The 115,087-nt window shown below is 39.6% G+C and overlaps 4 protein-coding genes and 2 pseudogenes across 4 annotated transcripts in view; 3 read left to right on the top strand and 3 right to left on the bottom strand.

Annotated features, from left to right (window-relative positions):
* Positions 1-2,739: 2,739 nt before the first annotated feature.
* On the bottom strand, positions 2,740-56,396 carry LOC124269441 (tyrosine-protein phosphatase 10D-like). Its single transcript, XM_046704443.1, has 33 exons — positions 55,916-56,396; positions 36,343-36,634; positions 34,910-35,179; positions 33,615-33,703; positions 33,175-33,355; positions 32,396-32,686; positions 30,683-30,949; positions 29,932-29,983; positions 29,459-29,586; positions 28,818-29,084; positions 28,131-28,403; positions 26,117-26,267; positions 24,874-25,001; positions 23,735-23,835; positions 23,136-23,331; positions 22,101-22,370; positions 21,522-21,806; positions 20,694-20,963; positions 20,195-20,458; positions 19,082-19,227; positions 18,671-18,760; positions 18,176-18,239; positions 17,162-17,647; positions 16,444-16,615; positions 16,225-16,309; positions 15,678-15,845; positions 15,274-15,408; positions 13,846-13,968; positions 13,137-13,285; positions 12,120-12,255; positions 11,122-11,224; positions 9,482-9,526; positions 2,740-6,723 (listed from the first exon to the last, which is right to left on the bottom strand). The coding sequence occupies exons 1-33, from the start codon at positions 55,955-55,957 to the stop codon at positions 6,692-6,694; spliced, it is 5,751 nt and encodes a 1,916-aa protein (XP_046560399.1). The 5' UTR covers positions 55,958-56,396; the 3' UTR covers positions 2,740-6,691.
* A 10,516-nt stretch (positions 56,397-66,912) lies between these two features.
* On the top strand, positions 66,913-73,386 carry LOC124269493 (biliverdin reductase A-like). The gene is made up of 7 exons (XM_046704508.1): positions 66,913-67,108; positions 68,523-68,639; positions 69,412-69,509; positions 69,732-69,845; positions 70,250-70,424; positions 70,988-71,169; positions 73,181-73,386. The coding sequence occupies exons 1-7, from the start codon at positions 66,978-66,980 to the stop codon at positions 73,315-73,317; spliced, it is 954 nt and encodes a 317-aa protein (XP_046560464.1). The 5' UTR covers positions 66,913-66,977; the 3' UTR covers positions 73,318-73,386.
* A 57-nt stretch (positions 73,387-73,443) lies between these two features.
* On the bottom strand, positions 73,444-81,414 carry LOC124269440 (cell wall protein DAN4-like). The gene is made up of 4 exons (XM_046704442.1): positions 81,306-81,414; positions 80,669-80,863; positions 75,824-76,123; positions 73,444-75,286 (listed from the first exon to the last, which is right to left on the bottom strand). The coding sequence occupies exons 1-4, from the start codon at positions 81,412-81,414 to the stop codon at positions 74,391-74,393; spliced, it is 1,500 nt and encodes a 499-aa protein (XP_046560398.1). The 3' UTR covers positions 73,444-74,390.
* Positions 81,415-89,588: 8,174 nt separating this feature from the next.
* On the top strand, positions 89,589-95,760 carry LOC124269439 (annotated as a pseudogene).
* Positions 95,761-97,240: 1,480 nt separating this feature from the next.
* Positions 97,241-100,264, bottom strand: LOC124269437 (annotated as a pseudogene).
* Positions 100,265-110,634: 10,370 nt separating this feature from the next.
* LOC124269492 overlaps positions 110,635-115,087 on the top strand; it is a 4,746-nt gene continuing 293 nt past the window's right edge. The window contains exons 1-3 of the mRNA XM_046704507.1: positions 110,635-110,734; positions 111,786-112,235; positions 113,141-115,087. The exon at positions 113,141-115,087 is cut by the window's right edge and continues 293 nt beyond it. Coding sequence (XP_046560463.1) covers positions 111,803-112,235; positions 113,141-114,780 — 2,073 coding nt within the window. The 5' untranslated portion in view covers positions 110,635-110,734; positions 111,786-111,802 and the 3' untranslated portion in view covers positions 114,781-115,087. The remainder of the gene's footprint in view (positions 110,735-111,785; positions 112,236-113,140) is intronic.

Genomic DNA, 115,087 nt, shown 5'->3' with positions numbered 1-115,087 from the left:
GGTCCGCATACATCACGTCAGCTCTTAACAGGCTGCATTACGTTATACGTAACCATGTATAGATTCACAGTTGGATTCAGTGAATATCTCAAACTCGTATCTCCACAAAATGCTAAAGTATAGCAAATCTCTGCAGTTTAGGAGTCTGAACACAGTTTTTGCAACAAAACACGATTGTGTTACATTATTTACTATCACCTGGCGTGTTTTCTACATTTCATCATCTTAAATTAAACAAAAGTATTTGATCTTTGGACTATATTAAGTAGACTTCCTTTTTTTCCAAAACACCATCTCCCAATAACCTGTCCTAAAATAATGTTCCTCAACCGACTCCTATATAAAACTACGGAAGCGCTGAAGGGACCTGATCAAATAAAATTTATCTTGAGCGCACGAGTTAGTATATTGAGTGCACAAGTTAATATATTAAGCGCACAAGTTAGTTTTCTTGAGCGAACAGGTTAACATCTTGAGCGCACAAGTTAGTATGTTGATCGCACAAGTTAATATCTTGAGCGCACGAGTTAGTATGTTGAGTGCACAAGTTAATATATTGAGCGGTCAAGTTAGTTATCTTGAGCGGTCAAGTTAGTTATCTTGAGCGCACAAGTTAACATCTTGAGCGCACAAGTTAATATCTTGAGCGCACGAGTTAGTATGTTGAGTGCACAAGTTAATATATTGAGCGTTCAAGTTAGTTATCTTGAGCGCACAAGTTAGTATCTTGAGCGCACAAGTTAATATCTTGAGCGCTCAACTTCGTGTTTAACATCTAATGGCATTAATGGAACGCACATTTGCTTGACTGCTGGCTAAAATGTACAAACTTATATCCTTTTTGGAAGATTTCAAACGATGCAAAGTCGGAATTAACTATAGGTGTTTATGATGAGACTATGTAAAAGTATGCAAATTTATCATGAACATTGATAATGTTTATGATGTAAAAGTTCATCGTCTTTATGCTTGTCAATACTATTCTATGTATCTAATTTTACCACTAATTTTACCACATACAGCAGGCCTAGGTATGTGTAATGTCATAATAAGAATTAAAACATAGACATGAGTAGGAGTTTATTGCAGGGATGAATAGTGGTTTTTATATTGGTACATATTATTATGAACACTAGCGTAAAGCTTGGATAACTTGTTTTGTGCTACGGCTTATTATGTATATATAGTATTACATGACCATGAAAAATGTAAACATTGAGTGTTATGCTTAATTCTCTTAATTATAAAACTAATGTCTGATATTTTGGAAGTAAAGTCGACCAATTTCAGGGAACTATAGTCTGTAGTCTTGGTTTGCATGTATCAGCAATGTTTCCTAACGTGGGTACAATGGCAGTTTAACTCTGTACAATATCATATAAAACCCGCCTGATTTATTTGATCCATTAGTATGTGCACGTATAGCATATATACCGACTTTATTTCTTACTAAAATACCATGTTCCCCGTTTCACTTCCTCCGTTTCAATCCCTTATGTATACGCATGTGTGTTGTAGTTTATTTAACATGTTTTAACAACACATGAAGTTGAAGAATAAACACGTCGATGAAGACGGTGTCTTAAGCGAAATTCAATACCATCCGGGTCCACCAACGACCGTACATTATCCTGTTTCACGATTAAACCGCATTGGATACATTTTTGATGCATCAACGATTGCCATGTCTTTGTTCAGATCGTCGAAGTTGTCCGCAATAGAGTATGTAACATCAGCGGGGCGGTGGGGTAGCCTCGTGGTTAAAGCGTCCGCTCGTCACGCCTGGGTTCGATTCACCACATGGGTACAATGTGTGCAGCCCATTTCTCGTGTTCCCCACCGTGATATTGCTTGAATATTGCTAAAAGCGGTGTAAACCGTACTCACTCACTCACTGTAACATCAGCAAATCTGGTATCTTGTGCGAAAGAGGGACATACACCTCAGAATACGTTTCGAGTGGCGTACTATACTATACCGTGATTTTTTTACAAGAAGATGTGTTATGTGTTTGTATTGGAACCCAAGACTGAAATAAGCATGAATCAGCTCGCGATTCAGCTCCTCCTTGCTTCCACATGAACTGCTTATGGAGTAGTGTATCTCAATATATACTAAGTTGAGCGCTCAACATACTAACGTGTGCGCTCAAGACACTAACTTGTGGGCTCAAGACACTAACTTGTGCGCTCAAAATACTAACTTGTGTCAAGATGTTAACTTGTGCGCTCAATATACTAACTTGTGCACTCAAGATAAATTATATTTCATCAGGTCCCTTCAGCGCTTCCGTATAAAATGGCCAGTCCCTAAGTGAGTGAGTTTAGTTTTACACCACTTTTAGCAATATTCCAGCAATATCACAGTTGGGACCCCAGAAATGGTCTTCACACATTGTACCCATGTTGGGAATCGAACCCAGATCTTCAGCATGAGGAGCGGATGCTTTAACCACTAGTCTACCCTACCGCTCCTCCGCAGTACCTAAGCCACCAATCATCTACCTATGAGTTCATGAACATTCTGTAATGCCTTAATCCCTGTGTCTGTTACTGAAGATCCTTGTGCAGACAAGCAAAGGTCATCACAGCATGGGATTGACCTTAACCATATGAAAGCCATCAAGGATCAAGGCTAAAGATGATTCTGGATAACAACCAGATCCTGACAACAGCTAGGGGAGACAACTAGGATAACAACGACTTTTAAAATCACCAGACAAACGACAGAAGCACATGGTTATGACTGTATATTTTGGTTTACTGAGAAAATATTTAATATCATATTGCTACAATAATTTTACAATTTTTACTAAATCTTTCACTGCAACTGTACAAAACTTCCAATTTATACAAAAATATGTGAACCATTATATATAAAACACCCTTGCATAAGAAATATATACATAGCCTGTCGAGTAAAACTACCATGATATGACTGTTTTATGAACACGTTGCTTTATCACAATAATTGTATGGTTACAACATTTCAAGTCATAATTAAGAATTAAGTACAAAATACAAAGTTCAAGGAAGAATATAATATTATACCAACTGGAAGCTGTGGAAGGCTTGTGTAGGCAATGGCGTTACAAAGTTAAGGAATCGGTAAAACAAAAATACAAAACAAGAGGAAAAACATCAAAGATGGACATCAGCTTGAAGTCTTCAAGAATATCAAAGAAATTTAGTTATCATAATTATTAAGGATAATTCTTTTTGAGCAAACTGAAGACATTTTCAGTCTCAGGCACTTGTAATTTTACAATCATTACAGAAACTAAATACATCATTCAGTTAATCGTAAGGCACATCGTAAATGTGTTACAAGATTTACTGCAGTATCATTTACTATTTACTATCGCACAAAAAATATCAATTTCCAAGTTACTATTCTCTATGCTGTAATGTGCATAAAGGAATGTGCATATCTATCACTGTATCTTCCTAGCATTGCGTGGTGTTAGCCATAGCTGCGTGGAAGATGACTCACAGCCTAACAGGACAAGAACATAAAATATCCATACTGGTAAAATGTCCAACATTCCAAACTAATGACCAACGTTATAAACAACAGAATTACAGAACTTCCACACATACATATTAAAACTGTAATTCTTTCAACATCAGTCACTCAAACAAACTAAAGTCTCATTAAATTACAAAATTCACAGCACAACATGGAGCATTGAAATTGAGGTTGACAGACTGGACACTACAAAGATGTTTGCTCAGGTACCTATTTTTCTACAGCATTATAAATGAGCTTAAAAATGAATGATAATTGGAATGTTCCGTAAGTAATTCATAACCACCTGAGCTTTGACTAAGTCAGTCGAATTGTGACCATCATCACGTAACAAGCGACAGAAATGTGTACAGTAATTCAAGCTTAATGTAATCTTACTTAATAGTTAGTATTTTACCACTGTCATGCAATTACTTATAAATATTTTTATTAAAAAAAAAGATTTAAATAAAGCAAGAATATTCTCTTATATGGACTATTAACGTTTTAATGTTAATTCATCTGTATTGTAATATATTGAATAATTAGAGTACATTCTTGATTACTTTTTATATACAACATTGGAGATATATGAATGCCCACAATTTGAAATAATTACGGAATAAATATCAACACATTTCATTGGCAATTTCTCCCAGAATTCAACAACTGGTTGACGTAAACAACTATGACATATCTATGCAACAGGTAGCAACAGGTGCTTGCTACACAATAACATCAGGTCCTGGGGTTCCGCACCATGCATATTCATTCTGTTAATGTGCCATTTATTTGAGAAAAAAGTTGCACTCTCGGGACACACAATTTTCTTACTTTCATCATCCACTGTTGTGCACATTAGGAACTCTGTAGTGATCTCAGATCAAGGGATGAGCACAAAGAAATTAAACACATAAAACTTAATTGGAGGCAATTGAAATGTATAATACAATTTGCTTCATTATTATGTTATACTTACAACCATAGACTTAAATATATGAACATGAACATATTTTTGTGATTATATGTCAATGTGACTGAAAATACTTAGACAAATATGTTTGTGAGAAACGCACTGAAGCTGATGGCAAACATGCCATGTATACAAGGGTTAAAGGTTTGGCAATGTAGAGTGAAAAAAATAACTGACATCTGTGACTAGTGAGAAGTGGAGGTCACGAGTATTGTGCTGTCAGCAACGGCAGTAACAACACATACAAAGGTATTCCTGCATGAGTGGTACAGACTGTAGCCCAGCTACAGCATTATCTCATGGTCAGCCATGCTTCTATCAATCACAAGACAGGTATTGTGATACCAACATTGATGTAATATCCTACAACAATTCTAAAACATAAAAACGTGTTGATTTTGTAACAGTACTGAATGTTATTGGTATACCTATGAAATTTGTAATGTCAGACATTTTCTATTGTTAAGTTCGGTGACTATGAACTTATGTTACCAGACATGTATACTACAATGAGTCAGTGAGTGAGCATGGTTTCATGCCACTTTTGGATCGGTCATGTTTGCTCCAGGAAAGCACTTAAATGAAAAGGGATTTTTTCCCAGAAAAATCAACTAAACAGATGGTATATTCACACAAAGAGCGTTTTCCGGCCTCATCTTATGTGTGGTTAAGGGAATTGTTGAAATCTGTTCTTGTAATGCTGTGAGTCTGTGGCAAGGTCTACAATATCATATTGTTGTGGAGGAGATACTTCAATAATATCAAATACCCATGTGGGACAAACGGACAAATAAACTGTACATGTAAATCTAGGCACCACTGAGATATAATACAAAGCTCCTTTTTCTTAATGACTACTTATCATGTGTGTTTCAGGTTTTAAAAGATGAGAAATACCAGCGTGAGACAAAAGATAAATGAAATAAAACAAAAAAACAGTAATATAGCATGGTCCGGCAGGTTGGTGTGTTTGCTGTTCCTGACACACTGAGCAACTTTCAAGCTATATGATAGTGGTCTGTATGTAAGCAAGTCTGGACCACACAATCCAGTGATTTAGGTGAGTATTGATCTATGATATGCATGAAAAAGGTTGCTGAGCATGATCCAGGATCACTTTAGTAGCCTTTTATGACAACTAACGGTGTCTGAAAAAGAATTCGAATCCATATCTTCAGGGGCACAGTGCATTTAGAAAGCTGATTTTGTAGTGTGATCTATTGTCAAGACACTGTTATACCTTGACACAAATTACAAAATGAACATTCATATGAAAATATGTTCCATGTTTGAGCATACATTTTGATTGAGTTGTCAGTCACAGCTCCCTTGCCATCAACTTTTGATCATTGGAGTAGGAAAACTAATCAATAAACTGCTTTCAGAATGATTTCTAAAAACATCCTAAAAAGGCATAAAAGGCTGAACCAACATGTAAAACCCGATGACTAGCTACATAAAAATGGCAAATCTCAAAATGGCGAGTTGTTCCCTGTCATGTGCACACATGGCATCAAAACAGGGGACAACGTCAGCGCAACCATTGTCCTCGCAACAGAAATGACATATCACGGATCTGCTCCAGAATACTTTCAAGCATGTAACGGATTAACAGTGACTTACATCAAATTCTGCTACAAATATATTTTTAAATATTTGGAAGAAAAATTATATTATGGTGAGTGAGTGAGTGAGTGAGTGAGTGAGTGAGTGAGTGAGTGAGTAGATGTTGCTTTAAGCCGCATCAGCAATATTGCAGCTAAATGCAGCTTGTGGTACATTTGAATCACTTGAGCTTGGCTTGAAGTCCTTCAGTACTTGGTAATAAAGCTCTGAATTTATGTTTGAGCACCGGCACATTGACACTGACATTTACACTTGCTTGTATATATCACGAGACAACCCACACACACGTATACTGCACTTCATAGTTTACAAACGAAACCTTGCATATGTTAAACTGTCTCCAGTAACCCTCTGACTGTACAAAAATACAAGTCAAAGGATGAGCTGCTGCTGTTTCCAATGGTTGAAACATGGCATCTTGTTCCCAGGAATCTTGGTTTATTTCACAATCAAATCTGAATGCCTTTGAAAAACGTCCATCATGATAATATATCACAATTGTCTATGACTGACACCTGTCAGTCATGTATCACAACACATATGATGACCTTGACCTCTGAATATAGACACGTCATCGCCTCCATTTTAGGGAATCTCCACATTGATGCCCTCATCATCTGTAATGAAAGTGATAAAAATATTTAAATGTCACAGTTTATGTCAGTTTCTACAGAAATAATTGACTGACTGACTGACTGAGTTTGGTTTTACGCCGCTTTTAGCAATATTCCAGCAACATCACGGCGGGGGACAGCAGAAATGGGCTTCACACATTGCAGAAATAATTGAAACAAAACAGGATATAGATCAAACACAAGATGGCAATAGATTGATAAATAAGAGGAATGAACGGAAACGTCACTTTTACCAAGGGGTAAAAACAGAGGCAAAATAAAACTGAAATCACTTTTTTACAAATAACATTTTATCCAGGATTTGGTTCTTTCAAATGTTCTTCAAAACTGTGCATGGATATATACTGAACCAAACAAATTATAGATCATAAATATTTTTTTAGCTATTTTATGCCGTGTAAGATGAGCACAAAATTTCATAAAATATGCTAAAAAATATTCATGATTTATAAAGTCTGTCTTTTAATTTATTTACAAGACATCAAATATTTACTTCATCAAAAACTTATTTGTTAGTAACATGACAAAGAAAGAGAATTTATATATGAGACAGGGTTACAAATTGCAAACTACTAAAGCAAGTAAATATGAACATTTTTAACTTAAACTTTGCTGATATGTAACCAAGAAATGGTTACTTATTAAATTTAAATGTTCAGCAACTTTTATTTATTTATCTAAACTTAGAACCAGTATGGTATCTATCCAAATCATAATGTTCAACATGCGTTCATTCATTCAACCAATTATCCAAACCGTTGCCATTTTATCAAATTGCAGGAATTAACAAAACTAAAAAGCTAACTTATACAAAATCAGTCTAGACAGAAAGCAACGAAACAATAAATGGCAATAATTGCTGAATCAGAAAATCCAAAAGCAGCTTAAGCAGGGATTCAGAAATATAGCCACCGCGAGTTATCTGCCCTTGCAATAACTCACCGCTACGCTCTAGCATTGTCACTCATGCTAAAATTAGAAAAAAACATTCAACTTAATCTGATTGTAGGGACTGAAACTGTCTTCTATCATCAGTTCATTCCAAGCCAATGAAGATGCTGCATATAACTGGCGTGTATGGGAACTGACTTCAGGGTACAGTACAAGATTGAGGTCCTCAACAATTAATCATAATGCTTGAATTCTAAGTCACATATCAGTCAAATAATGACAACTTTTGTGTTTGTTGCCTACGTGTTCATTTCTTCACAGCATACACAATGTAATCATGTTTTGACAACTGTCACACTGAAACTCTTCCAACCATGGCAAAGACTTATCAAGAGTTACATCCCTTTGAATATAATCCCAATTTACTCTTTGAAAGTGAATAAAATATTCAGATAATAGGATGTAGTAATCATTATTCTCCCTGAAGAACCAGCAAATGCTTTCTAAGTCAGAATCATGAAAACAAATTTTCTTATAAAAAAACTGATGATTTTAACAAAATAAAACCAAACTAATAGGAATTATGTTCCTGAAAACAAAAAGAAATTTGAATATTGAAGAAACCATACATTACATCTATCCTCAACTGAACTTGTTACACAATATAAATAGTACAAGGGTTATCTCTGGACCACTCTGGAACCATTTTCATGATTCAGCAAATTAAGCATAAATGCTGATCAATCACTTTTAAGGGCAATCAGTTATTTTTGCGGGTTTCTTCTGGTAAATCATTTGGTTTTACTTAATATTAGCTCCACAGATGTTAAGATCATCAGGGTTTTGCAATTATCTTTCCTTCCCTATGCCACCATGTTGACTAAAGGCTAAAATGAGTCTTTCAATCTTAGGAACTGATCCATGTTGTACAAAGTCATCTTAACACTATGGTGATAGTAACTCCCATACTTCAACATAGCCCTACAGGAGACATGGCAGTAAGGTTAATTTGTACAATGGCACCTCAGTGAAACGAGCATGGTGATATGGCCAAATCTTCAAATATGTGATGATACAACTTTCATAGTTCAACATAAGCACACCCCACATTCTGTATGTACTACACAAGGTCATCTACCTATTGCTTCTCTTCTCAGATCAAATGAAGAAAGTTTACTTATTGCAACTCTTTCACTAATGAATTCAAATGAGAAAATACTTCTGTGCACATGACATTTCTGACTTGTGAATGTTTGCAAAACTTCAAATTCGTGTCCAACAATTCATGCTTGTATCATGCAGTTAATGTTGAAGCTTCCACACCTTCATGCAACATGTACGGGGATCTGTCCCAAGCAGGAATAGCCTCAAAATCACAGTATATCTATACCTGATATATTCTCTCAAAATACGCATTTTGTAAAACTCACATCAATAGAAACTCAAGACAAAATAGAGCAGTGTTCAAAACTTCCTTTCAGAAAACAAATGATTATATATCTCAGATATTTCAAATATAGCATCAAATTAATTAACATGCTTCTTCCTCTTGACCGAATCTACAAGAATGTTTCGGAACCGTGACAGCAAAGAGAAATTAAAATCAAGATCAAGTGAATATTAATAAACAAAAGTGCACCTTGTTATTTCCAGCATTAGCCAACATGTGTAGGTAGTCCAATATTGACAAAGTGAATTTATTTGCTTGAATAAAAAACAGTGGTGATAACGACGGAAATGAGAACAGTGCAACCCTCCAATGAGGACAGGTGTTAGTACAATCTCCCTGGCTCCACGTGATTGGTCGAGAATGTGCGGGTTAATCTCGGGCCAAGCATTTTGCTGTTACCTTCAATAGATAGCTGTGTTGAAAGACTGCTTCTGCTCATGTGACCTACGGCATGATGGGATATATGTGTAGCACGTACAAACTTGCATTAAGTTGTCAGTGTGAATTGTGTGTAAGACATAGAAGATTTAGAAACCAAACAAGATCTTTTTAACAAGGATGGGTTGAAAAATCCATTCGGGAACTAATCTCCAGAAAGGAAAACTTGTGGCTGATGACCGGAATCTGAATGGTTCCATTTCTACACACTCTTGACATTGAGCCAATCAACTCTCACCACTCACATTATTCCAATGGACAATTCAGGGATATATCTAGAACTCATAACATTGCAAACCTTGCAAGAAAACTGGGAACAAAAGTGATTTCTTGTCCATTTTGACATATTTTTTTAAATTCGATGCAATAATATGAAAGTAAGCATTGAAACTTCTTTTCTTTTTGGGGGTTTATGTTATCAGTGAAAAACATTTACCTCTACAAAGCTTTAAAATTAGTTATTAAATATTACATGAAATGGGACACTCCACTCTCAATATGAAAATTTATTCAGATATTTTCATTGACACTGGGGTCAAAATTCAGCCTACAGATTTTAAGTTATTTCATAGGCTAAACAAGTCAATTTAATTATCTTGCAATTTCTTTCTAAAAATCCTGCAGTGATGGACTGGTTATCTCCCTTTACTAGACATTGACTGAATCACGATATACACCTGCTGTATTAGATATATACACTGCTTAGCTAGGTATTTAGTTGGAAATGGAAACTTAATGACATCAAAATTATGCCGTCTTTGAACTCTACCATAACATCTTTGAGTGGTATTCAGAAGTCGGTGTGATGAATAACAGGGAGAGTTCTATGTTTATACAACATCTTTATTATCAATATGAGAAGTTATATATCCATAGAACTCCATCCTGTTGTTCAACTCTACCATAAGGCAGCGAACATCAGCAACCACTGACCAAAATAGACCAATCTCATTAAAACCAGATCTTTGACTGACATGACACCTTCAGGTGGTCGCATATGGTGAACGACAGAATCAGCCATTCAGCATTAATACTTCTAATGGAGAAAGTCCAACAGCTAAACCATAATGCAACACATCTCTATTTGATGGATATTGATATTATCGGTTGATGGTGAATGCCGATGCATCTACATCAAAAAGGGCGTTTAAAGAGCTGTGATAAACATTTTGAAATCAAGGCCATAACAAAATACATCCAAAATGTTTCCAGACCTGATATCCAGTAAGCTAAAACCCCACAAATCGTATATATTTGATTGGAAAGTCAAAGTTGGGTTCAGGGTTCATTTGATGTTATCAGATCTTGACATACTGTATATTACCGTAGATAAGCCAAATTTTGAGGACCAGGGTAAGTGTCATATCCAAGTATAAAATCTAGTTGTAATGAGATTGAAATACACCAGATTATATCATTGTCAGTGGCAAAGACCCATAAGTTAAAGCAGAGATAATAGATGTATCTTAAAGTTAGTAGGGAGAAATAAGACTGCAGATTTGGACCCTCTTCCCACTAAGTCGTGTTAGAATCAGACCTAATCCCCAATGTTACTTGGTTTGAGTTACATAAATGACCAATGAAGAGTGAAATGGACGTACCTTCATATGCGACATTGACATGACCAACGTTGGCGTACGTGGCCTCGTCCTCACGCCCTTCTAACACACACAGCACGCACTCATGAATAAACTTGTATTGTTGCTGAAATAGACATAATAGCATGTGAAGAAAACATGCATCTACGTGGCAGAGAACAAATATCCAGAATTGGTCATTGTCTTTTAGTGCACAGAGATGTTCACAGGTAAAACTAAATACATTCATAATTCACACTGAGCTGACGTGAAAGATGTTAAGAAAAGGTGAGGTGAGGTGGGATGAAATTGGGTTGAAAGTCGTGTGCAAGATTATCACTCTTACAGAGCAACATGCATGCATGTGTCTGTGTTTGTGTGCGTGTGTGTCCATGGTGGCTGTTTTAAAAGTTCTAGGTCACTGTCAGAGTTTCAAATGGAAAGCCGGTCAGAAGCAGTAAACTGACCCTGAACTGTCTGGGACCCATGAAGATCTGGGTAAGAACTGATCTTCAGTAGCTTATGCTCTTCGTAAGAGGCTGGATGACTTGGTTGACACGTCAGTGTATCCAATTGTATAGATCGATGCTCATGCTGTTGATCACTGGATTGTCTGGTCCAGACTAGATTATTTACAGACCGCTGCCACATAGCTGGAATATTGCTGTGTGCGGCGTAAATCTAAACTCACTCACTGAACTATCTGGTGTTTTATGCTCTTAATGTGGAGCACCAGGTGTGGCATAATGTGATTTTTCAGTCTGCGTTAAAGATAAGGATAAGACAAGAACACTCATATTGAAAGGAGTGAGTGAGCTGGGTTTCAGCAATATTCCTACATTGTTCCAGCAGTATGAAGGCGAGGGACATGGTAACCATTTTGAAAATTGAGGCCTTTGGTATGATGAGTGAACACCTTGGCTGTTCCACCTCTTCCCCCAATATAAATATTGAGTTAATGAACCACTGCTTATCATGTTATGTTCTTATCAGACCTTCAGTAAAACTCATCACCAACATACCTCTGTTTGCACCATCAACACTCTCTCTTTCCTCAGCTTATAGACAATCTGGTATATGTCTATAATGTCCTTCTCCTTGATGTGCTGCAGAGAGTGATCCAACACAATGAACGTCCCCGACCGACCAACACCAGCACTGCAACAAAACACAGAGTTATAAACTCTTCCCATTCGTAGATGTTCCAATCTCCGAGCATTCCTCTATGAATTACACCTGGAGGTGGAACAGTTAATCAAATTTTCCATGTTATTCTTTATTACATGTATTAATGTTCATTCTAGCGTAGCAAGACAACAAGAATCTCTAGAAGATGACAAATCCCCCTGGCCCCCACACATTTGAAAGAACAAATCATCTGACAGTAGACTTGATTTTTTTAGACTAAGTCCAAATCGTTCCCATGGAAAAAATGAAAAATATAAATGCCCAAACTCCAAAATTAGCAGAAGTCACCACTTTGGGATGTGTCACATATATCTGCCAAGGTTTGCTGATAGATATAGAGCATTTTTTGTGTTATGTTCCGGAAACGAAATCCACCCCTTTTTGAGACAAAGTCCAAATGTTTTCATGGATATCGAGAAAAATATAAATGGCAAAAATCTGTAAAAGCAAAAGGCAGCACTTTAGATTCTGTCTGATACATATCTACCAATTTTTGTTGAAAAATATTGAACATTTTTTTAGTTATGCTCTGGAAACAAAAATGACTACGGACGGTTGGACGGATAGACGAGGCGTCAACTATAACGTACCCCCCACACACACACACACACACTTTAGCTGAACAACAATACAAGATCTGTATCAAACCTTGCACTGCACCTTCCAATAACTAAGGAAGCCAGTACCCAAATCTGAAAACAATCCATTAAATAATTGCAAAGTTATTGGTTGAACAAATTTGAGTGAGGATTTAAACCTTTGTTGCTCTGTGCACCATATTATCAACAACATAATCACGTCCACCTGATGGCGTTACTGACATATGTATCAGCTGGTGTGTGATGTCATACCTGCAGTGGGTGATGATAGGGCCTCCATCTCTGAACATCTTCTCTCGTACAGTACGGACAAATCGTATGAGAGATGTGGGATCTTTGGGAACGCCAAAATCGGGCCAGGCTTTGTAATGGAAATGTCGGATCTGTTGTGGTTGTTCTCCCTAGAAAAAACAGAAGTGCTCTCAGAACACACTCTTCCCATAGGGCAAATACTTCTCTTCTCATAGGGCAAATGTCTTCTCATAGGGCAAATACATCATGTCAGTCAGGTTTACCTCATAATCTTCCACAATGGCATTTTCCTATGAAGACAATCATTTGACCAATTTTGAAGACACATCAATAGAACACACTCTTCTCATAGGGCAAATACACTCTCTTCTCATAGGGCAAATACACACTCTTCTCATAGGGCAAATACACACTCTTCTCATAGGGCAAATACACACTCTTCTCATAGGGCAAATACACACTCTTCTCATAGGGCAAATACAGTCAGGTACAACTTACCTCATAATCTTCCACAATGGCATTTTCCTATGAAGACAATCATTTGACCAATTTTGAAGACACATCAATATACTTCAGCTCTGGTGCAGAACTAATTTTCAGAACAATAAATCAAAAGTTGATGTCTGGGTTTATAAATCTGTACAGGCATTTGTTTAAGCTTAAATGATATACAACAATATATCAATAATATGCATGCAAGTTCTCTCACCAGCTGTATCCTAAACTCTGATATTGTCCAGTCCGGCAGATGGGTTTCATTCAGTATAGCCACTTGCAGGTCACCGTAAAACTTGGGCTCGGAATCATTTGGCCAGTAGTGGTCACTTTTCTCCTGTAGGACAAGAAACACAGAGCAATGATTAATCATGAAGATGACGTTTCCAGGACTATGATCAGAAAATGAAGCACTGATAACATTGGTAAAAACAAGAGACAAATAGATACTAGCAATGTTGAACGTTAGCAATTTTAATGTTGTCAAGCCTAATGAAGGGAAAATACATAAGTTTATAATAATATGCATTATTTTAGCAGTGATAATGATGACTTGTTTGAAAATTCAAATCTTTTAAATAATAAACCCTCTCCTATTAAACAAAAACCCCTAAAACTTCAGCCAACTTCAGCCCCTTAAATTTCCCCATAAAGCTTGAAAAGAAAACTCCTTCAAAACTGTTAATGTAGAATGAAATTCTGCCCTCAAATTTCATGCCTAAAGGTCTCAAGAACCTTTATGTTTCACAAGAAAACCAAAATCCAACACCAGAATTTCAAAAATGTTATTAAAAGGAAAAGACAGTTTTCCAGCAGTGAATGAAATAGTACCTCCTCATTCACAAAACCCCCGGCGAACTCCTGAAATAGGCCACATCACATCACTAAGTATACAAGAAGCTTGGTGAAAACTGGATTGGGTTTGTTAAAATATAAACATGGGTGTGGAATCAAAACATATAAACAGAACACAAATTAATGGGGAAAACAAACAACGTACTGGTAAACCAACATGTCAACAGCTTATATTTGAAGGATAATTTGTCATACACTACCTTTCTACATAAACAATCCTGAATCAGTCGTGGTATGTCTCCAGTTTGATCATGAAGAGCACCACATGAATTACACTACTGCACAGTTGTACTTGGACCAATAGTATGTGATTGAGGTCACTTTAACTTAAGCTATATTCCAGCTACCGTAGTCATCATCATAAGCACTCTCTGACTAACATACAGGTCAGCCTGTAAGTAATCTTAGCATCCAATACTAAGACCATACATTTACATGACTTGTTTTCATGTCTACATCACAGAATTATTTACTGGACACACAGCATTGTGGACATGATGTATTAATGCAGAGAAACTGTTATCAAGAGGTTTTAGACCTGTTGATGTTTGAACTCACTTTTTCCTCTACCACTGCAATATCTCGCTATAAGGCACAAATACATGACATTTGTCACTGGCTTCGTCACAGTTTATCAGTACTTACAGTCAAGGGGAGATAATTAAGATGAATGAAACACTAATGAAAAACAAAATGGAATTAGTTTCAGGTTAAAAAACAGGGAATTAAAAAAATGTCTAGAAAATAAATCAAAGGCATAAAATTCGGTAAAATCAAGATTTCTTACCCTTCCTTTCTCACTACACTTGGTCAACATGACGATGTTCCGTGCATTTTGTTCCCATAACATTCTCCAGAAATCATCACGTGTTGATGGGAGTGGGCCCTGGGTCGCGATGTACTCTCGCTTAGACACGTAACCCTGGCAACAAGGAAGTCAGTCACGATATGCTTCTCAAAACAAACTTCCATCGTTCACTTTCACATTTACATCTTCATACAATGAATTCAATGTGAATAATTTTAAAACCTAAAATAATTCAAAATAGTTTCAAAGGTTCAAAGAATATCAATTCCATAGATTTTATCAGTACCTTTGTAAATAAAAAATATTTTAAATACCACAGAATGGATATATTCTACAAGTACAAACACATTGTTCCCAATACAACCTCTAAATGAGATACTCACTGGCATATAGTTAGCATTGATGTAGTCAGAGCCTTCATCATCATCGGTAGGAAGAAGTTTCACCCGTGAGTGGTCATACGGCAGGATGTTCGTGAATCGGTTCTTGGGTCTATTTGCTGGGAACTCTGCTGCCATACATGGCCCATCCCTTCCAATTTCTTTCAAGTCCTGTCATTAGAAAATATTTAGTTCAAGACTGTGTCAGAGAATATCTTGTCAAGAGGACTCTCAGACTGACTGACTGACTGACTGAGTATGGGTTTACACCTTTTTAAGCAATATTCCAACATCACGGCGGGGGACACCAGAAATGGGCTTTACACATTGTACCCATGTTGGGATTCGAACCCTGGGATTCGGCGTGGCGACCCTTTTAANCACACAGGACTCTCAGAACTCAAACAGTGGAATAAAAGGTACTCAATTCATTCCTTTGTAATACTTCTACAATAAGAACTGTTACTAGAATTTTAAAATGTTCAAATTTTAAAAAGTCAAAATGCCAACAATATTTCAAGTTTGGGGATTATCCAACTGTCTCCCTCACCTCGTATTCCTCAGCATATCTAAAGTCGGAGTCAGCTGTCATTTTCCTCACATGTTCCTTGAACTCAGCCAACTTCACAGGACGACTGGTGGACAGAAACAAAGTATATTACATTCTGATAGTGTAGTGGACTTCCAATCATTTGTTATTTGTTACTTTCACCAAGCATTTGTTGGTCATTAAGTTCAGCCAATGAAGGAGACAAGGGAGGCAACTCACCTAAACTTGTGCATACTGGACTGCTCGAACTGAATGCGGTCACCATTGTACTTGTGTGCACGTTTAGGGATTCGTCGGCGAAGGAAGATGAGCACGACAGCAATGATGGCGATGATGATGATGGCTGCTATGACACCTCCAACAATACCCCCAATATTGGTGGGTGTGGCAGCTGTTAGAAGAGAGAGCGAGATGGAAATTCACAGTGAGAAAGACAATAGTTACACCTCACAAATAAGCCAACTGCATGTTAGGACAAAATTATGCTCATCCATGCAGCCATTATAAAGGGCATCTACATGTACAGTTGTTACATATAATTTACATTCGGTTATCTTCACAATATAGCTCGCATAACAGTACTTTAACACACTAAGAGTGGGTTATAAAACACCATTTGTTTGCACTCAGCAATCTCACAGCTTTCTGAATCCAGTCTGTAAATAATTGAGTCTGAACCAGACAATCCTGTGACTGGCATCATGCATGTCGATGTACACAATTGGGACATGATGACACTCATCATTTGAGTCAATCCTTGACCATTCAGTAACTTTAGCTTCTGATGAAACATGAGTTGGTGAAGACAAACTATAATCCAGACCTTACAAGGGTCTTGAAATTAAGTGGTTGACCATCAAAGATCACTATAGACCTAAACAAGGTAGTATTCCACTGTCTTCAACAAGTTACTACTGAGAATTAAATAACCACAAACCTGTTTTTATTTTTTGTGAATACGCAGTGTCCCTGTATCCGCCAATTGTGTAAGCTCGGAGCTTGAAGTAGTAAGTAGTTTCAGGTTTCAGAGGGCCGTTACAGTAGTCTGTGTTGCCACAGCTGGTCTGGGATCCAACTGTGAACACCTTGTACGTTACCGTCTCCGCAGCCCGCCTCCTCCTACCTGGGGCACCACACGTTGAGTCTGCCAGGAAGAAGTCTGAGCAGTTCCCGATGGTCTGGTACGCCTTGATGGTGGCCTTCTGCTGAGCCTCCTTCCAGCTGGGCAGCTGGGGTGACGTCAGCTCAGTGAGAGCGCCATCGGTCGACACGATCACTGTATATTGGACAATTCGTCCATTGGCGTCCGAGAAAGAGTTAGGAAAAGTCACCTTGACGAATGTTTCACCAATATTTCCTGGTTCCGTGGCTGCTTGTCGGGGTTTTGCAGAGTCCTGGGTGAAACCAGCCTTTAGAGCTGGTGCTGAGGAGACAAAGGATACCAGATGGTCCTGAGCAATGTTATGGAGCAAAGGCATCTGATGAAACAATATGCATCTTGTGCCTCTCATCACCACTAACGATGTGTCTGTAATTTGTCTATCAACAGTCCATGATGGCTCAAATGTCAAATGTGTTACACACATGGTGTACACGATGTAAATGGTGTATATATATACCAATAGGACATATATCAAATACACATTTGTATATCAACAATTACAAAAGGGAGATAATTCACAGAATCCATAAAATTTGCATGACAGATGCTGGCTTAATTTTGTGATATTACTACTGTTGTTGTTGTTGTTGTTAATGTTGTTAATGTTGTTGATGTTGTTGATTGTTGTTGTTGATGTTGTTTATGTTGTTGTTGATGTTGATGTTGTTCATGTTATGTTGTTTGTTGATGTTGTTGTTAATGTTATGATGTTGTTGTTAATGTTGTTGTTGTTGTTGTTGTTGTTGGTTGTTGTTGTTGTTGATGTTGATGTTGTTACTATGGCCTTACCTGCTGTTCCCAGCTGGACTGTTGCACGTCCTGGACTGCCAAGATCCACTGTAAATGCCCTCACCTGAACAAAACACACCACCATCATCCATCGGAAACACACTGCCACAAAACAACAGGCACTTCCTATCCAGTAAAACATACTTAACGATACACATATAGTCACTGACCCATGACATATACACGTGATTACCATCTTCACCTACAGACAAGCACCCAGAAGAAGTCCCATTTAAAGGCAACATGCCATCGTGGCAAAGAATAATACATTTTTCTCATCATCATATAAGTAACTTACAAACATGCTGAGTAAACAGCTTTTATCAGAGCAATCAAGAATTTTTGCTACTGTTAAACAGTTTTAATATTGACGTTCTCAACTCCTCTTTAATGGAGTCATCTTTCCTTGTCTACAACATGGCTAAGGGTTGATACAAGTTTGAATTAATTTGCTGCATAGTTGGGAAGATCAGTTCAGCATTTTGGGGAACTCACAGAAACTGTATAGAAGAATCCAGCTTTGAGACCAGTCAACTCAAGTCTCCTGCTGCTGCTGTCAGCCTCCTTGCTTCCATTGTCTTTAGGCTACAACATGAACATGAACATCATCACCACTGAACATTACGCATCATCATATCATCACTGACCATGAAACATCAACATAATGCAGAGAGCGTATCACACAGCGATAACAACATTCTGATGATTCTTTAGGTCAGTTCTTCTCCACTTCTTTGAGAGGCATTTTAGAAGTTGGATAGATGAAGTATGCAAAGTATGCCAGATTAGACAGGTGCCGGATTAGACAGGTGCCGGTGTTGGCAGGTTTCACTGTACTTATTCAACAAAAATACAGACCACAAATCTGCAGATAATGCATGTAGAGGTTACAAGTGATGTACCTACCCCATTGATTGACTGATCATAACCAGAATATGAGATGACATAGTGCTGGACCTCCCCATTCGTGTACTGTGGCTCGTTCCATGTGACCAGCACAGACGTCAGACTCGATGTCCTCACAGCGTTCACGTTACGCACTTTGGATGGAGCTGATAAAGATAATTTCATGAAATATCATCAAACTTTAAGGTGCATCAATTTGGGATGTATGATGCTCCCATGCAAATCCCACAGTCCCACAGATCCCTCCCTTGTGCAACAAACACCCCATCATGGCTGAGACGCATTCGTGAGCCAGTCAGTCATCGGATAGGTCACGTAAAGTATTTTACACACATAACAATTACAATATCACGTTGAAGATTGATGTTTTTGAAAAACAAATACGAAATCATATATTATCTCCATGGACTTCCATGTTGAATGAGAAGATATATAGAGGATATTATTATTTGAGTGCCCATGTCATACTATGCTAACAACACGAGTGCCTAAATGTTGGTATTTCCCGAGCGAGAGCGAAGGATATACCGATATCTAGGCACAAGTGTCGTAAACATACTATGATATGGGCACGAATATAATATTCTATTTATTACCGAAGTCGTCAAATTGAGGAAAATATACCCAAATCTACTTTCAAACATAGGCTGGCTAACCACCGTCACTGCATGTAGAACAGAACGTCATAGAAGAAACGTAAGGTCATAGCATTGTTCATGTGATATATTGCCTTGCGGTATAGCATGAAAAATAAGAACCCCGATATTTTCGCCCTTGTGGGTAATAAAAAGGAAAATTAGGATTAGCCAAATCATATTTTTCTCTTTATGGACGAATAGTGAGTGAGTTTGATTTTATGCTGCTTTTAGCAATATTCCAGCAATATCACAGCGGGGGACACCAGGAATGGGCTTCACACATTTTACTCATGTGAGGAATCGAACCCGGGCTTTCGGAGTGACAAGGGAACACTTTACCCACTAGGCTATCCCACTGCCCTTATGGACGAATAATTATTTTTTTTAAATTGTAAAGTCAGCCAATATAAATGCCACAAAATCACTTTCTGTATATGTATTGCAGTATGACCTGAAGGAGAAGAAATTGACTCACCAGCCTCTTTGGTTCTTATCAAGAATGTCTGACTCTCGCTCTTGGCTCCAGCGCTGGTGAGCACAGTGATGTTGTAGTTGGTGTAGGGCTGTAGGTTGTTGACCGTCACTTCATGTACCTGGGAGGGGTAGTTGTGGTTCCAGCATGTCACCCCTTTCATGTCACATTTCACAACAAATGCATCAGCATTGCCGTTCAGCTGCCCGAAGTGGATCTTGATCTCATTAGACATTGAAGAGTAGGTCACAGGCACTGGGTTTGGTCCTGAAACAGAAGTCAAGATTCCACTTGTCTAAGAAAACCAAACAGAGCCTATCAGCGATCAATGTTGGGTCAAGTTGTAGTTTTTCAAAGGGTGTCAGCTTAATATTTGCCGTAAGGCAACAGCCATGTCTTCCAGACCTTGTTTAATCCTGTGGTGAATTTTTTTATGATTAAATTGTTCGGGGGAAAATGTGTTGCTAACAACTGTATATCTAAAGTGAGACTGGCCACTTACTGGTTCTGATGGGCAGAAACTTGGGATCACTGATCATATCGCTGATTTCACTGACTGCCCGCACATTGTATAGTGTTCCAGCCACCAGGCTGTCGAATTTGACAACACTGACGTTGCTCTTGGGACGGAAGATGTCAGGGACACTAGCGTTGACGGAGAAGCGGATGCCGGTGAAGATGTCGTCGCTGCTGGGGAGGCTGTAGGTGAAGACCACGGAGGCATTGGTCGTCTGCTGGGTCGACTCACTCCATGCAATATTCAGCAGGGGCTCTGTTGTGAATGAACATTGCAGTTCATGTAGTGCATGTAATACAAGCTTCAAATTCAGGGATGGCAACAGGAAAATCTATCTTCAGCTGAAAACTTAATATTGTGTAATCAAATGGGGGCTTCGGGGTGTTTATTTGAAATAAAATCGGCGGAAATCCATGGATCAGTGGAAAAGTGCCATCAATGCAAATTAAATAGTGAATTTCCATCCACTACTGTGTGATACTGTTGAGAGCTTCTACAGACACATCACTCAAAACCTAGAAGTCATTAATGAGGGAACTGTAGCACAAGGAGTCAGGAGAAGCAAGTTGAAGACATTGACCATTTTGGTAAGATACACACGATGAAAGCTGACAAACATTGTGCTGACAAGCCAAGGATCACAGGCACAGCAAATCTGGCATGAAACCCACAACTAGCAAATCTGGAGCAACGCTCTCGGGTTTCAACAACTTAGACACACTTTCCCCTCACTTATTCTCAGTCGTGTTCAGCAATGATGTGATCGACCAGCAATTTAACAGTACAAACACAACTGTGTGTTACGCTACTTACTGACGGTGGTGTTGACGGTCTGTGTGGCTGACTCCTTCCCTTCAACAGTGGCCATGACATGAAACTGATACTTGGCACCAGCTTTCAGACTATCAACAGTGTACTGCACCAGGGTGCTGGAACCAGGTGTAACAGTGGCAGCCGGCAGGGAGAAGGTGTCATTGTAGGCACTGACAGACCATGCCTGGACAAAGGTCTCGTCCTGCTGGTACGTCCAGCCCAAGGTCACGGTGGAGGTTGTGGTCAGCTCCGACATTATGGACAAGTCAGTTGGGGCCAGGGGGGCTGAAGAAGAAGAGCCACTTGTTTATATGAATTTGAAGTCTATATGAACTTCTTACATCCCTTGAGGTCATTATTGTATAATAGTACAAGATTTGCACTTCATGGTCTCAATGTATTACTTATGGAAACAAAGATGGATGATGTGGCCAAGTGATATAGGTAATGATCAGCACAAAGACACATGAGATAATCATAGTGCACATCGCCGACTCCAGTGGACAATCTCTGTTTAAATCCAGTGAAACAAAAAATCCATATTAACACTCAATTTGTCTATTGCCCAAGACTACTGACCTATAACAGCTGTTTTGGGGGTCATTTCACTGATCATATTCCCACTAATGGCATACACTCGGATCTGGTACATTTCACCAGGAAACAGGCCCGGCAGAGACAAGGCTGGCTGGGTAGTGTTCTGTTCAATGAAGGCTGCGGCAGAGTTCCGGAACACAGGTCTAAAGTCGACTCGGAACACGTCCTGTTTGCTGCCAGTCTCAGCTTCCCACTGTAGGTTGACTGTCGTCCCATTTACCACAGCTTGGAGGGACGTCACAGGCTTAGGTGCTGAAAGAAAGGACGGAAAGGTTAATGAATCCATAAATACGCAAGTGTTTAAATACTAGTATCCAATACAAGCTGGCTGTAAGGCTCTAGCAGGTTAGGCATCACAATACCATGAAATCAGAATTAATTGCAACAATATTTAGCTGATGATCAACAGATCTGTGGGAACTACATTGTCAGTTCTCAGCTGCCAGGGAAGCATACAACCCAAGCTGAATCTAAGGTTACCTGTTACAATACCAGAAATCAGACTGACTGACTGACTGAGTTTGGTTTTACGCCGCTTTTGGCAATATTCCAGCAACATCACGGCGGGGGACACCAGAAATGGGCTTCACACATTGTACCCATGTGGGGATTCGAACCCGGGTCTTCGGTGTGACGAGCCAACCCTTTAACCATTAGACTACCCCACGGCCCCCCAGAAATCAGAATCGTTTGCAACAATATTTCGCTGATGATCAATGGATTAGTGGGAACTACATTGTCAGTAGGGAAGTATACAACATAAGCTGGGTGTAAGGCAACAGAAGCCTAGCTTCCACAATAGCATGGAATTTCTGACCCAGAGCTTGATGCTACAAGAATTGTGTGACCCCATAATTTCACGCTGACCAACTGATCGATGTGGTTGTAGTTTGTTTTTAACACCACACAGCTAAATGGCAGCAGTCTGTAAATAATCAAGTCTGGACGAGACAATTCGGTGACGTAGGCATACCTTAGGTGTTGATTTGGTGTATTAATGTTATGGACATTGTGTACCTGTGGTTGCTGTCTGAGACTGTGTTGAACTGTCGGCCGAGTCTAACTGGGGCACCGCTCGCACCGCCTTCACAGTCACATTGTAGGTGTACCCGCTCAACAGCTGGGTCAGGCTGACCTCGTAGGATGTCTGGCCAGACAAGTACTCGACTTGTCGCGATCGCAGCTGGTCATCGGTACCGGTACCATATTCAAGCTGGAACAAACACATTCTCATGTACATTTCACACAAAGGTGTTGTTAAAATAGATGATATTCTGAGGTTATTAATTGATCAGTATAATTAGCTAATTTAATGTGTCTTAAATTAACAAAAGATGGGTGGTTAAAACAAAACATCATCTGAAGTTTCATTAAATGACATCTTAAAACTATTTTTACTCCATTCAAATTGAGAATAATGTAAAATTACAGAACACGTGAAATAATGTGAGTTATTTCGCTTCCAGTCTTTAACTTCAGGCCCTAACATTACAAAAGTAAAATGCAAAGAAAATGAACACAATACATATTTTCACATGCTCCCAAAAATAGCAGTTAATGTGATGTGCAAGACCTACCCATCCTCATCCATAATTCTCAAATAAGTGTCAACTTACAATGAAGTAATCTTGTTGAGAAACAGCATTTAAATTCCATTTCACACTGAGAGTCTCTTCATCAACAGGCATCACACCAAGATTGACTACCGGTTCCGGCTCTGAATGGAGAGATGAACAAGACCATTATAGACATACAATTAGTCATCGGTAAAACAGCTAGTAGCAGATACACACAAATATTTCTGTTCACTAGTGTGAAGATTCCCATATCACAACATTCACACCACATCATACAACATTCACACCACACCACACAACTACATACACACACATCACACAACATTTACACCACATCACACAACATTTACACCACATCACACAACTTCATTCACACATCACACAGCAACATTCACACCACATCATACAACATTCACACATCACACAACATTCACACCACATCACACCACATTCACACTTCACACATCACACAACATTCACACATCCTGCAACAACATTCACACATCACACAACATCCACACCACATCACACCACATTCACATCACACAACATTCACACCACATCACACAATATTCACACATCAAACATTCACTACATCACACAACATTCACACAACATTCACACCACATCACACAACATTCACACCACATCACACAACAATATTCACACATCAAACATTCACTACATCACACAACATTCACACATCACACAACATTCACACCACATCACACAACAACATTCACACCACATCACACAACAATATTCACACATCAAACATTCACTACATCACACAACATTCACACCACATCACACAACAACATTCACACCACATCACACAACAACATTCACACCACATCACACAACAACATTCAACAATGGCCTGTAAGAGTCAGTACACCTAAACAAACCTGTGCCAAAGCTGTCAGATATGCTTTATAAATATTTCTTCTATGGATTTATTTTATGACTGCTGTTTAAACCTCCCTCTGCATAATTCCAGCTGCATTGATACATAATCAAGTCTGGACCAGACAATCCTGTGACTGACATGATGAGCATCAATTTACATACTGGGGATATGATGACACGTGTGTGACATACCAAAACAGTTAGATGCCTATTATAATGACAAATCTAACCAGAATCTTCAGAGGGTGAAATATATGATGACAACCTACCTGTGACTGCCACGATGTAGGTGGCCATTCCCCAGACGGTCTCAGCGCCCCGATGTTTGACGGTGTTGATGGTGATGTTGTACATCTTCCCAGGACTCAGGCCTCCAAACCAGAACGTTGAGTCTCCACTAGGAAATACAACACTTTCATATTTCTACTTCATAAATTCAAACAAAGAACAGTCAATGCTTGCAGATCAGGTATACACTTAATTTCAAGCGATGCCAGTTCTTTAAAGCAACATAGTTGTGATCTCAACAGAATCTTTTTGTGTGAACCATGTGTGAACCAAAGCCATGAATTCATAAGTAACCCTTGCAACCCACTGCCTATTTCGTGATCCTTGTGACCCATTGCCTATTTTGTGACCCTGGTGACCCACTGCCCATATTGTGACCCTTCCGATACACTGCCTATTTTGTGACCCTTCTGATCCACTGCCTATTTTGTGACACTTGTGATCCACTGCCTATTTTGTGACACTTGTGATCAACTGCCTATTTTGTGACCCTTGTGATCCACTGCCTCTTTTGTGACCCTGGTGACCCACTGCTTATTTTGTGACCCTGGTGACCCACTGCCTATTTTGTCACCCTTGTGATGCACTGCCTATTTTGTGACCCTGGTGACCCACTGCCTATTTTGTGACACTTGTGATCCACTGCCTATTTCGTGCCCCTTGTGACTTACTGCCTATTTTGTGACCTTGGTGACCCACTGCTTATTTTGTGACTCTTGTGATCCACTGCTTATTTTGGGACACTTGTGATCCACTGCCTATTTTGTGATCCTTGTGATCCACTGCCTACTTAGTGACCCTTGTGATCCACTTCATATTTAGTGACCCACTGCCTATTTAGTGACCCTTGTGATCCACTTCCTATTTAGTGACCCTGGTGATCCACTGCCTATTTTGTCACTTTTGTGACCCACTGCCTACTTAGTGACCCTTGTGATCCACTGCCTATTTTGTCACCCTTGTGATCCACTGCCTACTTTGTGACCCTTGTGACCCACTGCCTATTTTGTCACCCTTGTGATCCACTGCCTATTTTGTCACCCTTGTGACCCACTGACTATTTTGTCACCCTTGTCATCCACTGCCTTTTTTGTCACCCTTGTGACCCACTGCTAATTAGTTATGTAAATGACTATATGCCGCAGACTTTCCAATCATAAACATTCTCCATATGAAATAAACCCCTTATACTCTAATGACCATCCTCAGTTGTGCCCTACTTACATCCCCCGTGTAATATTGGGTGTTGGACCATCCTGTGGATCTATCACTAGGTTGAAGTAGTCAAAGTGTTGAGACACCGGTGAGGTCCAGTTGACATGAATGGCCGTAGTGTTGGCCTCAATCTTCTGCAGGGTGGCAACAGAGGTGGGGTCTGTCAAACAGAGAAACAGAGGTCAGGTACACTTCATTCCAGACAAAATAACCTCACAGGTCTTGTCTATCAGGATGAAGAGAATAATGATGAGGATGATGGCTTGTCCTAAATACACACCTTGTAAAGGACATCTCTTACTTCTTAATTTCCGATAAAAAGATTACTGTTCAACAAAATTATCGAAGACAAAGTTCTATTTCTTTCTCTGCTTTACAAAAATAGTAAACTGATATTTAATCTATCAAAAACTTATGCACTAAAATGTTGCACAATAAGAAAAAAAGTTACATTTTTGTACCCTTCCACCATTTTGAATATTCTTCCACCAAAATTTATAAAGTTATGCAATGTTTTCACTCATAAATAGTGATATATCAAAATAAAACTGTATGTAAGAGCTATATTTCAAGAAGGTAGTCACACACAGATATATCTACATATCAGAAAAAAATATGGGATTCAAAACAAGATTTGAAGCCATGCATAACTTGTATATCTGCAAAAATAAGTGGAATCTAGTTGTTAACAAAATGACAAGCACACAGCAATGTTTGTCAAACAGAATGCTTTTCTTCAACGGACACCAATCTGTGAAGTAAAAGTATAAGTGTTGCTTGTTTGTTTGTTTGTGTGTGTAATTCCACACTCAGCAATATTCCAGCTACATGACGGTGGCCTTAAATAATTCAGCCGGGGCAATCCAGTGATTGACATCATGAGCACTGTGTGATTGAGTGAGTATGGCTTTACACCACTTTTAGCAATATTCCATCAATATCATAGCAAGGGACACCAGATATGGGCTTCACACATTGTACCAATGTGTGGAATTGAACACGGGTCTTCGGCATGACGCGCGAACGTTTTACCCACTTGGCTACCCCACCGTCCATCACATCATGAGCAGTGATCTGTGCAGTTGGAACATGATGACATCAGTCAGCCAAGTCTGCTAGCCTGCCTACCAATCCCACTAGTCGCCTTCTACAACAAGCGTGAGTTGTGGACCCATTCTATCCCAGAATATTCAAAGGAAAATACCACCAGCATTTTCAGATGTGATTTTCAGCTAGTAATAATATTCTTTAAATGACGGTTAAAAGTAATCATCATTCTGTTAACTTGTGAAATATTATGCTAATGTGAGCATTCAGCAGTCGCTAGAAGCAAAACAAGTCATACATGGTACAAAATCAGGGTCCATACAAAATGTAATCATACAAAATCATACACGGCATATTTCAGAATTCCTTGATTGCTATATCAATATTAAACATCTGCTTGCATCGTACAAGAGTTAACCACATCATACTATAAATAGATATCTAGGATTGATTGAAACTGACAGGTGGAATAAAAGAAGCTCTCCACCAATTACTCTACTTCCAATCAATAGTCGGTCTGTCACATTTGTTAGACAATCAATCAAGGATTCTGAAACAAGCCTGGTCAAGTCAAAAAGATACAGAGTAAAGGAATAGATGTGACACATGCAGGGGTGGGGAAGGAATCCTAGAACAAAAGGTCAAATCAAACATCAGGCAGATAGAGTTCTATTTCTACAGTTTGCACCTTCACGAAAAAAAGATGCATTTCATAGTGCAGTGGAATAACCCAAATACCATCATTTCGTTTATAGTAGAGAAAATGCCATCCAAATGCCAAAGTTAGAACAAAACAGACATATTTGAATCAGTCATTCAAATCCAAATTCAGAAAGGAACCATTCAGGTTTTGAAAGGAACCGAAAATATCCAAATCTAGAAATTGATGACCAAAACCAACCAGCCAAATTTTAAAGTAAGTGAGAAGCCATCCAAAAAGATTCTGTTAGAACGATTCAAATCAAAATAAACCTACAGGTTGTAAAGTACAACGTAGTTCCAGCGCTCATTAAACTGTCTTTGATTCCTCTACTGACAGCGTACAATGTGATGGAGTAATCCTTCCCTGGGTCAAGGTTATCTAGTATCAGGTCAAACTGATCACTGGGTAATTCTCCCATGGTAGTGTCACCAAGGGGGAAATTATAAACGAAATAATCGTATGACGTCCCTGTGGGAGCGTCCCAGTTTATTATGACCTTTGTTGTGCCCCTCAAGGACACCCACGAGTGGCTAATGGGGAAGGGTGCTGAAATGAAATAAGTTATTGGGTTGACAACACAGTTATCACAAATAATCACTCGGCACATTCACATAGAAACAAAAGCTCACAACAGACATTTCATAAATTATGAAAATTTAACTTACATCTTTTGAAGAACAATGTTTGATACTGTTATTCACCAAATTTTGAAATCAACAGAAGAATGTGATCAAACAAGTTAATTTATCGATAATTTGATCATTTAAAATCAGAACATATTAAAGATTGTTTTCAGCAAATTATTTGTTTTTTTCAACAAAAAAATCAAAATATTTCATAGAATCAACAATGACAATGTTTAAGTATTAGCAGCATGACAAAATGTTAGGAAGCAAACCATTCATCACATCAGTTCACACATCAGTCATGTAATCTAACTGATGGCACCAATATTCTTACTTGTAGTCACATGTTTCAGTACTGGTGAGCTCTGTTCAATCCCCAGATTGGTCACCACGGTGATGTTGTATGTCTGCCCAGCTTCAACGATGGGGAAGGCATAATACAAGTTGGTTGTCTGAGCGGTCATCACCTGGCTGTTGCCATCGATTTGGACAAGGGTCACGGTGAAGTTGTGGTATGTTCCTGTCTCCGGGGCCACCCATGTGACGTCAATAGCAGTTGAGTTGAAGGCTGTCACATTCACCCCAGTCGGAGGAAGTGGTTCTGATGAAAGAAGTTGAAGGTGAAAATTCCACGTTCTTTCAGTTTCATAATTTTCAATGAGCAAGTCATAGCTTCTTGTTAGCAGGCCTGTTGTTGTTTAATGACACACTCAGAAATATTCCAGCTACATGATGGCTGCTTTAAACAAGAATTCTGGACCAGACAATCCAGTGATTGACATTGTGAACGATCCACACCAGGGTTTGCTGACATGCAATCAATCGAATCCGAGTTTGGTTGCCTGTACAATAAGCATAGATAACTGAAGACCTTTTCCAGCATGGAATCAGTGTAAAGATTGTTATCAGTCATAAGCAGAAGTTAACTTTCATTGAAGGACGGAAGAAGTTTTGCCGCTACTTATCAAAACTCACTTGTATAGAAGGTGCGCATCACTGTTTGACTGTCTTGATTACCACTGACAGCATAGGAGTTGACTACATACTCCTTCCCTGCCGACAGATTCTCCAGCACAGCAACAGGATTCTCTACAGATATGTTCCTAAAACATACAAAACATACACCCACATTAATACTTTATTATAACAGCCGTTGCAAGATATTGATGAACTCTGATTTGTGTGAGCAGTTGCTTTCAACAGCCTTTCATTAAATATCATTATTTTTAAGTTCTACTTCGTTGAACAGCCCAAAACGATACAGCTATGAAATAGTTTCCAGTTGAGTTATGAGCAAGGTACAAACCAAGGATTTTAATTAGGGGAATTCAAACCATGATCACTGAATCCTGTTTCAAATAAGGGATGCAACTCTGTACAGTCCCATACTGAACAGCTGATATCCAAGAGAAATACATTTTGGTAAGCGGATACGCCAAGCCACTGACCTCTGTCCCGGCACGTCAACAACTGTGAGGATGAAGTAATCTGGGTTACTGTCTCCAGTCGTTGGTCAAGGTGACTGTGGCACTTGTTTCCGTGACAACAAGAGATGCATACGCTGGGGGGTCAGGTTCTGGAGATAGAAGCACAGTTTCAGTCATACTATTACAAGTAAGGCTAAGTAGTTTCAAGCATTAAATCCTAATGCAAAACTGGAGACAGGGATACTTCACACAAAAATTCATCTCTGATTCCAACCTGCACAAGGTCTGAAAACACCTCCAAAGATGTCCATGTCAAGTGAGCCTCGAGGGAACTTTGACCACCAATCTAAATGAAGGAATGAGTGGGTTCTTGAGCCAATTAGACTGACTGACTGAGTTTGGTTTTACGCCGCTTTTAGCAATATTCCAGCAATATCACGGCAGGGGACACCAGAAATAGGCTTCACACATTGTACCCATGTGGGGATTCGAACCCGGGTCTTCGGCATGACGAGCCAACGCTTTAACCACTAGGCTACCCCACCGCCCCCTGAGCCAATTAGATGTCATTACTACATTCATTGTTGATGTACAGAAAGCAGCCATGGTTGTCCAAATGCTACACTCAATAACTGAGACACTGATTTGCTGATTAGAAGGTACACCTGACATCCTTTGGAAATGTACCCAGTTCTCCAAGCAGAGAGGTATTGCATTGAAGATGATATCTAAATGAGATCGGCATTTCCTGCAGACAGATGTAAGTACTTACTGGTCCTGAAGGTCATTGTGATTGGACTGCTGCTGACAGCTTTGGTAGTGACGAGCACTGACACTTGATAGGCAGAACCAGGGAGGAGATTGACGATAGTGGTCCTGGTTTCCTCCTTGTCCAGGGAGATATTCACCATTTCTTGAGTGGGTTTAGTCAACATGATGAGGATGTGCTCAAAGTGGGAGTGTTGGGGCAATGTCCAGGAGATGGTGAGAGCTGTGGTGTTCTCGGCTGTTCCCTTCAAGGCAGTAGGGCTCTCCGGAACTGTGATTGAATCATACATTGTCATGACTTTTGCAAAATAACAGGTACAATTCTTATTTCAGATAGTTATGCTAAATGGAAACACAAAACTGCATTCTTTTGTAAAATGTTGTTGAAAACTGTTTGACCAAGAATCTACAAACATCCTTTCATCCACAGTCACAGGTAACTAACATCCTTTCATCCACAGTCACAGGTAACTAACATCCTTTCATCCACAGTCACAGGTAACTAACATCCTTTCATCCACAGTCACAGGTAACTAACATCCTTTCATCCACAGTCACAGGTAACTAACATCCTTTCATCCACAGTCACAGGTAACTAACATCCTTTCATCCACAGTCACAGGTAACTAACATCCTTCATCCTTTCATCCACAGTCACAGGTAACTAACATCCTTTCATCCACAGTCTACATCCTTTTTCATCCAAAGTCACAGGTATCCACAGTTACAGGTAACTAACATCCTTTCATCCACAGTCACAGGTAACTAACATCCTTTCATCCACAGTCACAGGTAACTAACATCCTTTCATCCACAGTCACAGGTAACTAACATCCTTTCATCCACAGTCACACGTAACATCCTTTCATCCACAGTCACAGGTAACTAACATCCTTTCATCCACAGTCACAGGTAACTAACATCCTTTCATCCACAGTCACAGGTAACTAACCTCCTTTCATCCACAGTCACAGGTAACTAACATCCTTTCATCTACAGTCACAGGTAACTAACATCCTTTCATCCACAGTCACAGGTAACTAACATCCTTTCATCCTTTAACATCCTTTCATCCACAGTCACAGGTAACTAACATCCTTTCATCCACAGTCACAGGTAACTAACATCCTTTCAACATCCTTTCCTTTCATCCACAGTCACAGGTAACTAACATCCTTTTTCATCCACAGTCACAGGTAACTAACATCCTTTCATCCACAGTCACAACTAACCTCCTTTCTCATCTACAGTCACAGGTAACTAACATCCTTTCATCCACAGGTCAACTAACATCCTTTCATCCACAGTCACAGGTAACTAACATCCTTTCATCCACAGTCACAGGTAACTAACATCCTTTCATCCACAGTCACAGGTAACTAACATCCTTTCATCTACAGTCACAGGTAACTAACATCCCTTTCATCCACAGTCACAGGTCTACATCCACAGTAAACTAACATCCTTTCATCCACAGTCACAGGTAACTAACATCCTTTCATCCACAGTCACAGGTAACTAACATCCTTTCATCTACAGTCACAGGTAACTAACATCCTTTCATCCACAGTCACAGGTAACTAACATCCTTTCATCCACAGTCACAGGTAACTAACATCCTTTCATCTACAGTCACAGGTAACTAACATCCTTTCACTATACAGTCACAGGTAACTAACCATGTCACAGTCACAACATTACATCATAACTAACTAACAGCAGCTGCAACATTCAGCCACCTTGTCACATCTCCTTGTTGTAACCAGCAGCTGCAACATGAAGACATGAACGTTGTAAGAAACTCCTCCCATCAAGGTGTCTTCACTGAATATATACTTCCGTCCCACCACAGATTCCAAGGTCTTATTGAATATTTGCTCAGCCGTTGTCTGAGTGTTGACAACTGAAACTTCAAAATATTCAACTTCCGAGTGTAACGGTGCCGACCATGTCACTTCGATCCGACGGACGCCGGCAGAACCATCCAAGCCCCTCACAGCCACAGGCTCTGAAAACAGAAAGAAAAAGAAACGTCACATAAACTATTCCCCTAAATAGAGCAGGCATTGTGTCCTTAGAGTAAGTGTGATTTTTACCAGAAAACAGTTTGACAAACTTGACCAAACTGAACAAACCATTTCTCCAATATTAAGCAGGTTAAGTACAGAAGCTTAACTTGGAAGAGGTCATTTTTCCTATAGCTGTCTGGTGTGTCTGGTTGGTGTTATACACCTGGGCCTAGATTTTCAAAGCTCTCTTAGCACTAAGATAGTCGTAAGTTAATGTTAATGTATGGCACTTACAACTATCTTAGCGCTAAGAGAGCTTCGAAAATCTGGGCCCTGAACAGTATCCATTGTCATCTTCTTGGATGAAGTTTTAGAAGAGTTTTACAAATTGTCCCCCTTTTCAAACACATATTGAGGGAAATGAATAAGGGAACACCACTTCATGGTAGTTTTCCTATATTCATTCTAGGATTTCCTCTGAACTCACTTGTGTTCCTCTGTGCCATGACGGCAGTGCTGGTCAAGTTGTCCCTGGTGGCAAACACCAGTATCCGATACAGATGTCCAGGAAGTGCCCCAGGAGCAAACACACATGGTGGGGCAGCGGAACATGTTGCATTTAACTCCTCCGTCTTGTCAGACTCCATATAGGATAGTCGATACCCATCCTGAATATAACACCATGCATATCACTGCTATTATCCATCATCAACAAATACAGGAATTTAAGTAGGTAATGCATCACAATATAGCATATCTCATTTTGGACCAATACATATAATATTAATATCATAGAATAAGTCTTAATATTATGCAAAAATAGACTTCATGGGGAGTAAAAAAAGCAAAACGAAGGTGAAAACTGTTCAAGACATTCAGGTGATGGACCAGATAATCAGGTGTTGGTCAAGAGAAACAATCGCCTACCTGCAAACTGTCTGCAGCATACTCCCATGTGGCCGTGAGATGGGTGGTGTTGACTGCACTGACCGCCAAGTTGATCGGAGAAGATGGCACTACAGTGGACAAGGTACACATTAGATAACACGATTATCGGTACATCAAGCAGAGCTCCACAAAAGCTGAATAAAATGCAAAACAAACATCACTATAACCATTTCATTCGCTAGTGAACAAACATGCATGAAAAATTTCCAAACTAATATCACTATGCTTAATTACCCTTAATACTTGATAGTCTTTTCATCTTGTGTACCTTCACATCTGAACAGGGCTCCAACCTTCCACTCGCCCGCTCGTATTGACAAGTAAAATTTGTTTCTAGCAAGTGAAAAACATAATTTGCTTGTCCTAGAGGACGAGTACGTTTTCTGACCCAAAAGCAACATTTTTCTTTTTCCTTGAAGTTCAGCTATCTTAAATGGTGAACGAATTCAATTTTGTCAAAGATTTTGTACAGAAGACAAAGTAAGAAATGTTTATTGTAGTTTTATGCCAAGCAAACATTTTGAAATACAATAATTTAAATGTATATTCATTGTGATGCATGATCATTGATCTATAGGGAAAGTACAGTTTTAGAAGGACAAGTGGAAGTTCATATTAATCGCCCTACAGGGCAAGTGCAGATTTTTGAATTTTTCGAGCCCTGCTGAACATATTCATTTACTGATCTAATGCACATACCCCTATACATAAACCCAAGTGCAGGGTCTAATGCACAAAAAGGCCATGTCTTGCTATCTGTAACTGACGGGGATCGCTGTTGCGAGATGATGTGATAAGTGACACACTTGGAGTAGCAGACGAACAGAAGCAATTTAGAATCAGCTTTTCAAGCAGAAACATGTCAACAGTGTGAACTCCTTGCTTTAAAATACTCAATAAACAGGTCCCAATGGAGGAAACATATATGTCTACCCAAAGAAATTGTCAGTGCCCAACGTGAATAATAGAATGTGAGCATACACATAAAGTCTCAAAACAAATCTGAAGCACACTTAGCAAAGGATAATTTCATATCAAAGGTCACCATCTCGAAAACAGTGACATCAGTAGTACCACTATATCACATGTCCTGTTTCAGAGACTTGTGTCCACCTCTGATTAGTCGAACCTCACCCCCTTCACAATCCGCCGGAAACTTCTGAACATTTTTACAAATTATGTACTAATCCAGAAGATCTGATTGAAATGGTACTGACAAGTTTTCTCTCTATTCAACGGAAATTGCAGAAAGTCCATCCCATCATACCACCCACCTGTAGTGATTGTTACCGCTTCAGACTCATTGCTAGTCTTGTCTCCGGTCATGGCCTTGATGCGGACATTATACCGATGTCCGGGATGCAGTCCAGTCAGATTGAAGGAGGTGCCCGCTGTGCCCTGGACGGTGCTTGTTCCACTGTTCAGCTGATCGGTGTACACTATCTGGTGGGATTCCTGGGTACTGTTGTACCCTTCATCCCAAGTCAGGTCAACCCATGTCGTCCCGACTGATGTGGATGCAACATTCACAGGAGGCAGAGGAACTAGCAAAGGAAAATGACGGCAATAAGAACAGTGTTCAGTCTGGTCAGTTAAACAGTAAAAGCGACAAGAGAGTGTCGAAAAGGAAAAACTGACGGCCAATTCAAAAGGGGCTTAGTTAGTAGTATTGGGAATTGGTTCAAATCTCATAATTGATGATTGGCTCATTACCACCGATCAATCATCGAAAATAATTGGTTAGCGTCATTTATGTAATTTGTTAATGCACAAAAAAATAAGGAAAAAAAACGTAGTTATTTTGGGCAAAATTTCACATCTTTAAAGGATGACTAGTATGTTAGGAACATAAATTTCTTGGTGTCTTTAAGATAGATTCAATCATGACTTGGAACGAGCTTATAGTGCTTATAAAATGTAACAGACAAAACCAACCTTGTGAAAGGTATTGTTGATGAAAACAAGTGTTCCAGAATTGTTTGTGTTCGATTATGAGAAAACATGATCGATTGCTTAGTCGTTTAGTCACTGCGACCAATCTTCGATTATTTCAATTAATCGGATCACCACTATTAGTTAGGTCTAAAAACAGTGCTGGCACAAACCTGAATCGCAGTGATACGGGACAATGAAACCAATACAACAATCCTACTTCCTCAGCTCTATGCTGGAGGATAAAAGCAACAGTCTCTTAAGTGGGTTGAGATGAAATGTGGGTTAACATCATATTGCATGATTACTGAACTGTCACAGCCATGTGCATGTACGTAAGTTTGAGTCTGCTTGGACTTGACTGATGCCAGTATTATAGTGCTAGCCCAATGAATGATAACGCCTCAGTTTAATACAAATGTCGTCTCAGACACAGTATACTGACTTCAGGTTGACCACGCCTTGATATACCCTAAGTGTGTGATATACGGCACATTGTGATTCAGTGATCATTGTTTAACCAACTCTGTTAGGTTAACCCCCTCTTCAAAACATATACAAAACTGGAAAGATGGTGAGTGATCTATATATATGCCAACAGGCTAAAAAGTAGGCTCAACAAAACAGACACGAAACTCTCTCTTGTCTCAATTGTAGAGTTATACAAAGTCATCTAGACTCTAAAAAATATTTCACATAAAATACAAAGAGCTCTCAATACAGATAAGTGGGCATCCTTTGATATGATTTATGACTGCCTCTATCAAGAACATACTTGTGTTGACGCTCTTGATGAAAATCCTGCCATCGCTGCTGTTGCTGTTGCGGAAGATGTATATGGTGTAGTTGACACCGGGGTAGAGGTTGGTTATTGTGTGCTCTATGTGCGAATGGTTGAAGGGGTGGTGGAAGTAGAGGTCAGTGATGAAGATGCCGCCTGTTCGGTGGTGTTTCAGCATATACTGTGTGTCGTTGACCAAGTTCACGATGTCCCATCTCACAGTTACTGTGGACTCGGTGGAGGAGATGCCTGCAGTGAAGTTGGCCAGAATCTCCGCCCTCGACACCTGGAACAAATCACCAATAATATACAGGTGCCCTTGAAAACATATAAGCATCAATCATTATGACATTATAAGTTGTTCACTGGTCTCGAGGGGAACATGGAATGATGTACCCTCGATTGTTTGTTTATGTTCCTTGAGCCCAAAGTGAGAGGGCAACATAAAGAAACATCGATGTACATCAACTCATGGGCCCCGAGGGACTAGTGAACAACGTATTTATCTTACCGAACACCCCAATGGTAACTTTGAACTGTATCGGCACGGGTATCGGCTCATAGTATGGAGTACCAGACGATAGGACGACAAGAAAAACATATTTAGAGTTATCTCCCTTCCATCGATTTGCATTCGCAAAACATCGGTAATTTCCGTACATCATACGTGATTCATTGTTATTCGAGATAAAGAATTACTACTATGAAGTACCAAATGAGTTCGGCTTTCCCAGCGGGGTACACAGAAACTGTTACTCGCTTGTAAATGGGGTACATTGAAAATAATAGAAGAGCTCTTAGCCAATCAGAAAAAGACATTTATGTGTGAGGCAAGATAATAATATATCAGCTGGTGAGTATTTCTTACCCATGTCAATATCCTGCAGATACTGGTAGACATGGTAGATGAAAGGTTCCCATAATAAGCTAAACCAATTGTATATCTTTGCAGACTTTCTCAGCAAATATGTTCATAGCGAATGGCAAATTCTTACAGACTTTTGAAAACAACTAAATCAATGAACAACATGTAAAAATTCACTTCAAGGTATTATTTAAAGCTTGAGTAACAATCATGTTAATGAATGTAACACTTTTTCATAGTTTTTGCCTTTTTGGTATGTTTCAATATATACCTAACATTACGTGTCTGGTCTTTAACATAATTTTCTAAAAGATGCTGAACAAAGTGTACATTTCTTCATGAATAACTGATACCATATCTTGCAGTCAGAATGTTCTGGCTGTCAGTCAATAGTTCGACACTGTCAGTGTTACAATGCAGGCCTACTATAATCTTCTTAAACTACAACACCACTGCCTAATATTAATTTTATCAAGCATAAAATGCTGCCACGGACCCTTTTGTACATGGAAGAGTGAGTGAGTGAGTTTAGCTTTACGCTACTTTTAGCAATATTCCAGCAATACCACTGCGGGGGACACCAGAAATGAGCTACACATATTGAAACGAAGTGGGGAATCGAACCCGGGTCTTCGGCGTGACGAGCGAACGTTTTAACCACTAGGCTACCCAACCCCTTTACACGGAAGAATTATTTTGTTCACATATCAGTCTATAAGTGACGACATGTATGAAATATTTAACAGTTAAGGTCTGACCTATTTGTACAGTGGAGCAGCCATGACATGTCCCTTGTAGTCATGACTCACTGGGGGAGATGGGCATTACCAACTGGTGAAACTTTGGCTCGAGTTGAAAAACATGTCATCAAACAGTAACTTCAAGCCAATTCCTCATCTTTGAGGATTTGCCCCTGACGGCAACACACAGCAGGCTGTGTAAAGCCAGTGTCTGTCATCAAGGTCACGGCTGGTGCGAGTCTGTTTGAACGGTCCGCTCAACAAATGTGTTTGCGATATCCTTGACCATGTGTCGCCCTCTCATCAATGCAGGAGATATTAACACTCCTAAACTGCAGTTGCTGGTTCACTGTAATATTTTGCATCACTTCAAAAAGTTGACAAATATGGACTAAGAAAACTGTGATATTGTTTCATCAAACGATGCTTGTTAACTTTCCATGTAGGGTGTAAAAGTTGGATGTTTATTTGGCTATGTTCTCAACATGTTCCAGTATGTTTTTCTATAAGCATTGATCTGATAATTCTTTCACCATATTTTGATTCACTCAGTCAGAGGTGAAACATATTTTCAGGAAAACAATGACTATAAATCAGGGGTGAAAATAACCCATTGCCCGACGTCCGTGTCCATTGTTTTTTTTCTGTCGGACAAGCAAATTTGTATATCACACTGTACCAGTGTCCAGTTGACTCTCCAATGTTAATTATGTTGTTTATTTAAAAAATCAGCAAGAAAACGGTCAGTATAGTGGAAAAATTATCAGGGCAAGTGACTTTACATGTGCCACTGTACAGAGTACACTATCAATTTTGAAGTTATTTCCACCCTTGTGAATAGAAACACACATGTGCATACAGGGATTTCTTTAGGTTCCCCAAGTGCACTCAATGGCAGGCAATCTTGGAGAATTCAAATTAGGACAAGTTTTAATGTTGTGTTCAATGCATTGGTGTAAACCTGAGCACTATACACATTATTAGTCTTGACCTGAGAGAAATACAAGTCACCTCTACAAACCAACACTATTTGACAGGGAACTACATGGACTGGAAAATGTTTATTTCCGATTTGAGAATTTGAACTGAGTCTGGCCACAGACTGGGGTCGGAATATCTGAGGTCTCAGTGGCGGATCCAGTCCCCTCAAAAATTTATGCCTGTGGAGCATTTCCCCCTAACCTTTGGACTTCATGTTTTGTGTACCTCTCCTTCTTCAAAATCCACCCCTGGGTCTACATAAACCGTGTATTATATCTGTGGTGACCACATGGCATGCACTAAGTGGCTGATTGTGTTTTCATAAAAATAAATGAAACATGCAATGGTGAAAAAATATACAGCTCATCAGGTGATGCTTATATTATTCATAGAAGTACCTCCCTTATTTCACATTAAAAAAAAGATGTTCAACATCCAACATGAGATGTAGCGTGTGCTTGTTACAAGATCGCTCTGATCAAACTGATAAATATAACATCAGAACCACACCTGGAAATCCGCAGTGAATTCCAGCTACAGATTAAATCTTAATTTCCTGAAGTTGTTTCACAGAACAGATGGTGCAGGAAAATGGTAATTTCTCCCCATGAATAAGTAATGAATAACTGGTATTCATAAAAACACCTCAACAACTCATTCAGTGATAAACCCTTATCCAGGAGTCCATACTGATAATCCCTTCAACCCGAATATATCTGTTACACAATTCCCCAATCTGAAGCAAATCTAAATTTTCCTCAGGTTCTGGAATCTGTACCTCCGATCTCACTGGCACTCCCATTTCAAAGTAAAAAGCTTTGAATATTTGTTTCTATCAAAAATATACATTTCCTGAGAACAAGGGTTAGTGTTCCGATGTTTCATTAATAAATGAAAGTGATGTTAATAATGGAACAAAAATATCTTCTATATGTGTTTATCACAGAACATGACAGCTGTCACTTTCAGGGAGACATTGTTGACCTGCTATGATTCCAAACAGCTCTTAAATTTTCCAAACTTACAATTCCTGGATAAATAAATTTGTGGTGGGTTATATGCCCCTTTGTATATATCCTGTATATATGTAAACATTCAGGAGAGTAAGAAAGCCAGGTTTCCAAACAATTCCACTGACCATATAAGGATTTCCTTTTTGAATTGCATATTACCTGCCCAAATGTTTATATAAGAAGACATATGACCAAAAAAAACAAGTTTGAAAAAATTTCCACTCACTGTATTTTTCACATGTTTAATGATAATACCAAATCAATTTATTTTCTATTCTGTATCTTAACAGGTTAGCTGAGAAAATCCTTAAACACTGTTAAAATAAGGAAACAAGTTTGTCTGAACTTAGATTTATCAAAAGAACAAACATACATTCTCTCCTGCATCCTGTAAATCTGCTCTAAGTATGGCTGTGGACAGACACAGACAACAGATCCCAGACAACATGGAGCCAGCACAATCTGTAGCAGGACCTCCACTGGCAAGCAATTAATACCCAGGCTTCCACATTGTCACCCTCAACTCACAATCAACTTTTTAATCCTTTCTCTCCCATTTGTAAAAATCCCACAATCATTATTCAGGTGTTGACTCTCTTTTCTATGCCAGGTCATAGCACCTAGAGCACTTCAAGAACATTTCACCTGATGCCAAAAACACAACACAAACATTGTCTCAACTATATAAACATACAATACAAACATCCAAATTATCACAACCTTACATACTTAGGGCTATATTAATAGTTTAATGTCTTCCACTTAATGTGCTTCAAGACCTCCTACGGTAACTCAGTCAATTATACAACAAGCCTCTTCAAGGGAAACATAAACAAGCATGTTTTCCTTCCAACCTACAAGTAATTCCTGTGTGTTTGCCCCTCTATTGTTCTATTTGAAGCAAGGGTCCAGTGGTCAGTTCTCATTGCCCTTTCCTCAACTGAGATGAAATTCATACTTGGCATCCCACCTGGCAATGCTGTGGAAACTCAGGCTGGCACACACTTCAAGCAGTCAGGAAGCCATGGCTTAAAGTCAGTAAGTCATGGGGCAAGTCATTAGCTGCATTGTGCAACTCCGATAACAGATCTTAGCATAAGAACTGTGTGCCAATGGGTATGTAACTGGAGAGGTCAGCGACATTGTGCCAGGGGTCAACTATGCGTCTGGATGAGTGTGTGTTTCTCCTGACCCACTGACACAGTGAAAGCTGGAATACATTCCCATTGGTGTACACTGTTTGACATTAGACAGCATGGTTGTCAGTAGGTCACTGATGGTCAACCATGTCGTGCCACAGCTACAGTCATAATGCTGCAAGCCATACACCCAACTGGAGACACATCACCTGTATGGTAACTGAATTTGACAAGTGATACATATTCCTAAAATAATAAATAAATAAACAGTAATTCAAATGCAGGTTCTCAACCACTGACAAAGCTTTTCCGACAGTGAAACATTTTGCATAGGTGACAGAAAATCCCATTACAGTGTATTTTCTGGTGTCACTGTCATGAGGTCATTATGAAGCACAGATAGAGCTATTCAGAAGTGTTTATTGTGTCACATCCCACTGGACATTACCAAGAGTCAGTCATAGTCATAACAGTAACGTATTGAACTTTTGCACATGTTATGTATACAACCTATAAATATCATGAACGTGTAAATGTAACATCTGTGAAAAAGAAATTTGAAAAGTATAAAATAGACTGTAAGTCAATGGAATTTTTACTTCACTGACCAGAAATAGGACTTTTTCTTGCTTACTTAAGAGGAAACAAAGACAATTGGACTGTTGGGGTTTTTTTCAAACTAACTATCACAATCTGGTGACAAAAATTTTAAAAAAACACCAAGAAAGCTTAAAGTTTAATATCAGAATATATATAATTTTGATAGAAACAAACAATTCCTTATAATCTGAAAAGGAGCCACAGTGACATGGGAGCCTGAGGAAACATAGATTAGCTGAACTGAATGCAGTTCAACGACTGTGAGACAGACAAGGTGTGGCACTAGATTCCAAAAGAAGTTACTACAAATCTCTTTAGATGACTAGATATCTATATATATCCAGCCCCGAAAAGACCATTACTTTCTACTTCAATATGATATTAACGTGACTAAAGCCAAGCCTGATAATAGCAGCACCTGAACACATTCAGCCATACTTGTACATTATACAACGAGTATACACTGAACGAGTGGCCCTCATTGAAATGCTGACAGTGAGAGTTTCAAACTGCATACAACAACCCACTCAGTGAAATGACTCATGTAAAGTAATGGGAGATATATGGAAATTACGTCAGTCAAGAAGTCCTTCTCAAACAAAACTACAAAGAGAATTAGCCATGATATGATAACAAGAAGAACATGGTGAGTAAGATGGTGTTTGGAGCTATTTTTCATATATTTTAGTTTAAGATGTGTCAGTTTCCCATGAGAAGAAAACCCAAAGTAATGCGGTGGTGGTGGTGGAATTGGGTTTAACGTCGTGCTTGAGAATATTTCGCTCATATGACGACGTGCATGCGTGTGTATGTGTATGTGCGGTTGCTTGTACTAGCCCAGACTGAAGCTGGTTTTATAGTGCTAGCCCACTGAGATACCATGCCGCAGTGAAGCATGAATACCCCACTCAGACACATTATACTGACTCCGAGCCGACCAGTCCTTGCTGTACCCATTAATGCCGAGCGCCAGGCAGGGACCAACAAGTACCATATTTTAACGTCTTTTGGTATGACGCGGTCGGGGATCGAACCCGCGACCTTCCGCACTCTGGGCGGACGCTCTAACCACTACACCACGGAGGCGGTCCCAAAGTAATGCAAATCTGTGACTGTTGAACACTACCTAAAATCCATGAGCCCAAGTTTACTGTATCAGCCCATAAATTTGATGTTTAATTCATTCATTTATTAACCGGATTCATTTATATTCATTTATTTAGTTAGTCGTCCATCCATATCAGTTTCTCACTAAGACCCGACTGTAATCCAATACCACCAATGAGAGACACGTAGAGCAAGATGAGGCCATGTTATCTGTAACTTCCATGTAATTACATAGGCTGGCCTCTGGCCAGAGTGGCTCATTAACCTGCACTGAGCATGTCAACATGGCTGCTGCAGGGGTTATCTGTGTGAGAAACACCACTCCCCTGTACAACATGCCTCCATGGCCGGGGTTCATGACTGCTGCAACTCTCTTAAACATTCCCACTCCCTGTGATATGTAACGAAAAACATGGATACATTGACACATTTTTTATGGATAACAACTTCTTTTTATTCTTTATATGGAGTGAATGATGAAGGACCAAGAAGTATTAGCTCTGAAATGTCATATAAAGAATAAAAAGAACTAATGTTATCCATAAAAGCGTGTATTTATGTTCTTCAAACTTCTAAATGCCTTTCAAGAATAACGAAAAACACACTACCCAGGCTGAGATCACAAAAGGTTGCAATCAAAGATAGTACAGCGATCTAGAATTCTGCCTACCTGATTTCTAAATGTTGAGTTTATATTGAGGCACGGTGTATGGTACAAGTGTTTTATCAGCAACTGTCACTTGATGACGCAAGCATTTATAAGACGGCCATGTTAATTCATACAAAACAATGATTTCAAATTATAATTTTTTGCTTGAATGACACAATTGGAGTACTTATGACAAAATGTTTGATTAAGTCGAGTGCAACTTTAATCATTAATTTTTACAAGGTATGTCACACTTATTATCCAGATATGTATTGCATCACATCACAGCCTTGCTTCCTTCATATGGCCTCAGGGCCCTGTCACTAGTGACAAGTTCAGTTTCAGCCTCAACCTGTTTGTATGTAACCATGACATGTTTGACTCCCATAAAGCAGTGGCTAAAGTGAAATGCTTATCTCAGCAAATCAGAGAAACTGACTGTGAACAGAAGGTTAGTTAATCTGACTGACTGAACTGTGTACCATCAAAGGCTTTATCAGAAGCACTGTTCTGGTCAGTCCGGTTTCAGTAGGACTACAAAGGCCTTCCAGCTCTTCCCTAAAGTCAGCTGCTCACTGGTCCTGAAACACCTGCCCAAGATGGCTGTTTCCACACCAAGAAGTATACAAGTCTCCTAACAGCTCATCCCAAGCTGTTCTGTCCACCCACAGTGCCCGTTGGTTCTGTCTCAGTTATTGCATGTATGTCATGCAGCAGACAGTGTAATGTTGAAGTGACATTGTGTGCGACATACCACATGTGTGTACATCCTTCACAGCATCATGTGACCATTGTTTGGGCTGGTACACCGTGGTGCCAGCAGGTCACCACTGGGACTCACATGCAGGATGTGACATTACTGTGAACCTGCATACAGATGGCATGCTTTGTCCTCCATTACAATGATGAAAGAAGACATGTGTTGTCAAAACATGAACATATTCAAGGTGAAATGAGTTGTAAATATGGCTATAGGACAAAACAAAACAATTTTCAATTTTTATCATTCTGTTTAACCTCAGCCTTGTAATCCTATCACTCTGGCCCTTTCTTCATGATATCAAACATGGTTACCAGTCAACACACACACATGTCCATGTAATACAGTTTACTTAGAGGTGACTAGTTCCAAGAAAACAATTATGCCTCCACTTCAGCACAGGAGGCATGCCTCAGTGTCCCAATTTGCTGTGCAGAGTTGTGTCCCCTTGACGTACCAGAAACCAATGATAATCAGTGGCTTTGAAACCAGTTTACCCGATTATGTTTTTAGGTTTGTTAGCACCATAGGTTCATGGGTTTTGCCAGAGAGGTAGCATCTCAGACTTGCATCACACAGGGACTTCCTCCCTATTTAGCTGAACATTCCTTAACCATGTTAACTGGAACGGTGTTTAAATAAAGCAGCATTAAGCCTAATTTAGTCACTCAGTCTGTCATACAGACCCTGAAATATACACATCCAAGAAAGCCCATGCAAGTCTAGATTATGTGGCAAGTGTAGATTTCCACAGTTTCAGGAAAATGAAGAGAATCTCACGACTCCTTTTCATTATATTTTATTTTTCACAATTATGAACTGTTTTTCTGTAAAATATGTTCATTTCAGAGACTAGTCTATTACTCAGTCTACGTCCTCGGTGGACAAGGACAAAGCCAGAGTCTAATCTGAACATTGATTAATTGAACAGCATACAGAATCTATTTGTAATCCCCAATCACACAGCAAATCACGGGCGATCAAGAAATGACAATGTGTAGATTTTGGATCAGCTGACACGAGATTACAGTTGGAGCGTGTTGACTCTGACCAGTGGGACATGCACAGCAAATACCTCCCGTGAAAGCAAACACAACATGAAAGATTTACTGACAGATGTTGGAATGGAATGGCCTGGGTGACTATTGGAAGCATGTCTGTATTAAAGACCTGATTCTCCAGTATCAACTCAGGTCACGATTTCAGAGACAGATACATAGCCTGTGTGAACAGGGCCTCTGTTGTATCAGCCCAAAGAAGAACTTTTGATCTCTTTCAAATAAACTCCTAAACCTGTTTTCTTCCATGACTGACAGACTGCTTCTGAATTCTGAGCACCATCAATATAAACTGACATGTCTGTCTTAAATGAAATACGAACTTGATAGTAAATAAGATAATAGTGAGAATCAAGATGCTGGTCTTTCAGTTATACAGTATGAAGAACATCCGCTAACATTTGACACATGCCAAAATATGTCATAAGAATATTAATGACATAATGCGTACAACTCTAAAAAAGAACATTTGAATCTTTCGTATTATTGTTAATCTGTCATACTATGACTCAAAAAGAAGTCATATTACTATAAATATTTTTTCATGCCAGACAGATTAATTATAGCAATATGAAAGAATTGGGCATTCTTTCACTCTTTTGAGCATACAATTACAAAAATAACCTTATATAGCATTTACACTATGTTCAATAAATAGTCAAATTGTTGGCGTGTTAATCCCCCCATGCCCTCCCTCAAGCTAACAAGAGGATGTTCCTTCTTCAAAAAGCACCATCACAAATGTACATCGGATGCACTAAGGACCTCCAACAAATCGACTCAGTTTCAGACTCAGAAAGAGCTAAGTCAGGAAATATTTAAGAAACCAAAACTCAATTTATCCACACAAAAAGGAAGTATTGTCACAATTCCAAGAATCAACTCAAGACAGAAAAGTATAAAGAATTTACAGATTTACTAAATCGCTAAAACACTTAAGAATTGTTGTCTTCTTCAAACACAAACTGGCAGGCTGACAAATACCCTCCATCCGATCTGAGCACTACATCAAACACAGGACCTGCACTGCTCTACACAAGGAGATGTCACATTTCCTAATTGAACATTCTTAACATTAAGCCCTAAATTACCTGAATTCAGGGGGAATTAACTGCCATCTTTTTCTCGATCGTTGTGATGAACGGAATACAACCTCAAGTCTCACCACCCTCATCACTTCCAAAACTTTCTTTTCAACTGAGTACATTGAAAAAACTCAAAGCGGGCCAAATCATTCAACAAACATCATCTTCAAAACTTTTCCAGGCATGGTGTTTAAAACTGATTAGTTTAAAAAACATTGCCAAAAAACAGTCTTAATGTCAATTTGAGAGGAAATCATGATATTGTTATCTGTTCAGTTTTTGTTCCATACTTGTGTCAGAGTAGTTACTTTCACCAAAACACAGTAATAGTGATCATCAGGATCACATCCCACCGCTACTGAATATTCATATAGGGAGTACTGGACACTTTTCATACCGGATTGACACAGTTTATCTGTACAAACAGCATCCTAAGATAGGTAAAGACTTTACATGTGTTGTCTTCACAAATCAGTAGCAAAAAGAATTACCCACAACCAACTGAGTGAGTGAGTGAGTGAGTGAGTTTAGTTTTACGCATCTTTTATCAATATTCCAGCAATATTGCAGCAAGGGACACCAGATATGGGCTTCACACATTGTACCCATGTGGGAAATCGAACCCGGGTCTTTGGCGTGTCGGGCAAATGCTTTGTAACCATTAGGCTACCGCGGATCACCCCAACAACCAACTGAACGATGTGTTGCAAGATGTACTTACACACGCTGAATCCACCTGCACTCAAACAATGAATATTAGTCAGCAAGCAAAGTACACCTGCCAGTGGAATGATTGACAGATATTGTGTTCATGTGTATGACAGAGATTTAACCAGGATTCTAAACAGAAGTGCCCCCGGCTGAAACTTATTTTTATGCGTTCTGAAATTGTACACTGAGACTCCATTCAAAGAGGTATACTAAAAATAAGCATTAAAAATCTTCCTTTATATAGCTCTTGTCAAAAAAGTAATGTTTACATTTGATGGGCCATAAAACTTGTTAATAGTTATATATGTTGACACAGACAGGGAATTTTTCTAAATTCAATTTGGACATTTTAATGACACTGGCTGCTGCAGGGGTGAAAATAACAAATTGCCCGATGCCCCAGTACAGTGTTTTTTCCTGTCAGGCAAGCAAATTTGTATATCACACTGTACCGCTGTCCAGTTGACTTTCCAATGTCAATTATGTTGTTTATTTAAAAAATCAACTAGAAAATCGGCCAGTATAGTGGGAAAATTATCAGGGCAAGTGATATTACATGTGTACCAGAGTACACTAGCATTTTTTAAGTTATTTCCACCCCTGTGCTGGCATCATCAACTGAGCATATCCCGACAAATAGCTGTTACATTAAAACACAGCAAGGTAAACTATGAGTTAAATTAGATAGTTCAGTCATCAGATTTTAATCTGCAAAAATAGTACTTATCATCAGGGTTTCTGAAAACATCTGTATCAGTGTATGTACGGATAAAAAATATGCACAATACGTAGGAAATAATTTAGAAAACAGAGCAGATATGCACCACAGCAATGGTGTACGGTCTTAGAATAATTTACAGACGTATTTATCTGAAAAAGTATTGTTTTATTGTTTATTGACCTGTTTACACAAGAGTAGCAATGTTGTGATGCATATATGAAACGAAACACAAGATTACGATTACTCCATTAAATTCCATTCAGTACTCTAAATGTACTCTTAAGGTTTTCCAGTACTGCTATATTGAAAAAATAAGGAGTACGTACTCCTGATCTTGAAAAATTATCTGGAGCCCTGTATGATTCTACAGTTTTGTGTGTATTCATTCATGTGTCTGTTGTTTAATGCTGCTCTAATCCAAGCTAAGTCTTACTAGAATCCCTTACGGTCTCAAGCATGGTATACATGCGGTACCTGGTGATATCCAGAGTAGAACCAGGAAGATAACCAAGCAAAGCACATGATCCAAATCCTTCAAATATCCATTTTTAAATCAATCATATAACAACATTGTTTTCCTCAATGGTCTCAGGTTTTCCTGTTCTTGGATGTAAGACAAATGGCATTATCCATACCGATAACATTTCATGTCATCTCAAAGACAAACAAGTCGAGTTTTCCTCACACTAATCCTGTGATTGGTGTATCATCCTTATAGTGACGGGAGTGGTGGCCACGGTAATGCACCGTGTGACATGTCCGGGGAGCTTGTCACGGCTGTGTTGACAGATCTGTGCACTGACACAACAAGGCATTGATTACAGGAAGCCCTCACTGGAACATTTCACAAACAATGCCCACAATGTCCGCTGCATCCGAAACAAAAACCCTGAGACATGTGGCCAGGTTGTGTGATGCAATTGACTGCTATTAATGGCAGAATGTACATAGCTGAGTTTACATTCACTCTACCGCATGTCTTCCCCCATGTGGAATAGAAGGGGCTCTGAATCAAGATCGATTCAACGAAACTTGTGAACAATGTGTCAGGATGCAAAATAAATGCTACAATGTATGCATTATTTAAAGTAAAATTTTACTGACAGGTAAAGACATATGTTTTTTAATTCTTTGATATGATATATGAAGAAGAAGAAGGTGCACAAACAAGATATAGAAGATAAGTAACTTATAATTGTTCACCATGATAGTAAAGCTGAATACATAATTTTTATCAAGTACTAAACATTTGATAACAATATTCTGTGAGTCTAGAGATAAGTGTGAATGTGACAGACTGTTGTGATATGTCGGCATACAAACAGTATTTGACATTGCAGTGGAAGAAAAGAATGTTCAACTTAAGATGTTTTTAACGCGAATATACATTTCAGTGAGTTCTTATCCATGTGTTATTTAACCCCATCAACAAACCCACATCCTGATCAAATTAAGTAACTTGCAATAGTAAGCTGTCGACATTTCATACATCTATTTGCACAAATTGTTATTTTAATAATTTTGTATGCGACAAAAAGTAAATTTCAGCTGATAAACACTTTCAAAATGTTATTCTAACTTATTTTCTCCTGTTGTAGGTAGGATTGAATTAACAAATGGCAGGTAATTCTGGTAAACAAAGAACAATAATTTGCTTGACATTATCATTGTGAGGGTCGAAAATGGTGACGCAAAATGAAGACAGGCATGTTCTCCCACACCTGTCTAGCAAGGGGAGGTAACCCTTCATTGTGTACATAACAAGCTGGGGTAAACAGTTGGAATTCTCAGACGAGACCTCCCATGTTCCACAGTCATTTGTTAAGCTCTGAAACAATTCAGTATATGACCAGCCCCACATTTATCTCAGCCCTCCCCACCAGACCATCCAGACAATGTCTTCATCACTTGACAGTCACTTCATGATGCTCTTGTTTTCAAACAACAACAATCTTCATCACAGCCGTGACATTCACTAAACCCTGATGGCAAACATTTTTGACTTTTGATAAAATAAACACAGCTTTTGACATATGCTCCTTGGTGATAAGACAGGCAGAAATAAATACAGTCTTTACACTGATCTGTGCTAAAATATCAGTCAAGACCGGTTTACTACCCCTGATACAGGATATGTCCATGCCGAAATGAAATTTACACTACATATTTTTAATCCACCTATTTTCTTCTGTAAACATAACACATATATATACACTGATACTACTTGTTTGTCTACACACAAACATCCAACATAAATATTTATATTTCTACCTAAGTTTTATAATAAGTTAAGACTGCTTGAAGTAAAACACTGGTCGGGTGAGGGGCATTAATAAGCTTAGCTTGTGACAGTCGGTGCCACACGATGGTGTAACAGACACAAACAGGCACATGTGTCAACACTCTTCACCTTCAACACGCAACCGACAACACTTTCACTGTGATGACTGTGTGACTGACAGACATGTAGCGAAACTTGGTGAAATGTGACAGATATTCACCCAACATGCTTACTCCTGCCTTCCACAGGAAATGTCGGTGTCTATTCTGAGACGGTCTGACTCGGAAACACTTTCACTACAGTGGAAATACTTGATGTAAGAATAGGAAGGGGGGCATGAAGCAGGGATGGATCTGTGGTATTTCAAAGACAGGATATATGTAAGTGGTTGAATTTAGAATATGGAAGATATGTGCAGAGTAGTGAAGGACAGATATTGATGACATCCAGTACACCAGTCAAGCTTTGAGCATGTAATCCAATCAGGATATTTGCAGCCTTTGATGGATACGGGGTCAATGTATTCAGTGACAGTTGACACTGAAATTAACATCATGAGACATACATTTTGGGCAAGGCTGACCTCAGTGTGGTTAACTGCCCATGTCATCAATCCCAGCATTACATTTGAGCAGAGTTACAAAATGACCATGTATATCTCGTCTACTGACCGTGTCAACGGGGACCTGTTACATTCACAGCTACTTACAAAGGCCATTGCTCTCGGCTGGTTAATACTCTGTCCATGTCGAAGTGTTGTGGACATTCTGATGTAACATGGTATATTTCACACATGAGAGACAGGCAATATGGACATATATCTCACATACGAGTGTTGGGTATTACGAACGTATATTTTACAGGAGTGTCAGGTGATATAGATAATGATATAACCGGCCAGTATGTCTGCTAGAAGGACATCCCTGCTTAGCTTGTCAATGCTTCACCGGTCAACAGACCATGTGACCGGTCTTTGATACCACTGTCCATCCATCAATCAAACTTAACTGTCACCTGGACGTCAACTTCAAGGTTAACTGATGATCATGACGAGAAATAAATAACCAGTAATCACGGACTACTAGACACCGTCAAGGACAACATTCTTTTTTTCAATTATCTACAAGCACAAAGTAATGATTCCTGGAAAGACTCCACTGTGACTGGAAAAAACCCACACTTATTATAAGTGTACACTGTTTGTCCAGAATATCCACAGCAATACAGATTTTGTTTGGTTGTCAATAAAGAAGATATAAACCAAAACCTATTTTCTGTCATTAAGGTAGGTTTTGTTTTTGTGTCCTCCCTCCGGTAACCATGACAACAGTCCACGTAGACTATTGAGCTGACAGATGTAGGTATACATATATCATTAACACTATGAACACACCCATGGCCATCAGGTGTTTGCGGTTCACACATGATTCATCCACCAGCAATCAGGAAGAGAAATCGCCTAATCGGCATATTCTGCTGATTGGGAACTCCCAACAAATCATATGTCAGAACATTCTCCACATAGCAATATTTTTTCACATCCTGACACAACATGGGAAGGTCAAAATTAATTACCATAAAAGTAATCTACAGTATTTCTTTGTCATTGAGTTTTATTTTGGTCAATACCATCAGTACTGGTTGTTAGCTTATAGTTTCCTTATCATGTTTATCACCATACTAAGTTACCCTTCCTCATTTTAAATCTTCATCCTTGAACAGTATGAACACACCCAGTTAGCTTTCAAGAATATTTTTTTCAATTCTTGGTTATAAATTTGTTAATATTGAGGATCTTATTTCCAAAATAAAACCATCTCACTATATCAAACTTTACACATCCTCCTCACAGCAGAATGAGTCACCTTGTGGAATAATTATGTGTACAAAAATTCATTATAATTCTTAGTGTCTATTAATCATTTATTCTCTACAGGTTTTAATTAAAGTATTTAGCTTATTTTGGTATTGGTAAGGACAGAAAATCACCTTTATGACCTTTATCATTAAAATGATTATTTTAAGGCTTTATGGTTGTCCACATAAACAAAATACTACTATTTTACTATCACCTTTATGTTTTTCATATTTATATATTTTAGTCTTACACAATGAAGGTTTCAGGAGTGAGTTCATGTGTTCTAATGGCAAGTTATGGCCTGTACAGCAAGCTACCTGTTCGTGCAGATGACAATGAAGGAGATGACAGATTTATGCAACAAGCGAGTTCTCAATTGACAAGGTATATTTACACCAAATGAAGCAAAACAGCTGCTTATCCAAATGTTGTGACTGACGTCATGCCTACCTGACCAGTAGGTGTGTCGCCAATAGCGACCCGTGGATTGAATGTAAAACCATCATTGCTATGTACTCAGTCTAATCCTTGCACTGATGTCAGTTTGCACAACAAGGATATCTTGTTGGGATGATCATTGACTCTGCACGGGTGACACAAATTGATGATATTGTACTGATTGTGTGGAGCAATGATTGCATGTTTTACCAGCATCAGTCTCCTACTACACATTACTAATCTAGGCACTGATACTTGATCAAGAATCAGGCAGGATATAAATACAAGAATTAAAACTGGTAGTCTATTAACCTGTTTGACATGATCGACAATAATGCTGGGCATATTGTGGTAGGCATGAATGATGATGTCTGCAGTTTCTCCATGGATGTCAATAGGGTTTCAGATTGGAACACTGGTGTATAGTCTTATAATGTTCAAACACTGTAAAAACATAGTAGAATGTACAAGGATAAAATTGATAAAATTTGAAAAAAAAAAATTAAACACAGTTGTGTCGAAATTAGATGTTTAAAATTTACAGTTGCCTCAAAGTAAAAGCTTGGTCCTTTCATAGTTTTACATCATTCATATATATTCAGATGTGCCGATCCTTAAACAAGTCCAAGTATTTTCGTAGGTCTTTCCATCTTTGGCAAAATGGTACGTCATTAAAGCACCTGCCTCCACTAAATCACTGGACAAGTACCAGGAAGCAGAGCAATCCAATTCAAAATGTATCCCTGACCGAAGCCTTCTGGTCACAAGGTAGCTTCCTATTCTGATCTATCATTCAACTTTACCTCCTCTAATCAGGATGGTCTATTATTTGGGGTGTGTCTTTCACTGTGGCTGCTACTCTGCCATATGTACAGTCTACCACTGGGCACCTACTTAGGTATGACCTTTGTGTTAGACATTTACATCAGCTTTCAAGTTTCTAACTTGTTGACATTTAGAAACAAAAGACAAAGCCCTTGGCTTTATCCTCTCATGTCCAACAAAAATGAAACATGTACTTTGTTTGTGTGGACTTATGGACGTTCCCATGAAGCAGGAACAATTTCCATCAAAGTTACAATGACAACTGTATTTGACCATGTAGAAAGTACAACAGGCCACATGTTCTTTTTAAATATATTTAAGCAAATGAATTCTCAAACACAAAATTCTTTAAAAAAAGGAAAAAGTCACCTTTTCCCCATTGACCTTTTCTCCCAGTTCATTGTTAACCCTTGGGCCAGGTATGTGTTTTAAAATGCCATGAAATTTGTCTGAAGGAATTCTGTCTGAACTTGACTCCCTTTTGTCTTCTTTTCCTTCAATTTAACAACAGTTAATCTCAAGTACAAAAAAACATTTTTGATTGAAACTCAAGATGTACCATAATGTTAAACTGAGATCTTCACAACACCAGATGACTCAACTCGTTGTACATTGGTCTGCCATTTAGTTAACTATAACTCCCTAAAAGCATGAGAAAAAGTGGTTCCATGTCTAGAAACATTCGAACAAATGGCCAACAAACGATGTTCTCATGTCTGGAACCAAACCCATGTTCTAGGTATAACCAGCAAACACTTGTACCACTAAACCATCCCACTCACGCCAGGTCATGGGCCAATCTCTAACCCTGCCCACTTAGGAGGACGACTAATTAACCCATCCTACACACTCCAGTTAAGGAGAGACAAAAATCTACAGACCCTGCCGCATTCAACTTGAGATCTGTCTCAATTTCACAAATGAAATCTAATTTTTTGGATACACAGTGTCAAAGCTTTATCTTATCATGGAAGTCATAAGGTCATTGCTCTAACTTCTAAGGCCTAAAAAAAAGGTTGTGGTTCTGATTACCCGACTAAACCTTGAATTCTGGTGCCAACCCTATTTTTTTAAGCGGAATGAATAAAATAAGCTTTCAGATACCATTGTTTTTTTCCCGGCACCAACAGACATCGGTCATTCTGATAGAGAAAGTCGACATGATGGCCACAAGCTTGATTGAATGCACAATTACACATTGATAAATGTGTTATTAGTTTGTACTTTATTTCTAAAAGAAAAAAAGGAATAAATAAATCATACCTACCTACCCGAAATTTTAAGGAGGTGCCCCAGAGTAATAACGCTGAGATTTTGTTCAAACAATGTTTGTAATGTAAACTGTACTGAAACAAGCTATGACAATGAGCAGTGACACCTGAGTAAATGATCGTGATATCATGACGACAGCAATGTTATTATAGGCATCTATATCAAGATCACCTGTTTGGGTAAACACTGGACACTTGTGGCTTACATGTCTCTAACCTATAACTGACGGTAATAGCTGAACGGTAAATATAACTATTGTCAGAATGACTAGTCCATGTAGCACCTGGCTGGACTACACATAATCATCTTTATCAATTTACATGGCTAATGTCATTTTAAATATTCATTAAATAATTTGTAGAGTGTTGAAACAAATATTACATATTTTCTATATATTCATAAAGAAATGAAATGACAAAATCAAACAAAATTCCATTTCTTAAAACTTATTTTTATGCACTGACATACTAGATTCTGAAACATTCTAAATGTGTCCATTTCATGTACCTGTTCATACTGAAAATATAGCATAGGACAGATACTTCGTATTTTGTAAACTAGATCAGATATGATCTGGTCCCAGGAACATCACTAACCACTAAAAGATCATAAAATGTTAAAAGTGATACAGATCAAAAAAATAAAAAGTGCTAAAAAAATTCAGTATCATGAAATGACAAAAACCTATGGATGAAACCTGTCAAATATCAAATGTTTATAGACTTCTATTGATAAAAAACACACAACATGATTACCTAGCTGAATACAGTGAAATAAGACCTGTTAAACAACGCCCTTGAAAATGTTTTTGGCAATTGTTGACAAATGTATATCATTGTATTCAGAACTCTCTACATCCCACATACAACTGTAAACAATGTTGGTAATTGTCATACCTACTAAACACAGAGAAAGAAAAAGTATCTAATGAATAGTTTTGTCCAACAGAAGAATGTGTTTAAAGGACATGATTACATGGATTAGGTAATGTGATATGAGTGTGTATTATGTGGGCTATAAGTCACGAACCCACCACGATGAAGTGTCTCAGTAGAAAACCACTCACAATTATTGTATTTATCAAGTGTAAAAATTATTCTGCAATGTTTGTCTGAGTGTTTTAACACACCTGACATCAAAGGCGTTGGTGAAGGTTACAATATCCGAAATAGTGAAGTAAAATATAAATCTTATACATCATTATTTACGATAAAAATATTTATAGGGGGCCATTTATATATTCTGTTAATATGAACGTCTGATATGAATATTCATGGTGTTTTTGTCACAATTTAATAAATGTATCGCGACCACGATCCGAGAGTTTGGGACAGATGAACACATCTATAACTCTCCTTAGTTGTTGACACTTATATTGATCCATTTAAATGTGTATCTATCGGCAGATTATACTTAAATAATTGTATGACCACAATAATATTCGCACAAATCGATAAGACTCACCTGTAGAAGTATGTAAACAAATGCCAGATGTAAACATTTCATGTTGTCTCAAATAAGAGGCGGTACACAATCGGCTGGTGTTTCAAGTGTCGTGTCACTGTATATTCCTTGTATGGCAGTTTACCATCGCTCTGTCTGCGGGTACAGCTTTCCGTCACCACCACCTCTCACACTGCCCGATACACGACGGACGTCTGTGATTGTCAAAGAAAAAATTCAGACAGGTGAATTTGGAACGGGTCTCGAACTCGAAGTTTCACTGGGAGGCTTCTTGGCAAATTGCTTCGCTTTGTATCCTCCTTTGAGTGAATTTGAAGATTTAAGTCGGCTGCTGACCTGTTTATCCTCGTGATCAGTCCTGAGTGTTTCGACACAGTAAAATGTCCCGTCCCTTAATGAGGGTTACTCACTCGAAAATGCCGACATTCACTCCGAAGCCTCGCCCAAATCACCTCTCGGCTTACGAGCATTGCATCGCGACATCGTGACGTCACAGCCTCGTTTTCACCTCTGGCGGATTCCCTTAGTTTTCGATTCGAGAGTTTTCACTCAAGCGTGACATTTACATTTTGTTTAATTTGTTGAATTAATACAGATGTCTTTCGTCACCAATTTAAACTAAACCATACGCATTTCTAAACAACATATTGATGTAAGGTGCCTATTCAAATGTGTGTTTGTTTTGTGGGTTGATCGCTTGATGGTATAAGTAGGTCGTAGACTATTTTTATACACACGAGGCAAGCCGTTGGGATCCTCGCTCATTTCCGTATTTTCACTTATTTCCTTGACTTAGTTAAAGTGCACCTCGCCGCGTGATCAAATAGGAAACTTTATATGTTTCCCTGATATCCTTTGCAAGGAATGTACAAACTGTATGAATGATCTTACCGTACGCCTGAACGCATGCCAAAAGCAATGTTAACACAGAATAACACCCTGTTATGGTCAATGTGCAATTGTTTCATGAAGCACAGGGGCGTGTCACGCTTAGAAACAGCGTTAGAAAGACATATAGGTATAGACCCTACCCTAGTATTACGTTTCTAAGCGTGACGTGCCCCTGTGTCATGAAGTACGCGGGGGCAGATTCCCTTAAAGACACACTACAAAATGATCCATAAATAAATTTCAAGCGATAACTTTGTTTATATATTTCGTTATAGTTATGATTATAATAGCTGAATATATTGGTATCTGAGATTTTCTACCCCGGATAACGTTATCATACTAATGTGCTATTTTGTACGTCAAACAAAAATTGTATAGTCTATAAAAATTCTATAGTTATGTTTCCAACCAATAATACAAAAGTTAGCTAGAAAAACTACTGAATTTAAACGGAAATCTTGGTTTTTAATGAAATTGTATATTTCCAGAGAATACACATCAGTCTATGGACTAGCTGAGGGTGTGTGTATGGGGGATGGGGTGAGGAGTGGGTGGGGGTGTTTGAGAGAACTCACCAAGTTACTCATGATTTAAAGCGTGCTGTTTCTTTATTTCTAGAAGAAGAAAAATATTTTATTTATGTGCCACATGGTATAGTACACCATAACAACACATGGGAGATTGCGATAAAATAGTACACCATAACAACACGGTCATGGGAGATTGCGATAAAATAGTACACCATAACAACACATGGGAGATTGCGATAAAATAGTACACTGTTGGCACACACTTCACTGAAAACACATTGCAAAAATACTTGTCATGCTTTCTTTATTTTCCCCGTTGACCTGATATTCTATGAGCGATGTGAGGCAATGTGTATCAGTGACCTTAATAGGATATCGCAACTAATTACTTGATGAGCATAAAGCTAATGATCTGTTCGTGACATCCTCCTCAGATAAGCCCAATTATAGACTATAAAGTAATTACCGACGAGGACACAGCAACGTTATGGGAAGAGACTAAAGTGTCACTTATTTTACAACCCTCAGTTGCTTTACTGACTGACTGAATATGGTTTTACGCCGCTTTTAGCAATATTCCAGCAACATCACGGCGGGGGACACCAGAAATGGGCTTCACAAATTGTACCCATGTTGGGATTCGAACCCAGGTATTCGGCGTGACGAGCCAACGCTTTAACCACTGGGCTACCCCACCGTCCCTCAGTTACTTTAAGCGTAGTCAGCAACACGAATATACAATAAGAAATGTTTGGTAGCACGTGCCTCTGAAAAAGGTACACGCCATTATCACATATTATAGCAAAAGACCAAGATTTAGAATCCCATTGACGTAATACTAGGATAATAAAGAATGAAGTAGAGCATCATTTTAAAGTATGATACATTAGGGATATATTAGACGTTAAATATAGATTTCGACTATTGACTTTTTAAATATTTAATTAGATGTGATGACGTTCAACAGCAAACCTATGCTGTGTTTACTTATATATAAACACACACGTGTCGCGCGCACCCACACTCACTCACACACACGCACGTATTTGTATTAAAACGATCACGAAGATTGCTTGTGAAGAAAATGCGACTGAAGTTTATCTGGGAAGAATTTGATTAGAACTGTCTGCACAATGTGCGTTCCGCATTCCCTGCCTTATTGAACCTGTGATATATAAAATACCGATATGGACAATAGCATATCGTATTACATTTATACGCCCTGTAACGAAGAGGCGGCTGCACGGTGCTTATCTATGCCAGTCACGTGACGTGAAATAAACACCAGTTTGCCCATCAAAGAGATACAGGCATTAGAAGAGAACCCGACATGAGCCGATGATGGGATGGTCTTAGTATATTGAAAGTGACATGCTCTGCTTGGAAAATCCTACACAGGTAGTCCAGAACTTTAGTGATGAATTATATCCAGTTATTCGCCCGAGATGCGTACATGACGGATGCACGAGTAATATATTGATACACAGATATACCACTCCCACGAGTCGCCCGATAAGATTATACACATGATATGATAAATGTACTGGCTACATACACAGCGATATATCATGCGTCTTGTAATCTAGATGTACACAGTATGACTAAACTCGAAGCTCTGTCTGAATATCCGACCCCTTTCCCTTTTTTTCGAAAATGTAAGTTTTCAATCCGATTCATATGTTTAAACCAACATAGGCGATTTGTCAGTGGTTGAGACGTTACTATCAGGTTGAATCAAGAATCAGCCGCTCGCGCGTTTATATTGTTCATACACAAATAATTTATAGATTAATCATAGAGAGAGAGATGTGAGCACGCGCACACACACACACGCACACACACTCACGCACGGACACACATATCCAGTTTATATATTTTGGCACAACGCTGACAATGAACCGAACCACCGAACCCAACTCTTGGCAGAATTTCTATGCACCAGACCACGAGGGTGGTTATTACCATCGGATGTTTCCAAAGACTACAATAATTTGGTAAGTCCCGACTTCCCCAGAATTTTGTGCTGGGTTTCTTATTCTGAGTATTTTGCAGATATACAGTTTTAATAAAAAATCTTATTTCCTGGAGTAACCGCCAGCTGCAGTCTGCTGAGTTTAGTCAAGTAAGCTATTTAATATAACAACTTAAATATATGATCTAAAAGACACTCTAACATGAAAGTAATTTACAGTATACAATAATTCAGTTATTTCAATGCAGTCGCTAGACCCTCAAAATATCTCCCCCTTTCCTTGAACCTGCATGGGCAGTATGCATGACCTGGAGTGTGACGTCATCACTTAATGGATCAAAGCGTAGAGACGCCGGTTTTCTCTGTGAAGTATGTGTATCATGTTAAACAAGTCCCGTGGTCGGGGCAGTGCGAGTCTCTCCACGTCACCCAACACAAACAGGAGTACTTCCTGTTTTTATTCAGTAGAGGGGAATTGTCTGCTCGTTGAATATCTAACTACAAAGTCTTGTATACGTTGACTTACTACTAATCGTGGAGGGGTAGGTCAGTGGGTTAAAAGCTTGTTCGCCATGTCTAGGACGCTGGTTCGATTCTACACAAGGGTGACACTTCATGGACGAATACGTGCCGTTCGACCCAAAACTCGGAATTACAATCGTGTGTTCATTATTACAATTTGAAAAAAAGTGTTACGCATGGAAAACAAATTTTCCGAAAACAAAATAGTTTCTAAATGACACATGATACCGCTTTAACGACTAGCTTGATGCAAGACAACGGCTTCCCTTTAAAAAAATATAACAGTTAATATGTAAACTAGTAAATTATTTTATCTTTTGTATTAAATATTAAGATATGAGCCTTTAAATGGATAACTTTTCTATTGTTCTGTATCATGCGACTTTTTTGTTCCTTCATCGGCTCAGATTTATGTCCAATATATTTTTGTCGACGAGGGTTCGTGTTTTTTACTAACTCAAATATGCGGAAATGACTCAAGACACTTGTAAAGTCAATCACACACATGGTGTTCTATGTTTGCCTCGTAGTATCCATGTTCACCAGGAAGGCTTGGGCCAGCGATCACTTACCTTGTCAATAGCTGTCACTTTGACGGATCACGCACCTGCAGGGTAATGCACAGAAATCGACAACAGGCGGTGTCTCACCACTTTACACGCCCGTGCAATTAGCAGTTTATCTTAAGCGGCAATCTTCAGAAGAGTCAATAAATCAGCCAACATAACCACGTTTTGTTTGAAGCAAAATGAGTGTACTTATTATTATTTCACATTTCAAAGTATTTATTACCCGAGAAATTGGTTCCATTCACGATATATTGCGCCACAATGTTTTCTTAAGGCGAGGCGATATAATATTGTATGGATATAGCCTACTAGGTGACACACCCGTATTGAATTGTTAATTACATTTCTCACGTTAACCAAAGACGTGACATTATCTTCTCCTCGTTTACTATAATGATAATAACATTACTCTTAGTTACATTGAATACACGTAAATACGGTACAAAGGTGGCCCCCACTAACCCTTTCAATGGAGACACTTATGTAGAGAGAAGACATAATTATTACGACAACACTTTTGTTAGAGGTGTCAGGTTTGTGTTTTCTGTTGGTTTTCTTTTCGGGGTGATCTTTGTAGCATATACATATAATGAAGAGAGGATAAATATTATATTTTGACATGGTCCGTGTGCGTCCAACTGTTTGGGTAAACATTCCTCACAGCTATAGCGACGGGGACCATAGAAACTATGGAACTATTTTGATAAAATAAAACCGCGAGATATATTTATATGGAATATATTATGTCCAATTAAGATTTTTGTAATACTTTTTATTCCAAGATGGTTTAAACATTCACAGGCATAAAATTAAAATGATACAGAAAACGTTTTAGCGTAAATTATATACTGACACTTATATCAGTTCCTTAAAACCAGAGTAGCATGGTCGTGGTAGCAAACTCCGCCATAGCTACGTGTAATAGTTAGTCTAATTCCCCTAACCGTCGTATACATGACCCAAGGGTTGCTTGTCTTATCTACCAGTCGGAAGCCTATGTAGTACGCACATTGTTTATAAGTCGTTCTAAATGCTGTGTCGGTTGAGTACAGCCTTCTCGTTTCCGTCCTTGTCATGCTTTACTGTCGTATTTCCCATTGATATACAGTTTAATCCAGACTTATATTTCCGGGTTACCATGTTACATGTCCCTTTAATTTTACATCGTCGTTCCCAATAGGTGGTATCTTGACTAAAGAAGGTTGAATGGATATCCGTTGTGTGTATCTAGAGGAAGTTAACAGAATGAATGAATGAATGAACGAATGAACGAACGGACGGACGGACGGACGGACGAACGAACGAACGAACGAACGAACGAACGAACGTACATCTGCCATGGCCCAGAATACTGACTGACTGACTGACTGAGTTTGGTTTTACGCCGCTTTTAGCAATATTCCAGCAACATCACGGCGGGGACACCAGAAATGGGCTTCACACGTTGTACCCATGTGGGGCTTCGAACCTGGGTCTTCGGCGTGACGAGCCAACGCTTTAACCACTGGGCTTAACCCCCCACCCACCCCCACCGCCCAGAATACAGTGAGAGTAGATACGTTTGATATCTGGCTGGCTGTAGAGACAAGCAAACAGCTCAAAATGAATTGCACATAAACTGGCTGACTTAGGGAAGTTGGGTTGGCTTTAAAGTCGCTTTAACAATATCCTAGTTATATCACGGTGTTCTAGCTTCATGTGGGAGGGAAGCCCGGAGTTATGCATGTCTCCGACCTTTACAGATTGGATAAAACCCACACACATAATCAAGAGAACCAAAACCATAGGATTCTGATGTGCCCAAGGGACGCTACTCTGCACAGCGCCTAGGCAAATCGGGTTGTCTAATAAGTGATAGAAAGCCTTGTTTCACAGAAGTGGGTGAGGCCTTCCATCAACAGTGATACTGCTCTTACTGTTCGCTCTGCCAGACATACGGTTCGTTATCAGGGAGGGATGATATGATAAGAGTCCTAGTTTATAGGCTATGAGATAACTTATATAAAGTACTTTCATTCTGGGGAGATATATCTCAATTTGATTTAAAGAAATGTTTATTTTTCACGCCAGAGGTCCTATATTTGAATATTTCATTACGAATAATGCCTGTACAGGTAATTTGAAATTATCCACATTCATGTAAATATTTCCGCCTTCAGGTACTTTAAACATTGGCATTGACGGTGAGCCAAATATGGCCCCTAGATATCTCGCACCATGTTTAAAATTTCCCTTCCCCCTTGAAAATTCCTGGATGGATCAGCCTATGTCTGTACAGTCCGATCAGACCTGAATCACTTCTCACTTGCCACCAATTCTCGCCCAGATATAACCGGAATACTGGTCACAGGGGCTTAAAATTCAACTCTCGTCCACCGAGTCGGTAAATCAGTGAGTTCGGACGCGTGACGCTGGAGGTTGTCACGACACACGTGCATAGGAAGAAAATCGCTCTAAAACTTGAAACGCCCCTTGAGCGCAATATCAACCATCCACTCGGTTTATTTGCTCTTTATCAATCACTCTATCATATCGTCAAAAGGTTGAAACTGAAACAAAGCTGACGAACTGACAAACTGGTAAATTCATAAACTGTGAAAATATGTTACTCTACAGCTCAGCCAGGAACCTGGTTTCTTGTTTGTGTGTAAGGGTTTCGCTTCGCAACAAGTTGTTACATTCTATTTGTAAAGTGTATACAAGACTTAGTAAACTGAATAAAACAAAATGTATGTTACTTGTTTGTGTGTAAGGGTTTCGCTTCGCAACAAGTTGTTACATTCTATTTGTAAAGTGTATACAAGACTTAGTAAACTGAATAAAACAAAATGTATGTTACTTGTTTGTGTGTAAGGGTTTCGCTTCGCAACAAGTTGTTACAGTCTGTTGTAAAGTGTATACAAGTAAACTGAATAAAACAAAATGTATGTTACTTGTTTGTGTGTAAGGGTTTCGCTTCGCAACAAGTTGTTACTTTCTGTTGTAAAGTGTATACAAGACTTAGTAAACTGAATAAAACAAAATGTATGCTTCTTGTTTGTCTTTATGAGTTTTGCTTCGCAACAAGTTGTTACAGTCTAGTTGTAAAGTGTATGTATACAAGTAAACTGAATACAACAATTTGTATATTTTTTTTATTTCAGGCCTATCAGTGCATTATGTTTAAGCCAAACCGTTCCCAGATTCATCGCTATACCTTTGAGCCAAGTTACGTCACCTTTGGCCGAGCCTTGCTATCAATCATGACCCCGTGCATCGGGCGGACACTTTGGATTGCGTCAGTACAGAAAACTACCCCATGGAATCAATTAGGCGATAAACAACTTGTTGACTGTTACACCTCTGCGTGTATTATTTGCCGTTTCCAAAGATGTGTATTGAATTACATGTTCATTTCGCCTACCGCCACCCAACAGCATAGCCCCGAGCTGTGGGAGCGTGTGTGCATGGCGTGTTGATTTCTCACACATCGCTCTCTACAAACACGGAAGAGGAAGAAATAGGTACGATTGTAACTTAAAGTGTTTGTAGTCTTCCGAACAAAGGAACAAATTGTAATTAACAGGTAATGCACAACAGTGTGTGGATAGACGGAACACCTCTGGCAATAACGGCAAACAGGTATAGCCAAGGAAGCTTCTTCAGTAGAATCAGCACGTACCGCATAACCTCTTGAACTATGAACTCGGTACCATGAACTCAGGAGGGAGGTGAATGAGCGTGCCAGTATCAACTTTTTGATGTGCATGCAGTAGACATATGCACACGCTTTCATCAGAATTAGCTATAGCGGTAATGTGTGTATCGATGACCTGTTATCTTTTTACATAAATATTTCGAAATACTGCATGTTCGTACTTTAATTTTGAAAACCATGCACTAACTTTAAATCAGTATTCCAGAATGTACGATTACTGTACTGCCCCTAAAGGTAGAACAGTAATTGACTGTGCTCTTGCAGAAGATTATAACGACGCACACTTTAAGCAATCTAAGCTCGAGGGTGGTAGTGTAACCTAATGGTTAAATATTAATATTATTAGTCAAACTGAAAACCCGGGTTCGATTCCCAATATGGGTACAATGTGTGAAGCCCATTTCTGGTGTCCCCCGGTGGAATATTGTTAAATATGGCGTAAAACCATACTCACTCACTCAATCTAAGCTCGACAAAATACAATAAGACAATACAGTAGACATGTAAAGGTTAGCCTGTTTTATTACAAAAACTAGGAATTATTAGTTACCTCATTTATAAATGTGGCAAATAAGCATGTACAGAATTGCACAGTTAAGTCATGTACTCAACTGACATTGCACAGTTAAGTCAATTCGTTATCTCAACTGGACCCCGCCGGAATACATAAAAGCGGCGTATTCTCAAACATTACATAAATATTCTCAAACTTGATTTAGAATTACAGCATGTTTTATATAATGAAGCTGATTTCCGGCTCGGCTCAGACATTTTGCAAAACATTTTCACGAGAGAACGGATAAAACCAGTCCATTTTTACAACAGTAGTCAGCACCATTACTATCGATTCAAGACTGAAAGGTGTTGAGGAGTGAAAAGTGTGCTTCGAACCACACCAGTCCGAGACTGGACAGGACCGAGTTGTGCCCCCTTTACTGATACTCTCAGAATGTCCTTATCTGTTTTACTTTGTGAAACAAACAAATGAAGTAAACTTACCACAGTGTTTTTTCCTTATAGCTTGAGTAACTACTTAGGGGATAATAGGACAATTGTATTTGCATAGTCAGTTCCTCATTGTGTTTTGCTCGCTGGAGTGGTTTACAAAGATGTATTGGTTTGAAACGATGTATTGAACACTGTATGTGTTATGTCAAGAAGATGAAAGGGATATATTTGTGACATGTGGTTCTGTTTGGTCTGTGTTTGACAACCGTTATATACATTTTATAAGAACAAACGCATAGCTGCTTACACTTACTTTTTAATCTCCCCTATCAGTTTGTATTAAGGTGCCGATGTTAGCTTATCAGACGTATAAGCAGTATCCGAAATATTTTCTAAAAGTTGCTGTCCAGTCAGGCCAGCTATGCCTGAAACTTACTAGCCCACAAAATAATTCACTAGCCCGAAATTTGAATCGAGAAACTAATCAACATATTGCAAAAAATACCATAAAAACAAATGACCCCATGAAAATTCACCAGCCAGTCGGGCCAGTGACTGTGGAGGTTTGCTGGCTCGACTGGATTTTTAATAGCAACGGGCTACCGGGCCAGTGGCTATTTCGCACACTGGACGTAAGTGACTGAATTCAAATGTGCTTCTCTTCACAAAACAGGCAATTTGGATTAAACATGCTCCTAGCCCGTAGGCAGCCTGGGATGTATACTCCCCACGGAGTTGAGAATCATAAACACAGCTCGGTGAACAAATAATTTCAAGCAAACTTTGATACTGTTATCGGAATACTTGCAAAATGTGCTGCTCTGAAAGAGAACGAAGACGTGTTCGATTTTGATTAACATTTATTAAGCATGTTTAGTTTCATGGGTTGAGTCTGTTGTGTCTGAAACTGGGAGGTTGTCACAAACTGAAAGAAGGTTTTAAATATAGACAGGAACTGTTGCGAGGATTATTGTGATAGCCTGATTATCAATTATCGAAATCTGGAATTTTATAAACAAATACACCTGTCAACGAGATTCACACATATCTGATACATCACTTGACCTAGTGGAAGCGTCTGCTCAAGGATGGAAGGTCTGTGGTCTGTGGTTCGATCCCTGGACGCGTCATACTGAAATGATATTTGTTGGTACTCTGTTTGACGCCCAGGGGCTCCTTTCACGAAGCAACCTTTACTAAGGTTAACTTTAACTCCCATTCTTTAACACTGCACCAAGGTTACCTCAGTGACTTACGATCACCTTAGTGCTTTGTGAAAGGAGACCCTGGAGTGAAGATCCGGGTTAGAATTGATATTCCGTAACCCACATGCATGTCGTAAGAGGCGACTAACGGGATCGGATGGTCAGGCTCGCTGACTTGGTTGACACATGTCATCGTATCCCAGTTGCGTAGATCGATGCTCATGCTGTTGATCACTGGCTTGTCTGGTCCTGACACGATTATTTACAGACCGCCGACATATAGCTGGAATATTGCTGAGTGCGGCGGAAACTAAACTCACTCACTCACTCACTCAATATTGACGCCCTGATTATGGGTTTCACAGAGGGGATATTCGTTTGCCTTGTGGATAGAGCGCCTCAACAGCCAGGCTGGTGGTTCGACCACCGGCACTCGCCATTATGGGAATATAACAAGGAATGGAGCTCGGGATACTGTGTATGTGTGTGGTATCCATGGTTACCTGTCCCGTGGTGTTGCAGTGGGTTACTATAACATCGGCACACTACATACGGGGTAAAAGAGCATACTACGTTCCCTCCAAATAAGCAACCTCGTTGTATGAAGCGCACGTACAATCTTCACAATGACCCAGATTTACGCCGGCGTTATGTAAGTCACGTGACTAGAGTTTCAAAACACGAGCACGTGCGCTGGTTTATGGATATTAGTCGCCGTGGACAGAAGCATGGCGGATACGCCCAAAGTGTTTAATATTGCGGTCATCGGTGTGGGGATTGCTGGGAGGGTGAGAATCCGGGACTTGAAGGAGGCTGAGGCTGCAGGGAAAAGGCTCAAAGTAGCAGGATTTGTTTCAAGGTAAGCCGTGGACTCGCTGAGTGGAGGATTTACTGCTGAAGCCGCATCCCCGGCTTGGAGAAGGAGGTCGCTGACTGGAGCCTGTGGAACATTATATACTGCATACAGCATGTTGGGGCATGTAGTAAATGCATGTTAATATAGGATATATACTGGAAGCCACGTCGATGTCTTTATGAAGAAACGTTTTGGTAGTGACACTTAGACGTGAGTCAGGCACTGCGCAATGATTTTACTTACCTTTTCAATTACAGTTGTATAAGAATTACACAATTATATATTAATTTCACGGTCTGGTGTTCTATTTGGAGACCTGTGTCTAATATCAACACATAATCTTAGTGTAAACAGAGTCATCCATAATCACCCTATTGACATTCCCAATACAATCTGGGCTGGTATATACACAACGACGTGAATATCTGGATTTAAGGGGTTAAACATAAAAAGTGCACAGGTCAAATACCCCCTGTCCCCACCCCAACCCCTTGTCTGATGAGCTCACGTTGGGAAGATATGATATATTTATATTTTAGGAACGCTGCCGATTGAACTAAAGGAATTTGTAAGAACTGTAAGTAGTTATAGTCAATTTATTGAAAATACTTAACGCCGCAATGAATGTTAACACTAAACGCGACAAAAAGAGGTCTAGATAAACGCGAAACCCTGATATTAAATCCCGACGGTATAACACACGCCAGCCTCATCCATAAAAGCGCTCTATGGGACAAGCTGTTGCATATTAAATATGTATTCAGTGATTCACGGCAGATATGGCTGTTTCCATGTGTGTCTTTTGTGCACATCGCTTGTTCAGCTTCTAGGTATATAAACAAAATGTATTGGGTACATGAATTCAATATTTGACAATGTCAGTTTCATTGAGCGGTTTGTTTGACCGCAGTTTGACCGCTAGCTCTATCGTACATGTACTCATTAACGGTAATCAAAAAATAGTTGGCACGAGTGGCTTAGTATATTCAGTATTTGACACGTCCGTCGTGTATGGGATTCCCCACGAAGAATAATTCGTATTTTGGAAAAAGCGAATAGGGGACGAATTAGGTGAGGAGTAGATGAAGGTCAGAGAAACACTGGTACATCACTGTTACAAATAAACAACTTATTTTCTGTCTCATGTGTTTTCACCTTGGGCAAGTGACATTGTTCAAAATACGCCGCTGCTCCCCCAGCGAATGGGTACCCGATAGGATGAGCTGATAATGTCGCTGTCAACCTTCTAGCACCTCACAGACTGTACAGGTGAGCTGAAGGTGAAAATCAAGCGATACTGATCCATTGGCCAGGCTAATTATATTGCCCTTAGAACATACTTTTTTGCAGATTTGGTGCATTATAAATATGGACATTATTAATCTTCTTGTTAGTTTTACTATTTGTATCATTATAGGCGCTCTCTTGAAATTGACGGTGTACCGCAGCTGAACCTAGATGAAGCGCTGCAGTCGCCGGATGTAGATGGCGTGATGGTGTGCACAGAGCCTGGATCACACGAGGATATAGTACAGTGAGAATGCCTTTTTTTCAAATGGTTTAGCTTAAACTTTCAGATACATCTATCTGGATGCATCTACGGCTTGGCCCGATGATTTTATTACCTCCCTTTGCTGGCTCCGCATTCTCACAGTAGCCAATCAATAATCCGCCGTTACAACCGAGCTAGCCAGTGTCAACAAAGATAGCGGTCGAGGCCGCGAAAGTTTGTTCGCAGTTCGACTCAGGTTTGGGGTAAAAACATACAGACAAATTGACAGGTCTGAAACCTTAAAAAAAGATATGCAAGAACTCTTTCTACCTCTTTCAGAGTACCTCTGAAAATATATTATTGTGTTGCCAAGTTTAATCGGTTAGAATATTTAAAAAGCGAAAGTGAGCTAGATCGACTTGTGATTGGTACGCTCAACTTCCCAGCGTAGACACCTGATTGGATAAAAAGCCAACCAAGGGAGGTAATTAAATCATCGGACCAAGCCGTAGATGCATCCAGAGTATAGTGGAGATGTTATATTATGATAAGGCGTTTCGGGATAGATTGCCAATCCACTCTTGGTACAATTTTTCCCCCCACAAAATGTCATATTCACTCACTACCAGGACCCTCTAACTTCGAAAATTCACACTCGTTTTACTCAATTGTTAAACTGACCTGAAACATCCCTTTATTTCCCCCGTAAGTATTGTGTTCCGGGACGTTACAGTGCTGCTAGGGGTACCGCGTTTCCCACTGAAATAATCGATCCAGTGTGGGTTGTCAGGGTTGTATGTTTTGTGACTTGCAGAAGGGCGCTGGATCACAGTAAACACGTATTGGTGGAGTACCCAGTTGCTTTAAGTCCACAGAAGGCCAGACAGATGTACTCCCAAGCTGCAGAGAAGGGTGGGTAACAACGTATAGGAACAACAAATACCGCTGTCCACAGAATACCATGGCTGCAACCACATACTTTGTTCAGAAATACCAAAATACCATGTTTACAACCACATATTTGTCCACAAATACCAAAATACCATATCTGCAACCACAAGCATTGTCCACCAATATCATGCCTGCAACACACATAGCTTATGGTGACCATATATGGTATCATGATATTGGCAGGGCTGGTGCTACACGAGGAAAACATCGCTCTCCTGACAGAAGCACAGGCGAGACTGAAAGAGAAGGTAGCCACAACCACATCGAGGCTCATATCAGGGGAGATAAGGCTGAAAGGTAGGTGTTTTCGATATTACTAGAAATTACTGTTCCTACTCTGAAGAAAAACAACAGTTTTGTTCCGGACATCTACTGAACAATCCCGGATAATCCAGTAGTATTATCCCTTTACTACACCAGAAGAAGAGAAATACTTATAACATCTGTCCTTTGGAGTACAAGTGACCAAGGCACTGAAATTCAATGTGCAGAGCTACGTCCCTTGGGTATACTATAAACAAGTGATCGTGAGCTGTTACCCAGAATCCTCCCCTTGTTGTACTTCAGCCATGTTTATCAGCACCTCACACATGCGCGCAGGTTTCACGAAATATATCTACCTGCACCACATGGGGCTTGCTTCTGCGTCACAACGACACGTGTTAAAGCGACGTTAAGCACTCACTCACAATCTGTCGCAGGCAACTACAACGGCTGGATAGAAGACTTCAGCAAGTCTGGCCTCCCCTTCTTGACTAACGTGTCCATTATACAGACCGTCATGGCGGTGTTCGGGAAGGTCAAGGCCACCCGTACCGAGATGGAGACCACGGAGAAAGGGTTCACTGCCAGTGGAGACCTTGAGACTCACACAGGGTAGGTAGTTTGGTGGACGTAGAACTACATCAACATTGTGAGTTCTGGAAGATACGACATGTTATATTTGTAGTGTATGGATGATCTTATTATGTCACAACCTCCTGCTCTCTTCCTTATAGGGGTGGGGCGGTTGGGTAGCCTAGTGGTAGTCTGGGTTCGATACCCACATGGGTACAATGCGTCAAGCCCATTTCTGGTGTCCTCCGCCGTCATATTACTGTAATTGGTAAAATCGGCATGAACCATTTTTCCTCACTCACTCTTTCTTATGGCTAAATTTGAAAGTTGATTAACCCTTCAATATATATGTAAACATGACAGGAAAAGGAATCTTGGCAACACATCATAATATATTTGCCTGCATCTCTCACTGACGTCACCTCATTTTGTTGTATCGGAATTGACGTCTTATCAGCCAGTAGCTGAGCACCGGTCTCTCACAGCACAGTACAAGCGGGAACCAGCTTAAATCTGTAAAAAAACATTCATTTCTTGTTTCATTTTACAAACGAAATGTGTATTTTCTATCACCATGTGAATGAATGTCCATGGTTCTACAGCTCGGTAATACGACTAAAGTTGGAGAGATTCAAAGAAAGGGTGCCCAGAGTAAAAACTCTCAGGTTTGAGTTTGAAGATGGCAGTGTGTTTGATACGGAGGGAGACAAACCACCCCAGTCAACCCCAGGGCGTGGCGAATCCACCCCGGCAGCTCCAGGACCTGGGAATCAAAGAAAGAAAGGTACAGTACTGGCAACTGGAGTGTTGTCATACAGTGGAATCTGTCAAATCCGGACTCTTTGTAAACCGGTTTTCTCCATAATCCTGACTACTCTCTCAGTCCCGGCAAAATTGTTCTTAATATATAATTAAAGCTTGCTTTATAATCCGGACTCCCTCAATCTCTCTGAATATCATATACAGACGCGCCCGGCAAACACTGAACCTTATGATCGATATGATTTAATGGGTAATGGGGTTACTGGGTGTTTGGCGTGGAAACAGTGGCTGACTGCATGGCCACTTTGTTAAAGGTCACATGCAACGTAAAACACAACTTTGCAGATTCTGATACCTTTCGGTATGGACTTACCGAAACATATTGTCAAAAATGCAAATTCAACTTATAAAGTTGAAAAATAACTCGATGAAAAAAAACGCGCGAAATCGGAGTTCAAACGTTTCACTAATTTTCCCCAGACTTTTCTGGGGAAAACGGGTTTCAACAGCTGGGCTGAGCTCATAGCACGTGCGCAGTGAAATAGGTCCGTGCAGCTTGGAAGCGCGTTGTCCGGTGAATACTCGCTGAAGGCTTTGGTGTGAGCTATTTTTCTAATGTTTTGTTGATATCTCACAGGCGCGAGCATTTTATATGTTATGACAGTAAATTAACTGTTTATATAATTTCATTTGTCTATTTCACCACACGTTCTTCTTACCGAGTCACTTTCTCAGTTCGATACTTGAAAGCAATGTCATTATTTAGCGTTGACAGAATTTCTAACTGTGATATAGATATGTCGTTGTCACAGACAAAACTCAATGTCTTGTTTTACTGACACCTGTGTGTCTGCCTGCCTGTCTGCTAATGACAATAGTCAATACACAGCTGCTATCACTGACCACATGCAATTTGAACTTAACACCAATCAGGCTATACACCATAAACAAAATGCATTGATTTATGGCCCGAGTTCGGTCTCTGTCACATTATGTTATTACACAGACAGGCAGGTGTGATACTTGAACACATGACATGTTATGATGTCTGTTGATTGCAAAATGTTATACACAAAAAATGAGCATGTATTTACAAAACCCAACATCTCTTTATATACACACACAATAAGCCGTGAGGGCATCTGCAAATGAACCAGCCGTTACACTTGAGTGCACACCCACCCGCTCTGACTGGGTTCGGTATCCCGGCTGCTTCGTTTCTTGGGAAGTAAACCGAAGTACACAATATTGCACTTTTGATTTGCGATTGTACGCTTATAATTTTGTTTATATGTTTTTTCATAACCAGCAATGTATATTATATGTCACAAATAAGTGATAATTGTGTTTTAATTATGTTTGATTTTTTGGTTGCATGTGACCTTTAACATCCGATCACCAGTTAGGGGATTTCATCATAAGACTGTAGGGCTGGGACGGATAAGAAAAAATGGAATCGAGTACCCGCATGTACTTACCCGAATCGGAATCGAGTACCCGGAAATGTACTGAATAAAGCGCTTCTGTCAACTTTCTGAATATTCAATCACGAGTTGACGGAGATTTTCATACAAACCTTGAAAGGATGGCAATAAGACACTGAAACTGAACGTAGGCTATTTTATTTACGTCTATTTAACCAATACAGAGAGTAACACAATTACATGCATTCCTCGTTAAAACACAGGACTTTTGGTTACCGCTGTTACTTTAAATTGACTCCTCACTGCTCATGCTCAGATATATACATGATATACAGTCGTTAATAATGACCTCCATTAATCGGACAATACCAGTATGATGCAAACGTGTGTCACGTCAATAATGAAAAAGACAAGTTATTATGTGGCCTTCTCCTTTTCCGGGTACTCGATTCCTAGAAATAGTACTCGATTCCAGCTATACCCGACCGGATTCGAGTATCCGTCCCAGCCCTATAAGACTGCGGTAATTGTCACCATTCTGTTTCGGAATCCCCATGTTATGTTGAATTAGGAACATTTTCTGATCCATGTAGGAATTCGATATTTCAGGTTTATTCATGCAAGATCTCGAATTATTCTTGGAGAAGCTTCAAGGTCAAAGATCAAGGTCAGAAGGAAGTCAGTTATCTGTAGAAGCTCTGGAAGTGGCGGCAGGACTCAACTCTCTCATCGCTGAATCAAACTGAAGCATCATTAAACGCACTTACATTTACACGTGCTGTATCAATAAATCATACAGATATATTTTAATATTTTGAAAGTTTTGTTTATTTTTTAAAAAAAATGATGAAACACTGTATGTATGCTCATAGACAAATGTTGTGCCTCGGTGTGCTCACTAAGACACCGTGCCGTGGTACAACATGAATAACTCAGTCCCATCATACGGATTCTGATCCTGTCAGGCAGGGTAACAATAAATACCATGTTCTGGTATAACGCATCGAACCACTCTTTGGTCAGACACTCCATCCACTGGACTATGGAGTTTTCATGGCGGGTCACATCTGAACCACACAATACTTTACAAAGTCGATCATTTTACGGGTGGTGGAGTAGTCTCGTGGCGAAAGCGTTCGCTCGTCATGTCGAAAACTCGAGTTCGATTCCCGACATGGGTGTAATGTGCGAAGTCCAAAGTTGTAATTTATTTCCTATTGAGAGAACCTGTGACGACCTTGGTCAGGGTTGGTCATCAGTGTCTGCCCAACAAGGTAAACTCCAATACGGTAAAAGAGCCAATGCGATACCTCCCTGCTCGAAGATCTGCGGACAAGGTGTCCAGAACTTGTTCACGAATGTTTACGGATGTCTTGAAAGAGTCATGTAATCCAAATAGTTTTTCAAACTGGTAGCTGATTTCACGTAGCGTGTAGATAATATTATTCTGTGAGAGGTCTCGGACCGCCCTCTTGTCGCTCTTGTCTTGACAAGGAATAGCCATTGGATATTTCTCTTTTTAATACACGCATGTGGATGACGGGTCATAGGACTATCAACCTTCTAGCGCCTCACAGGCAGCTTGGGTAAAGTTCGTGGTTGAACGCAACTCTTAAATCAATCTGAATCACTGTAAATCATACTACCAATGCAGATACAAGAAAATACTTTGTGAACCTCAGTCACTGATAATTATCAAAAATAGACAATTTTGTCACATTTTCTATTTAAACACGATTAATACTTTACGTGCACCACAGACAAAACACGTCCTGAAATATGTCTGTGTATATAAGGTAATACAAGTCAGTCAGTGCAGTCAGCCTGTCTTATATTTGTTAATAAGTATCTGGCATACTGCTGAGATATCCGAGATTACCACGAGACCGAACGGGATTAAGATGATTGCAAGCGAGGTGACACCTATACCGGAAGAAGATTGACGGCGGTCTGGTGCACTTGTGTATCTGGCAGTGGTCTGGGTAAGTTCCTTTTTGTCAACGGTGAGTTTGCGTTTTAGTTGTTCTTGCTTTTCGTTTACATTTTTTTCTGTTATAACTTCCAGTCTGCCCTTTGACTTGCAGAAACACGTACAGACTGTTGTTTTGGTACGCGAAGGGTTGGGATTGAATGACGTCGTCTGTTTCTGGGTTAGGACAGAATGTGATGTGTCCGTCGTTTTGGTCAACTCTGAAATCGTAGCAGATGTAGTTCCCACCGTAGTTGAGTATACTGGAGCTGTGGTCGTTGATGTAGTAGTTATTGAAGTAGTGGTCGGTGTAGTAGTCGGTAGTGCAGTGGTCGTTCGAGTAGTGGTCGTTGATGTAGTAGCTGTTGGAGTAGTGGTCGGTGTAGTAGTCGTGGGAGTAGTGGTCGGTGTAGTAGTCGTGGGAGTAGTGGTCGGTGTAGTAGTTGCTAGAGTAGTGGTCGGTGTAGTAGTCGTGGGAGTAGTGGTCGGTGTAGTAGTTTCTAGAGTAGTGGTCGGTGTAGTAGTCGTGGGAGTAGTGGTCGGTGTAGTAGTTGCTAGAGTAGTGGTCGGTGTAGTAGTCGTGGGAGTAGTGGTCGGTGTAGTAGTTGCTAGAGTAGTGGTCGGTGTAGTAGTCGTGAGAGTAGTGGTCGTTGGAGTAGTGGTAGTGGTTCTTGGTGTAGTTGTGCCCATAGTGGTTGGAGTTGTTGTCGTAGTTGTAGTAGAGCTAGTAGTCGTAGTTGTTTGATCTGTAAGTAAATCAATGTATATAATATCAATTCGCCATCTGACATTTTTAGAGCTATTTGGATCGAGCCTATACATATAGCTCAGTGAATGGATTAGAATTACTGCATATTTTGTCCGGCATTTCAGCTAGAAGATGTCAATTCGGAGGGGAAGCCACCTGACATGGGGATGACAAAGGATCATAAAGCAGTCGAACCTGGAATATCGTACTTCGATCAGCGGATCATTGCAGTTAAGGGATTTAATTCTGCACAACAAGTTGTTATTCATAGTGGGGCCATCCGGGCCTTTGAATATCGGTTTGTCTTTGTACATGTATTGTTTTACGCCGCAGCCAGCAGTGCTAAGTATGTAATAACGGCATGTGAATGATCGAATCTGGTGCAGGCAAATCAGTGGTTGACAGCATAAGCGACAACGTCGAAGAATATCGGCCAAATCTCGCACTGAAACCATTCGATCCCAAAGTCGGCTTCACATAAACGAACGCGGTAGTGTTGACTACAATGTTATGTAATCGATCGACAATGTATTACCTGAGGAAGGACAAATGTCATCGGTGTTGTCGATAATCTCGTACAGGGGGTGGGAGGTGACCTTCTCACACACAGAATTAGATGAGTAAGAACACGGTCCGTCATTCCATTGGAAGTCACTGAGCTTAATGGCGGCGCACTTGTCTACTGTTCCTGATGGTTGCCCGGGGGCCCAGGAGTGGTACGTCCCACTGATGGCGCGACAGTCGGTCCACACCCATTTCTGGTGGAATCTGTGGGTGGAGCTTGATAGTGAAGAGTAGCTTACCCCACCGATCCACACGAAGTTGGCGCTGGGAACTGCAACATTTGTCAGTCGGTATCAGTCTACTACTATAGCTACTACCACTACTACTACTACTACTACTACTGCTGCTGCTGCTGCTACTACTACTAGTATGACCAGAAATTATTGAGAATTTTAGGAATATGTTTAATTGGATTTCTAGTATAAACAACCTTGACCAGCTATCAAGTGCTTGGTTTCATTCAAGAGAGACAACTCCGTTAATCCTTTTTCCTTAGTTTGTGAAGAGTTATCCCCCTTTGTTTACTTGCTAGCAGGCGACATTTTCAGTGATCCTCAGTATGGATGATTTAGAGAAGAGGAAGTTGATTTTAGAGTATTATAGCAAGGACATCAGTTCAGCTAAAGTGATTTCAAGTAGAACAGGCATCCCTTTGTCCACTGTTTATCGTGTTTTGAAAAATATTGCAAATGGATATGGCAATGAGCACCAGGGAGGCGCAGGTAGGCCCAGAAAATTGACTGTCAGTGACAGGAGGCGGCTTGGTATTTTTGTTTCTAAAATCAAACGAAGGAGTTTAGAAAACTTAAGGCCGGATATGATTGATAGAGGAACTGTGGCTGTCTGTAAGGAGACAATTAGAACTGAGCTGCATGCAATGGGTTGGCAGAAAAGTGAAGGAATTCCATCACCAATCTGGAAAACTGAACAAAAGGAGCGAAGGTTGAACTGGTGCTTACAGCATAGAAATTTTAACTGGGACAATGTGATTTTCAGATGAAAGTTCTGTGTGGCGTTTCCTAATACACTGAAATTCTGACCAAACAAACTGAAAAAGCTTTGTATCAGCGCCCAAAGTACAGTCCGAAATTTAACGTGTGGGGTGGCATATCTGTGTTAGGGGCAACGCCCCTCTGTGTATTTGAAGGGAATATGAACAGTGAGCGGTACACAGATATTCTCGAGGGACATTTACTTCCATCTGCTCACGTGTTCTATGGAAATTTTTGGATTTTCCAGCAGGACAACGACCCAAAACATCGTTCAAAGCATTCACAGGCCTGGTTTCGGACCCAAAATATGACATTATTAGATTGGCCAAGCTATAGTCCCGACCTAAATCCAATAGAAAATGTTTGGGGACTTATGAAGGAAAGTGTCGACAAGAAACAATATTGCTGAAATGAAAGAAGAGGTGGTCCGATATTGGGACAGCATGGACCACGACTTTCTAACTTCTTTGATCAGTAGGATGCCCCGCCGCATTAAAGCCTGCATTGCTGCCCATGGTGACTTGACAAAATACTAACTGTCTTTGAATCTGGAGTAATGGTCTGCTAATATTCACATTTAATACGTGAGTAATGAGTGAAAAAATATATAAAAATTCAATCTTAAATTCTCAATAATTTCTGGTTGTACTGTACTACTACGACGACGACGAGCCCCTCCATCAAAATCACCACGACTGCTACTGCTGATGCTACTGCCGCTACAAGTTTTACATATATGTCTTCCCTTTAACACTAATCAATGCTACTAGTACTACCTCTATCTCTACCACTACTGCTATGACAATGATGCGTTGCCGCTGTTGTGAATAGTATTTCAAGTATATCACAGCCAGGCCCTCGTGTCTTTGCGAGGATTAAATATGTTAAAAAAACATAAAACATTTGAGATGATCCCCGACTCGAACATCATGACAAGGCCGGACACTTCGGTGCACCCCACCAGACTGCTTTGCCGATCGCTACGCTACCATCGCATGCATTCGATGGATGACGATGTGTCCGCACAAAACGGGTGTGTGGTCAAAGCAAGCCCTCTGGTTGGTTGATCCTTGTTTAGGAGACCCTCACAACTGATGCTTTCTTTTGAGAAGCCATTGCTCGAAAATTATTCTTACATTAAGCAGTCGATGAAAGAAAAAAATCCCGCGAATTTATAAAGAATTGCAGATTTGCAAGCGTTGACCAATCAGAGGGCTTGCTTCGACCACACCCCAGTTTTGTGCGGAGATATCGTCATCCAATTTGTGTCAAGATCGTTTAGTTAAGAGTCCAAATCAGGTTTGAATCGACTTGCAGAAATAACAATAAAGAGTTGGTAGGTTTCATGATTGGTGGGGTTTGAATCGACTTGCAGAAATAACAATAAAGAGTTGGTAGGTGTCATGATTGATGGGGTTTGAATCGACTTTCAGAAATAACAATAAAGAGTTGGTAGGTTTCATGATTGATGGGGTTTGAATGAAACCCTGGAACTCGGGGATGGGACATACAAAATTACCATACATCCAGTTTCCAATATATGTCACTGCTCACACCACATCCAAACATCTGTCGGTCTAGACGGGGAATTAATGACGCCAAATTATCGGTCTAGGTCTAGACGGTGTCGCAGTAGCGTCATATCTGAGGTACTAAACTCACGGGCAAAAGAAACGTCACCAAAATTATGTTTCATTCTTTAACGTACCTTTGTATTTTTTTCAATAAAAAACGGGTTGAAACAACTTGCCCGAACGCAACCAACATACACTACGCATTGAATTGCACGAGATTCATGTAATTTGTGTAAAAATGTTAAATTTGCACGGAATTTTGCAAAATCCCTTCGTAAAAAGCCGTATTGAATTCAGGTATAAAATGTGTAGAGAAATGATGTATTCCATTATCACATCGTATGGTAGAAAGGAAACATGCCGAGGCTAACAGCACAGCTGAGAGAACGAGCTATTGGTATGCTCGATTTGGGAGCGACGCAGTCTCATGTTGCAAGGTTGATGAACTGTTCAACGCGAACAATCCTGAGATTGGTGAGCCGTTACAGACGGACGGGTGTCACGTCTGACAGGCCTAGAAGTGGACGTCCGAGGGTCACGACCACCCAGGAAGACCGTTATTTACGACTGCTTCACTTGAGGAACCGCTTCGTAACTGTGACGTCATCCGCCCGAACTGCTCTTGGCCATCGGGTCAGCAGAAGGACCGTTGCCAGACGTCTTCGACACCGTGGTATCAGAGCCTATCGACCGCTGAAGGCTATGACGTTGACGCCTGAACTGTTGAGCGATGGCAGGCAAGAAACTGGTCCAGAGTGCTCTTTACCGATGAAAGCCGTTTCCAAGTGTTTAAACCAGACGGTAGACAACGGGTATACCGAAGGCGGGGAGAACGTACACGACGTTGCTGCGTACAAGAGACCAACCACTATGGTGGTGGAAGCGTGATGGTCTGGGGAGGGATTTGTGGCGACATAAAGACTGATCTTATTGTGATTCATGGTAATCTAACAGCTGCACGGTACATCAATGAAGTCTTAAGACCAGTCGACGTGCCATTCATCCAGAATCACCCACGTACCATGTTCCAACAAGACAACGCCACACCTCATAAGGCACGCATCAGTATGGACTCCCTTAATGCCCAGAATGTGACGTTACTTCCTTGGCCAGCTCGATCTCCCGACTTGTCCCCGATTGAGCACCCGTGGGACCACCTTGGGCGACAAATCAACAAGTGACAGCCACCCATACAGACAAGAGAGGCGTTGGCACAGGCCCTACAGGAAGAATGGCGGAGAATCCCGATACATGTGATCAGACGACTGACATTATCCGCTAGACGCCGTGTCCATGCTTGCATACAAGCCAGGGGTGACCACACACGATATTGACTGTATTAAACTGTCTGTCTTCAGTTTACAGCCGCTTTAGATGAAACAGGTGGTGCTCGAATACTGGACAGTCAACTGTCCTCTATTCAATTGTACACTATGTTGTCATTCAAATCTGTAGTTCACACTTTCATCATTCAGAATGTTGTTAAACCATTAATTTTCCAAATATGACTGTTACATTTCCAAAATCTGAGTTTGTTGTTTTGTGACATGTTAAAAAGCGAGGTGACGTTTCTTTCGCCCATGAGTTTATATACATGTAGCATATTCAGCTGATCATAACGTTATTTACACCCAAAATATGGACATTAAGTATGTTTTGAAAGATATTTACAAAATTTGCAAGGATTTGTAGCATAACATAAAGTCCCAGAAATACAGTAATGCATAATTAAATGCAGATTTAATTCCGTACAGGAACCTTGAGTATTAAGGAATCCTCGATACTTTGTTTCACATGAGGAAAAACAACTAACGGAATGGACGTGGTTGATTGTTTTATGTAATACGCTTTATATGCTCTGGGATATGTAAGAGTTGCTTGGGTGCTTTATCCAATATGCTTTTTATGCTCTTGGGTATGTATGAGAGTTGGTTGGTAGCTATTTCTAATAGCCTTATATGCTATAGGATATGCAAGACCGAGACATTACGCTGTATATGGTCGAGAGAGGTCGATAGAGAGGTCTCGAGAGGTCGAGGTCGAGAGGTCGGTCGAGAGGGAGGTCGAGAGAGAGAGAGGTCGAGAGAGAGAGGTCGAGAGAGAGAGAGAGGTCGAGAGAGAGAGAGAGAGAGAGAGAGAGGTCAGAGAGAGAGAGGGAGAGAGAGAGAGAGAGAGAGAGAGAGAGAGAGAGAGAGAGAGAGAGAGAGAGAGAGCACTATATGGTCTATGGTATGTAAGATAGAGACTTACATTCTGTCTGTATGTAGTTGTTCATTGCTGTCGCCTTCTGCTGAGTGTCGACAATGACAATACGAGCACCGAGAGACTGGCAGTATCTACTGGCTCTTGACCATGACATCTTTTCCACCGGCGCCACACACATCCCTGTGGTGCCCAGGTCACTGAATCCGTTCAAACCGACACATGCAGATAGTGATGTCACACCTGAAATGGACAATACATTGTTTCCACCTAATATCCATACATTCGTCAGTTGAAACTCTGGCATGATTAGAAAGGCGCGAGTTCACTTGAAGATGTCTCATGATGTATATATTGTGAAAGATATTGAACCGTATAAGGTTTATGTTCGTTGTGTCTGCAGTCTGTGCAGTCTGTGCAGTTTGTTTATTATTTATTTTTTATTTGGAAGGCAACAGGTCAGCACATATTTGAGTCTGTCATCCCGTCGTGAAAAGCATGTTTTTCTTACAAACCAGAAATCAACACTACACCCATTCGAACATATGTCATATGGTGCCCTTGAAACGCAGAAATAATTTAACATTTGCAATCTAATGTATCAAAGAGCATGCGTTTTCGACTCTTATCTGCTGTGTACATAAGTTTAAAATAAAGCCCCGATTTTCGTAAGCTAGGCCTTCACTCTGTGGAGGTTCATACGGCTTGGCCTTCATTCTGTGCAGTTTGATACGGCTTGGCCCTAACTTTGTTGGAGGTTCATACGGCTTGGCCCTAACTTTGTTGAGGTTCATACGGCTTGGCCCTAACTTTGTTGAGGTTCATACGGCTTGGCCCTAACTTTGTTGGAGGTTCATACGGCTTGGCCCTAACTTCGTGGAGGTTCATACAGCTTGGCCCTAACTTCGTGGAGGTTCATACGGCTTGGCCCTCACTCTGTGGAGGTCCATTCGGCTTGTCCTTCATTCTGTGCAGTTTGATACGGCTTGGCCTTCATTCTGTGCAGTTTGATACGGCTTGGCCCTAACTTTGTGGATGTTCATACGGCTTGGCCCTAACTCTGTGGATGTTCATACGGCTTGGCCCTAACTTTGTGGATGTTAATTAGTTACTAATTAACCTCTTGGAGTACCCCGGGGTTCAGTTAATCTTTGGTGAACAAACGTATGACGTTAATCAGTTAGCATATTCTAACACGGTTTAGTGAAGGTCAACTTGGGTTATCATACCTTGGTCAACATGATTCCCTCTGCGTCATCAAAAATTTGAAATCGAACGTGAGCACTATTAGAGGCAATGGCGAAGTGACGACTTTAAGTTTGCGCTGTCTGCTTCATATTACTGAGATACGATACAGAACAGTCATAGCAGTGTTTATCATTTGCACGCTGGTATATCAAGAACTCTCCGATCAAGAAGAAACATTCTAACATATTCCTACTAATGTAATAATTCCTTCATACGTTATTGTTCCTTTGGGTACCTGTCCTAATACTCTTGCGAACTACCCAAATCACACGCCACAAAGCCGTTATATCGTCGCCAGCATAAAGTTCCAAAGCATACTTTAGTCTACAGCCTCTACCCAAGGGCAGAAAATTCAAACGTACTTCATTTCAAGCCGCATGAAAATTGGATACAATATGATATTTCATATATGAGATGTACATTGAAGTTAACACTGCTACACTACAATATGGGTTATAGCCCGGAAAAGCCACATTTGAGAATTTATAAGTTGAAAATGATGTCGCTCTCCAAAGACAGCTCACCTTAGACAGCTCGCCCACCATACCCCACGTGTGGGTTTTGGGTCAGATCAGGCCCTTTGTGTGTGTGTATTCTGCTGCACATGTGTGTGTATTCTCATGCGCAATTTGTGATCCATGAGTGACGCTTATTTGAAAAAGCGGTATTGATTCCCTTACTCATTGTGGCTTTCGCGGCGATTCTCGGCACCGAACTTTGTAGTTGAAATGTGGCTTCAGCGGCAATTGGTATTTTTCAAATGTGGCTTTCCCGGGCGGACACCAAAATATGCACATGTGTGTGTATTCTGCTGCACATGTGTGTGTATTCTGCTGCACATGTGTCATGTGTATTTCTACTTCTGACAGAATAATGACGATAATACTTACCCGCTGCCACCTTTAGGTCCAGCGTAACAGTCATTAACGCAAACACCTGAAATACAAGTAGACCGATGTTGTTTATTGTTGTTACTGTTGTTAACGCCGCTCCTAGAAATATTCCAACTTCATGACGGCGGTTTGAATAACAGTTCATGATTAATCAGTCCAGTGATTGACTTCAATATTATCGATCAACGCAACAAAGATACAATGCATCAACAAGTCAGACCACCAGATGCCGCTGCTTGCCTCGCATGGAATACAGCCAACATGGCCAAAAACAGATCGTCAAAGCGGTCACAAAAATAATTTTAAAAAGCCACAAAAAAGGCTCACATTAAATCACCAAATGACAGTATTGACATTATGAAAATGGTATACATTTTGTATATTTTAAAAGTAAAATAGAATCTTCACGGGGACCTATGTTTGACGTGAGTCTGTATTAGGTTATCTCCTAGCACCTGTTTGTACACCCAGGTTTCCTAAGGGCAGTAAGTTATAGGTTCCGTGGTATATGAAAATACCCTTGAGATCACAGCATTGTATATATTCAGTCTATAATAAATATGGTGTTACAAGTTTAATGAGCATTTGTACAGTGATTGTGTTTACCTAACCATTAGGCATTCCAAGGTTGGACATATGCCATTTCAGATCGACAGTCACACAAGGTCACTACATATTTCAGGAACGCGACGACAAACTATCAAGTGGCCTTTAGTCCTTTATTTATTACGAGCTGTACTAATCATATCTGAAGGATATTAAGAGATATGAAATGAAAGAAGAACATACGTCATTAAAAGACCAGGTTAATCTCACGGTGTGAGGATGAGACAAATCATATGAGCTATAGCCGATTGCTAAAAGCACTCAGTGAATTTAGTTCGGCATATCGATTGATCACACTGATTGATTGACACATTGATCTATGACTAATGAATAATTGTTCAGGATTTTTCGATCGAATTACCTGATATGATGAAACAGTGGGAAGCAGCATTAGCTCTATATGCCACCATGTATATGGGAAGTCACATTCTTTAATCTGCATACTGTTATGTAACCAAGGATGTAAACAACAACAATGCTAACACTCCCTGTAGTTCTAGATAATTAGAGCTGAACCCAACTCAAGTATCAGAGGCAAGAGTCACAGATAGCGACAGCCTTTTTAGGAACGGTTCAGGAATGTCAGTTATGCTAATTAACTGTATATATGATTGTGAACCAGCAGAACGTATATCCTCAGAGCATCAACATCTGAGGCGGATATGTTGGTGGAACAACGGTCCAGTTCCTCAAAGCAGCAAGATCTGCTGTTAGTTTGCCTATCTTCTACATCAATTTCGTCTGGAGTCTACATCCAGCAACAAGGCTATTCTGGCTCTGTTTAATCACCCTCACGCACTAAATAACTGTTTTTAACCCTGTAATCAAAATCATGTCAGCGCTTTTAAAATCGAGGACTTCAGATGCATCGAGCTCATTCTAACGAACGTTCAGCTGACCCGTTGACCCACCAGGACACTGGTTTCACTATCTTTGAACTGTGTGTTTCACCACTGTCACAGTCATGTTTTACAAGCGGTGACTGCCTCATCAAACCATCGACGATCCATTTCAATGTCCATTGCTTCCAACTAAGAGAGACCATCGCTACTGACCAACACACCCGTGAAGATCCGGGTTAGAATTGGTCTTCAGCAACCAATGCTTTTCGTAAGAGGCGACTAACGGGATCGGGTGGTCACGCTCGCTGACTTGGTTGGCACGTGCCATCGTATTCCAAATGCGTAAATCGATGTTCATGCTGTTGATCACTTTATTATCTAGTTCAAACTCGATTATTTACAGACAGCCGCCATACAGCTGGAATATTGCTGAGTGCGACGTTAAACAACAAGCAAACAAAACCAAAACTGACCAACAGCGTCCACCTCGACGGCAACCCAACTCGACGACATCCCACCTCAATCCCATAGTTCCAACCTCTCTCTCTGTCACCAATGCCTGGGTATCTACCCGATTCAAGTCGGCTACAGTAACTACTAGTATACGAGACCGCCTCCGTGGTGTAGTGGTTAGAGCGTCTGCCCGGAGAGCGGAACGTCGCGGGTTCGATCCCCGACGGCGTCATACCAAAAGATGTTAAAATATGGTACTTGTTGGTCCCTGCCTGGCGCTCGGCATTAATGGGTACAACAAGGACTGGTCGGCTCGGAGTCAGTATAATGTGTCTGAGTGGGGTATTCATGCTTCACTGCGGCAGGGTATCTCAGTGGGCTAGCACTATAAAACAAGCTTCAGTCTGGGCTAGTACAAGCAGCCGCACATACACATACACACGCATGCACGTCGTCATATGAGCGAAATATTCTCCAGCGCGACGTTAAACCCAATTTCACCTCACCTCACTAGTAAACGTGTATTCGGCACCCCCCATGGTGCCAGACGTACCCACTAAATCCATACTTAGCATAGAATTTGCATTTGCTCTGTTCGACAGCATCAATTGTAAATACTAATGTCTTCGAGCGATCCCCACGGACAGGGCAAAGACATCACGACTGATGTCGGAAATACATGTATGTCATATGTTAGGAGTGAGGCGCATCAGAACATCACTATTTCATGTTAAGAGTAATACTGCAGTCGAGCATGTATACTAGTACTTTGATCTTGCAGTGAGAGCATACTGTGAAGATGCTAAGGAGGTGTTGTCCTACATTCTCGCAAACATAATGGCTGGTTATCGTGTACGTTCTGCCATTAATTCTACTGGGTATTCTCTTTATGGTAAAAGTTAACAAAAACCCTTCGTTGCAAATATAATGTAGTGAGTGAGTGAGTGAGTTGGGTTTAACGCCGCTTTTAGCAATATTCCAGCAATATCACGCGGGTAGACCAGAAATGGGCTTCACACATTGTACCCAAGTGGGGAATCGAACCCGGGTCCTTCGGCGTGACGAGCGTAACCCATTGTAACTTACATGTGCTATCTACACACTGTACGTTGGTATGATCACTTCGCTCATGACAACATCACCTTCCTCTCAATACAAACATTGCTGTAACCATGACAGGGTGGTTCTCTGTATCACACCCCGGAGGTCATCCCCATCCACAATCTATACTACTACTGATGCATCACACAAGTGATATATCCGACAGTTCGGTCCTCACACGTGTGTGTACCTTATTATATATTCGTTTGTGTAAGGCTCGAAGAATGGAAGGACTGCATAGTTTGTGGTTTAGTGTCAGCTATGATGAAACAGGTACGGAACAAGCGACAGACAAAAGCGCCATCACGCCATTGTCTGGGGCCCTGGAGAGGCACCACGTCATGTCGTTATGAGACGGGTGAGCTATCCGTCCCTCACGGACGGATATATATGTACATGCTTGATGGACACCACCCCCCCACCCCACCCCCAAGTCCCTGTAGGAATTTGAAGGGAACCGAGGGATCTATTGAGGTAACTGTGGAAAGACGTCTTCACGATATGTGCATGTAATAGAGGCAGTTGGGGAATACGAGTGTATCGCTGCAACACTCAGATGTGTGAGTGAGTGGTTCATGGAGGTTTTATTTCTTTTTACATATATGGTCACTGAAGTATATTGACTGGAACTGATACTGCGTAGATGGAACTGATACTGCGTGGATGGAACTGATACTGCGTGGATGGAACTGATACTGCGTGGATGGAACTGATACTGCGTAGATGGAACTGATACTGCGTGGATGGAACTGATACTGCGTAGATGGAACAGTACTGATACTGCGTAGATGGAACTGAGAATTAGTAGATTATCAGTAGGTTGTCAGGTTACCTTTGTTTTTACACAGAAACGAAGCGACAACTTCATGGATGATAACTTCTTGTTTATTGCACAGAGGGACGTTTTGATGTATATTCTTACACCGTTATTAAACTAAAAGTGAATACAACCAAGTGATGAGAAGTATATATACATAACTTCTTTGAGTGGCATTTAGATGTTGGATAATGAGGAAGGATGCCAATATATGGATGAACAACTTCTTTATTACAATGAGAGCAACGTTTCGGTGGAGGTTCTAACACCGTTAGAATCACTTACTTGATAACGGTGTAAGAACCTACACCGAAACTTCGCGGTCACTGTAATAAAGAAGTTCTAGCTTTGAAGTTTCTGTCTCCTGTTCCTAGCAGCCTGGTGTGTATTAGTAGCATATCGAGGTTCTTCCTTCATAAACCAGTGTAAATGCAGTAAAAACGTTATTATTAAAGCAGCACGTTCTCAAGAGGAAAGAGGTGTATACTGTGACGTCTTAGTATAAACGTTCTCCCCCTGGATGCCACAGGGACATATATGTCCTTCCCCTTCAACCCTCAATTTCAAGTCCAATAAAAATCTAAATATCCCACGCACAAAAATACACTTCACAGTTTCGAATTCTGCGGGACATTGCCTATTTCTTGATACCATCCACTATTATTTTAGACAAAGTTCAAGTGCTGAAAATGACCTTTCAAAATAGGCTTCATCGAAAATGTCGCCATTTTTTACACAGTCCGAAATCGCGATTCACAGCGTTATTTGCTGTATGTTTTGAAATGTGAAAAACAGATAATTACTGGGAGTATTGAATTTAAAAAATAACATATTCATGATCACTGATATCAGTTTTACATGAAATCGCTAATTAAAATTCTGAAACGTTGCCAGTGAATCTAGAATCGGTTGGGATGTTTTCGAAAATGCACTAACACGAACGCCGTAGAGCGCTTTCCGCCATATTGGATAGTGTTTACAAAATCACGTTTCGCGAAAGCCGGTATTGAGACGCCTATTACATCACGTATATTTCATATTCAGCTTCGAAAAATGCATCAATGAATTCCCCATACATTTTAGAATCAAACTACAACTGGTTTTTGTCACCAATGCCAACTGTCTGGATAAAATGAGACGAAACATATTGGGTGTGAAAACGAACGCTGTGCTCGAAAGACTGCGCTGGTTCAAAATGTAAACAAAGACAAAAACCTATTTTACACTGTGTAGCATTTTCTGAAATTTTCCAACATTCATCCGTCTATTCAATGCTTGCAATGGCTCAATACCTTGGAATATGCATGGAAAGAGTATCGTAGCAAGAAATAGGAAATTATAAATAGATACAATGCAATGATTTGATAATTCATAAGAAATTGTCAAAGTTTCCGTGCAGCGTGACGATATGACTGACGCAAAATCAGCAGAACTACAACTGTAATCATCAGCATTTTTGGCTTCTTCTCTTATTTACATTAAAAATGATAAAAACATTAGGGCTGGGACGGGTAGGAAAAATTGGAATCGAGTACCCGCATGTACTTACCCGAATCGGAATCGAGTACCCGGAAATGTAAGGAATACATAGCTTCAGTCAACTTTCTGAATATTCAATCACGATTTGACAGATATTATAACAGAAAAACTCAAAGGATGGCAATGATACATTGAAACTGATCTTAGGCTATTTGATTTACGTCTGTTCATAATTAATATATAGAGTAACACCATTACTTACATTGTTACTTAAAACACCGAACATTTGTTAAAACACAGAACTTTTCATTCCCGCTGTTACTGTGATTTGACTACTCACTGCTCATGCGCAGATAAATTACCGTCGTTGATAATAACCTCCATTAACTGGACAATGCCAAAAAATGTGTGTTACGTTAATAATAAAAAAGGACCAGTTATTCATTCAGCCAGTAGACAACTACGTTCATTTGTGATATTCTAACTGAACCTATAATGTTTTACATGCAGACTTTGTGTAAACTTGCATAGAATACAATTTGATTGATGTATTTACTGACTGGAGAATTCTGTACGAGATATACAGACAGGCAAACTGTAATGCAACCGAGTTAAGCAATATAGCAAAATGCTTGGCTCGCATCTGGGAAGACTGGTCATTTTGCTCTGTTGCGCAACTCAGTTGCATTCCAGTTCCCCTATTAATTGAAAAACAAAACTATTGTTAAATCGATATTCTAAAATTGTATCTATCTTCATTGAATAACTGTATGCTGATTATTATTTGTTAAACTATAAAATGTATATGTTACGTGAGTTCTGCTTCTATTTCTGATCATCCTTCTGCTTATTGTAATGATAACCAGTCGAACATTGTATTTGCAAATCAGAATATTAATTCCTTAGTTTTAATTGATATTCCCAACACATACAATCATTTAATTGCAATCTCTTTAATTGTCAATGTATTCATGTTAAACGCAAATGTAAAAGCTGTGTTTCGTGAAATTGAAAAAAAATAGAAACTAAAGACAAAATTCAATATACATGTAATCTTAAAAGCTTGATAAGCAATGAACACAAATACACAATGTAATGAACACGTTTATTGTTTAGGTTGTGTTTTAGTGCAATATGTTTTTGCACTGACCTTGTACAGCTTCCGCAGTAGATTGACATATTAGACTGAAAAACCGTATGGGTCTTCAAATTTGTAACTGTGTTGAATTATGAGATTAAGTATATCCTGATCTTGGAGTGTCAGCTTCATAAGGGATGAAGCCCAGGAGTAGCGCAAGTCCCACACCTTCACCACTTCAGTAGAATTCACCAGCAGGGTCTAACACTGATAAATCTCAAAACCATAAGCAGACTGTACTATCAATTTCAGACATGATACCACAGAGTCGGCATTTGGTTTTCTTGCCATTTGCATCAAGTTCAAAATGAGCCCAAACACTCAACTTAGCATGCGTGTCGTCCCATTCGTAACTACTCGCCTCTTTCCGTGACCTGCAAGAAGGCTCGTACCCCTCTCGTGGCCATGTTTACGACTGGGCCCTGTCTGAGCGCAAACGGGCACGGAGATGAAACTAGTCTACATTCACGGACTATTTCCAAGGAAAGATAACTCTAAGTTTCCAAGCATGGCTACTCCAAGAAAACAACAAGATCAAATTTGTTTAACCTGCAGGAAGAAGACCGAAAGATTACTCAGTTTAAAAGGAAAGAAATTAACACAGGATCTAGCATTTAGGGACAGGTTGAGGCAGTTCATACGGATAGAAATCAATGACACGGACATTCAATTACTTTACATTTGCCGTTCGTGCCACAATAAGGTCGAAAGCTTTGCTGTCTTCCAAGCGACTGCAATAAGCAATGCCAAATCGGGACTAGAGCAACTACAACGGCCCAAAAGACTAATTGGAACCCCGAAGGTAAGCACACCTAAAAGGTTAAGCGTTGCGAGTCAACTGATTTCTTCTGTAGAGAAACTAAGAATTAGTGATGAGTCCACATCCCTGTCAGACAAATCAGACCAAAAGGAATCCAGAAGAAAATTGTTTTCGGAGGATACAACATCTTCTGCTGACAAGAGAAATGATTCGTCACAGAGTGTTGACATATCTAAGCACGATCATCTCTACGCAGCAACAACACAGCCACAACATGACCCTATGAAATTTGAACATGTATATGCAAAGTGTACTGTCCAATCTGGTTCAGAACAAACTGACAGACAAAACAAGTTGTCTGCAGAAAGACTTATTGAGACCAAACCAGATACAAGTGGATGGGCCTCACACATTGATCATATGTGTCAAGTACTGACTCAGATGTGTGCACCAGGAAAGAGCGTTCTCTATTCAAAGTCCCCTCAGTATTTGTCCACCTGTGATGTATTTTCGGAGGCAGTGTGTGAACTGCAGAGGGTGTCCCCTTTCTCTTTTCAATTCTGCATTCTGCACTAGGTGACAAGATAACTCTTTCCTCGAAGATTTCTACCATTGCTACCATCTATGGTATGATACTCCACTCAAATAACAATAGAGTGTCAGCTGTTCAGAGACTATTTACGACCACAGCCATCAGATATCATGCAGATAACATGGTACCTTTATTTAAATAACATTTTAAGTTTGGTTTTATTTACAAGCTCTTTGGAAGCATGTTAAAGGAGCTTCTTTTTATCTTTTGAAAAAACACTTGAAATTGATGTTAGTATGTTGTTATTTATAAATATATATATATATTAAAAATCCTAACGTTATTACTATTAATCTTTAGCATTCATTCAGCTTAAATTTGTTTTAATTTCTTGAAATTTAGATGATGTTTCCCACTGATTTAACTTCCTAATCTATGTACAATAAACACTTTTAAATTTGAACATTAAAGAATATTATGAAATGGTAATATGACATTGATAATAATACCTTGGAATATATGAACCATCAACATATAGATTTAAATAATGGTTTTGTTCCACTTTCAATTGAATGCTGTTCCAAGTTCCATGCATGCCTGCATGCTGTTCATTGTTATTTATGGTGGGGTTGTTTTTCATGAAAACAAAACAATGATTTCCTTCACTTTGGAAATGTCTGCGCTAAAAACATCTTTGGTATGGACTTGCATGATGTACTGAATAAATTTACCAAATAAGCCAGATATACTTTCAGACTTTATATAACCTTGATAAAGTTTATTTGAGATAAAGTCATCAGGGTTGTTTGTTATATTTGGTTACACAGTTTACACCACCATAGATTTGATATGTTTATAGTATTTGTTACTCGTTCATTTGTTTCCTGTTCTTCGTTTAAATTCAAGCATGGCTGACCACTAAACTGAAGATGGTATCCTGATATATCAAGTAAGTGATCTTTTTAAAAATGTATCTGACATGTATTGGTAAATAAATGTTTATTTCATTAATAAATTTATAATTATTAAAGCATATTTGTGTACATAAATAACTTTATTTTCATAATGTAAAAATTGTTTAACCTATATATTTATGTGTTATTTAATAATGTTTCCTCAATCTCTTTGGAAAATGTGTTGTTCAAACCAAGTTTGGATTAAGCTAAATCTTATGATAAATATTTCAGCTTCTCTCAGTTCTGAACAAGATCCATGTGACATTATCGGACAAGACCAAGGACCAGCTGCTGGACAGTTATGCAGCCCACTGTGAAGATAACATCATACAGGCAGTTTCTTCAGGTTATCTTGATATTGACAATTAATTTCAGTGAAGGTACTTGTAGAATCAAGCAGTAAGCCAGTAAATCCTTCCCAAAGGTCTAGATGCCATGGCATAAAGATTTTGTGAAACACATGTTCATGTTCAAATAATCTGTGTAATACAATATGTACATTGTGAATGTATAAATTTAAGGTGACCAGTTGTGCAACAACTGTTATACATATCTGTACTGTCATGCTACAGGATATAATAATAATCAGGAATGAAAAGTTTGGATTTGCTTCAAGAAAAATTGTGTGTTTAAACTGATCTGTAATTTACTTGTACAGGTTTGGATGGGAAGCTAAATGGTGACAATCTAGATCTGAGAGTAACAACGAACGATGTTCGAATGACAAACAAGAGTAAAGACTATCATTTCTTTGCTTCCGACTTTGTCGCAGACAGGATTGATACTTCACTCTTGTCAAACCAAGCTCCTCAGAAAGACATGGAATCAGTGGGTGCAGATGATTTCCTGCCAACTTGTGAAGAAATCAGAAACTATAAAGAAAAATTTAAAGATCTTGCTGGCAAGGAAATTGGTGGAGCATGTCAGTTCATTCAGCTGGATGAAAAGCCTCCTTCCAACACATGTACCACACGATAGACAAGTCGAGATGTCAAAGGCTTCATCAATTTTCTTGTTGCCAATTATTTTGAAAAATGAGGCATCATACTCGACTGTATCGACATAATGGATGCCTACGCCAAACACATCAACCAGTGGTATGCCAAAGCAGGCAGAGGTAAATGTTTCACGTTTCTTAAAGATTTGGTTAATCATTGCATCTATGCATATATATATATATATATATATATATATATATATATATCTTAAGAAACGTAAATATATATATAGAACAATAACATTTGTGGGATTATGTAAATCATTGTCAATATAGCTATGAAATATTACCTAATGTTTGTATTCATAAGCTTACATATAAGAGTTTGTTGTTGTTGCATGATTTTCCTTTGATATGTATCTAAACATTAATAATTCATTTCAGGCTCAGAGCTTGAAACACTTCGAAGTCTCGGTTGGTGGCGCACCAACTGACCAGAGTCAGACTCCAAGGAGCAAAAGCCTTGAGGGAAGGGACACATACAGTGCAGTCAAGATTTGATCAGCTTGAGCCAGTCATTGTGGAAATGTTCCACACCCTTCAAGATTTCCTTGAGGTAGGGATAATATTGTCACAAGTATGTAGCCCTTATTCGTAAGTAGCCAACAGTTATGGGGGTTAGTGGGAATCAAATGCAAAATAACTTCCAAATACCTGTGAATTGAGCCTAAAGGGTTCTTGAATGTGCTTACATTCTAAATTAACCTTCAACAATGTCGACTATGCCATTTGAGTGTAAGTGCCTTATATGTATTGATCCAACATTTTGATGACTTATGAATACACATTTAGAAAGTGATTAAATGTATCATATATTTGGGATTCAATTTGCCTTGTAAAGTACAGATTCTGGTGCTTTTGTTGGCTGACTTTGTGTGCTGGTGATAAGGTGCCTTACTCCAAGGGTCTGGGTTCGAATCCTGGATGGCACTCAGCCAAACATTAGTACTACAATCTGTACTTTATGACACAAAGTGTAGTAGCAGATATGATTTATGTTACAATGACTTTCATGAAAGTTTCTTTGGAAATATTTGCAGAAATTATGCAAGAAGTTTCTCAAGCTTGACAAGGGAATGGACAAGGGCACACTTGGACATTTGAAATTAGTCATTCAACGATCAAATGTTAATGGGAAAGTCAAAGTGCGGTTTAAGGTATTTCTATTTGATTACTTACATAGAATTTAGCATTGTAGCAAAAGAATGACCATAGTTACAAAAGAGTAATATAGAAATCCTTCCAAAACTCTGTATACCGGTATTTCCTAGTTTCTCATTTTCCATATTTATCACAGTCATGGGTGCAAGTTAGTGTTATCACAGTTGAACATCATAGGTACAAAACAGCTGGCAAAAAGTCCTGTCCTCAAGAAAAATTGAGTCACCGAGCTTCTCCCCACAAGATGGCTGGCCACACTCAATTAACTGACCAAAGCTGAATTAATCAAACCCCAAGCTGTACCTCTTAGTAGTTACATAACTCCCACCCCAACCCAGCTAAATCTAATTACACCCAGTATACTCATCACTATCTAAAACTGTACATTATATTTATATGTTTCATCGGGTGGTGGGGTAGCCTAATGGTTAAAGCGCTGGCTCGCCACAATCAAGACCCAGGTTCGAATCCCCACATGGGCACAATGTGTTCTTCAAGCCCATTTTCTGGTGTCCCCTGCCGTGATGTTGCTGGAATATTGCTAAAAGCGCGTCCAAACCAAACTCACTCAGTCAGTATATGTTTCATCACCTATAACAGTAGACATGAACCTGAACACTAAAATGTATGTTTTCCAGGCACATGAACAGTTTGTAGATGTCGTGAGGCACGCCATACTTTCTTCAACTGACCAAGCACATGTTTGGACTCAAGGAGTTGAGCGATGAATTGAAACACCCAGATATCCCACCAAAGGTGAATTTGTGGCACAACAAGAAGAAGGAGGAAGTGTTCCACAGAATCATGGACCAACTTTGATACCATGTTCATTCCACCATTGGACAAGAAAAGGTTTGTGTTTTTCTTTCATTATGTGCAAGCCTTACAATTCATAATTTCAGTTAATGAAATGGAGTGCTGTTATGATTTTCATTCACAACACAAGTACAGTATTTCTCAATGAAACAACATGCTGGAAGGATTTCAAAGGTTTTGCTAATAACAGTTATGGTAACAATAAGTTTCGCTATGTTTCAATTGTAGGCTCTTTTCTGTTTTTCTCAACAGTAAAAGGTAAAAAGGTTCTGTAATGTTGTTTGAAATTGTACTGTTTATTCATGTGTGTATGATAATATCATATTTCAAACCGGTGTTGTTTTTACCCCTAGAAATCTGAAGCAGGAACGTGCAACTTGACAGTCACAGTGGGGCAGACTAAGACAAAGTTGACTGTTCCGTGGTTAACAACCAAATACAAGTCCGAAGTTGGTGCTCGGGAATATTTTTGTGCTTACTGCGACTCTGACACAAGTTGAGCATGGGGTATCTGTGCCTCTCCCAGGTTTAACAACCCCAGTTCTTATCAACAAAGATGTGCTAATGGAAGATGATCTCCACAATTATGTGGTTAACTTCATGAACTGGTACTTTGTCATCCTTGTTCATCAAGATGCTATCTCAGAAGGCAACATGTACTTGAACAACATCACTCTGAAGTTCATGATACCATATTTCTACTCACACTCAGCTCTGTCAAAATACATGTCGGAGTGTATTGACTATATTCTGAAAACTGAGATCATGCTGTCCTCCCGCATGGCTATGAGAGTACGTGCTGCATCATTTGTGAATCCCACTGGCAGACAGGGCCACAACAAAGCAGCGGATATGCAAAAGGAAAATCAGGTCCTGGTGTTAAAAGGTCTGATAAAAGGTCTTGGTGCCAACAAGACAGAGAGGTCAATTGTTAAGATATCCAAAGTTGCTCCAGTTGTTGAAAGCATCAATGATAACGTTGTCTCAATGACAAAATCTGCTGACTATCACACAAGTCACAGACAGAGATCATCTTCGGATGACATCAAGGAGATACTGTCTGTCCTGCAGGCCAGTAACCCATGGAAAGTTACTCCTGGTAGGCAACTGAAAGGTTTCCAAGGAATTAGTCAGTCCCCATTTTCCTTCAACGTGCAACAGATGAGAAACAGCATCCAGACTAATGTGGACCGCCTGAAAAGGGAGTTGTCTTTCTGCCTGATGATGATGACGGGAGGAAAACTGACTCTAAATAAGGGAATGAAACTTAGACACTATCACAGTTCACACAATATTCTTAGATTCCATGTGAACAGGTTCACTCAAACTTGTAGTTTGTGAAAGTAAAGCCACTTAAGGATTCATGTTGCTCAAGTGACTGTGCCAGTGAAATCAAGCTTTACTTTTCTGTGTGTGTAACATTAGAACCTTAAATATTCTTTGTGCATACAGTTTTTGGTGATATACAGGGCAAGGACTGTACTGTGTTATCACATTGGTCAGGATTAAAGGACAGGTGACAATATTTGTATGATTAACGTTTGTTATTTCAATGTAAATAGTTATGATAAATGATAACAGAAAAGGCCAATTAACCATAATAAGTATAAAAATTTTAATTCTTGACTTTGAGACAATCTCCATCATTCATTATGATCATGTGACATGTACATATGTTAAGAGAAAACAATTGATACTACTGTGGGTTGACATGTAATTTGTCATGAAAGTAATTGCAACCCCATATTTATGTATATATATATATATATATATATATATATATATTAAAACCGGTAAAGTGTAAGGCACAAGATTAGTTTTTTTTGCACAGTGTACTTATATAACCTCACCTAAAAGGATCTTAGATTGGGAAAATTTCCAACGTGATACTAAACTCTGGTTGCAATTACTTTCATGCAAAACTATAGTATTGAAATATTCATCAATTGTTTGACAGAGCATTATGACGGAAATATATATTTTCTAGTCTCTTACATTTGTTGACACACTTATTTGTAATATGATTGGTTCTGTATATAGTAAGTTTGATAAGCCTATACCACAAAATAATGACAATGATGGGCTAAAGATAACTATATTAAAGTTAGAACAAATTCAGCGATAGTTATTCATGCTGGGTCCTATGGACTTTAAGCCACCGAGTCCTCTATCTCAGATCCTGAGTCACTTCCCATTATGTCTAGGCAATTATTCAGTAAATAAGTGTTCCGTGGGACGCCTGACGGCTAAGCATAATAATGCACCCTTCTAAATGTAGTTGCTAACAATACTGAACTCACAGGGAGATTCATCACTGTCAGCATGGTTAGTGTAAGCAGCCCTTTTTACAGAATCTGCAGGTACCTCTACATTACATTTGTGAGGCCATACTGCTTCTGTGTAGTAGAACACCCAGTCAAGTTATATAATCACAAATTCACATTCCTGTCTTAGTTGTCCTGCAGTTAATGCAACAATCAGCTGGGTTATCCAAAACATGACTGAATTGAAACCAAAATATGAAACAAGCTGTAACCTCAAGCAAGTGGTCCTGTTTGTGCAGTACTTGATCATTGCCTCTGACATATCCTCACGATTCTTTGCAATGTCATTCTTGTTGTAAAATAGTTGGGCACTGGACTTTTGCCGCCTCGCCCTGCCCGACCTATTTCCTGGAAATACTTCTCAAGGGTTGTAGGGGTTGAAAATGGATTACACGTCAGTATGCTAGGTGCATTCAGACCCATGCCTAAGGCAACAGTGGCCAGGACCAACCTAATTTTTGGTTTGTATTTCCTCAGTTCAGACACAATGTGTGTTTTCATTTCATCTGTGTATGCCTTGTGGTACTGAGCAAAAAACCGGTTTTCTGAATTGGTGATTCTTTAGGAATGTATGCCTTTTCCTTTAGATGTCTTGCTACGCATCGATAGCAATATCCCAGTGCCTCATCATTGTTGATGTAAACAACTGTAAGAGGGAACTCAGCCAGACGATCACACAGGTCTTCAGCAAGTGGTTGAATTAGGTTGTCTAATTTTTCTTGTTTCCTGATATTTGGCAGACGAGTTTGAATCTGAAAAAAAATCAGGTCCAGATATAACAACTATCACAATCTTACTTGTAATAGTCTAAACTTTGTATAACTAATCTTTCACATAATATGTGGTTGCTAACATTCAGGTGAATCATGCTTCATCAAAGCAAGTAATGTTCAGATAAAAACTAATTATATGGTTGGATATTTCTTCCATAACTTCCAAAACATACATTATGTTCATGCTTATATTAAAATGACATACAGAAATAATGCATGCCCTACATACATTGTATTAATGTTGGGACTGGTGTCTGGGCATAACCATCAGAGTATCAAGTATAATGATTTTGAAAAAAACATACTTCCAGAAAAATGTTCACCCGATCAGGGTTTATTCTGATCGCCTTAAAGCTCGACAATCTGAAGATCTGCAACAAGTTCTTTAATGGCTTGAGGGGTAGCAGTTGCAGTCAGTGCCAGATGAGCAGCATTTGGAAAAATGCAGATAACCTCTGATAATTTTTTGAATGCTGTTCTGAATTTTGGCCCCCTGTAGAAATGAAACAGGACATATAGCGCATTTCCATAACATGGTATACAATGCTTTTTGGTATCATTTGTTTGTCTGGATAATCATTGTTTTTACCAATATTTTGGGACTTACCAAGACATTTATAATTACATGATAGATGGTCAAAGTTTGTTCACTTCGAAGTTAAATCTTTCTGCTTATCAGTCAGAGATAAATATTATCTTGGTTATGTTTGAAGGATATGATTGACTATATGTGATGCCTTCGAGGCAATTTCCTTCTATACATCAGCCACTGCCAAGAATTCACTGCCAGTCAAAAGTGCTCATACTGATATAGAATGCACACAAAAGAAGTTTAGATAATTCATTTGGAATAATGAAGTGAGTGAGTTTAATTTTATGCTATGTGTAGCACTATTTCAGCAAAATCACTGCAGGGACACCAGAAATTGGCTTCACACACTGTACCCATGTTGGGAATCGAACCCGGTGTTCAGCATGAGTAGCTTAATGCTTTAACACTAGGCTACCCCACCACCCCACATGTACTTTAGAATCATAAAGCAAATATTTTTTACATGCTAACTCAGTATCATATACAAGTGATGGTTTGTATTTCGACCATGCTCAAGATACAATTCTTCCTGATTGATACAAGCCTGAATTGTTCATGTTCATGCTCACCATTCGATATCATGTGCACTTCATCAACAACAACAGCAGACTTTTTCTTGGAAAAGTGGAGATCTGAGTAGACGCCCAACTGTCTTGTTGTTTAGAAGAGTCTCTGGATGAGCATAGATGATGTTGAATTGTCCCTGCTGCAGTTCTTTCATCTTGACATAAGTTGGTGCATGAATGTCATTTTCAGTTGCATCAACTTCGCCTTGATCATTGTCGCCCTCTTCTTCTAGCTGCCTCCACATCAATCTGGCGTGAGATCATCTTGTATGTCTTGCCAGCAGTACCTGTGAATACAGTATGATCATCAAGTCAATACTTAAGAGTAAAATGGCTTGGTTACTTCATGTTATTACATGTATATATGTTGAAGTATTTAGAAGACAAACACTAACTACATACATACAGTTACAAGCCAGATTTGACTCACATACATGTTATTTATACATTGCATGGTGATTCCAAATTCTTGCTTCATTCCTTTCCAAATTGATATGAAAGCAGCTTCAGTTTCCAGTTCAACAATATATATCAGATAGTTTTCACACAAATAAAATTCATTACTCTCTGAGTAGCTGACAGTGCGAAAGTTGACACTGGAAAAGTACATGTTTAAGTATATGTGTTAGATCTTTTAACATGTTTAAGATCATTCTCACCTTCTAAATGCACAAAAGAAGCTGATGTGCAAATAGTTCAGATTATTTCCCATATTGGTAATACTACAATTTGACCATGTTGACTAAAGACTGAGATGATGAAAAGCTGTCATTTTATATTGACTAAACATGGGGTTCTCTTTTTACTGAACCTTTAAAGACATACTGTAGATCAATGTTAACTTACATGTTAATAAGATTCTTAATGTGTCTAAATATTTGTAGCCATGGCTCATTGTCTTCTACCTCATCTGAAAGGGTAGGAGTACATAATTGTTTGAGAAACTTTAGTAAATTGCATATTACAGATATCATTGTTTTGGTTGGAGGTCTTATTCATCTGAATTAACAAAAATGTCATGGTGCTAGAATAGATCTATAGATCTACTCGGTATGGATGGGAAAGTGTTTATTATGAAAACATGCTAAGTCTAAGCACAATCATCAGGTGGAGGTAACAGTCTGAATGGTAATTTACCATCTAAATAAAATTAAAAACACGTACCTTGTGAATTAAAGAAACAGGCTTTGATCCCTCGGTCACACAATGACATAACCTGGTCCTGCATCAAGGAATTAAGTGGACACACAACGATGATCATCCCTGGAACTGACAGATCCTTTGCAGCAGCCATGGTAAAAGTTGAAATATAACACTTTTGCCATATCCCGTAGGCAAAACAGCTATACAGTCATTCCCTTCGTAAAGATGTCTTAATGTTGAAAGTTGCTGATCCTTTAGCTCAAAGTTAATGTTTAATTTGTGCTTTGCATAGTTTAGCGAAGTCTCAAAGTTTGGCGGTATAGCCATGCTTCGAATGCATCAACAATGTCATACGCTAATTAATTTATATTACATCCCAAAAATCACTGTAAGTAGGTTTCTTATGCCGTTAACAAATATACGTCACAAAATAATTTTTTAATCACTGAAATAATAATGAAAACCGATAATCGCAAAGAAACTATTTGATGCCTTTTCACGTGTTACTACGCGCGATTTGATTGGTTTGCCACGATTCTTGGCAAACATGGCGTACGATAGGGGTACGAGACGCCATCCGGCTTGCCGGAATGACACGAGTAGTTACGAATGGTGTCGTCCATGTTGCTCTAGGTTAGAGTTTCCTGCCCTTTTCATTACTGAGTTCTCTCCCTTTCCGGGTACTCGATTCCTTGAAATAGGACTCGATTCCAACTGTACCCGACCCGGATTCGAGTACCCGAGTATCCGTCCCAGCCCTAAAAAACATATAACAATACACAGGTAGTCAGAATCATTCTGATTACTTACATCTCATATTTATGTACAAACGATCCCTGAATCAATGGAAGGGTCCTCGAAAAATCCTGTGTTTCCTTGTCAGCAAAGCCGCCATTTTGTAAGAAATCGGTCAGCGGTAGTGTTGTCATACGTCAACATTGTTGTACATATTAGGCAATTTCTTTGAGGTGAAGGTCGGTTGAACAAGAGTAAACACAATCGCCCAATCCTTCCGATTGCACTGTCAGTATTATGGTGCATATTTTGCGGATAGTTCAGACACTTTTTCATGAAAGTCCAATATCATATCCTACGTGCATATAGGGTTTACGGTGTTTTATTCTTTGAAAGTTTTTGATTATTTGAACAATATTTACATAAGAAATTTACACATTTAGTGTAGTACACCATATTCTAAACCTTTACACAAGTGTTAGAAGATCAAACGTAGCCATAACTGCAATTGCGTTAGTTCCTATGATGTACAATATTCAATGCATTTGAACTAATATTGCAGTTTCACATGAACAGGTTAATGAGCGGCGATTTAATTCAACCTTATAAGTAAAACTGATAACATGAATGAAAATGATTTATATATGTTATGAAATGTATATGCACACATATTTAAAGGAATTGTCTTGTTCTTTGCACATTTGTGTGTCGTTTTATAGAGAAAACAATGATGTAAATTGATTGGCCAGGTGCGCGTTTGGCGGAAACGTTTTATGATTCACTATCATTGTTTTAGATAATATAATCAATTCATATTCGATTTAAAAATATTGTGATGACAGGACATCAAACTCTAACTATATTTATACGAAAATTGTTTAAAAATATATAAACCATGTCATGTCTGAATTTGGACAAATCTTACATCCATATTCTAATATATAGTACGTACTAGTTCCATATATAAAAAGCTATCTTTTTGCATCTTCCATTGCATACCTATGAAGAGAAATAGCTACATAATCATAAACAAAGAAAATTCTTATCCTAAACAAAATATTCGGGTGTTGTGAAATGGTATTTTTCATTTACGTTGAATTGATGCCGAACAGGTGCGCGTGTTGCTCACAAAAAGATACACAGTCAAACTGTTTAATTGTTGATATATTCAGGACACTATTTAAATGGAAAAATCAGTCATTTTATGTTTTGTCTAAAGAGTGTTAAGTTCTGACATAGAAGCCGAGACCTTTCACACAATTAATGGAAATTAGGTGAGATATGTACTAATCAGCAAACCAATGTCGTCTTTTTCCAACGTTGCAAAATGCATAAACAAGCAATGACGTCAACTAAAATGGTGTATTATTTTCAGCATTTTCATTACATTTGAAGATATGGCTAGTACTCTGGTAATAACGATGCAAAATTAGTCAAAATACATCTACACAAACAGGACAATATGGGAATCTAAGAACTAACTTATATATCGGATAGGGCCATCCAAATCGTTATGACGTGCTTTCACATGTAGTACGTTGTCATCTTTTCTTATAAATTGTGAAACTACCAAAGCGTATCCTCTCACATTGAGGAACTTTGAATTGGAATAGTTTGGTTCACCGTAAACACAAACTAACGAAAATATAGCGTCCGTATCCACAACAAATTCTCTCCATGTGATCTGAGTTACATTGACCTAGTGTTAAGCATGACGGAGTTATGCCCCCCTTATCATTATACGTCATTTTTAATGTTGAGCGTATAATGTTATGCATAAGCACATAAACCCAATTCATATACACCTATGTCGTTCAGATATCAGGCTGTATTTTCTTCACTCACACTTTCCGTAAACATGCCAAATTAAAAAATTCGTAGCACAGTGCTTTTATCGGTGCGCGATAAAAAGCGGAGAAATGTACTGTTTTTTAACGCATAACAAAAAAAATTGACAACATTTAGCAAGGTCTATTTCTCAAACCGAGAAGGTAGTTGCACTTATATTTATACTAACGGATAGGAAATTTAATATTCTACATTTCTGTGTAATTGTATAGCCCTACGTAGATCCAGGACCACGCGAGCGCAATTCTCGCACAACGTTCACTTTTCAAACGGTATGAAAATGTGCGCCTGAAAAAAACCTCGGCATCAAGGGGGTTAAAGTAGCACGTTCTCAAGAGGAAAGAGGTGTATACTGTGACGTCGTATACAGTCCCGAATGTAGCGGCATTGACTTTACCGAAGGACCTATTAAATCGACAAATAAACGACTGCGCTTTGGCCACTCAAATGGTCTCCTGTATCGTATACTCATGCCAATAATGGTTGTCACCCCCTCCCCACCTCAACCTCACACACACCCCAACCCCAACCCACCTCTCCAATAAAAAAATTGAAGGGGGTGACAACCATTCATGAGTATATTTAAACAAAATCCCCAATATAATACACTAGCTCTGAAAAAAAATAAAAAAACGAGTGCGTATTTCACAACTCAAACTTTTAAATGTATAAAGCGTTTCCCAATAATTAAACAATGATGTTATGTTACTTCAAGTTATATCTTTGGACTGATTAGAAAGAATGCAAATGTAACGTGCTGTCCTAACTTACCAGTTTAAGTTCGTCACCCGACATGGTGAAGTGTGATCACGTCTTTCTCTGTCAGCATCCACCACGCTAAGTGTTTAATTCATACTGCATGATGGTCTGTCATATCATGTGATCGATGACATTGATCGAGGAAAGCAAAAGATGTTGACCGTTACGCTTACGAAGGAATAACTAATAGTGTAAAACACAGATGTGTGAAACATATTCATGTTATATTGGATTATCTTGCCAATTAGCGTGTTTAGGCCATCGATTGAATCAGAAACGTCTGAATATTAATGTGGACACAACTACATATATGTTGTATATGATTAGCCCTTCAGTAATTAGAAGTAAGTACATAGGCAGTGTACACAGCCTCGTTCCACGGCAAGGGAGGTAATATATATAGGGGACCGTTCATAATTTATGGCTAGGGGGTGATGATGATTTTTGTGGAGAAGCATGTACAATGTGAATGAATATATTTTGAATGGCTTACCCATCGCATCATTCCACTGAGACACTTCTTCCCAGAGTTATTAATGGCCCGGATGCATTGTTGACTTTGGAGAAATGGCAACTTTGGTGCTCTTGGATTTGAGTGCTGCATTTGACACAGTGGTCTAGAAAAAACTCAATGGTCACAAAACCTACTTCTTGGCAAACAGCAACACCTGAAAAATATCATAGACAGAAAAGTCGGTATTGTTTTCAACACTTGTGAAAGATCTAGGTGTCTGGATTGATTCAGATCTCTCCGTGGAAGCTCAGTTAGACAGACTTTACTTTCATCTGCGCATGACTGGAAACTTCCGAAAGAGCATTACAACAGAAAATGCTCAGATCTTGTCAGGTGTCTTGTCTCGTCACGATTAGATCTCTGTAATAGACTGCTTGTAGATCGAAACCAAACTCAGCTTTATAAACTGCAAATATTTCAGCCTACAGCAGCTCGCATTGTTTCTTTAAAATCCAAGTCAGATCACATAACAGACTATGTGATCGCATGAAAAGTCCTACATTGACTTTCTATTGCATCTCGAATTGACTTTAAGCTTCTCTGCATTTTCTATAAGTGTTTACACAATCTTGCGATAGCTCGTCTCTAGGATCTCATCACAGAATACACCCCAACCAGAACTCATCCTTCCCAGAACCAGCTCTTGTTAACAGTCCCTGTTAACAGTTCATTCGGCAACAGATCTTTCCGACATGTTCAAATCTCGCTTGAAAGTCTAATCTAGTAATAACTCTTCAAACATACAATATCTATTGTATATTTTCTTCAAATTGTATTGTTGTACCATGAGCATGCGCAAGTGCGTGGATACTGGCGCATTATAAATGTCCATTATTATTATTCTGTTTTACAGCTTAACAATAGTATGCAGCAGAGAGATTTCGGGCCATCCTGGTAGAATCAGGGTGGTAAGGCTTACCGTCAGCTCAGGGCCCTTGCCCCCTCTATATACGCAGCCCAGACAGCGAATGGAACTTCTCCCAGGAAACGCTGCCTAGTCGAACCCTCTAAGAACTTTCCGGAGAATATGAAGGCTCCCCAACACTGCAGCCTTCTGTATTACCAAGCCTGCCAGAAGGGCTGTGCTCCCAGTGAAGAACCCGGGTACTCTACTGATCTGCACTAAGAGATCAGGAGGTACCAAACCAAGGGGAACAAGAAGAATTGGGAGCCTCACGACAGTGTGCCTGGGATGCAAGGGAGACATTTAATTGAATCTTGCCAGTCACATTGTCGTCAAAAGGGACAGAAAATTCAATGATATAAATAAATTCATTTGTTTAATCAAAGAGGACAAGATCAGATTTGTTGGATGGAACTCTTCTGAGGCTGTATATGGGCCTATTCCAAAGAAGTTTAAAATCATGATTTTCCATGACGCCCATGTTCAGGGTCGTACCATGCATGGATCGACGTCGGAGTCAAAGCCACAGGGATGGCGAAGATTTTTCATATTTGTTATCAAGACAGAAAACGTTAGAGTTACTCCGACTGGGTGGCAGTACACGAAATACAACGGTGAGGCGGCTGTACACGGGAAGACATCGGAAGGGCGGTTTCACACGCGACTGTACACGTGACCCATGGTCTCCCGGATCCAAGATAATAAACTAAAAACTGAGTCCAACTAAAGTCTAGAATAATTGGACAAGTCTTTATTGCCTCACTCTCTAACTAATTAAACATTGCTCTGGGCACCGTGTGGAACATATCTTAATGTATTCATTTTGTATATAGAGCATAGACTTGTTCTGGGCTCCATTTTATTTATTTTGTAGTTATAGATTTGTAAAATGGCAGATAGATATCTCAGACGAAAGCAAGTGTTATTGAAACTTAAACAGCAGATGCTACAAATATATTCTGAACCGAATAGTATCTCTGCACTGGCGACCTCTACAACAAGGGGCGGTTCTAAGATATTATCCCGTTTTCTCTTCACCAAAATATTTGTCAGATCGCATGCTGCATGCTCTCAGAGTTATAGACTGTAAACTCAAAAACGTTGGTAGAATACAAAGTGGAATTCTCTGCCTAACCACATGACATTGCTGAATATTTGGCACAACTCAATGCAAAGGCATTTGTAAATTTCACTTCCGCATTCCATAATCTCATGGCCCATGAGTACGTTGTCGTGGAGTTTGAGTGTGTTACAGGGTTATGTTTTCATGATTAGTGTCAGATGACTTCAATGCTTCGTCACATATATTAAGACATGAAGGCGGGTATGATCACAGCGGCTCCTCTTCCCACACAGGAGATAATGAGCACACGCACGACTTGATGTGACGGTTGTTGTTTGCTTTCTATTATCGATATGGTTAGTGTGAGTAATGTTATTCTATTAACCATAGAATTGGCGTTAGTTCATACCTTTCAAGGATGACTGAATAATCAATTCGTGTCCCCAATTAGGGAGAAGATATTACATCGATTGGAACTTCGATAATGAGGACCAGTAACGGTATCGAATATTATATACACCTTCGTTCGAATGGTATTGTTGAATTGTTGTATAGACAAAACGAACCAGTGCGTCTATCTACCAACCCATGCACATAAGCACTTCAGCCTTCTAAACCACGTAGTACCTTTACAAAAGGACTTTACAAGAGGGCACGGTTCCTGACCTCTTCATGAACATTCCACAGAAAACCCTCGAGCAGTGCCCACACAGGACAAACACTCCTTGTGATGCACTGGGGCAAGTGTTCAATTCTGTGTGGGTGGGGGTAGCCTAATGGTTAAAACGTTCGCCAGTCATGCTCACGATCCCGGGTTCGATGTACCACATGGGTACAATGAGTGAAGCCCATTTCTTGTGTCCCTCGTCCTTCCAATATTGCTGGAATATTGCTACAACGGCGTAAAACTAAATTCACTCACGCCTGGTGGGTTGAATCAAGACGTTATGTTCAAACTCTTCTCTTTTATCATTATATCATAAAGTTAAACTTCATCTGTAAATAAGAAGCACTGGAAAGAATAACATGACCAGAATATAAGAGCGATATTTGCTTTTGATGTTTTGTGAATATATCTAGAAAGCCGAATTGTGAAATAAACCACCCTGACCCTGAATCCACGGCCTCGTCACACGCTGTAAGAGTTCATGGGTTCGAATCCAGTACTGGCACTATTCAGGATCAGTTGTCTGTGAAAGCATCACTCTTGGTCAGTATTCTTTATTTCAGTACTCACAAGGCCACGGGCCCATAGTACAGTCCATCATTAATACAATATAAAACTTCATGGAACATATACCCATACCCAGTGTAGTTATTAATTTATTTAATTTATTTTAAAAAATTCTTTTCATTTATCCAATTATTCCTGCAAGAAAAGGCACAATGTATTAATATTGATAAATTCTTAAATATTATTACATTTGGGTTTGTTAACAACAGTGTAAATTTAGTGGAGTTTGGGTAATTGTAATAATATGCTGGGATATCTGAGAAAGAAAACACTTGTGGAGCAAAACACTGACAATGCAAAAGAATCATAACCAGATAAAACCTGATATTGAAACCCACCTCACGTAGATCAATGCTCACGTCGGTCCACGAAGTATATGATCAAGACTCGAGTATTTAAGACCATCGTTATATCAAGGGATATTGGTGAGTGCGGCATAAAACATTAAACGTTTAAACACTTTCCAAAACACATCTGCAATGGTGGTTTTGTACAATGAACGATTAAATATTGAAATGCAGCCTCGCCATATAGTTGATTGTCTTTTTCATTAAGCTGATGATCGTTCACACCAGCTACGAAAACAATCTATTCACGTTCATCTCTCTCTATATTGTACAGTCAGTTAATGATGTACTATAGCCTAAGATATATTCGGCATTGTTTCCGAAGGAATATTGTCTTGTAACTTCTACGAGAACCAAGCCAAACATGCTTGTCTTCAACCAAGAATGGGGCTGCATATATCGTGTTACATGTTAGAATGTGAACTACCCCCTGACTGGTTTACTTCAGGTTTGCCGCCTTTTGTTATCGATCGATAGCTACCTTTAATCACCCCTTGCTCATCAGCCTCCAATTCGTATTGTCTACTTCACAGATGGTGCTTTCTTGAGAGTATTTAATCGTCTGAGATAATTCTGAACCATTGTAGCAATTCTTTTGTATTTAATAAAATTCTTCCTCTCATGCCATTGCTGTGCTACATTCACAAAGCTCTCGTAGCGCTACGACTATCGTACGTCAATGTTAATACTGGGCCTAGATTTTCGAAGCTCTCTTAGCGCTAAGATAGTCGTAAGTGCCATACATTAACATTAACTTACGACTATCTTAGGGTTAAGAGAGCTTCGAAAATCTAGACCCAGGAGGTACGAATGCTACGAGAAAAGTTAAGAAATCTTAGGCTTACGAGAGCTTTGTTAAACGGGGCCAAGGCTCGGGAGTTCTTTGAACAATGGTTTTGAGGATTGCTATGTAAATCGCACAAGGGATGGAACATATAATTAGATTGTGCTCCAAAGGCTGAGGTGATTGCGGAACATTTTGTTCCAATAAATTGATCTTATTGTGACATTTTTGGCAGATTTACTTAGTTTACAAGTGACCATACTCAAGGTTTAGTTTTATACAATTAATGGGTCCGGTTGACGGCACGGCTGCGTTATTACACTAACATCCATTCATACAACATCCGTATCAGGAGGGTACTCCCTGACAATGCAGCGATTTGAGGCATTTCCTTTTGTTGAAATGTTTGGTCGAGTGAAAACCGCATACCTTACCTTTCTGACGACTAACTTTGTGGTCTTGTGTAAAGATCGACGGTGTGAATCATGTACGCATCATCCCAACGGTGTTAAAATGTGGTATTTGTTGTTTCCCTGCCTGGTGATTGGCATTAAACGGAGGAAACAAAGACTGGCTATGTCTAAAGCTGTCGGAATTTTATCCCTGTTTCCCATGTTCCTCCTGTCTTGAACTTTCATTCCGACTCCAAATGATAAAGGTTTTGTGGTAATTATTGCCCTGTAGTGATGAAAAACAACCACCCAATACGCTTATCCTTACCCACGAACAGTATAACCCATATCCTTGTAATCTTTATTCTTCTATATGTAATAAATAACTTAATGACCTGCTTGTAGGGGACCAGTCTCATCTCGAAGTCACTGAACCACATTATTTTCCCTTTCACCCAGAAATATCAGTAATGCAAAGGCCCTAAATAGAGCAAGGCTAGATTTCCCTCAGGTTTTGAATCTCGCAGCTCACTGGTGCTCCTTAATTTTCAATTTGAGTGGAGCTATAAATGTCCAACAGAGACTGAGCACAAAACACCAGAGTGCTGTCTTAGCATGCACACACACACACATGTTCATTCCTTTCAACACTACTGCAAAAGACGCTCTCCTATCTGCGATACATTGGTTGTACTTTCATATAACATGAATAAGACCCAACCGTCCGGTTTCACACTGATTTCCGATCGGATTGATGATTCAGAGGTTGGAGCGTGGCGCCGCGTGTTTAAGGAGCACGACCTGGTCAGTTAGCTAGAACTAGGATCTGTCATTCAATGCGGTGTTTGACTGCTAACTCAGGGTGTTTGACATGGGAGGATATAACAGTTAACGTGAGCATGACTGAGAAAAGTTTTAAGCCACTTTACATATATCACGATGAGTACACCACACGATGCGCCCATATTGGGAGTCGAACTCGAGTCTTCGGGCGAACAATTACACCAATAGGCTACCCCAAAGTAACCGTTAACGCAAACTCCAGGGTCACGGAGACACTGTGTCAAAATTAAATTATTCATTAACTATTACATCTCGACAAAAGCAGTATGCTCCTAGTTATTTTCTTCCGGCTGATGAAACTCTAGGTAGCAATACTGATTAACAAACATTTTTGTCTTGCGAGCTATAATATATTCATATAAATCAATAATATCTCCCATTCATATAATCATGTAACATCGCCAATCTCAAATAGGAAACGTTCACTCGAAAATATAGCCTATTTCTAAATACAAATACATGACACTGTATATTCGTTTACTGTCGCAGCTTACATTAGTTTTGTGCACGACGGCTACCCGTAAATGGCAACCTCAGTTTGAAATTGGCCCGGCAGAAAAACGCTGACACTGCAGACCTTCCACAGAAATGGGGGCGGTGGGGTAGCCTAGTGGTTAAAGCGTTGGCTCGTCACGCCGAAGACCCGGGTTCGATTCCACATATGGGCACAATGTGTGAAGCCCATTTCTGGTGTCCCCCGCCGTGATATTGCTGGAATATTGCTAAAAGCGGCGTAAAACTAAACCCAGTCAGCCATAGAAATGGATTTGCAACATAGGAAGCGGGCTAGTGGTTGAAGTGTTAGCTCGTCACGCTGAAGGTCTAGGTTCGATTACCCATCTGGGAAGAATGTACGAACCCCATTGATTGTCACCCCGGTGCGATATTGCTAGAATATTGGTAACAGCGGCGTAAAACTATACTCAGTAACTCACTAGATTTATTGGCATGGTACGATTGTGACTAGCAGAGTTTGTTATCACTAAGTAATGGGCGCAGGGTTTCAAACAGGTGCGCCTTAGGAAGAAACCAGTCAAACCCATACATTCAAATACGTATACGATACTGATATAGTGTACATCGATTCGAAATTTATTCATGTACACGTGGAGACGTTTCTGAATGATCATCCCTGTGAGGAGCTTGACACCATCACAACGGTGGGTTACTGTGTGTTTAAAACAGACCACCAGCCCATGTGGTTCTATTTTGGGTTCATGGGAATGCATGATATTTCAGTTTGTACCCATCGGATATACAAAATCTGACGTCAATCAAATACACATCTGACTCTCCATGCACTGGAACAAATGAAGGCGTAGCGCGCAGTACAAGCAGTTTCACCTTAAAGGTGTTCATAGTTTGAAACATTAATGAGGTTAGAGCCTCGCAAACGCAGACTGTACTGACCTCTGAGGCGACCCTGCCTTGGTTCTCGGGAAGCTCGAGGGAGGTTACATTAACTGATACTTAAGGAATTGTTCTGTCTTAACGGTATGTATTTTTTAAACAATACTTTCAGTTATATACATTTTGTATTCATCAATAAAGTACAGTGTACACTCCCCTGGCAACACTTGTATAGGACCATTTGTTGTCATTCGAAATGTCGAAATCTGGGTCACTGTCGTCACTAAACGTGCAGCTCGAGACATGATCAGGGAGTGTTCGTCGCGCTACACGTCCAGTATGGGCGATAAGAATAACTAGTGACTGACTGTTTACGTCATGAACTGTTTATTGCCATACTGTGATCAGTTTACCCAACACACGTACAATATAAAGAACCCTATATCGTTTATGCTACTTGATTATTCCTGTTGTGTTTGAATAATTCACCACCAGTGTATCTAAACCGTACAGTGGAACGCAGACTGAAGTTTAGACTAAATTTTTAACGCTTAGTCCCTGAATGTATGTAGTTTTGATTGCAACAAATTAACCCATTTAAATTGAAAAAGAGCCCCAGGGAGACCAGAGATATCTGGGGAAGTCTAGACTTGCTTCATTTAGGGACTGTTCATAATTTATGGCTTGGGGGTGATGAATTAGGAGAAGCGTGGGATGGGTTCGGGATGTGTGTGTGTGTGTGTTTAGAGGCATTGATTTTGTACATAGACTTCAGAGTTTACATTCACATTGCATATGCTTCTTCATTAATATCAACACACACACACACACACGCACGCACGCGCACGCACGCACGCACGCACGCCGGTCCCTTAATTAGCATTGCAGGGAGGGCTAGGCTGTAGGGATAATTATTTGGGTTCAGGGACTGTGAGACAGGCTAACTGAAGCATGATACCGTGACACATTGTGGCGGTACGCGAGTTCAATACGCCATTATATACGAGTCTTTGGTACATTCTGTACCCCCAGCCCAACACAACGTTCTGAAATATCAGCTTATGAATAGGTGTCTAATCGTAGGGATATATTGTTCTCCTAAAAATAGGAAACCAAGTAAAACTGTTTTTATAAAGCTCACATGAACTGGGAACATGTCATGATTAACATAACTCATAATATATCATTTATCCAGATCAGTTCGGCGTCACCATGGCGAGTGGGGTGGCACAGGGTGACGCTCTCCGATACGACGCCTTTTTATCGTATGCGGACGAAGACAGGGAGTGGGTTGAGGAGCTAATTGACCACCTTGAGGCAGCACCTTACAGCATGAAGTGTGTTAACCACTATCGGGACTACCATCCAGGCAAAACCGAGTGGGAAAATAGCCAGTTTTTCCTTGACACATCGGATACATTCCTCATCGTTCTCTCTCCGTCCTATGTCGACAACAAGTGGAGCACGTATGATCTGGACCAGATACTTGCACACTCTCTCAGAACAGATCGGTGTACTATCATCCCATTGATCAAAGAGCCTTGTAGAGTTCCCTCTTGTCTTCATCACCTGACTCCTGTCAAGGCGTCACCATCCTTCTCAGAAACGTGGTACCAGAAGCTCTCGTCAGCTCTTGGATATAAACGTCAGTATTCATTGAAATCAAGTATCATATATCAGAGTAAGGCGCAAACGTTGTGTCTATTTGGGTTTTTTTTATTGAAGGCGTCCACAATTATTTGACCTTATATTATGAATATACCCACACCCCGCATGCCGACCAGAAAGCAGAACCAATGGACATATTTAGAACGGTTCTATTTAGAACTGGACCTGATTTCAAGTCTAAGCGTTGTACAGGTTGTTCAGCTTGACCTGAGCCACTCTACATATGCATGACCCGAGAGGTCAATGGCACAAACGGCTGGTTGAGTTAACTTCATTAAATAGGGGAGCAGAGACTGTTGTTATTAATGCGTTCGTGCGAAACATGCATACATGGATTCGTTACAGAACTTGTCCCGGAAAACAACACTTCTGAAAAAACAATTCAATTAAAACATGAATTGTTTTTACAGTCATATGCTATCTAGTTTGGTTTACTAACTTAACGATGTAAAGTCAGTTACTTTCAGAATCCAATTCACTCTCGCTATCACTCTCTCCACCCAGTTCAATTATCATTTTTTTTCTATCGACCTTGTCTCGGCTGTACGGACATGTTGACAATCTGCTGACAAAGGCGCACCCCTTCACAGTAATAGACCCAACCAGTTGTGACACGGTCTTGCAATGCATTAGTATTCACTTGATCAGGTCAAGCTGAACAACCTGTAATTGATGTTGCGTCTACGAAAGTGGTTTCTTATTAGGACGCCACTTTTTTTCTGACGTTAAAATTCCATTTTACGTTCCGGTACCAGTATTATTGTATGATAATGATACGTCTCTAAGTGGCATCATTCATGAACGCTAACAATATATTTATCATTCTTTCAAGTTTTTTCTCCTCAATATGTTCACATGTGTTTTGTTTTGTTTTTCTTACAGAATGCCAGGGATGTTTATCTGAAAGGCAGATTCGAGCTCGACACTGGTGTAACACGTGCGACATGGCGATCTGTAGCCAGTGTCTTAACCTCCACACGAAGCAGGATGAACACGAAGTGGTGGATGCTCGGGAACATGTCACCGGCAACCTCCGAAGAGGCACCCTTCTCTGCAGTGAGCATGGGCGAGCCATCGAGATGTACTGTACAAGCTGTCGAGTAAGTCTCTGTCATACCTGTCAGGTTGTCAACCACCGTACATGTCACGACATTATCACTGTGGCGGATAGTCGAGCCCTGATCGAGGAGAACCTAACTCGTAAGCGGGCGGCGATCGAGCACAACCTGGAAAGGGTATATTTGGAAGAAACCAGATTGTCACAGGCGCTGGCTGATTTAAAGAAACACGTAGACTCGCGAAGGGACTACGTTGGTCGAGAATTTGATCGACAGAGAGCAATTCTGAAGGAGAAAGAGGCTATACTTATGGCTGAAATCGACTCCAAATTCCACAGCAATGAAAGACAGTTAAAACACAAGATTGCTTCCGCCGCTGAATTTATGCATCAGTCCAAGGAACATTTACTGTCGATATCAAACGCTTTAAAATCCAAATCTGAAATAGACCTTTGTGACACAGACATGAAAGTCACATCCCTGCCAATACAAGTGACATCGGAAGAGGAAATAATATCCCTATCGGAAGCGAACGTAAATCTGCCTGAAATTGACAGTGCATTGACAAGTGAACGGGAAGGTCCGGCTTCAGCTCGTTCCGACCCGCCTGAGGATTCAAGGTCCGACCTGAGCGATAAGGCTGTTCTCGAGAAGATTATACAAGGTAAAGGTGGCAAACATACCATACATGACATGTGCCTCATCACCGTCGACGACAAGATAATTATTGTCGTTACCGACGCCGTGAATCAGACAGTAAGGTCATTCTGTCACCATGGGATGAAGCTGTCTTCCTGTTCCAAGCTCATTGGGGATGCACCAAGGGGGATAACTTCCGTTGGAGACCAAACGGTGGCTGTCAGCGTCCCTGATACCAGGTCGATCCTATTCCTCAACGTAACACCAGAGATAAAACTAGTCCGAGTGCTGGAGTGTAATTGCGTCTTTAACAGCTTGTGTTTCATGAAACCTAATTTGTTCGTAGGGTGCTTTAAAGATAAAGATGGACCCAAACTCTATTTTGTGTCCTACGAGGACGACTCGTCTTCAATCTTTTTGACAGCTATTTGCGTGATTAACAAAACTAAACGACTTTTCGACGATCCGTCATATTTGTGCAAATCTCGCGATGGTCTCGTGATCGTTAGTGATGCAGGCAAGGTCAAGGTCATATGTCTGGACGAGGATGGGTGTGAAGTGTTTCTGTTCCCTCCACTAAGGGATGGGACGCTACAGTCACCCAGAGGTGTTGCTACAAACGCCCAAGGAGACGTGTTTATTGCCGATCACGCCCAAAACGCCATAATCAAAGTTAAAGCTGATGGTCAGTTTGCTGGACAGGTTTTGACCTCAAGTGACGGCGTTGTTGGCCCGAGTTGTGTTGCGACTGATGCTGATGGAAAACTGTACGTAGGACTGTCTAATGGTGTGATACATAAGTACAGATTGCCGTCAACACACTAACTGTACTAGTCACTCATGGAGGGAAGTGGATTTAACGCCGATCTGAACATTTTTTACATTTGTTTATTTATATTTTATTTATCATTGCATTCACCAATTCTCCAGCTATATGACAGCTGGCTGTAAATTATTGATTCTGGACCAGACAATCCAGTGATTGACTTCATGAGCATCGATGCACGCAAAAGGGTTGCGATATCATCACCCAAGTCAGCAAGCCTGGTCAAACAAGATAGTCCAAACAGACCAAGGATCTTATTACAGTGAATCTTGTTTACAACTCCAAATGTTGACAAATCTTAGGCGA

The sequence above is a fragment of the Haliotis rubra genome, unplaced genomic scaffold, assembly GCF_003918875.1.
Source record: "Haliotis rubra isolate DU_JTF1 unplaced genomic scaffold, ASM391887v1 Scf145, whole genome shotgun sequence".
Lineage (NCBI taxonomy): Eukaryota > Metazoa > Mollusca > Gastropoda > Lepetellida > Haliotidae > Haliotis > Haliotis rubra.
This window is presented reverse-complemented; position numbering and strand designations above follow the sequence as displayed.

Bases quoted from the DNA above. Each gene is read 5' to 3' on its own strand.
- LOC124269493 (XM_046704508.1), top strand. From the start codon at position 66,978: ATGGCGGATACGCCCAAAGTGTTTAATATTGCGGTCATCGGTGTGGGG. The intron at 69,846-70,249 runs GTAGGTGTTTTC...AATCTGTCGCAG, and splicing joins AGGGGAGATAAGGCTGAAAG to GCAACTACAACGGCTGGATA. The intron at 70,425-70,987 runs GTAGGTAGTTTG...ATGGTTCTACAG, and splicing joins GACCTTGAGACTCACACAGG to CTCGGTAATACGACTAAAGT.
- LOC124269441 (XM_046704443.1), bottom strand. From the start codon at position 55,957: ATGAAATGTTTACATCTGGCATTTGTTTACATACTTCTACAG. The intron at 26,268-28,130 runs GTAGGTTTATTT...TCTGTTTGACAG, and splicing joins TACGTTGTACTTTACAACCT to ACCCCACCTCTGTTGCCACC. The intron at 6,724-9,481 runs GTAACAGCAAAA...CTTTCATTACAG, and splicing joins AACACAGCTATCTATTGAAG to ATGATGAGGGCATCAATGTG.
- LOC124269440 (XM_046704442.1), bottom strand. From the start codon at position 81,414: ATGAACCTCAACAAAGTTAGGGCCAAGCCGTATGAACCTCCAACAAAG. The intron at 76,124-80,668 runs GTAAGTCTCTAT...CAAATGTTGCAG, and splicing joins CAACTACATACAGACAGAAT to TTCCCAGCGCCAACTTCGTG. The intron at 75,287-75,823 runs GTAATACATTGT...ATTTACTTACAG, and splicing joins TGACATTTGTCCTTCCTCAG to ATCAAACAACTACGACTACT.